The sequence below is a fragment of the Acomys minous genome, assembly GCF_964271855.1.
Source record: "Acomys minous genome assembly, chromosome: 4".
Lineage (NCBI taxonomy): Eukaryota > Metazoa > Chordata > Mammalia > Rodentia > Muridae > Acomys > Acomys minous.
The window spans coordinates 63,689,080-63,833,258 of record NC_140486.1 but is presented as its reverse complement, the minus strand read 5'-3'; the positions used below and the strand labels follow the sequence as shown (position 1 = coordinate 63,833,258).

General features: G+C 45.6%; 3 protein-coding genes and 1 pseudogene across 4 annotated transcripts in view; 3 read left to right on the top strand and 1 right to left on the bottom strand.

Moving 5' to 3' along the window:
- Positions 1-8,361, top strand: part of DSG2 (desmoglein 2) — a 50,061-nt gene extending 41,700 nt beyond the window's left edge. Inside the window, exons 14-15 of the mRNA XM_084779117.1 lie at positions 1,745-2,074; positions 5,102-8,361. Of these exons, the coding sequence (XP_084635243.1) occupies positions 1,745-2,074; positions 5,102-6,130 (1,359 nt within the window). The 3' untranslated portion in view covers positions 6,131-8,361. The remainder of the gene's footprint in view (positions 1-1,744; positions 2,075-5,101) is intronic.
- Positions 8,362-40,580: 32,219 nt separating this feature from the next.
- TTR (transthyretin) lies at positions 40,581-48,248 on the top strand. Its single transcript, XM_084780633.1, has 4 exons — positions 40,581-40,708; positions 41,761-41,891; positions 43,825-43,960; positions 47,995-48,248. Exons 1-4 carry the CDS (start codon positions 40,640-40,642, stop codon positions 48,100-48,102), a joined length of 444 nt encoding a protein of 147 aa, XP_084636759.1. The 5' UTR covers positions 40,581-40,639; the 3' UTR covers positions 48,103-48,248.
- A 9,226-nt stretch (positions 48,249-57,474) lies between these two features.
- B4GALT6 (beta-1,4-galactosyltransferase 6) lies at positions 57,475-133,072 on the bottom strand. Its single transcript, XM_084780703.1, has 9 exons — positions 132,114-133,072; positions 103,654-103,770; positions 96,656-96,769; positions 77,088-77,212; positions 73,687-73,803; positions 64,925-65,112; positions 62,217-62,339; positions 61,813-61,914; positions 57,475-61,380 (listed from the first exon to the last, which is right to left on the bottom strand). The coding sequence occupies exons 1-9, from the start codon at positions 132,226-132,228 to the stop codon at positions 61,233-61,235; spliced, it is 1,149 nt and encodes a 382-aa protein (XP_084636829.1). The 5' UTR covers positions 132,229-133,072; the 3' UTR covers positions 57,475-61,232.
- On the top strand, positions 120,901-121,314 carry LOC311596845 (small ribosomal subunit protein uS8-like; annotated as a pseudogene). Its single transcript has one exon. The product of its transcript is annotated as a small ribosomal subunit protein uS8-like (transcript).
- Positions 133,073-144,179: the final 11,107 nt, after the last annotated feature.

The window sequence follows — 144,179 nt, the reverse complement described above, 5'->3', positions numbered from 1 at the left end:
ACAATGAAATGGCAGGACCCAGCAGACATCCCCTGCAAAGCTGACTGCTTGCTGGTGAGGAAAATGCCCTATACCTTTCAAGGTCACAGGCGCCTGTGTTAATGTTGTACTGGTGAAGACAAAGCATTAGTCTCACACACATGCCTTTGTTAAACAACAGGTTCAAGCGATAGTATTAGTCTCTCATTTGCCAGAGCAGAGGGGAACGGCTTTGCCTGCACTGTGGTATGTCCTGTGCTAATGAGAATGCAGACCATAAGTCAGCAGGTGATCCGAACTGTGTAGAGCAAGGGACGGGGAGAGCAAGAGCATGTGGGAGTTCAGAAAGGAACCTTCTGCCCCACTGTTAAGTGGTGCTTTCAATGCCAGGATCCGATGCACCTCCATTCTCAGTAGATTCAGTTGACAGAGGTAAACCTCCAACCTGCAAGGAGCTTACTTCGTGTGCCCAGATCCCTTTTCCTATGGTTCAATAGTCAGCTCCTTTGTCTCTCCATCATGGATTTATGTTTCAGCATCACGTGCCAGGAAGCTTGAGTGTTGGCAGAGTAGAGCATGGTGACTCTCCATGTTGATTGCTTCCCTTGTGACAGCAGCAAAAAGAGCTGATGGAGCGAACTAAGGAAGGAAGGGCTTATTTGGCCTACACTGTGGCAAGAAAGGCTTGATAGCATAAGTGTGAAGAGGCTGGTTGCATTGCATCTGCAACCAGGAAGCAGAGAGCAAACAGGAAGTGGTGTCAGGCTATGAAACCCCCAAGGTCCACCCAAAGCGATCCACTTCCTTTAGAGAAGCTCCGCCTCCTTATGGTTTCACAATCTTCCAAAACATCCCACCAGCTGAGGACCAAGTGGTCAAACGCATGAGCCTACGAGGGGACACACACACACACACACACACACACACACACACACACACACACACACACATTTCATCTTCAAACGGCAACACCACCCTATAACCCCAATAGTTGGAAGACTAGTAGAAGAAGGTCACAAGTTCAAGACCAGCCTAGACTACCCAGTGAGATCTTTGTCTCAAACAACTAAACAAACAAAAATAAGTGAGTAAACGTGGAGATCCTTCAGTGCATGCCCCACCCCATCTCCTACCTGCGGGTCATTTCTTTCCAGACACTGCAGCAAGCAGCTGAGACACCATGAAGAACTGTGCCATCTACCATTTCTTCTTGGTTCTCTTTAACCTTGGTAGCAACGGGAGATGGGAAATAAAGTCTCTATTTTGAATGTCCATGTGTCCAGCTGGAATTGCAGAGTTTTGTAACTGTCACACAAGACCCTAAAGGGGGTGTAGATGGCCTTGGTTCTGGTAAAGGGAGTGAACCAAGCTGGGCGGTGATGGCGCACACCTTTAGTCCCAGCACTCAGGGAGGCAGAGGCAGGCAGATCCCTGTGAGTTTGAGACCAGCCTGGTCTATGAAGTGAGTCCAGAACAGCCAAGGCTACACAGTGAAACCCTGTCTCGAATTTTTTTTAAAAAGTGAGTGAAGACCACATAAAGAAATCTTGGCATTGCATCCTCCTTGGGTTGTAGTCAGCTCTGAAGCCGGAAGAAGAAATTCTTCACCTGACTCCAGTAGGAGTGTCCCACCCTGGGTGTTTTCCTGGTTTACCCAGGAGGAAATAGCTCCATCCCTCCTTACATCCGCTTAGCTGGCATCTTTCTGCCAAGTCCATTGATCCTTTGGCCTGTGGGTTCATTGCCGAGCTGTGTTTACCCCTAGGTGGTGCCGTCGCTTCTGATGGCAGAACACGCGGAGAATTCAGCCATGAGAAACGGAGTCGGAGGCGCGACGCTCAAGGAAGGCATGGCGAAAGGCAGTAGCTCAGCTTCCTTCACCAAAGGGCAGCATGAGCTGTCGGAGGTTGACGGAAGATGGGAGGAACACAGAAGCCTCCTTACTGCCGGGGCCACTCACTTTGTAGGGACAGCAGGAGCCATCGCGGCCAATGAAACCCTCAGGACAAAAGCCATGGGGGCTTCCAGAGACGTAGGTGGAGCTCGAGGAGCCGTCGCGATGAATGAGGAATTCTTAAGAAGTTACTTCTCGGAGGTAAGCTTGTTACGGATGGTGAGGACGGAGAGGGAAAGGGTTATATCAAAATGTAAGATTCTACATCAGTAAAGGCTTTTGTGAGCAATACAGTCAGTGGGGAAGTTCGACAGGGTTTTTTGAGTTGTGTTTACTGGTGATGAGAAAGAGAGTTGGGATCCGTTGAAGCAGTCAGTGCTAGCTAAGTTATGCTGCGGTAACAAATGGCCCCGTAATCTGCTTAGTTCTTCCAAAGGCCTTTTTCTTCATGTTTTTCACGTGTCAATTTGTTCCTGCTCCACCCCATGTCGTCTTCATTCTGAGACACACATTAAGAAAGCAGATTCTTGCCATCCTGCCATCCTGCCATCCTGCCATCCTGCCATCCTGTGGCACAGGGAAAACAGCAGTGGCAGAACCAACCCGGCTCTGGTAACTTCTCGTCTCCTCGCTGTGATGTAGCACCTGCCAAGCCCGTCTTGAAGGGCAGGGTTTATTGGGGCTTCATGAGTTTGGGAAATTAGTGACAGCCCATCATGGTGCATAAGGCATAGCCTGAACTCCTGAGGCAGCCAGTCAGCCATGGCCACATTCAGGAAGCAGAGAGAGATGAACCTTCCTCTCAGCTCACTGTCGTCTTTTTCTCTTTTTATTGGGTTCCGGACCCCAGCCCATAGATTAGCGCTGCCCACATTTAGGGTAGCGACTCTTTCTTCCTCATTCAAACCCCTTTGAAAACCGCCTCATAGACACCCCTAGAGGTGTGCCGCCAGTCAAGTCAATGAAGGTTAACCACCACAGGCCCTTTCAGTGTCGCCCCCCCCTTTTACATTCGTGTTTCTTTGATCAAAGCAAGTCATGTGACTATGATAAGTGGCCATGAGTCAGAAAACACAGCCCCTCTATAGAAGCAGGCTTCAGAGGAACAAATTAGGATTCTGCTTCAGTCTGCCTACTTGTGACGTCATTGCTTACCTGCCACAGGGGCATGGCCCTGCTCAGGGCCATATAAAAGGACAGACCATCCACCTTGCCTTACCCCTCTACTCTTTCTCTCTACTTCCTCTCTCTCTCTCTCTCTCTCTCTCTCTCTCTCTCTCTCTCTCTCTCTCTCTCTCTCTCTCTAACCCCTCTTACTTTTCCTCTCTCTTCTTCCCACTCTTCCTGTCTCTGTCTCTGTCTCTGTCTCTCTCTCTCTCTCTGGGGTACCCCTTCCCCTTTCCTCCCCCTCTCCTTCCCCCCCCCCACCCATGCTCATTTAATAAACGCCGCATATCATAATATCTGGTACCCTCTCATCTATCATTATCTTAATTATTATATATAAAACACAGGAAGGAGAGCAGAGAGCATAATCCAAAACACTCAGGCTAATAAAGCCACTCACATTTCTGTTTGGGGGGCATTGTTTGTTATTTGTTTGTTTTAATTTTATTGATTTTATGTGTATGGGTGTTTTGCCTGCATGTGTGTGTCTTAAGCACTGTGTGCATGCAGCTCCTATCGTGGCCAGCAGAGGGCATCAGATCCCTGGAACTGGAGGTAGATATGGTCGGGTGCTGCCAGGTAGATACTGGGAATTAAACCTGGGTCCTCTGGGAGAACAGCCAGGGCTCTCAGGCACTGAACCATCTCTCTAGCTCCACATTTTTGTTATTTGTATGACAAGCCCTGAAGGGAATTAAGGAAGGAAGGAAGGAAGGAAGGAAGGAAGGAAGGAAGGAAGGAAGGAAGGAAGACAAAAGATGACCAGATGACATTGCCTGAGATTAGCAACTGAAAACTGAAAACATGACTGGAGATAAGTGTTTCATCTAGACAAAATTCATCCCAGAATACATTTCATTACTAGAAAGAACCTTTTTTTTTTCCAGAATGGAAACTAGTCAGTTCATGTGGAAGCCTAACACTCCTCCATAGGCCAGTGTGTATGACAGGAGCCCAAAGCCTTGAAACAAAACTGCTAGAGAACTAGGCAAGTCCACAATTATAGTCAGGAGTTGAAAAAAAGGAGGGAGGGCGTCAGCAAGGGTGTAAGAAACACAGCAGCATCGTTAGCTGGCTGGGTCTGGTTGGCGTGGTGGAACACTGGGTACCACAACAGTTTAAATAAGTCTGGTATCAGGGTAGGGACTGGGAACTTAGCTCAGCAAAAGAGCCAGAAGCTCTATGTTCAGTCCCCAGCACTGCAAAAAACAAAGGAAACTAGACTAGAACCTCAAAGCTCTCATAAAACGGTCAGAAGAATCAATGGCCGAAAATGGAGTCACACATCTGTAATCGTAGCACATGGGAGGCTGAGGCAGGAGGATCCAGGAGTTCAAGGTTAGCCTCAGTATGGAGTTTGAGGCCAGCCTGGGATACGTAAAATCATGTCTCAAAGAGAGGGAGATTCTCAAGCCTATCCATCCTTTACATGGTCTTTCGCCAATTAGCATTCACCATTATTTTCTGTTTTTTCATTCTGTGTCTCGTTCATATAAACATATGTATACCCAAATATAGTGTGCATATTCTTTATTACCACAGTACAGCTAAGAAACTTAAAATTGGCCGGGCCTGGTATCGCATGCCATTAATCCCAGCACTCAGGAGGCAGAGGAGGTGGATCTCTGTGAGTTCGAGGTCAGCCTGGTCTACACAGTGGGTCCAGTACAGCCAGGGCTGTTACACAGAGAAACCATGTCTCAGAAGAACAAGCAAAAAAAAAAAAAAAAAAAAAAAAAAAACCTTTAAAATTGATACAATTTACATCTCAGTTTTGTTCCATGGCACTCTTGTGAAACAATTAATTTTCCATGCAGTGTCTAATTCAGTTACTATGACACTTTAAATCTGAAATTGGACTCCCACCCTTTTTCCATCTTCATATTAGTGTACTATGAGATGACAGGCCCACCACGATGTAGGATGTCTCTCCCTTGTGTTTCTCTTATGTTTTCTTGTAATTACATGCATATTTTTTTCAGTTTTTGCATTATAGACAAGCTTTGGTTTTAAAGGAATGTGTGCAGGTAATGACCTGTCTCCATCCTTATTTTCATTTAGAAGGCGGCCTCTTATGCTGAGGAAGACGACCTTCACATGGCCAAAGACTGCCTTCTTCTTTACTCTCAGGAAGAGACGGACTCTCCAAGGGGCTCCATTGGGTGCTGCAGTTTTATCGAGGAAGAGCGTGACGACCTGTTCTTAGATGACCTGGGGCTTAAATTCAAGACACTAGCTGAGGTTTGCCTAGGTCAAAAGATCAATGTGGACGTGGACGTGGGCATTGACCAGAGGCAAAAGCCTGTCCGAGAAGCAAGTGTGAGGCCGGCTGTGGGCTCGCACTATGAGCAAGTGGCGGCCAACTCAGAGAGCACGTATGCCTCTGAGAGGGCCTTCCGAGTCCCAAAACCTCTGCACGAAGCACAGGCAGAGAAAGTCACACAGGAAATTGTCACTGAAAGCTCTGTGTCTTCCAGGCAGAGTCAGAAGGTAGTGCCACCACCTCCTGACCCCGTGGCTTCGGGTAGTATTATAGTGACAGAAACTTCCTATGCCACGGGCTCCGAGGTGCCGCCCACCACTGTGATCCTGGGTCCCAGGCAGCCCCAGAGCCTTATTGTGACAGAGAGGGTGTACGCGCCCACATCCACCTTGGTAGATCAGCATTGTGCCAATGAAGAAAGTGTCCTCGTTACCGAACGAGTGATCCAGCCGAATGGGGGTCTCCCTAAGCCCCTCGAGGTGGCCCAGCATCTGAAAGATGCACAGTATGTTATGGTGAGGGAAAGAGAGAGCATCCTCGCTCCGGGCTTGGGTGTGCAGCCCACTCTGGTAACGCCCAGCGTGGCAGCAGGACAGAATGTCATGGTGACAGAGAGGGTACTGGCTCCTGCCCCCAACCTGCAATCCAGTTACCAGCTTCCCAGTGAAACCTCCCTCACGGCTAGGAAGACTGTGCTTTCTAGCGTGGGAGGCCCAGGCCCTCTGTCCAGCTTAGGTTTAGAGGAATCTGGCCGTCCCGGTTCGACTGTAACCACATCTTCCACCAGGGTCACCAAGCATAGCACCGTGCAGCATTCTTACTCCTAAACAGAAGCCAGCTGCAGTCTGGAGCTTACCTAGCATCAACTGGATGTGTGTTTCCATGCCCCTAATGTTATATGAGCCACACGAAGACTTACACGGCTATGCCGAGAGCCGCAGGTCTCAGGGAGGGCTGTATTTCAAAAATGCACATCTGTGATGCTGGAGGGATGGAGTGACAATGCTGGGTCCTAAGTGCCTTTTAGTTATGCAAGCAATACTCACAGACTAGACAAGTAAAACTGGCTTCCCAGAACTTGCCAAATTAAAGCATGGTTTCCAGTCCATTGGTCCAAAGGGATGGATGGCTCTCTGCACAATGCGTTGATATTCAGCAGGCACAATATAAGTCCCGCCCCTTACGTTATAGAGCCACGCAGGTCTTAGGTGCCAGATAGCTCATATACCCAGAGACGCATCTCCACTCTGGGCCTTCCACATCTGGTTCTTTCTCTTCTGGTTCTGGTTCTCTTTAACCTTGGAACCCTGAGTATGGCAGGAGGGCAGAAGAAAGAAAGAAAAAACACTGGAGCCTGATTTCCTTGCATGAGACTGCTGGACTTTTAGAACACTGAAAGTGTAAGAACACATAAGTATATTTCGCTTCAGATGACATGTATGCACACGTGTCCTATGAACTTAAAAAAATGACTTCCTGTTTCCCAGAGGTCATGAAAATGGTGAACATTTCAAATTCAGTTAACTAATCTGTGAGAGCCAGGTGTGGTAGAGCACTCCCTTAGTCCCAGCACACAGGAAGCAGGCAGATCTCTGATGATTCAAGCCCAGCCTGGTCTATATAAAAGGTCGAGGACAGCCAGGGCTACATAGAGAGACTCTGTCTCAAAAAAAAAAAAAAAAGTAATAATAATCCAGGATAAAACTCATAGTTAATTTTTCTGTAATGTGGTACTAGTCTATGAAGAAAACCAGCGTATATTTGTTTCTTAGCTACAGTTTAGTGCACTTAGGGACTGGACTGATGGCTCCATGGTTAAGACCACATTACTGCTCTTGCAGAGAACCATACTTCAGTTCCTGCCGTCCATGTCCTGTGGCCCACAGCCACCTCTGTTCCAACTCAGGAGATCTGATGCCCTCTAATGGACTCCAAAGACACTGCAATCACGCAATTCAGTGTGGTTAGCAGCCTGCCGTATTCCTGCCTGCCTTTCATCCTCAGTGCCTCTCATGGGTACCAAGCCAGTATCTATGGCTCAAAGATGAGTTCCACAAGCACTCTTTTATTACAACTTTTCAAATATCAAAAGACCTGGTGTTTCTGTGATTCTGAGTTATGGTGAGTTTTACCAACTTGATGTCTAAAAGTAATTGACTGGTTATGACTTGGTAAACAGGAAGTAAATATTTTATCATGAAAACCTTGAATAGACAGCCCAAGTTCACTCAGCTTCCTTTCCTTGTTTCTTTAAGGAACTTGCCTTTTGGATTATGCAGATTGTCAGTGCAGAGTATTATACAAATAAAAACAATGCAGCCAGGTGGTGGTGGCTCACATCTTTAATCCCAACACTTGGGAGGCAGAGTCAGGTGGATCTTTGTGTGTTCGAGGCCAGCCTGGACTATAGAGCGAGTTCCAAGACAGCCAGAGCTGTTACACAGAGAAACCCTGTCTCAAAAAAAAAAAAAAAAAGCTTCAAAACCTACATGCATACCAGTAATAATTTATATGCATGTTTCCCACAAAAAAATGTTGAAAACAATCAAATTTCTCAATATTTTCTAAGAAAATGAAATTCTATACTTAAACTTTTGTAGATGTTTTTAAAATGTTGTTTACATGAATTACATTGTAAAAAATTGTATGCCGTGTGGTGCATGAAGTAGTTTTACATATGGTCTGCTATGTGGGATGGAGGTTGCCTTATTTCTATGATCTAGAATTGTTTACTTTCTACAAAGCAAGCTTTGTGGGGATTTTCTGTTTTCATTTTCATTGTAGTTGATGTTATTTTACCAAGTGTGCAGCAGGAATCACACTACTGTGTCAAGTTGTAGATATGGCCCGTGTGTTCAAAGAACTAAATCTCAGTCTTGAACTTCCTCTGTGAGTAGTTCGGGGCCTCACTTCTCTTTTGTACAAGGTGTGGTCACAAGCATGGTGTTCCTTGTTCCTTTAGGCGGTTTGCTTTAGCTTTTACAGTTGTGCCTTGGGGAGATTGTATTTGTGTGCCTATCCATGTAAAATATTTAAATAAAGACACCACCTTCCTTCAGTGTGGCCCTTCCCTTGTCTTCCTCCTCATCTGTTATAATCCACAGTGAATGTTGCTGTGTTAAAAGAGCTTTCTGAAGGCAGATGTTTTTTGGGCTTTATTATTAAATATGATTTGCTTTGCTGGCCCAGCCATCCTCTTTGAGAGAACATTGCTAATCTTCCTTAGGAGGGCAGTTAAATTGAAGTGTCCTGTCAACATTAAACAACCTTTTACTGTACATCCAGTGGTTTAAAAATTGGATATGTTTTTGACATGGGTTGGAATTATATCTCAATAAACCCTGCGTTAATTGAAAACATGGTAAATTAGACATATAGTTGATATTCGCAGCTGTCTTAGGGTTTCATTGCTGCAACAAAACACCACCATGACCAATAAGCAAGTTGAGGAGGAAAGGGTTTATTCAGCTTAGACTTCCACATTGCTGTTCATCACTGAAGGAAGTCAGGACAGGAACTCAAACAGGGCAGGAACCTGGGGAAAGGAGCTGATGCAGAGGCCATGGAGGGGTGCTGCTTACTAGCTTGCTTCCCTTGGCTTGCTCAGCCTGTTTCTTATAGAAGTTGGGATCACCAACTCAGAGATGGCCCCACCCACAATGGGCTGAGCCCTCCTCCATTGACCACTAATTGAGAAGATGTCCTATAGCTCGATCTCATGGAGTTATTTCCTCAACTGAGGCTCTTTTCTTTATGATGACTAGCTTGTGTCAAGTTGACACAAAACCAGCCAGTACAACTGGCCCCTTGTCAACATGATACACAAACACGTCACTGTTAAGCCACGACCTTTCCTTTCTTGTTCATCCCCAAGATCTATAACTTTAAAAGTCCCACAGCCTTAGGACCAGGTGTGGTGGCGCACACCTTTAATCCCAGCACTTGGGAGGCAGAAACAAGCAGGTCGCTGTGAGTTCGAGGCCAGCCTGGTCTACAAAGTGAGTCCAGGACAACCAAGGCTACACAGAGAAACCTTGTCTCAAAAAAAAGAAAAAAAAGAAAGAAAGAAAGAAAAGAAAAAATGTCCCACAGTCTTTACAAATTCAAACACATTAAAATTTCAGTCCCTTTAAGCAGCCAGGCGTGGTGGCACATGCCTTTAATCCCAGCACTCGGGAGGCAGAGTCAGGCGGATCGCTGTGAGTTCGAGGCCAGCCTGGACTACAAAGTGAGTCCAGGACAGTCAAGGCTACACAGAGAAACCCTGTCTCCAAAAACAAAAAAAACAAACAAACAAAAAAAAATTCAGTCCCTTTAAAATATCCAGTCTCTTAAAATTCAAAGTCTCTCAACTGTGGGTTCCAATAAAATACTTTCTTGCTTCAAGAGAGAAAGATCAGCACACGGTTGCAATCAAATCAAGGCAAAATCAAACTCCAACTGTCCGATGTCTGGGCTCCACTCACAATCCTCTGGATTTCTCCAAAGGCCTTGGGTCACTTCTTCGTTTCTGCCCTCTGTGGCACACAGATGGTGTTCTAGGCTCCAGCTGGCTCCACCTCACTGCTGCTGCTGTCCTTGGTGGCCATCCCATTGTCCTGGCATCTCTGAAACACTAGGGTCTTCTGCTGCAACTAGGCTGCCTTCGTGGTTCCAAGCCTCAGCTTTGCATGACCCCTTCAGTCCCGGGCCTTCAACTGCCACTATGGGGGAATTTCCTTCTTTACCCATAAAAAGGCCTGCAAACCGACATCCAGCATCTCCGTTTTTGTAAAGTGGCTGACCCCTGCAAGATTCTTGCTTCTGCAAAATAAAAGCACTCCTGCATGTGTGAATGGTAGCCTCCAAGCAGGGATTTCTAATTTAACGGTACAGAGGCAGGGAGCACTTCAGGATGTGTTCTTGCCTTTGATTGGACACAGACAAAAAGTTTGTAGCCTTGTGGGATTTGCCTTTATAAGCACCAGACTAATGTAATTCACAGCTATTTCCTAGGAATCTTGGGTGTGGACCTGGCCAGTATTTAATAAAGCTTGTTTCAAATTTGGCTCAAAAATTGAGATAATGGTCTTTTTCTAGCCTAGTGAGATTAACAAGAGATCTACTGTATTTTGTTTTTGTTTTTGTTTTTTTGAGACAGGATCTCTCTGTGTAGCCTTGGCTATTCTGGACTCACTATGTAGACCAGTCTGGCCTCGAACTCACAGCGAGCCGCCTGTCTTTGCCTCCCAAGTGCTGGGATTAAAGGCATGCGCCACCATGCCCGGCCCTGATATGCACTGTAGATCCTCTGTTGACCTTTTAACAATACCTCTCTACATATATGGCTTCATTACTTGCTCTTGCGTGAATATGTATATATGTGTGTATGTATATATACATATATGTGTGTGTGTAGATAGATAGATAGATAGATAGATGGATAGATCAGGCTTTGAGTTGGCCCACCCCAAAATCTACCTCCCCCATGCACTACTGGAGCACATAAAGGGGCTGACCCTACAGATCCAAAGCTGCAGGATCTCCATGACACAGAGCAACAAAACGTCCAAAACGAGTCTCAGTGAGGATCAAGTATTGATAATGTAGCAGAAGCCAGAGGCCTCCAGTTCAGACCAATGACACACTGCAATGAATATTTGCAAGTAACGATGTATGGACAAAAGGGCACACTGTGTGACACGCTGTGACACACTACAGATTCCGTGACGTGATGATTTTATAGTTAGTGTTCTGCTTTGTTTTGTTAACTTGCTTGGGGGGGAGGAGGGCTCCTCAAGGGTGGATTTGAAGGGACAAGGAGATGAGTGGGATTGGGGTACACGGTGAAATTCACAAAGAATAAAAAAAATTGCCCTTACCAACCTGTACTGGCTGGTTTTGTGACAACCTGACACAAGTTAGTCATCAGAGAAGAAGGGCCCTCATTTGAGAAAATGCCTTCATGAGATCCAGCTGTAAGCTGTTTTCTCAATTAGTGTCCAATGGAGGAGGGCCCGGCCCAGTGTGGATGGTGCCATCTCTGGGCTGGTGGTCCTGGGTTCTATAAGAAAGCAGGCTGAGAAACAGAAGAAGCAAGCCAGTAAGCAGCACCCTCCATGGCTTCTGCATCAGCTCCTGCCTCCTGGTCCCAGCCCTGTTTGAGCTCCCGCCCTGACTTCCTTTGGTGATAAACAGCAATGTGGAAGTGTAAGCCAAATAAACCTTTTCCTCCCCAACTTTTTGTTTGTTTGTTTCGAGACAGGGTTTCTCTGTGTAGCCCTGACTGTCCTGAACTCATTTTGTAGACCAGGCTGGCCTCAAACTCACAATGATCCACCTGCCTCTGCCTCCTGAGTGCTGGGATTACAAGCACGTGCCACCACTGCCCGGCCCAACCTGGTTTTTTGTTCATGGTGTTTCATCACAGCACCAGAAACCCTCCTAAGACACCAACCCTAAAAAACTTTTCTATAGAGAAAGAAAACAGTTTTATTATTTAAAAATATAAGTGTTTGAATATATGTGTATATATACACATATATATGTGAATGTGGATGTGTAAATATATACATCATGTGCATTCAGTACCTGCAGAGGCCAGATCCCCTGGAGCTGGAGTTATAGGCAGTTGTGAGCTGCCTTAAGTGGGTGCTGGGAACTGAACCTGGGTCCTCTGCAAGAACAGCAAGTGCTCTCAACTGCTGAGCCATCCCTCGGGTGCCTGGGTTTATTATTGAGTAAACATTAAGCCAAATGTCATGCTTATCACCAGCAACCTGTAAAGAAACTGAAGACAGAAATTCCTCACCTTTGTCCAAAGCAAGACACAAGCCTATAGCTCACAGACTAAAGAACTTGTCCTGTGTCTGAGAATTCGACAGCACTACTTGCCTCGTGTACATAGTTGTGCTGGCTGTTTCAGGTCAGCTTGACATGGGGTAGAGTCATTTAAGTGGAGGGAGCCTCAAATGAAAAATTGCCTCAGTAAGATGGGGCTATAGGCAAGCCTCTAGGGCATTTTCTTAATTAGTGATTGATGGGGGAGGGCCCCAGAGGGCCCCACCAACTATGGATACAGACTGGTATCTGTCAGACAGAAAAACTTCTACCCGGAGAGCTTGGAGCTGCCTGGGTAAGAGAATGCAATGAAGAAGTGTTTGTGACCAGAGTACATTACATAAATGCATGAAAATGTCTCAGTGATGCCCATCATTTTGAATAATTAATATGTATTGATTTTTTAATATCAAAACCAAAAAAAAAAAAAACTCTGCCCACATTCTCTGTTAACTAATGTATATAGATGTTCATTTCTTTTCACAAGCTGCTCCGTTCTCTGTTAGAAATCGCTTTCTATTGTAGACCAAGCTAAGGAACACATGTGTGTTAAAGATACCATATTTCGATATTTATTTGTAATTATGAGTGTGTGGGGGTGAACATGAGGGCTGGTGCCCAGGGAGGCCAGGGGTATGGGATCTTCTGGCAGCTAGAACTACAGGAAGTTATAAAATACCCAATCTGGGGGGAAAAAAAAAAGATACCCAATCTGGGTGCTGGGAACTGAACTCAGGTCCTCTGCAAGAGCAGTGTGCTCTCTTAAAGGCTGAGCCATCTCTGCAGCATTTTTTTTTTTAAGGAAGAGATTGAGGTTAGGCTGAGGAGATGGCTCAGCAGATAAAGAGAGCTGGCTGTCAAGCCTGACAGGCAGATTTGATCTGCAGGATCCTCCAGCAAGCTGCCCTCAGCCCTCCACACACCACACATGGCTATGCCAGGCCCCTCCCTCCACACTAAGGAAATACATGTACTCTAAAAAAACAAAAAGAAAAAGAAATATTAAGAAAAGATTGGCCGGGCGTGGTGGCACACGCCTTTAATCCCAGCATTCGAGAGGCAGAGGCAGGTGGATCGCTGTGAGTTCGAGGCCAGCCTGGTCTACAAAGTGAGTCCAGGACAGCCAAGGCTACACAGAGAAACCCTGTCTCAAATAAATAAATAAACAAACAAACAAACAAAACTGGTTTTAGCTGGGCGTGGTGGCACACGCCTTTAATCCCAACACTCGGGAGGCAGAGGCAGGCAGATCGCTATGAGTTCAAAGCCAGCCTAGTCTACAAAGTGAGTCCAGGATGGCCAAGGCTACACAGAGAAACCCTGTCTCGAAAAAACCAAAACAAAAAACAAAAAAACAAAAAACAAAAAACAAACAAACAAAAGAAAAAAAAACCAAAGATTGCATTTGAGCATGTAAGACATCCACCCATTCTGGGCCTGGTACCCATTCTGTGCCTGGCAGTGTCCTGGGACTCTAGGCCCATTCTTTTGACAAGTGTATAACAGTTATTTCTGCTTTTCCTTTGGAAGTCAGCTTCAGCTCAGACACCTGCAATCTCCTGGAGACCTGATTCTTCAAGTATTCTGCAAGTGAAAGGTGCTGGAGGGAGGCCACAAGCATCTCTCTTGGGAGCACCTGACTCGCCCACCAGGCCTTCAGCACAAGGCCATGGTTACACCATGAGATCTCCTGCTTTCCAAGCACCCATATGCTCATCAAATGTCTCCCGTGCCCCACAGCTCTTTACATCTTCTATTGCGAGAACAAGAGGCCTAAAAGAAATTTTTTTTAATTGGCTAAATCCCCATGTAAGAGACAAGCAGTTGGGGGACCCAGGGAGTGAACGGAGGAGAGTGCATTCCCTTCCCTCCGCCAGAACAAATGGACTCGGTGCCTATCTAAGTAAGGGTCACAGAGTTCTTTGAAGAAACAGACTTAAAGGGTAGGAAAAGGAGATTTGAAAAGGTAAAGAGATTTGAGCTGCAAGAAGAGCCTGCACCAGAGATAGTGTTACCTAGCAACTGACCAGGCCCACCCGAGATAGAGTTACTAAGAAAAACAGACACTTCCCTGGGCAAGGTGGTGAACAAAGAGAACAAAGAAAATTAAGCCATGGGTGGTCTTGGCACCTTTTTCTGTAGCCTGTCACCTTTTGGACTTTAGACCCCCTTATGTTACTCAACCAATAGATGATTGCCAGACTAAGATTCTTCCTGCTAGGGGGCATTGGGAGGAAAGGGACTTAGAAAAGGTCCCCAGATCAACGCCCCAGGTTGCTTTTCCATTCTGTTGATTTGGTGTCCGGGTGCGATCCAGCTCGAGCATTTACAGCAGTTGTATTTACAGCTGGTTTAGAGTCTTTCTGGTTCCTTTTGGGATCTCAAGATCTGGCGCAACATCCGGCACAACACTATCACGCAGCCCCACTTAAATAAATGATCATCGTGGACAGTCTGAAACAAGCCCATAGGAAGGCGAGAATGGACGGGCACTCTTCCCCAGATCACAGAGCCCACTAAACCCATGAGCAAAGTTAAGGAAATGAGATGGTCGTGTACACCTGGTCAGAGTCCGGATCTGCAAGGCAGGCCAGGTGGCATGCAAGCTCCTGTGATCCCAGATACACTGCAAGACTAGCCAGAGTAACAAGGCCGAAAAGAGCGAGTGAGCTCGGAGAGCCATGAGTCAGAGAGAAATAGCGATAGAGAAGAAAACTGGAAAATCCTGACCCCTCGGTAAAGTCCACAACATCTGGCTTGACCCAGGGATACTCCAGTGTCAGGTGATCTATGGTTCATTATAATATCAGGACGCGCACACACCCCTGGGTAGAGACTTAGGGACACTATTCAGACATGTAACCTATGAAGTTCTTCGTACAACTACGTGTAACAGAGCACACATAGGAGAAAGCCAGTATTATTGAAAGGAACCAAAGGCCGGGTCTGGTGGCGCATGCCTTTAATCCCAGCACTCGGGAGGCAGAGGCAGGTGGATCGCTGTGAGTTCGAGGCCAGCCTGGTCTACAAAGAGAGTCCAGGAGAGAAACCCTGTCTCACAAAACAAAACAAAACAAAAAAAACAAAAAACAAAAAACAAAAAAAGGAAGAAAGAAAGGAACCAAAAAGCTCACACTCTGAGGCATAGATGCACCAATTGTTTGTACAACATGGCCATTAAAGCTACTACACTCTTTTTTGTTGTTGGTTTTTTGTTTGTTTGTTTTTCAAGACATGGCTTCTCTATGTATCCTAGGCTGTCCTGGACTCACTTTGTAGACCAGGCTGGCCTCGAACCCACAGCGATCCACATGCCTCCCCCCCCCCCCCCCCCCCCCCCGAGTGCTGGGATTAAAGGCCTGTGCGACCACGCCCAGCACTACTACACTCTGCTCAGGCCCACTTCCTCCCTTAGCAGTAGATCTTCTGCCGATAAATTGTTCCTGCTTCTGCTGTTACTTGTGTCTGCGCATTCTCTGTTCTTGCTATTCAATGCTGTGTTCAGTCACCAGCATTAACGAAAAAACAAAAGCAAAACCAGAAAGATTAGGCGGGACAGTGGTGGCGCATGCCTTTAATCCCAGCACTTGGGAGGCAGAGGCAGGTGGATCGCTGTGAGTTCGAGGCCAGCCTGGTCTACAAAGTGAGTCCAGGACAGTCAAGGCTACACAGAGAAACATTGTTTCGGGGGGCGGGGGGTTGGGGGGGGAAGGAAAAGAAAACCAGAAAGATTAAAAGCACAGCTAAGCTTCAATAGCGATAGCAAATATAGGTGCTATGCATTCTGTGGCCACAGGGTGGCACTGTGCATGCAGGAAAAGGCAAAGGCGAACACTGGTCTAGCAGCCAGAAGTGAAGCAGCTTGGTAGGTTCATGAGCTACGCAAACGGGTAGAGGTGATGAGCACTTGCCTTCAGGACGGCCTCCCAGAAGATGTGGGGTGCCAGAGCCATGACACAAAGAGCGAAAGCACTTGTCACCCAGGCAGTGGACTGAATTCAAGCTCCCTTCTTCAGTGTGGCGAGAGAGACCTGACTGAGGAAAGTTGTCCTTTGACCTCCACACAGGCAGAGCCATGTGCTCCTGCACTCCCACACTTGATTAAACACACACACGCTTTCTCACCACACACACCCCCACTGTGCAAAGGAAAAATGCCTTAAAAGCAAATTGCCTGGGAAATGAAGCCCCAATCGTGGAAGTCAAATAAAACCTATACCATTCTTAGTGGTGAAATACAAAAATCTTTCTGAAGGTCAATCATGCACATTGGGTCATCTTTTAAATGTTCCCACTGAAGAAAATGACACCGACATCCAGTCATGGTGGCGTACACCTATAATGCCAGCACTCAGGGAGGCAGAGACAGGCAAATGGCACTGGTAGACAGACAAATGACACACCTAGCCTGATGGGGGGCATTTTCAAGAACAGACATTGACTTTTTCAGCAAAACTACATTCAATTAAGCAAACACTGGTTGAAATAGGCAAGCAGATTGCTGAGTTCGAGGCCAACCTGGTCTATAAAGCAAGTCCAGGACAGCCAAGGCTACACAGAGAAACCCTGCCTCAAAAAACCAAAAAAAAAGGGGGGGAGGGGAGTATTCTAAAAATGCAGAGCTGATAAAGAAGCCATCAAAGACAAGAAGTCACTTGCCCTGGAGTAGCCAGGCCACTGCGCCCTGGAGTAGCAGCGGGCAGAGAGGGAGGCTGAGCAGAGGAGTGGTCAGCTAGTGGTCTAAGGCCCTGGGGTCAGTAAGAATTGGGTCAGAAAAAAAAGAAGTGGTTCAGGGTGGGAAAGAAGAGAAGAGGAAAAAAGGAAGGAAGAAGGGAGAGGAGAGGAGGGAAGCAGAGAGGAAGGGAAGGAAGGGAAGGAAGGAGACACAGCTTATCAGAGAGATTTGTTCCTCTTTTAATTTCTCATAGTCACTGCCTACCCTCAGAAGCGAAGGGGCAGGGAGCTTGTTTTGTGTTTTGTTTTGTTTTTAGAGAGGTGAGGTTTTAATGAGGGTGGGAGGCTGCATTCACAAGGGGGAGGGATCAGGGATCGGAGCTCATCTCTCCCTGGTCAGGTGTTGGTTGGGGAGGCAGCAAACAGACCAGAAGCTGTGATTCCAGAAGCAAGAAGCTTTGCCTGAGCCTGTGAGGTTTGGTTAGGCAACCCCAAGGCCAGGTCTCAGAGCAGGCAGCCTGGTGCTGACTGCTGAGAGCCTTCAGGCTGCAGTGGGGGGTGGGCGGGAGGAGACAGGCATTGAAGGTGTGCGTTGGGGGAGGAGGATTGAAAGCAATGCTAACCATTGGGAGTGTTAAACATTAACATCCTTTTCTCCTCTGAATCGTATTGATTTTTCCATGTATTCCCAGTGCCTCTTTTCCTTGCTCTAAAGTAAATATTAAATGTCATGTCAACAAAGTCAAAAAACCAACAGGGGCAAAATATGATGGCTCTTGCAAACACGTGTTTCCATAACTCAAATCGGAAGATGCCTATGACCAAAGAATTTTTGTTGTTGATGATTTATGAAGGTATTTGTATGCAAAGCAAACAAAACAGCATAGTTCCCTTTACCGGAACCTCTCACACTTACAGACAAAGCAGACGGCTGCAGAAATCTGGCCGTGTGTTTGTGCTCGTGACCGCCCAGTGTTGTTGGCGTGTGCTTTGTGGAACAATGTGCACTTCGAGCCAAGAACTTTTACTCTGCCTCCACACAACACTTTGCCCACGGCATTTGTTGCTAAATGGCCTTAAACTACACAACGTAGGACCAGAACCAGCTGAGAGCACACTTGTGTCAGTAGACGGGTTTCCCCCAACAACCTTGAGAAATTTTTCATGCACCCAGAAAATCTGAAAGAATTTCCCACCCAAGATTTCACAATTAACGTTTTAGTTTGGGGGGGGGGCATGGTTTGCAGGTTTGTTTTGCTGGCTGAGACCAGCCTCAGACTCCTGCACTCAACTGGCCTCCAAGTCTCAGCCTCTCAAGTACCTAGGCCAAACGGCCCTTGCCCCAGTGTTTAGCTAAAACTGTAAGAACTTTGCTTTGTGGAAAGTCTATGCAACTATCCAAGTCTCTATTCTTCCTTCCCAGCCCTTCAGCATTCCTTTTCTTTTTTGGCACAGGGGTGGAGTGACAGCATCCCACCAGGCAGCCGAAGCTGGCCTTGAATTTGTGGGGACCTCACTAAGTACTGGGATCATAGGCTATGCCACCACACCCAGTCTTCTTTTTTTTTAATTTATTTATTTTATGTACATTGGTGTTTTGCCTGCACGTATATGCCTGTCTGTGTGAGGGTGCCGGATCTTGGAGTCACAGACAATCGTGAGCTGCCATGTGGGTGCTGGGAATTGAACCTGTGTCCTCTGGAAGAGCAATCAGTGCTCTTAATGCTGAGCCATCTCTCCAGCAGCAACCCACCCAGTCTTCTTTTGCTTTTTGAATTATCAGCTGTTTCTCCCTTGAGAAAGAAATTAACTATGGGAACAAGGAGGGAAAAAAAGGGGGGGCAGAATGAGAGCACTTTAGGACCACTGGAAACCATCCATTGCTTGTTTCTGTCTTTTTGTTAGGATAAATGGGGGCTCTTTAAATAATAACCTGTGGGGCCGAAGAGGCAGCTCAGCATTTAAGAACACCTGGGTACAGCTCTTGCAGACGGCCTTGGTTCAGGTCCGAGTGCCTAGATGGCAGTAGACACTGTTGATAGCTCCAGTTCCAGGAGATCTAATGTAGCTTGTATCTTCTGGCTTCCTCGGGCACTACCATGCACACTGGGCACACACACACACTCTTTCTAAATAAATAAATAAAAGATAGATAGATAGATAGATAGATAGATAGATAGATAGATATAGACAGACAGATAGATAGAAGATACATGATAGATAGACAGATAGACAGACAGACAGACAGATAAGATGATAGATAAATGATAGATTAAATTAATCTTGAAAAACAATCCAACAGCCAAAGACATAGAAGCAGTATTTTCCTCGAATACCCTCAACCCCTTTTCATCTCTCTAAACAACAAACAATACAAGGGAGAAATTTCCACTCACTACAACAAGCTAATCTTTACTTGTTGCCTAGCAACCAGGTTACAGTGGAAGAGGTCAAAGCTGTGCTGGGCAGCATTCCTCCTTAGCAGGATTGGGGCTATAACAAGGCAGAGCCAACAGCTCTGAGATTTACAGGGAAGGCAGAGGTCAGGCAACACCCCTGCTGCCTTGAAGGGTTTCCTTCTTATTTTCTTTCGGAGCAAAACAAGTTTTCTTTGTTCATTCAGTTTTTGGAACTCCTGTGATCACTGAAGGGAGACAGTGCGTGGACTACAGGAGGCCCCACTAGTCCAGTCCTTGAATCTGCAATTCAGCTTCTACACCTGTTTGGGGTGTTTTTGTTGTTGTTGTTGTTTGTTGGGTTGGTTTTTTGTTTTGTTTTGGTTGGTGGTTGGTGTTTGTTTGTTTGTTTATTTGTTTTGGTTTGGGTTTGGTTTTTTTTTTTGAGACAGGGTTTCTCTGTGTAGGCTTGGGTGTCCTAGACTCACTTTGTAGACCAGGCTGGCCTCAAACTCATAGCGATCCTCCTGCCTCTGCCTCTCAAGTGCTGGGATTAAAGGCGTGCGCCACCATGCCCCGCCACCTGCTTGTTTTTGAACTATACAGAAAAACCATACTAGCCCTAGATAAAGAAATGCCTGTGAAATGCTTTGAAGTCTACCAAAAACAAACAAACAAAAAACTTCCAAGGTCACTAAGAGTTGAAGCAAGCTGAGAACGTGTACCAGTGAGAGCCTGTCATCAACCATCACCTGTGGTACGGGAAAGGACACCTGCTATCCTTGACAACTCTCCCCTCAAGCTCCCGGGTTCTGAGAGGGCAGTTCTTCTTGAAGTCTTACTGGAACCCCACTGACTTCTATTTCAAACACCTTCTTGAACTCTTAATGAAGGAGCCACATCTTGACATTTCGAGTCTTTCACATACTTGGCATGTGTGATCAATTCACACAGACTTTCTTTTCTCTGGGTTCAGTGTTGAAATCTCTCTTGAGATGCCTATCTACTAAGCCTAGCATGAAGAGCCTGTGTTCTCATGGTGTGAGTCTATTTAAAGAGACAGCGGTCCCATGAGGTTCTGTGAGTCCCCACTGACTTCCACTGGTGTGTGTGTGGGGGGGGGGGAGGGTACAGCAATAGCAGAATGGGTGTGTCGACTAGAGGGGAACAAGACCAGAAGGAACAGTGCTGCACCTTCACACCCACCAGAGACTGACCAGGAGAGTCCACCATCCGAGGAGCCAACAGTGGGAGACAGAAGAACCACCTTGTGTGCACCATCTGGATTTAGAGACCCAAGGAAATGGGACCATCTTTAGTCAATATACATGCTGGCTGACTTGTAACTGCTTTTGTTATGGGCACTTTGTAACCAATGGTGTCTGGCAAGGAAAGCCAAAGATGATAAGGTGTATTCTTAACAGACCATTTGACAGCACCTGAGACCTATCGTAGAATTTCTTTCTTCGTTGCATCCTGTGTACCTGTGGTTTCCAGCAATATGTTTGGCAAACGTGTTCATGGATAACTCTCTTCGTTCTGTAAGTAATAAAGTCCTGTATAATAACTTCCATGGCAGAACATATGTTTTGTGGCAACCTGAGTTTTATGCCGTGGGCCCTCATATTTGTCTCAACATAACCTATTCCCTTTAAGGTGAGAACTGTTTCATCAACAGTGTGACAGTTCTACTCCAAATATGTGATGAGATTAGAGCTGGCACAGTTGAGGGAGATGCTGTGGAGATGGAAATCTGGGAGGGACATCCATGGAAGCTTGCTGTCCAGGGTCCCTCTGAGTCCCCAGCCAGGGCCTGAGCATAGCTGGCTGAGATGCAGGAAAACCATTTAGCATCAGCCACGGAAGAAACACACTGTATTAGTGACTTCTCCCATCCCTGCGACAAAATGGTTGACAGAGTACCCTAAGGAAGAAAGGCTTGTTTTGGCTGCAGCCCATCGCAGCGGAGGAGGCACAGCCTTGGGGTGGTTGTGACTATAGCAATAGGAGTGTGAGGCCGGGGTGTCCACACCGAGCTGGACTTAGGTGAAGCAGAGAATTAGGTCTGGAAATGGGGCTAGACTGAATCTCCAAGATGATGGCCTGCAGCAGCTGCCTAGGTCCTAGCATCACCAAGGGTCCACAGCATCCCATAACAGTGCCAACAGTGTGTCCCTATGCATGAGACGTTTCAGACAGAAATGCACAGCAATAGAGAAGCTTGCACTTATGAGTGGGAAACGGCAGCCACTTCATGTTCACAGTCAAGCGTTGGCCCACAGTCTGAAGCAATAATCAGAAGGAAGAGCTGTGCAGGGAAAAGAGGGGACAAGGCCAGCCTGGGACACCTGGAGGCATCCTTTGTCCATCCATCGCAGTAAGCATCTGCAAAGAGCTCTAGGTGGAAAATGGATGTTGAGAGGCTTGTTCATAAATTGACATAATTGATGCCAAAAGTTGAATAAAACAAAGATGTCCTTCATTTGGTGAGTGGACAAAAACAAAGTTACATCATATTTACCTTAACTGCTCGCCAGCCCTCTATTAGTGTTTCTTTTCTTTTTTTTTTTTTCAAGTGCATCATGGAATATTTACTTGCATTCTTTTTTTTTCATTTTTTTCTTCTTTATTAATTTATTCTTGTTACATCTCAATGGTTATCCCATCCCTTGTATCCTCCCATTCTTCCCTCCCTCCCATTTTCCCCTTATTCCCCTCCCCTATGACTGTTCCTGAGGGGGATTATCTCCCCCTGTATATGTTCATAGGGTATCAAGTCTCTTCTTGGTAACCTGCTGTCCTTCCTCTGAGTGCCACCAGGTCTCCCCCTCCAGGGGACATGGTCAAAGGTGAGGCACCAGAGTATGTGAGAAAGTAATATCCCATTCTCCACTCTACTGTGGAGAGTGTTCTGTCCATTGTCTAGTGTTTCTTTTGAGTAGTTTTATGTCAACTTGGCACAAGCTCCGGTCACTGGAGAAGAGGGAGCCACAATTGAGAAAATGTCTCCCTAAAACAGAGCTGTAGCCAAGCCTGTGGTGTGTTTTCTTGATTGACAGTTGATGTGGGAGGGCGCCCCCTCGCTGTGGGTGGTACCACCCCTGGGTAGGTGATCCCGGGTGCTATAACAAAGCAGACTGCTGAGCCAGCTACGAGAAGCGAGCCGGTACTCAGTCCTCCTCCGTGACCTCTGCACCAGTTCCTCCCTCTAAGCTCCTGCCCAGTTTGAGTTCTTGCCTTGCCTCAGTGGCTTGTGATTCAGGATGTGTAAGCCAAATAAATCCCTCTCCTCCTCCAGTTGCTTTTGGGCACAGTGTTTCATCACAGCAATAATAACCCTAATTAAGACAGAGTTTTTAAAATCAAAAATTCTAAAGATCTCTCTACCTATAGTGGCCCCATGAGTTTACCCTAAAAACAAAAGAAAACAAAAAAGAGCCTTCTATTGGTAGCAAGGAAAAGGACCTGTCCCATTCACACCATAGGGAGGGTACCTTGAGTGTAAAGAAAGGATGAGCCTGGTTCCTTAGAGGTCTACAGGACTTCAAGAGGTTGATTGCTCAAGCCTGGGCTCTCTGTTTCCAAGCTGTAAAATGGGTTGCAGGGGTTCCATGAGCGACTGGTGACACATGCCAAAGCCCTGGAGCCTGCCTACTGTCAGTCTACGCAAGCTAACCCAACTCTTTGCCCCCTCAGTCAGTAAATTGGGAAAGGTGGCCTGATATTTCCAGTCCAAAAATTCTAAAGTCTTCAGGACAAGGGTAAGCTGACAACAGAGGCATAAAATGAAGTCTCGGGCCCAGCTGCTCCTGTGCGAGAAGAGGAGCCACTGATAGCAGGCAAACAACTCAAGCCAGACATATTGCCCCTGCTCCTTACCCATCCTCACTGGTGGGAAGAGAAACTGGGAAATTCTGAGAAATTGGGATTTTTCTCCCACAAACCTGGAAGGTGATAAGAACAGGATTTGAATGCAAGACAAGGTTTCAAAATACATCCCATTCTGGCTTCTATCGGTGCAGCTGACCATAGAATTCATGACCTTCCTGCCTACACCTCCTGGGGTTACAGAGAAGAGCACTATGCCTGGGTTTATGCAATTCTAGGGATTGAACCTAAGACTTTCTGCATGCTAGACAAGTATTTTACCAACTGAGCTATATGACTGGCCCTTCGCCCATGATCTTATTCAGAGACTCTAGCTTGTCTTCCAGTTAGAACAGAGGGCGATACGGAAACGCTGGAAACAACATGAGGTGGCTATTTAAAGACATTTCTCTTGCGGGTCGTGGTAGCAACACCTTTAATCCCAGCACCCAGGAGGCAGAGGCAGGCGGATCTCTGTGAGTTCAAGGCCAGCCTGGTCTACAAAGCGAGTCTAGGACAGCAAAGGCTACACAGAGAAACCCTGCCTGAAAGAAAGAAAGAAAGAAAGAAAGAAAGAAAGAAAGAGTTAGCATTCTGTTTCAGTCCACCTACCTATGATGTCACTGCTTACCTGCCATGGGGGTGGGACCCTGCCGAGGGCCATATAAAAGGACAGACCCTCCACGTGGTCTCTCTCTCTCTCTCCCCCCACTCTCTACCAGTCTCTCTACTTCTCTCTCTCTCTCTCTCTCTCTCTCTCTCTCTCTCTCTCTCTCTCTCTCTCTCGTACCCTTCCCCTCTTTTCCTCCCCCCCTCCTCCGCCATGCTCATTTAATAAACTCCATACAACATAATATCTACTGCCTGGTACCTTGTGTCTACTTTGTATCTGTCTTCTATCTATCATTGCTTTAATTATTAAATATAAAAGAAAGAAAGAAAGAAAGAAAGAGCGAGCCCACGCAGACTTGCCCCCAAGCCGAGCTGACAGAGGCAGTCCCTCAGTTGAGGATCTCCCTTTCCATGTAGCTAACCAGTGCAAACCAATTTCTAGTAGACAGATGCTGCCTCTCCTGCTCAGGCACACCTTGGATGCCTCCTTACTTTGTACCTTCGTGTCTGCTCTAAAAACTTCTCAGGCAATAGCGTAACATGACACCAATCAAAACCAGGAAGTACCTTTCAGAGGGAGGCAGAACGGGTTGCCTGAAAAACTATGTGCACCCAGGGATCTAAAGTTGAGCAGTGACTCTAAGGACGTATTCTGGGTGCTTTGAAGAGCTCTGGAGCCCTCGGTGCCATGGGGACCCATCTTCTTGGCTAAAACGATCTAGCCTGCTTCCTACTCTCTGACCACAGGTACCAGGCAAGTCAAAAAAGAGGGCTGAAAGAAGAGAGAGGAAGCTGTGGCTGGCAGATGGAGGGGTAGAGGCCACAGGACTTTCAAAAGGAACCGAGCCAGGGGAATTTTTGTTTTCCTTTCGTTCCTTCTCCTTTTCTTCATTTCTGTGCCTTTGGCTATGTCTCCTCTAAGCCTCATTAACAACTCAAGATCTTTATCATTGCTTCAACCCTGCACTGACATCTCTGCTTCCCAAGAGCACTGAGCAACTTCAGCCTGAGTCACTAGCCATGTGCTTTATTGCATGTCAGGTTACAAGGATGTGAGCTCAGTTCTTGACCCACTCAACAGGTTTCAGTTGCTCAAGGACAGATCATTAAAAACCCCCCTTGTAGTTAAGGCCCGATTCTGTGTTTCATCCTCAAGACAAGCTTTGACTCATTGCTTGAATTCTCTGCCCAGAACCCACTTTCCTACATGGAGGCACCAGAGCAAGAGCCTACAGGGCATCCTCCACCGGGACCAAGATAGCATTTGGCTCTTGCTGAGCATCATGGTTCATCTGGGGTAAATCCATAGGTGTGGCAAAGGGCCTTCCAATCCTCGGCCCAAACATTTAAAGGGATCTGAAAGGGCTACTAACCCAGAATTGGGTCACTCTTTTTCAAACACACAGGTGTCTCCATGCACACATTTACATACTTGCACACAAACACCTGTAATTTATAAAATACAAAACCATTTCAAGCCACTGTTGCTTTAACTTCTTGTCATATTTCTGCTTATTATTGGTGTGTGTTGGAGGTGAAAGGGCGCCGAGTAAATGCCATAGCACATGTGTGGAGGTCAGAGGGAAATTCTCAAGAGTCCATTCTCTGCCTCTGCCATGGGATCCAGGAATAGAATTCAAGTCGTCAGACTTGCACAGCAAGCATCCTACACACACACACACACACACACACACACACACACACACACACACACACACACACACACAACACACACACACACACCTGGAGGTCAAAGGCTAACAGGTGTCTTCCTCATTTCTGAGCTGGCAATTCATGTGCCAATTTAACACAAGCTGGACTATTCGGAAAGTGAGACTCTCAATTGAGAAAATGCCTTTATACGATTAGGCTGTAGGGCCAGGCATGGTGGCGCACACCTTTAATCCCAGCACTTGAGAGGCAGAAGCAGGCAGATCTCTGTGAGTTCGAGGCCAGCCTGGTCTACAAAGCAAGTCCAGGACATCCAGGCCTACACAGAGAAGCCTTGTCTCAAAAAAACAAAAACACAAACAAACAAACAAAAAACATACACACAAAAAAAAGATTGGGCTGTAGGCAGGACTATGGTACATTTTCTTAAGTACTGACTGATTGATGTGATCAGATCCAGCTGCATTGTGGAGGGTGACACCCCTAAGCAGGCAGTCCTGGTGTGTAAGAAAGCAGACTGAGGAAGCCATGAGGTCCAAGCCAGTAAGCAGCACGCCTCATGACCTCTGCATCAGCCCCTGCCTTGTTTGAGTTCCTGCCCTGATTTCCTTCAGTGACAGAATGTAATGTGAAAGTGTTTGTGAAATAAACCCTTCCCTCCACAATTTCCCTTTGGTTCCGTGTTTCATTACTCTAATAGGATCCCGAATTAAGACAATCCTTTACCTTACTTTTGAGACAGAGTCTCTGCTGAACCTGGGGCTCACTGATTCTACTGGATCAGCTGGCCAGCAAGCTCTGGGGATCCCCCTGTGGATGTCTCTGCTCCCCAACATTTTTGTAAGCACCGGAGATCTGACAAGTCTTTACATTTGTGTTGGGCAAGCATTCTGCTGGGTAAACCACTTCCCTAGATCCACAGAAAACTGTTGACACTGAAAAACCACTTTTTAAGTGGGGGTGGGGGGTGGGGGTGGGTGGGATGGGGGTAGGGGCTGGGGGGGGGGAGATTTCAAGACAGGGTTTCTCTTGTTAGTCCTGGCTATCCCAGACTCACTTTATAGATCAGGCTGGCCTCAAGCTTACAGAGATCCGCCTGCTTCTGCCTCCCAAGTGCTGGCATTAAAAGCGTGCGCCACCATGCCCTGCTGAAAAACCATTTTATCTTATCAAAAAAGTTGACATCACTGAACCATACTTCAAAGGGTAATCTCGTCTCTGTTTATGTCATCGAACAGAGCACAGCTCCCTGTTTACAGACACTCACCTAGTCTGCCTAACTGCTTCTGAATTCATCAGTGCTCGGTGTTTGGGTCAAAGTTTAAATGTTATGATGCAACCACCATCCTCCAACAATTTGTCCAAAGGTGCTCTCAAGTCTACACTCCCAGGACTCTGGAGGCAAAGGATCATGAATGCAGTCATTCTTGGGTGCACAGTGGTTCTGAGGCTTGTCTAGGCTACATGAGATCCTGTCTCAGAAAAGAAAAAAGTGCTTAAAAATTGTGCCACTGGCCTGAGGAGACAGCTTAATGAATCAAGTACTTACTGCTCAAACATGTGCACAACACACACACACACACATGCACGCATGCACACACACACACACACACACACATACACAAACTGGGCCAAGAGTCAAAGTATGGAACTCCAACTGCAGATATAAGAGCCACTGTGTACAGATATGCCCGTTGTACCTATTGCTCTGTTTTGTTTTGGTTTGGTTTGGTTTGGTTGTTTTTTGAGACAGGGTTTCTCTGTGTAGCCTTGGCTGTCCTGGACTCACTTTGTAGACCAGGCTGGCCTCGAACTCACAGTGATCTGCCTGCCTCTGCCTCTGGAGTGCTGGGATTAAAGGCGTGCGCCACCACGCCCTTCGTGCACCTACTGCTCCTGAGGGCACCAGATGCAAACTAAGACAGTTAAGGACTTCAGGCAGTGGCATGACGCAAGAAGAGTAGTTTACCTGTTCCAGGAGCTGGCTTCGGCCCTCAGCCCTCTGGAGGGAGAGGAGCTAAAAGAGACAGTAAAACGAGCTGGGCTCAGTGGCGACTGCCTTTGATCCCAGCACTCGGGAGGCAGAGACAGGTGGATCTCTGAGTTCAAGGCCAGCCTGGTCTATGGTGTGAGTCCAGAACAGCAAGGGCTACACAGAGAAACCCTGAGAGAGAGAGAGAGAGAGAGAGAGAGAGAGAGAGAGAGAGAGAGAGAGAGAGAGAGAGAGAGTACAAAGTTATGACTGCGCCTGTACCAATAGGAAAGTCAGAAATAACAGTCGTTATTATCCTGTTGAGTCCAAAGCGGTTCTGTGAACTAAAGTAAGTGCAGAAGAGGCCAAGAGGCCATGTGGGGCTATACATGACTCAAATTGAGATAAATTAATTTTGCTTTTATACAAACATTGGTCTGGATTAGAGTGTTGGTACAAATGTGCATTAAAAGAACAGAAGCTAGGTTGTGTTCTCAAGGAATTGTTTTGACAACACAGCAGGTAATGGCTTGGCCACCCTCTTGGAAGAATGAGCAGCTGTTATCAGACTCTTCTTGTTGTTCAAACTCCTCAGACTGACAGCTCCACAGTCTGGAGACGGTATGGCGCCAAGCCTCTTCTTGGGTGACTCTTTCTGCCGGTGACATCTGGGCTGACCCTTAGACTCGCTCACCAGCTTTCTTTCTTAAGATCCTGGTATCTTCAGGAAATTCCTGAGTGCAGGTCAAAGAGCATCAGGCTCATGGGGGGCACACATGGCCATGAATCATGTGCTTTGTCTATCTCAACTCAGAGCTCCGGCACCTCAGTTGCTGCCTCTTAGATACCTAACCTGATGCATCTGCTTCTGATGAGGGGCACAGGGAGGCTAGAGAGATGGCTCAGCAGGTAAAGGCACTTGCAGCCAAGCCTGAAGGCTTGAGTTCAAATCCCCAGAACCCACACAGTGGAAAAAGAGAACACATACACACACACACACACACACACACACACACGTAAATTTTAAAAAAAGGGAAAGAAGCCAGGCATGGTGGTGCACAGCTTTAATGCCAGCACTCAAGGAGTCAGAGTCAGATGGATTGCTGTGAGTTCGAGGCTAGCTTGTTCTACAAAGCAAGTCTAGAATAGCCAAGGCTACACAGAGAAACCTTGTCTCAACACCCTGCCAAGAGAGGGGGGGGAGGGAGGGAGGGAGGGAGGGAGGGAGGGAGGAGAGAGAGAGAGAGAGAGAGAGAGAGAGAGAGAGAGAGAGAGAGAGAGAGAGAGACTGAAGGAAAACTCAAGGTAACTGTGCATAGCTACCAATCAATACAGCCTTTACAATGTGCTCAGTTTCCCTGAAACACTGCCCTACTAACACTATGGAAATCCACCGCTACTGTCATTAGCACTGTTCACAGACATAGACAACTTGACAATTTGACTTTCTTTTGTCTGGTACAGGGTCTCACATAATGTAGGCTGGCTTCAGACTCTCTACGTGGCCTAAGACCTTGAACTCCTTACCCTGTCCCTACCTCCTAAGTTCTGGAATCACAAGCACAGACCACTACATAATGGGTTCATTATCTTCTGGGGGGAAAACTCAGCTAGAGAGAGGTTAAGAGGTTAGGTCAAAGTTACCAAGTGAGTGGGTGGAAACATTTGTAAAGAGCCTAGACTTGGAATGTTAAGGCCCAGTAGACCAGGCTGGCCTTGAACTCACAGAGATCACCTGCCTCTGCCTCCCGAGTGCTGGAATTAAAGGCATGTGCCACCACACCCGGCCTAGAATGTGTATTTCTACACGTTCCCAGAGAATAGAGATCTTACCGGTCTTGGAGAACTGAAGAGAATGCATGGAAATAACTCACTGGACTTCAAGACTCAAAGAGTCACATAGAATATCAGTGAGGAAAGCATTCTCTTTCAGACTCCAAAGGTGCTCTAGTACCATAAGCTAGACAAATTTACCTTCAAATGTAATTTAATGTGTGCATATGTGTGTGTGCATATGCATGCTTATGTGTGTGTGTGTGTGTGTGTGTGTGTGTGTGTGTGTGTGTGTGTGTGTGTGTGTGTGTGTGTGTGTGTGTGTGTTGGGGGAGGAGAGTCCATCCTGTTGAACCTTGTTAAAAGAAAAGCTGTAACTGAAGACACAGAAATGGATGCTCGGGCACACAGCAGGATGCACAGGGTGACTTGCACGTCGATGTGAGATGGGTGCAGGTAGAGAGGGAGGAACGTATCATGAGGGTGTTAGCGGAAGGAGATTGAGGAAATTAGGGACTCAGAAACAGTACGGCTGCGGCTGGACAACAGCAGCAGACAACACTGGAAAACGGCAGCTAGACAGTCTGTGAGGAGCAGACCAATCCAGAGCTAGGCCTGGAGGATCACCACTCACCCATGGCATTGCTCAGTAAGCTCACAGCACATGGCCCATGGCTAAACCCTGTGCCATGGGGTATGGGGGGCGGTGTGTGCAAAGGTAGGGAGAAAGTCTGAGAACGGCTCTCGTGGATGGCACAACAGATCAGGAGAAACACAGAACGCACAGGCAGCCAGCCTCTGTCCGGAGGGGAAAGCTTTCAGACTTCTCTTGATTTTGCCAATAATTGTTAGGTTACTGAATATATCTTCCTCCTGTGAGTGTGCACTAGTGACCTCCAAATGCTCGTGTCCAGGCCAGGCTCGCACGATGCTGACTGTGAATCCACTGCCTGGTTTCCATCAAGCCCTGTCTCCCAGGATAGCATTTCTAGCTCCTGTCTAGACGTGAATGCCTGGGGAACAAATATGTAGCATCAGCATTTCCAAAACTAGATTCTTTTTTAATGAACTTCTAACTATAAGCTAACAGCTTTACAATCTGGCTGCCCTTCCCCCAAGCTAAATAAAATATTCAAGTCATCTTCCATCTTTCTTCTCAAGTTTTGGTCCTGATGTCACTAGACACATTCTTTTAATTTATTTGCATTTTGAATTATGTCTATGTGTACATGTTTGAGTGGGGGTATTTGCACATGAGTGAGTGTGTGTGTGTGTGTGTGTGTGTGTGTGTGTATGCGTGCACACACACACACACAGGCCAGAAAAGGCCTGGAGTCTCTCTGGAGCTAGAGCTACAGGTAGCTTTAGGCCACCTAAGATGGGTGCTGAGGACCAGTCTGTGCTCTGAACTGCTGAGGCGTCTCACCAGCCCCAATTCACTTGTTTCTACCTCAAAGCCTGTCTCTTCTCTCAGTGATCACTGCTTCTTAACACGTCCCTGCTCTTTGTTTCTTCCGGCAGTTACATGGCAAGTGAACCTGAATAAGAAAGGTTACGTCCGGAGTAGCCACTCACAGCGTCTGACAGAGTTCAATTGGGTCTTATTTTTATTGCATTTCATTCACTGTGTGTGAGTGTGTACTGTGCACATGTGGAGGTCAGAGGGCAGCTATGGGCGTCTGCATTCTCCTTCTGCCATGTGGATCTCAGGGATCAAACCCAGGTTGTCACACTTGGTGGCAAGCGCCTTTCCCACTGAGCACCTCACCAGCCCTTCAGTTAGTGTTTGAAGAACCATAAGCACTAGACAAAAATGGAACACAGGGCTGGGTGTGGTGGCGCATGCCTTTAATCCCAGCACTCAGAAGGCAGAGACAGGCGGATCGCTGTGTGTTTGAGGCCAGCCTGGTCTACAAAGCTAGTTCAGGACAGCCAAGGCTGTTTACAGAGAAACCCTGTCTCAGAAAAAAAAAAAAAAAGAATGGAACACAATCAAGTCACTGCATGTCTTGTCTGAATGTTGAACAAATGACATTGGGCTTTATTTGGCTTGCCATAGCGGAGTGGGAAAAAAAAAGTCTTTGTAAAGAGATGTGATGTAATCAGAGGTATGCATTAAGAAGATTAATTTGGCAACAGCTTATAGAAAAAGATTATATAGAAAATGGATTATCAATAAGAAGGTCAGTTGTGACATAATTGCAAAAGTCTGTACAATTAGAATGAAGACTTGAACTCAGCTGGCAGCTATGGAAACAGAAGGCAAGGAATGAGAAGAATACTTTGGAGATGAAAAACATTTGAGTTTTGAGACAGAGTCGCTCCGTATATAGTGCAGGCTTACCTTGAACTCCTGCTCTTTCTACATCGGCCTCCCAAGCGCTTGGAGTCCCAGGCATGCACTAACCTAATTTTTCACTACCTTGTAAAGTCTGGTGATGGAAGAAAGGTGACTTCCAGCCTCAGTCCTGAGGTTCTAAGCCCTCACTGCCCGAGGCAACAATGGTTCCATTTGAAGAGTGGTGGGAAAAGAGGAAAGACTTATGGAATAGGCAATTGCCACATTCCAATTTAGGCATGTTGAGTTTGGGGGCTATCGTGACAGCCACTAGCAGAGGGAGCGTCACGGGGCAAAGCAGAGCCAGGAGGAGCACAGACACTCACCCCTACGAGAGGTGACAACAGCTCTGGGGAAAATGGGCCAGGTGAGAAACTGACAGAATACGTTAAAGTTAGTGATGAGAAAAATTGGAAAGTAGACAGTCATGGGCACGAAACAGGAAAGCGACAAGATAGACCAGTCTTTGCTGGCATTGGGATCACAGGCAAAAGCAAAAAGAAAGACTGAGAGAAACATGTCATCTTGGCTCGGTGCTGGGGTTAAGTTACAGGCACAGAGGAAGGGAAGATGTAGGAAAGGGGTAAAGATGCAATAAACAGCAAATAAATAATCTCAGCTCAGTGTCAACTATTAATGTGAAAGATCAGGTTTATTAGCTACTTTTCTCATAGCTGTGACAAAATACTCAAGAGAAGCATATTAGGAAAGAAAAGGTCTGCTCTGGCTCACGATTTGAGCGACAGTCCATCATGGCAATGTGAGCATGACAGCAAGTGTATAAGACACCTGGTCACATGGTAGCCACAGTCAGAGATGGGGGTAGGGTGGCTGCTCAATTTGTTTTCTCCTTTGTATTCAGTTTAGGGTGGGTGCCCAAGGATGGGAGCCACCCACAGTCATACTGGGCATCTCTCTTCCCTTATGCTTTTCCTGAAACATAGTCTGACACACTCAGGGGTGTGTTTCTATGGTCATTCTAAGCTCAGTTAAGTTGACAATGACCATTAACCTGGAAGAAATGATGGACTTATCTTCTAAATGGAGAACAAAGCTAAAGGAAACCACTAAGGAAGAGTCCACAAATGAAATGAAGGTTGAAAGCAGGCTGTAGGGGCAGGGAACAGTAAGCACAGCATCCGTGTGGATCTGGCAAAGCTGTACTGAGACTACACTATGAGTAAGGCAATTATCCTAGGGCAGGATCCCGATGGTTTGGTCAGTTTCCCCTTAGGCAAGCTTAGACATGGCCTTCTTTCAGGGATACTCTCTAATCAGAGAGTAGAACGGCCGACCAGGATAGGGAAAGAACCGAGAATAAAGAATGCCAGGGAGAGAGTCGCTCGAACACCTGACAGTGGGCACAGGTAGTAAGGCCAGCACATCCCTACCAGGAATGCTGAGAGTCCTGCTGAGGGAACCGGTATCCCCCGAAGACTGCTACAGAGAAGCGCCACTTCTGTAGGGCCTCGTGTTCCAATTAAGAGGGAGGAGGAAGGGAGGGCTCAGCGCCCCTGTCTGAGGATGAAGTTTGAAGACAGTGGCCTTGAAGTCGTTGGGAATTCTTTCGAAGGAACATGGAGAGGGATGATGTGAGCGCTAATGAGCACAGCTGTGGAAGGGCCAGAAATCAGAGATGAAGGGAGGGGCATGCCTGGCTGGCAGATGGATCCCATTAGTTCCCTCTGTGAGCATTAGTGTCCAATCAGATGGAAACATCGGACGTGCTTCTCCGTGTCCAACCGATGAACCGGACCAACTGAAAAATTGCATTTTTCCATGCCCATTTGTCCAAAGCTACCTCTTTCAGGACACTCAAGGCCCTTTTTTCAGGGAGGTGTGAGATCATTGCAGAGACTTCTAACTAAAGTTAAATTTGCACCACACTCACTTCCGCTTGCATCGCTGGGGTTAGAAGATGGCTCGGTGGCCGAGAGCACAAGATGCTCCTCCAGAGGATGTGAGCTTGATCCCAGCACCCACGTGGCAGCTCCCAACCATCTGAAACTCCAGTTCCAGGGGATCTGACATCTTCCTCTGGCCTGTGAGGGCATGAAGCATACATGATGTGCACTAACATAGACGTAGGCAAAAATATCCATAAGCACAAAATAATAAAAATAAATTTAATTTAAAAAATTAAATATCTGCTGGGTGTGGTAGTGCATGCCTTTAATCTAAGCACTCAGGGAGGCAAAGGCAGGTGGATCTCTTTGAGTTCGAGGCCAACCTGGTCTACAAAGCAAGACCAGGACAGCCAGGACTACACAGAGACATTTTTTTCTCAAAAAACAAAAGTGTGTGTGTGTGTGTGTGTGTGTGTGTGTGTGTGTGTGTGTGTGTGTGTGTGATTGCTACCGCTTTTAATAAACAGCCTCAGGCTTGGCTGTTTCATGGCTTTCAGTCAGGTCCTAAGTTGAGCAATTAAACTGACTCCTCCAGTTTTCTTCCTTGCTGCCTTGCCCCTTTGGTACCAGCCCTTGCCCAACATTACTGTTGGCGTCTTCCTTCCCTTTTGTAGTCACAGGCTCACCACCAGCCCAGATTACTACTGTTGACCTTACAAGAGTGAGGATGGCTGAAGGCAGTGCCTCCTCATGCAGCCAAGCTCACCCACTGTCTAGCAAATGTTGCCTGAGTGAATTTGCTAACTCGCTTAGGTTGAGCAATGTCCAAGGTCCACTAGGCAAGCTCAGAACCAGTTTCATCAGAAACCCGAGAGATGAATTTGCAAGCTCACAAACCCTAAAGCACACATGAGAACTTCAAGATGGTAGTGTTCCGGAGGAATCCCCCAACCACACAGATTAGCATGACCAGTGGACTCACTCCCTGCTGTATTGGTGGGAAGTCTTTCCACCAATTTTTATTGTTCCAGAGAAGGTCCTGAACACGAAACTAATTGTCGCAGTGGTTCTGGGATGGTGGTGTTCCTTGTCCTCATTGCCTCAAAGTAAGCAGAATTTTCCACATGCCCCAGAGTACATAATTGCTCTTATGTGTGTATAAAATTGAAGAAGCACAGGATCCAGAAACCTCGTGTGTCTAGAGGCCATCAGGCTCCAGCCTCTAGAATGACTCTGGCTTTTCCCTTCTGCTTGCTATTACTACTCCACTGCCTCCCCCTCCTCTAAATCTCTCTTTAACCCTCTTTAAAAAAAAAAAAAAAAAAGACACCGTTGGCACCAGGGAAATAGCACAGTTGTTAAGTGCTTACTGTGCAAGCCCAAGGACCTGAGTTCGATCCCCAGTACCCAGGTAAAGAGCTTTGGCATGGTGGGAAGCACTTGTAATTTGAGAACCAGAGAAGAGAACACAGGGGATCTCTGAGGCTCAGTAGCCAGCCAATTCAACCTAATTGGTGAGGTCCAGGTCCCCAGTGATTCTGTCTTAAAAAAAACAAAAACAAAAACAAAAACCACAAAAATAACCAAAAAGCAACAGCAACAAACCCAAAATGGATGGAACCTGAGGAGCAACACCTGAGATTGACCTCTGGCCTTCACATAAGCAGTAACACATATCCAAACTGACAAGAAAGGTGGTGGTGGTGGTGGTGGTGGGGAAACAAACAAACCCTGCTGCTTTTGTCAGAGTCTATGCTCAGTTCCTAATCCTAGATTTTTGAGTTTTCCTCCATTCCATGTGCTACAGGAACTATGCCATTAATTACGACCCTCCCCTCCATCACCTGGAGACCCACACAATTCTCCTCTTGAATAAGAAAAAAATTATAAGCACAATTTCTTTTTACATACTTAGAGACTGCTGTCTTTGATAGTAAAAGCAAATTCATGTTCCTTCATGAACTCAAAGCCACTTCAGTTCACCCATTCACCAACTGCTTCCAGCTTAATGAACACATATTTTCTCTAAGAGTTAAATTATGGGCCGCCTGAAGGCTGCACATTGACTTATGCCCAAAAGCACTTCTTTTTAGTTAATTGAGCTTACAATGTCCCTTTATCAGTCCTACCTCCCACGTCAGAAGAGACTATCAGTGGCCTGAATCAAAACCTGAAGCCTTGATGACGGCTTGTGACCACAGACCAATGCAGCTGATTCTAAGGAAGATGAGACTACAGATGAAAGATCAATCAAATCTTTAATTCTAGCTGGCACTGTTGATCCAATACCACCGAAGTCTCCTTGGAGACCAGGCTAAGTTATGCAATGGACAATGACATGTTCAGATTGGAAAGATATCCAGTCCCTACCACTTCTCCACGGGGCTACACCAGGCTCCTGCTAGCCCTTCATGGACAAGTCTAAGTGCCAAGCGATCACAAGCCTGTTAGGCCTCACTAGCTGCCAGAAAACTGCCAGGAACAGCAAAGAGAAACCAAAGAAAACCCATCTATTTGATCAAAAGGCCTCAAACCTTCCCTCTGTCCACATAAAATAGGAGGATAATCTTTGGAGGATTCTAGAAGCCAGAACTCTCACCACATCTGATGTCTATATATGCTAAAGTCATTAAAATATTTGTGAACAGGGCAAGCAATGTAAGCCAGACTAGACCAAGGTATGATGTCTTAGCTGTCAATCATCTGCCCTGCAGACAGCAGACCAATTAGAACCAACCTGAGAGAGACAGAGTAGGTTCCAGCCAGCAAGGAAGCTGAGGTCAATGCTCTTCATGATGTTGTCCCCCGTTACACACTATGGCAGCGTGCATGATACGACCTAGGGGACATTCTTACATAAGGGCATTCTCAATTGTTGCTCCCAGCTAGGATGGCCGCTACAGTTGACTGAAACTATCATGAACCAAAACCTAAAAGGTGATGGAATGACCATGTCCTGGGTAATGTTAGTCTTCAGTTGGATTCTTAGAAGACAGAGGAAGGAAGAGGAGAAGAATATGGCCTTTTCCTTATGTACTCAACTCCTAGGAGGAAAGGCACACTAGTCAAGGCAGGTCCAAGCATGTCCAGTTAAAAAAAAATAAAATAAAAAAGTAGATTTGACAATAAAGTAAGCAGCCTGAGCCAGGCTTTCCCACCTAGAAAGCATTCTCACAAAACATGCAAAGCCCTCTTGCTCCAGTCCTTGATCATCAGAAGACCATCTGACTGTTAATTAAATCAGCATTATGGGTTTAAAATGAGACCTCATGATTTTCTTAGCATTAATCAAGCCTCCAGGACTTACCCACCTCAAGGTAAGCTAACAAAATTGAATTCTTTGACCTGCAAAGATCCAGAGCCCCACACACTATTGTTTCTTTCCTTCTAATTCCCTCACCATGAGGTGCAGGGCAAGCACATGGACCTCCAACTCCCCTCTTGCTAATCAGCTTATTACAATAGTATTAGCCACATTCCAGGGTCTGCAGGCTGCTGGCTAGGTGTCTGCTGTGGACCTTGAGGGAGCAAATGAAGAAACTGTTTAGGAGACAAAGAGATGTGCTAAACGAGGCTGTACATTCTAAGGGAAGAAGGCAGAAGACTCTCAAATCCAGAGCCAGCCAGAGTTGTTCATTAACTACCACACGTTTGGTAGTAGAAAGAGGGATGCTGACACCACATCAGTCTCTTTCACCTTAGGTAAATATGTAGGCACCACAGCCAGAATGAAGAAAAACAGTCAAAGGCAGAGAAAGACATCGCCTTCCCACTTAAACACTGCACCAATAATGGTCCTTATGTTCTCTAGTTGTGGATTTTTTAAAATTGTTTTTCTTTATTTTTTCTTTTCCTTTTTTTTTTTTTTTTTTTTGATTTTCAAGACAGGGTTCCTCTGTGTAGCCATGCTTGTCCTCGAACTCACTACAATCTGCCTGCCTCTGCCTCCCTGGGTGCTGGGATTTCAGGCATGCACCACCACTCCCAACCCTCTAGTTGTACATCTTAGTCACTGTGAGTGCTACCCCAGAACAGCGAAGGAAAAGGGTAAACTTGGACATGAATTGATCTCTCTTGATGGATCCCTGTAACCATCATCTGAGAAGAGTCTTTATAAATTCAACTAAACCTGAGAAGGCACATCCTCCTTTCTTTGGAAAAGTGAGTTTATCCATGGGACCCATTCACAAAGTGACTTTCAGACAAAGAGCACTGGGCTTCTCCAGGGGCACAACTGCCCTTTGTCCCACAAGTGTGTCTTAGACAAAGAATGTTGAGTTTTCCTTCTGTCCTGCTCCAGCACATAAAATACTGCCTGACCTTTGACTTAGACTCAGACCATCTTACCTGTTGATCATGCAGCCTCTGTTCAAACAGGCTCTAATAAGCCGTCTCTGTAAGGGTTATGGGAAGTTTTTTCCATCATACTCAACTGAGATTCAAAACACTTCACTTTTTCTTCACACCATTGTCTCTTTCAAATTAAAGTTTAAAAAAAAAAGTATCTAGGCCAATGTTGGTCCAAAAACCAAGCAAACCAAAGCATCTGAGGGTGTTCTCATTCATTAGTTAATAGAATCAATTATCAATTATCAGTAGGATGAGGTGAGCGGCCAGAACTGGAACCCTATATTTACATTAAATTTATAAATGGCAGAATCAGGAGGATCTCTGTGAGTTCAAGGTCATCCTGGTCTGTGAGCTCCAAGCCAGCCAAAGCTACATACTAAGATCCCATGCCTAAACATCAAACAATAAATAAATAAAATTGATGAAGAGTATAGTTCATTATAATGAATGCTCTATAGTTGTGTTTGACATGGGGGTGGTATCACAGTGACAACAGTTATGAATGCACTCCGGGTACCACACTGTCTTAGAGCACACTTGTCAAGGGAGACTAAAACCTCATCACCATGTCCTCAGGGTCAATGTGATCTTATTCAGGGTGTGTCCAGTTCAGTTACCCAGAGTGTGTGTTTGGTTCAGTTATCTGGAGTGTGTGTCTAGTTCAGTGCATCACATTTGAAGAGAAACATTGACCAGTGGGAGGGAGCCAGAGGACAAAGTCCTGGATACAGAGGATTCCAGGCCCTATGTCTAAAGAGGAATATCTCAAAGAGGTGGGTGTGTTTATTTTACAAAAGAAAATATGCTGCCAGAAGACCAGCAATCACAACAAACTTATTAAGAGGCTGGGCTTTATCATGATCAAGAATACAGGATCTGCATTAAAAAACAAAAACCAATGAACAAAAAACAAAAACCCTGAATGACAGTCCCTGTAGCAATGTCACCTGGCCCCAGAGTTGTAGGGAACTCCAGAAACTGAGGTAGCCCTACATGGGACCCCACAGATTGCTTTCCTGTTAATGTTAGCCAACTGCTCCCATCTTCCGATTTCTCAACATGAGCCCAGCATCCAGGTTTTAATGCTACTGGTTCAATTTGTAATTTTTTCGAATATTTCAAAACTCTAGAGAAACGATGGTGCCTGTGGTCAGGTTGCAGCTCAGTTTGGTCAGCCTACAAGACCCTGGGTAGGCAACTCTTGTTTTCAACAGCGTGTGGAGCTAACAGACATGGGTGGGAGATTTTACTGGGTAGTGAAAGCCCCTTCAAGTGTTTAGGATTCCTGTACCGAGAAGGGCTTTTCCCATCACATTCTGAGCAAAGGAAAATGATGGTATTAACCATGGGTGACAAGGTTCAAGAGATTCCGAAGAAAGCCTTTTTCTCTTTAGGCACAGACTTTGAATAGAATCATACTAAATTGTGTTTTCCAGTTTATAATATGCATTTAAATCTTGTCATATTTAAAGTTCCTATAAAAGCCCCTTCAAGAGAAATGCAGGTGTTTCTGATTTAGAGATGTGTGGGCTGATATTTGAGATATGAAATCATTCCCAGAAGCCAGCAGGGCATTGAGCAGCAGATCTAGGATGGTGTGTGTGTGTGTGTGTGTGTGTGTGTGTGTGTGTGTGTGTGTGTGTGTAAGAGAGAGTGACAGACAGACAGACAGACAGAGAGACAGAGAGACAGAGACAGACAAAGAGAGACAAAGAGAGCCGGAGCTCCAACCCCATCAGACTTAACTGCGGGGCTGTGAGTAGCCCTGCTCTCACTCTATCTACCCACTGTTACTTTTCTACAGTTCCCTCTTCCCCAAAGACTTCTGCACATTTCCGTATTCTAGGATTCCTTCCTGTCCCTCCCATGTCTCTCTGGAAGCTGCTACCCTTCATGCTTTCTTGATGACCCTCTCCTGATTTGGTTCTATCAGCCCTGGGAATGTCTCCCCAACGCTAGGTGCTCCGAGCTAGCCTTATGCTTGACATACACCCAAACTACACATTTTCTGTGTATCTCTTATGTATCATCCCTGTAAGATAAAAAGCCTGCCTCAATTTGCATGCCCACGTGCACACACACACACACACACACACACACACACACACACGCACGCCCCAAGAGTCAGTGCCTCCTCAGTGAATTGTCCAGTCTCTATAATTTCTGCAGGGGTTAGTCAGTGAGGAAGGTACCGTCACACACAGCATCTCCCTCTCACAGCCATGTCTACTTTCTTGCATAAATTTCAGTTCTGAGAAGGACCAGCAGTGTCCTTGTTCCTGCATTCCTGGTGAGGAGCCTCCGGGCACCCTTAGCATTGCATTCTCACAAACAGCGATCTGAAACACACCCTTACACCTGAGGTCGGGAAGAACCTTACCCAGGAAAGGAGAAATGGCAGTACACATGCACACAGACTCAAAAATCAAAGCTTCCAAATGGCTTACTTTGACCTCAGGAGAGTTTGTTTGTTTGTTTTTTTAAACCACCAAGGGATCATCCTTGATGGCTCATAACCTAATGCAGCAGTATCTTCGAACACACTGGATTTAAATATACTATACTAAATATGCGAAATAGTCAGATGTCAGTCAGCACCGAACAAATCATTACAATGTTTATCTGTCATCTGAAATCAAAGATAAAAAGTCATAGAAACTGGAAAAGATGCAAAAAAACAATTGATAAGGGGGAAATCTCCAATACTCTCCTCCACTCAGCCAGCATGGGCAGGTTGCTCTTGTTTGGTTTAGATGGCTTTGTTGTGTGGACCTGGCTGGTCAAATGACCCGTTAAGACTATTTTGCAGAGCGGGTGTTCCGATGCTGTAATCTTTCCAGACAAGGTTCATATTTGTGTAGGTTACTTATTCTCCTTTTGTTGACTAAGTCAATAATCAGAATCAGCAGGTTTCCAGTCAGATTGGCAGGGATCAGCAGCCTGCCTTGGGAGGAGGGGGGTATAAAAGCCCCTCCACCTGAAGCAGCCATCACAGAGGTCCACTGGCTCCTGACAGGATGGCGTCCCTTCGTCTGTTCCTCCTTTGCCTCGCTGGACTGGTATTTGTGTCTGAGGCTGGTCCTGCGGTGAGTAATCCCATGGAAGCTTTTCCAGATGTGGCCGGTGTACATTAGATAAAGGAGAAGCGGCTCCCTCCAGCTTTAGGGACTAGCTGGTGTTGTTAGGACAAGGAAGGGTACCAAAGTCTGTCCACTGTTAAGCTCCAAAGAGGCGAACTGGAGCTTAGACCTCTGGCTCTTCCTCCGGTTGCTTCGGTGCATTGAATCTGTAATGCTCAGTACCCTGATGTCCTTAGATGATAAACATATGAAATAAACATAGAAATAAAAATATAAGGGATGTGTAGCTTAGTGGTTCAGCGTATGTCTAGCATATAGAAAGCCCTGTTTTTGACTGCCAGCTGTAGAAAAATAAAAAAGACATCATCGCTGGGGATGTTAATATTGAATTCTCATGAAATACATTTAATATATCTAGTAGGCTTTACATTTAGTTTATCAATTGTATAAGATTATAATTTAGACAATTGAGATGTAATATGAAAAATTAGTAAAATATATTTTTAAAAAAGATTATATTTTAGTTCTTTAGCTAATCAAAATGTATTGCTGCTCTTTTCTGCTTTTCTCTTTTGGCCAATGCTCTATCCAGTGTCTGAGGAAGTCCTCTAGAAGAGTTCATCAGTACAACTAAAGGGGTCAGGGAGTGTGTGAGTGTTATTTTACAACTAGTGAGAATTACTGTAGCAACCTCTGATTAAAATGATCTCAAGGAAAAGCCCATTCTCCTTCTGCACCATGCACCTTTCAGTGGTTCCGTTCAGATGGCGAGGTGAACAAAGCAGTGGCTCTCAGAGGGCCGATTTTCCCTTTGAAGTTTCCTTATACATATCCCTGGGTGCACTGCAGTGCATGGGAGGCAGGAACTGTTCTTGCTTTGGAAACAATGCTGTCTGTGTCATACTGAATAAAGAAGCTCATTAATTGTCAACACTTACGCTATCGCAACGGGATCAGCACGCACTTTTGATTTTGTTCCAGACTCTAACACCGGAAAGGAGAAGCCCTTTTAATATGATCCATCTCCCTGACATCTCTCTTGTCTTCTCTACATACAGGGCGCTGGAGAATCCAATTGTCCTCTGATGGTCAAAGTCCTGGATGCTGTCCGAGGCAGCCCGGCTGTCGATGTGGCCGTGCAAGTGTTCAAGAAGACTGCTGAGGCAACCTGGGAGCCATTTGCTTCTGGGTAAGCTTTCAGAGCACAGATTAGTTCTAGCTTTGCATTCACCCTCCTGCTTGTTAGAGACAGGCACACACCACTTACCAGCCAGCAACAGGGCTGAGAGAGATGGCTCAGAGGTTAAGAGCACTTAGGGCTTTTTGCAGGAGACATGGGTTTGCCCTCCAGCACCAAAATAGTAGCTCCCAGCCATCTGAAACTCCAGTGTCTGGAGATGCAACTTCTTCTTCTGTTCACCATGTGTGTGGTGCACAGATGCACACGCAGGCAAAACATTCATACATGTGGAGTAAAAGGAAACTAAAGGATCTGTTAGAAAGTTAAAGGTACAAACAGGGACCTTTCTTAAGAAAGCACTTTCTAGCCAGGCGTGGCAGCACACGCTTTTAATCCCAGCACCCAGGGAGGTAGACAGATCTCTGAGTTCGAGGCCAGCCTGGTCTACGGGAGTAAGTTCCAGGACAGCCAAGGCTGTACAGAGAAACCCTGTCTCAAAAACAAACAAACAAAAAACAAACAAGAAGGAAAGGCAGAAAGAAAGAAAAAAAGAAAGAAAGAAAGAAAGAAAGAAAGACAGGTAGACAGAAAGAAAGAAAGAGAGAGAAAGAAAGAAAGAACCTTTTTGTTTTGCTTAGCTTACTAGAGCTCAGTCTAGGGCTGAAGCGAGGAGAGAGGAGAGAAAGTGATTCCTCTGCTCTGTAGAGTTTGTAACCCTTTACAATATGGCGATAACAATATGACCTCCAGGGACTGGGGAGATGGCTTCCCAGTGGCGTGCCTGCTCAGTTGATTAGGGACATGAATGTGGATCCTCAGACTCTGTGTAAGAAGCCCAGCATGGTAATGAACGCTTATAACACCAGCATAGGGGTAGGAGCTTAGAAACAGGGGGACCTTGAAGTTCATTGGCTACCAGCCTCGCTGAATACACCCATTCGTGTAGGTGCATGTTCAGTGAGGGACCCTGTCTCAAAAAAAACGAGGTGTAGAATGGTTGAAGACATCCAGCTTTGAGCTCAGATCTTGCAAATATGCACACGTGGACATGGAAGTCACTTGGTATTTCTTGATGGCAAAGAATCAGCAAACAGGTTAAAATTATAAAAAGCAAAAGTCATTTACAAGTTTTTATGTGCTTATATATTGACCTAAGCTCAAAGGCTTTCTGCTGTGATAAATGACACTACCTCCAGAAGTTACCCTTGTGCCATGGGACACTGGCCTGTCAGTCTGCTGTCATGGGGGACTACAGAGGTAGAACAGTTTGTGACACTTTCAGCTACTGTCAAGTACTTTCATCAAGTCATTAACCCTGAGTGCAATACTGTGTGTGTGTGTGTGTCTGTGTGTCTGTATATGTCTGTGTGTCTGTGTCTGTGTATAACTCTGTGTGTTTGTGTGTTTGTGTGTGTGTGTATGAGAGATTGAATCCAGGAGTACACAAATGTTAGAAAAGAACTCTCTCATTAAGCAACACTCATAGGCCTTAAAGCTATTCTTTTTTTCTTTTAAAAAGTTTAAGTAATTAAAATTTTGAGACAGGCTCTCAACAACCTAGTCCCATCTGGTCCAGAACTCACTATGAAAAACAACTTGCCACCAAATGTGCAGCAACCCTCCTGCCTCTATTCCACAGAGCACGAGGATAACAGGTGGGCCTGCATGCCTGGACTAAGACTGTTGAGGTAAACATTTCACTATATTTAATCCTCATAAGACAAAGCTCTACAATAGAGCTGTATGTAAAGTTTCTCTGACTTTCTTGCCATTTTATCACAAGCACAAGAACTTCCTCCCCCTTGATTCAGTTGATAGAAAAATAGATACATACATGTACACACACACACACACACATGTGCGCGTTTGTGTGTTGCATCCTTTGCCATGCCGCTGATTCCTTCTTTTCGCCTAACATCCCCTGGGCTTTGGCACCTTCCAGGAAAACTGCGGAATCTGGAGAGCTGCATGGGCTCACCACAAACGACAAGTTCGTAGAAGGGGTTTACAGAGTAGAACTGGACACCAAATCGTACTGGAAGGCCCTTGGCATTTCTCCGTTCCATGAATATGCAGAGGTGAGTGGACACACTGAGTTGTTTGGGGTTTTTTGTTTGTTTTTTGTTTTTTCAGTCTCAGGAAATGCACTTTGCTCTTGATGTACCACGGGCGTGAGAGAGAAAGTGGAGACCCTTTCCGTTTTACTGCCAGAATCCACGGTGCTTGAGAAGCAAACCTTCTGAGTTTGTCGGAAAGCACATTCAGCAACAGGGCCTGAACTTGTTTATTCTTACTTACTCCGTATGGTCAGCTAATTCCATTTATGTGAATACTCATTTCTCATGTTTGCTTTTGAGTCAGCCTCCGGATACCACTGAGGGCATCTCATAGCCAAAGTGAGGATTCTCTAGGCTATTTCTCTAAATTCAGACATCTTCTTTATTTTAAAACACATCTAGTGTCTCCAGAGGTTTGGGTGAACAATCCTTGACAATGCACACAATGACAACACCTTCAGAAATCATTAACATCTCGCTATCTAAATCATCAAGTGCACAGCACATGGAACAAGGGTTTCATCCTTATGATCCAACCTCTGGTGGTCTAGCCTTGTCTTGCACCCACTTTACCATGCAGAAGCTGAGGGAAGTTAAGTACCTCATCAAGGGTCACAAGGCTAACCCAGGTGAGCAAGTGAAGGAGCAGGAACAGGCCACACGGCCCAGGCTGGAGCTGGCCTCTCTGCGGGTTGCTGTGCCTTCCATGCCTCAGCCAATTTCTCTGTAAGAAATTGAGCTAGATCAAAACCCTCGCCCAACCAAAGCCGTATCACTAGGCTTTGCCTCACACTGGGCTGTCTCTCTGGCTCCTCTTGGTCTTTACTCCTCAGTCACTTCACACAGGTGGCTGTCGTAGAAATAGAATCCAGGCCTGCTGGTCAGAACTGGAGATAACGAATTTCATCGAAAATAGCTCGGCATGTGACCTAGCTTGCTGTCTGTTGCTATAATAAGCGCCATGACTGAGGGACAGAAGGGCTCCTTTCCTCTTACAGTCCCTCACGGAGGGAAGTCAGGTGGGAACCTGGAAGTAGAAACTGAACCAGGGACCAGAGGGATGCTGCTTGCAAGCCTGACTAGCTACCTTTCCTGTACAGCCTACCTTTAAGTGCCCGGGGGATAGCACCGCCCACAGTAGGCTGGGCCTTCCTACGTCAATCATTAAAAAAGAAAAAGAAAAAGGAATGCTCCACAGACTTACCTACAGGCCCATCTGATGGAGGAGATTCCCCAGTGGCAGGTCCCTCTTCTTAGCTTACTCTGGTTTGTGTCGAGCTGACAAATTTTAGCCAGCAAAGCACAAACCCTGCTCCCTGTACCTTCAGCCATGGGTGGGACTTCCAGGTGATGTGGAGCAGCTCTTTTCAGTGGACTGTGTTACCAGACAAGCCAGAGGGGCCTGTTAGGCTCTTGGGGCTCAAAGTTATCAAAAGTCTGCCATGTACCAAGATGGTACTGTACTCCTCACTGGGCACAACACATTAGCAGAATGGGATGTGTACAGGGGTTGGCTGGGCACCGGCACAGGGCAGCTGCTCTGTCCACTGGGTTAATTGACGGGTCTCATCTGCTCCTGGTCTCAGAGGTACTCCTGCTGGGAGTACCTCTAAGGATTCACCCATAACATTTTACTCCTGCTAGAATGCCTGTCTGATACTCTCTTAGAACTCAATCCACAAACATTTTTATTTTGCTTTGTCTTTTTTGTTTTGGTTTGGTTTGGTTTGGTTTTTGTTTTTTTCTTCAAGCCAGGGTTTCTCTGTGTAGCTTTTACTGTTTGGGGCTTGCTTTGTTGACCAGGCTGGCCTCGAACTCACAGAGATCTGCCTGCCTCTGTCTCCCGAATACTGGGGTTACAAGTGTGTGCCACCATGCCCAGCTTGTTCTGACTTTTTTGAGACAGGATCTCTTGTAGACCAGCCTGGTCTCAAACTAGCTGCATAGCTGAGGATAGCCTTGAACTGCTAGTCTGCACCTTCCCAGCGCTAGGATAAAGGGCCTGAACAACCCCAGCTGTTCTACTCCATGGTGCAGCTCTGAAACCCAGACATGTCAGGAAAACACCCTACCAACTGAACCACATTCCCAACCCACCGTTCAACGAACATTTCAGGAATAAAGACCTTCTGCCTTGAGCATGCTGCTAAACGCTGTGATTCAGAAATAAAAGCTTGCACCCATACCCTCGGAATAGAAAGGGAGGGACTCACTTGGCATGTTGGAGTCGGAGACTGTGAGAAGTGAGGTGCGAGTCCTTCCTTCTCTGGAGCTGGCAGACACCCCGTTCCGGCTGCCATGGTCCTCTGCGCTTTCTCCTCTTCCTATCAACCGCTCCTAAAGAGCTGCAGTCTTTTGGAGCTGGCCACTTCTCCCTGCCAGAGTTCCAGACCATCTTATCACACATACCAAGGAAAATTAGGAAATGTCCTCTGGAACTAAGAGGTCTCCTTGCTTTGTGGGTTTTTGTAATGTGTGTATGTGCATGGCCCTGTGCACGTGTGTGTGCATGCGGAAGCTACAGGACAACCTTAAATATCCTTCTCGGGGACACTGTCCACCACACCCACTGCCCAACCTCCAACCCCAATACACACGCACTTTGAGACAGGGTCTCTCAATAGCCAGAAGCTCATGGATTAGGCTAGACAGACAAGCCAGTGAGCCCCAGGTCACCTTCCCAGCTCTGGGATTACAGACACTCTCTACCACACCCCACATTTTTACATGGATTCTGGCATGGAATCCATGTCTCCATCCTAGCAAGGTAAGAACTTAACTGACTGAGCTCTGTTGTTTGGTGGATGGTTACAAAAATCATGTAATATCCATCTTTCACTTTTGAGAAAGAAAGAAATGAGACTGCTTGACAATGGGACAGAGGGAAAAAACTTCAAGGGGTGGATGTGGTGGCACACACCTGTAATCTAACGCTGGAGGGCTAAATCATGAGTTAGGGGCCAGCCTAGGCTAGGCTTGACACTCAGTGCCAGAGGACTTGCCTCGCAGTCACTAGATTTGAACCATAGCACTAGTAGTAGTAGTAGTAGTAGTAGTAGTAGTAATAATAATAATAATAATAATAATAATGCAGAGAGTCTAAGATAATTCTCCCTTGCATTTATCTGGATGTTATTTTTGTGTTAATTTCTTTTACTCTGTCACCCAAGCGTTATTTTTGTCCTATATTTGGAAATAAAAAATACTTATTCAAAGTGTGTTCAAAGCTCTATCCAAAACCTGTACACAAAATGAGTGCAATTGCATACATCTCTGCTCGGCATCTCTTCTGGATTTGCCTCAAACTCCCCCATCCCCCGCCCACCCCTGCACCTGGGCTAGTTAATTGCAGCTTCCACATTTTCTCCAGAGCCTTGCATAAGCTCCGAGACTTTCACTCACAGTTCTGTCAACTACATATATCTTGTGAGTCTTCCCCCAACATCGCAGCGTTGTTCCTTACCTAGCAACAAGCGTCTGTCTCCTCACATTAGAAAATGCGAAGAGGCAGTGGGGGAAGTCCCAGGTCTTGGCCACGAAGCCTTCTTTCTTCCTGGTGGGGCTGCCGCTGTAGAAGCTCAGGCGGGCATCAGTGTGCAGTCTGCAGAAGGAGAACGGCCCTAGCCAACATTCTAGGTCTGGAAGTTTGTGGTGTGACTGACAACCACCATTCCCCACAGGTCTTTTGTTTGTGGTGCCAGCGTTTCCCTTCTCCCCACTCCTTTCTCTGAACCCAAGAAAGTGGACAAATAGCCTCCAAGCTCTCTGTGACTCAGCTTGGTCTGGACCAGGGGCACCCAGGCTGCAGATACAAACTTGTAAAGAGAGACCTCCTGAAATTCTCTAGGACCTGCGCATAGCTTCAAAGACATATCTAGGCAGCAGATTTTGGTTTGTTCTAATTATTCTTCCCCTCCAACCCCTGCTCCAGAAAAAAAAAAAATCAGACAAGAACACAAAGATGATCGATTTAGCATTGAACTTCCAGCGAACGCTTTGACTATGGCGCTTACGCCTGGGCTCTGTTAGAACTACCTGTCACTTCTTTCTTCTAGGTGGTTTTCACAGCCAATGATTCTGGCCGCCGGCACTACACCATCGCAGCCCTGCTCAGCCCCTACTCCTACAGCACCACCGCTGTGGTCAGCAACCCCCAGAATTGAGAGACCTGGCCCAGGAGGACCAGGATTTGCCAAAGCAGTAGTATCCTATTTGTACTGAAACAGTGTTTTTGCTCTATAAACTGTTTTAGCAACTCGGAATGATGCCAGGGAACATTCTTATTAAACCACTTGTTACTTCATTCCAACCTTGGTTCTTTTTTTTTTTTTATTCCTTCATTTTTCTCCCTTATTCCTAAACCCCAAAATTTTACTAAAGGATTCTAGAAAATCTTTTTTGTTTTGGGTTTTTTGTTTGTTTGTTTGTTTGTTTGTTTTGAGACAGGGTTTCACTGTGTATTACTTGCTGTCCTGGGCTCTCTTTGTAGACCAGGCTGGCCTCTAACTCACATCGATCCAACTGCCTCTGCCTCCCAGAGTACTGGGATTAAAAGTGTGCACCACCACACCCAGCTGGAAGGAAATATCTTTTTGGCTCATGATTTAAAGGAATCCTGCCCATCTTGGGGGAGCTCCTGGATGCTCCTGGCAACTTGCTCAAGGCAGACAGGTCAGGAAGCAAGGTGGGCCAACCTTTCCATGGTTTACGAACAAATCACATCCAAAGCATGGTGTGTAGCCATTGAAAGCACATGATCTGAAGATGCAGAGGCACACGGTAGTATTTTCCTGAGCATGCTCAAAGGCCTAGGTTCCATCTCAACACTAAAAAGCAAGCCAAAAGACATGTTCTGAAAATAAAATGTATCTGGGAGCAATAGCGCATACCTGTAAACCCAGCACTCATGGAGGCAGAGGCAGGCAGATCTCTGTGAGTTAGAGGCCAGTGTGGGCTACAAAGTGAGTCCAGGATAGCCAAGGCTACACAAAGAAACTGTCTGGAAAAACCAAAACAAACAAAAAACAAAAAAGAAAGAGAAGAAAATGTTTTGTTTTTCTATAACCTGTGAACAGATGAAGACAATTGTAAGAGACTAGGTCTTCAGGCATTTTTGTTAAGCTCTTCACTCGCCTGGGGGCTGTCACAGTTTTCTGCACGAGAATGGGCCAATCAGCAGTCAGGCATAGATGGAGACAGGGTTCAGGGACCCTATACCTTGCTGCTGACCTATTTACTACTGATGGATTCCAGGAGAAGAGGAGGCACCGTCTTCAGTGGTATGTCCTGGTGACCCCACCAGGCTCAAAGGACACTTCCAAGCCAAGGTGAATAAACAAGTCACAAAAGCAAAGCAAAACTCATGAATCTGGGAGATGGGCTGGTGGCAACGTGGAGGAGGATTAGATCGGGTGGGAGGGAGAAAAGAGAGGACAGGAAAGAGATCATCAAAAGTACATTGTACACGCCTGTGAAACTGGAGAAAACAAAGTCAATCACTAAAACATTAAAAAAAGCATAGCAAGCCTTAAAAGGAAGAATCTATAGCAACTCACCCCTTCTAATTTACTTTAGATCAATTCTACCTGGCAATCAGCTAAGAAACACCCCAGCTCTCAGGAGACAGAGGCAGGAGGATGCCTGTGAGCTTAGGCCAATCTCATTTACATAGTGAGTTCCAGCCCAAGCAGGACTACATAGTGAAGCCCTGTCTAAAAACGACTTAATCAAATCCCAAATACATGTTTACCTGACACACACACACACACACACACACACACACACACACACACACACAGTAATATAAACAGAACCAAAACAAAAACACCCAGATTTGTCATCAACGAGAATAAGTTCAATTTCAACTACACTGACTATAATATAATCGAACCACTTTTTAAACTCTGAAGTTGGCAGTGTGTGCACACTCATAGCCAGGGGATGGAGGCATCTCTTGAGGAGAATAATCATGAATATTTAAGTCCTACCTGCAACCTTTGATAGCACCTGTCAAACAAGGAAACGGAGGGTATTTCTGCCTCGAGCTGTATTTTATCCACCAAGAGCTTGTGGCAGAGGCAGAATTATTTCTCCCCAAACCTTCATTTCACAGGCAATTCCTTCCTTTGCTCCACAGCTCATAGAACACACGCCTCCCTGAGCTCCATTAGTTTTCCTTCCTGCCTTTCAAAATGGAAATAAGCTGAGAATCAATTCCATTCTCCCTGGACTGAATCCGCCCCCAGTTAATTTTAAGCCAAAGCAGATGGTAATTCATCTTTGGCAATCTCAAGTAAGTCCTGAAGGTCCATTCTGGAACCTCTGCGAGCAAGGGGATGATGGGGTGCATAAGGGCTTCCTAAAATAGACCCTCAGGATGTGTGCCCTGCCCCCAAGCGCAGCAGTCAGCCCCTTGCTGTTGCTGCCACTTGTTCACTCCCAGGAAGCACAGTTACAGGTATGGTGGGAGACCAGGCCAAGGCCGATGCTACAAGGTGAGCACAGGACGTGTACTGACCCAAGGGAGCAACATTGTTCACTGGTTTCCTCAGGAAAGTGCATTTGGAAAGCACATTAGATGTGTTTCCCAATTTCTGGGAACAGCATCTACCACATAGGCCGTAATAAATGCTTGAGCATCTCGGAGTAGCACCCCATCCAAATATGTGGAATGAATTAATGAACCAACCAATAAATGAATAAATAAAATGAATAGTTCCAGGTAGGCAGATCTGAGCCTTCCACCTCTGGCAGCCAACCAACTAGGCTTTCTCTCTAACATACAAATGGGAGACTTGGTACCAGGAAACATGAAAAAATTTCTACCTCTTCTGAGTAACTGGTTTTATGTGCCAGGGCCAGCTTCTACATTCTTGGACTGATTTCAAAAATTTTAAATAAGTGTAGAAACTGCCTATTTAAAATGTCTTTCACTGAAAAAAAGAAAAGAAAAAGCCAGGCTGTGGTGGTGCACACCTTTAATGCCATCACTCAAGAGGCAGAAGCAAGTGTATCTTTGTGAGTTCCAAGTCAGCCTGGTCTATATAGCAAGTCTAGGACAGTCAAGGCTACACAGAGTAACCCTGTCTCAAAAAAATAATAAATAAATAAAAATAAAAATAAAATGTCCTTCAGACTAGGTCCAGGACCAGGAAAAAAAAAAAGAAAGAAAGAAAGAAAAAAGAAAGAAAGAAAGAAAGAAAGAAAAGAAAGAAAGAGAAAAAAGGAAAGGAAAAAAGGCTCTATTAACAACAACAGCAACAACAACAGGCTATGGAAAGGTTTTGAGCCAGGGTCTTCAAAAGCAGAGTCCTTCTGCCCATCGTGAGATGGGAGCCCACAGAAAGGAGATGAGAACACTAATGGGGCCAGAGTCCACTGAGGTCTTTGAAACCTACTCAGGGAGCAGAGAGTCCAACAGAAGAATTCAGAGGAGGAGGTGTGTATGGGGAGTGTGTGCTCAGCTGGTCAAGTCCTTGCTATGCACATTCTTGGATGCCAAGAATCCACATAAAAAGCTTTGTGATGGTGGCCATAGTCCTATAATCCTGGTGTTGATGGTGTGGAGACAGGAGGATGCCTGGAACTCATTAGCTAGCTAGTCTTGTCCAACCAGTGAGATCCAGCTTCATAGACAAACCCTGTCTCAAAAAACCAAACAAAAGCAAACAAACAAAAACAAGGGGGGTAGCAAGAGAAGAAGATACTCACCATGAGCCTCTGACACATGTGTACGTGTATGAACACATACACATGCATACGCCATACACACACACACACACACACACACACACACACACACACACACACACACACACTCATAGGGTCAGGGGTAAGTGGAAGAAAGGCAGAGAGATGAGAAGACAGACCAGCTGGACGGGATCAATAGTCAATATTGTCATAAAAATATTTTTAAATCCTATAGTAACAAAGCAGAAAAGTGTATTCTGACCTCCTGGGGGCCAGGGACATCACAAAGATGGGCAAATTGCTGATCTGTAGAAGCTACCAGGAGTCACTAAGCAAGTATATAGCAAAGATTCAGTCATGACAGGAAAGATAAGTAATGAGGGGCCAAGGACTTGAGATGGAGATCGACAATATTCACAGAAAGATGACGACTTAGTTATTAGAACCTGTGGCATGGCCTATGGAGGCAAAGAAGTCTGCAGAGGTCTGATAGGAAATAAAAAATCCAGGACAATGGAGAAGCCAGTGAAGGTAAGAAGAGTGATGACTAAGCAGGGGTTCCCCAGCTCAGCCTGTGGCTAAGGGACTGGATTATGGGCATTGAGAGCCTGGTACGACCGCCCACTGGAAAGACAGCAATTCTCTTTGTATTGAGAGGGCCTGGCGAAAGCAGGAAGACTGTGAGTTCCTGGCCAGCCTGGGACTGTATAACAAGACAAACAAAGAAGGCAAGATGAAAGAGAGAAGAAAGAAAGAAGGGATGGAGGGAAGGAGGGAGGAAGGAAGGAAGGAAAACGATTTTCTCTCTATTTCTTATCTAATAGATGTGGTACCGAGTTGAGGGCGAGGAACTGTGGATTTAACTCATACACACACACACACACACACACACACACACACACACACACACACAGAGCGGGTCCTTCGTGCTAAGAGAGCAGCAGCCGCAGCAGCAGCAGCGGTTTATTATTCTCATTCCCCTCCAGAGTTCCAAAGAGTCTTCTTATAGGCAGCCAAACAGGAATCCTCCTCTCAGGTGAAATCCCTCAAGAGGTGATTGCACACAGGAGGAAAAGTCTCGAGGAAGGGAGGGGTGCATTCTCAGAGCAGTAAACACGACTAGCTAACCAAGATAAACACAGACATGGAAGCTGCTAGAAACAGGCAGGCAGCCCAGTCGGGCCTGGTTCCTACAATAGAAAGTAAAGCAAGTGACGTGAATGGCTTGGAAATTTCCTCCCAGGTTCCACGATCCCTGTTCACTTTGTTCCTCAATGGGATTCTTAATTATAATGCTTTAGCTTCAGGGCACAGAGTGAAATTACATCCACTTCCAGTAATGACTTCTAAAAGAAAAGTTTAGATAAGAGGCTACTAAAAACTCATTATTAACAAATGCTTACTTGGTTATTTCCTCCAGTTTTTCCTAATAGTCCTTCGGATCGCTCGCTCCTATTTCCTTACGTAACAAGTTCTCTGTATAGACAATACCATATTCTTTTTCTTAGAAGCAATGGAACCCTTCACAGGACACAGAACACAGCGCATGTGCACACTTGTGCATGTGCAAAGCCTTCATAAACTGCTGAATTTCTTTTTGCTTTGTTTTGTTTCTCGAGACAGGGTTTCTCTGGGTAGCCTTGGCTGTCCTGAACTCACTATGTTAATCAGGCTGGCCTCGAACTCACAGCGATCCACCTGCCTCTGCCTCCCGAGTGCTGGGATTAAAGGCGTGCACCATCATGCCTGGCCAACTGTTGAATTTCTTTGGACTTAAAGTCTTAGTTATCAACCCAGCTACCGCTTCCTGAGATCAGCTGTGCCTACACTCCCAGAGTCCACCATGAGGGGGCTATTAACACTCTATCCTAGAAGGAGGCTGGGAAATGCACGAACCCTCCTCATCTTGAACATCTGGCCATCCCTTCCCGTCATTTGTCTGAAGCTCTGCCTTAGTTGCCCACAGCTAGTATATAAGCTAGGAAAAACTAAGGGAAAGGAGTCCCTTTTCTGGGGCTACAGCGAGGCCACTGTCCACCTCGGGTGAACACTGTGTGCTGTGGCTGTTTTGGGGTGCCTCATGATCCTATCAGTAACGCATCGCCCTGCTCTGTAAGTAGCCCCAGTGGACTCATTGGCTCCCTAAGGTGGACTGAGGTGGACTCTACTCTTGTTGTTGTGATTAGCAATTTAGAAGGAGGAGTGGATGTTGTTCACATCTTCCCCAGAAAAAAATTTCTTGTGACAAACTGATTTCTAAAAAAGGATTTTTGGCACATGCCTTTAATCCTAGCACTCAGGAGGCAGAGGCAGGCAGATTGCTGTGAGTTCGAGGCCAGCCTGGCCTACAAAGTTAGTCTAGGACAGCCAAGGCTACACAGAGAAACCCTGTCTCAAAAAAACAAGAAAAAAAAAGGGGGGGGATTTTCATGGGGAGGGTGTGTGGAGTTGAGACAGGGTCTTTTTTTGTTTGGTTGGTTTGGTTTTTGGTTTTTGGTTTTTGGTTTGTGTCTGTGTGCGTCTGTGTGTATATAGCCTTGCTATCCTGGAACTTGCTCTGTAGGCCAGGCTAGCCTCAAGCTCACAGAGATCCACCTGCCTCTGCCTCTGCCTCCCTGAGCTGGGATTGCAGGCATGTGCCACGACCACCCGCCGCCTGGCTCTAAAAAGGATTTTGTAAGCTGGTAAGTCCTGTGGTGCATAGATTTCTACAAATCCTCAAAATTCCTCCAACTGCCAGCCCCACCCCTAGGGTTTAGCACTGAACTTTCCTCTCCTTCCTCTGCCTTGCACCCTCTCTTGGAACTGTAAAATGAATCTACTTTAGATACTGAACCTACTCTACCTTCCAAATAGATGTGCGAATCAAAAAGGAGTTATTAGGTTGAGAGAGCTTAGAGTCAGTAAGTGAAATAATATTTTCACTAACCATCTTATAAGCTGGTTCTGTGATCCTAGAAGATATTCAAAGCACATTAAAATAAGAAACCCAGAGGCGCCAGGTGTGTTGGTGACCAAGAGGAATCAACACAAAAAAGAACTCAAGAACATTTTGTCTCAGTCTTTTCACGATGATAGTGTGCATGATGTGGTGTGGTGCTCTGTGTGTGTGTGTGTGCATGCACACACACACACACACACACACACACACACACACACACACACACGAAGTTAAAGCAATGCTACTGACTTGACATGGTTAAGATGTGAAAGGTTCCTACCTTTCTTCTACAAGGCCCTCACACTAGCTGGTGGTGAGGTGACTATCACATTTATTCCTAGCACCTGTCACTTAACACATTTCTCCTGCGACTGCTCCAGACACGTGTCAACCATGGGCCCTTGCCAGTTTTACTAAGAACACTCTGTCAAATGTTTCTTAAACATAACCTAGGGCAATTGGCATGGAAGAAGGCTTTTTAGTGTAAAGCAGAGGCTGGCTTCATATAAATCAAGTTCTTGTTGGGAATGTCAGGTGTGTCCTGAGGGTTACCTGATCTTGTCATTCCCACAGTCCTCCAGTGGCTCACTAAACTGAGAATGACCCAGCTTTAAAAGCTGACCACTTGCTGCCTCGTAACAAGGGACTTCCGCATTCAAGCCTTTGGCAGTCTTGTGTGAGTCTTCCCAAAGAGTTTATCACCATTTGTCAAAGTCCGTTAGAGAAAAGCAGTCACTTCAACTACCCTCTCAGAGTCTGTGTTTACAGCTGGGAGTCAGTCTACACATGGAGAAGAGTCACACGGACAGTGACACTCAGAAACACGACTACTCATTGATGACTCTTGAGGTCTACCCACTCTATTGGTTTTACATTCAGAAGAAAGATACTTCTTGAGGGTCAGAGTGTCTGCTACCCCCATCAAGAGCCTGTGGAGCCCAAGTTGAAACAGCAAAGATTAAATTAATAATATACTGCAAAGACATCAAAATCCATGTTAAGATTGTCTGAAGGCTAGGCCTGCTGGTGTACACCTGCCATCCAGTAGTTGCTTACTGATCTAGTCCTCTGGAACGGAGTGTGTGCCCTTAACTGTGGGACCATCTCCCCAGTCAAATCCCAGCACCTGGGAGGTAGATGCAAGAGGATCAGGAGATCTAGGCTGGCTTTGGCCACACAGTGAGTTCAAGGCCAACCTGGGATATGTGAGACCTTGTCTCACAAAACAAAACAAAACAAAACAAAACAGAACATGTTGAGAAAGACTTCAGTTTTATTGTTCAAACCTTTATTATCATTATTATTACTATTGCTATTATTTCTATTATTTTTATTACTGTTATTATTATTCTATAGTATGCTATAGTGGAAAATTTCTAATTCTGAAGTCATTTTAATCAAGAGTGATTTGGCTTAAGATTGCTTACAAATAGCCTTCTCTTGATAAAACCATTTTGTCCCAATATATATTTAAAGACAGGACCAAACACACCTGGCTATTAAATTCAACATCCAGGTGTGTTGGCATGTGCCTGGAATCCCAGCACTGAGAGACCGAGGCAGCAGAGTAATGTAGAGGCCAGTCTGGGCCACACACCATCAGTTCTAGAGCATCCTGGGAACTGTCTCAGAAAACCAAGATCAAAGTCTGAGGAGAGTTCAGTGGGAGAGTGCTCTTTTAGAGGTTCTGGGTTCCATGCCCACTAACACCCTGATCTAAGCAAATAATATATATATATTCTTAGGGGCACACAGAGCTATGAACCCCTGGCATAATAACCTAATTAAATTTTATGTGATTGGTTAAATAGTGGTTACTTAATGACTGACATCATTTGTGCTATGCAGTGATAATAATCTATAGATCACAGTTGTCTAAATATTAGTAATACCCAGAATTCTTTACCGAAATAGTTAAGTCCACAAAAGTCATGATCAAGTCCCAAGTACAAATACAAATCTAGTCCCAAGGCATTTAAGATTTGTCTGTCCTTTTCTTTCTTTATTTTTTTGACACAGGGTTTCTCTGTGTATCCCTGGCTGTCCTGGAACTTGCTCTGTAGACCAGGCTGATCTTTAACTCAGAGATCCAGCTGCCTCTGTCTCCTGAGTACTGGGATCCAAGGTATGCTCCATCACTGCCTGGCTTGATGGTTTTTTCTTAAATATCTAAAAAACTACTTAATATCTGAAATTTTATTTAACTATATCATTCAGTTCTGTTCCTTGAAGCCATGCCTGGGAAAGAAAGTACAGGGGAAAGGAAGTACAGGGGAAAGGAAGTGCAGAGGAAAGGAAGTACAGGGGAAAGGAAGTGCAGGGCACATGCACAGCAAAGAAAATAAGTCTTGGTTTTTCGGTATTTTGGGTTATTTGGCAGGAGGATTTGTGCATGTGTGCACACACATGAACATGCACCAAGCCACAGCTTGTAGGTGGAGGTCAGAGGACAACCTCAACTTCAGATGTTGATCTTTGTTTTCTGTTCTAAGTCATAGTCTTCGCTCTTGCTCACTGCTGCATGCATGAGGCCAGCAGGCCCGCAAGCCTCCAGGAATTCTGTCTCCCACTTCCCAGCTCACCATGAAATTCACAATGTGTGGCCGTGTCCAGCATTACATGGGTTCTGGGAACAAACGCAGGTCCTCACATCTGTGAGGGGAAAGGAAGTACACTCATTCATCTTAACCCTGGGTTAAGTAATTCCTGACACCATGGGTTACCATGTGTACTTAGTGGGGGCAGTTAGTATATGTAAGCTTTGATCTCCATGCCTTTCCAGTGCACCCGTAACATCAACTAAGTCACTAATAATTCACCCAAAATTTATGGGGGGGCGGGGGAGGTGGTGGAATCCAGATGATTCCCAAGACATCCTCAGAGAAAACAATGAGATCACCACACAAAGTCTTTAGAACATTATATTTCATAAAAGACAATGATAAAAAAAGTACAAACATTTCTATGAGAAGCAAAGCAAGACAAAAAAAAAAAGACTGCAAGAAATCATTAGCATTTACATCAATGCACTTACATAGAAGTATTTTATATTGTAATAAATAATCTTAAGTACACTTCCACCTCCCAAAAAAACAACACTATGACAGTTTGCTTCTCAAATGACAATATGCAAACCCAAGGCAAGAAATCTAGAGTGCTATTTATCTGAAAGGTATATAAAGAAAGGGGACAAGGCCAGATACAATGACACAAAGATCTGCTTCCATACCCAGGGAGTCTCCAAAGGATAATATTGTATTGGCTACGCTTCCATTTTGCTCTAAAATAGTTATTAGTATCTTGGCTAGAATAGGAGCTTTTCTTGTTTGAGACAGGGTTTCTCTGTATAGTTCCGGCTGTCCTGGGACTCACTCTGCAGGCCAGACTGTCCTTGAACTCAGAGATCCCCCTGCCTCTGTCTCTGGAGTGCTGGGATTAAATGCATGAGCCAACACCACCCAGCTGGAATAGTTTTTAATAGATAATTTTGTAGTTAAAGTTTACAAATAATATTTTCTTAGTGAACATCTTTTTATAAAATGCAAACAGAAGTTTAACTTTTAATTTACTTTATGTGTATATGTGTGTGCGTGTGTGTGTGTATGTGTGTGTAACACACATACGAAAGTCAGAGGACAATGTGAAAGAGTGTGGGTCCCAGGGATCACTCAGGTTGTCAGGCTTGGTGTGGCAACTTTACCCCCAAGCCTTCTCAAAGGTCTACAACAGAAAATAATTCTATAAGGGGGGTAGGGCAGCCACCTCACTAAAATCCTAGTTTTGGCAAAGAATTAAATGGCATCTTCACTAAGAATCAGATAGAATGTTACAACAAATGTGTGTACTTCCCCCCTTGCTTTGATAAATAGCCCATCAGTCATTTCTTTCTCTAGTTCAAAGGCACCATATGGTTTCCCCACAGTGCCATGAGGGCCTCCTGGCATCTCTGTGTCCACACTGGATTTGAGACTAAGACAAGTGGCAAACAAGTTATTGGAGGGTGTTCTTCCTAATTTCAGGTAAGTTTCAACTTTATTGATTTGTTTAGGAAAGAAACAAAGCAAAAGCCACTTTTAAATACCACAGGTAACAAAGCAGCTGATGGGGACAGACTCCCGGTGCAAAGCCACCGGATTGATTTGATTCTATCAGACTATTTTCTTCTGCTAATATGTAGGGAAGTGACTTACTGTCACATGGTCACAGAAACTAGGCAAAACTGTCATTCAAGGGAACATAGATAGGCCACTATTCATAACTGAAAATAATTCCAGGTCTGAAGGTGAGTCGGTTCTCACAGGCTGACATACCACATTCAACACCAAACCAGAGGAAAAAATACTTACTTCCAATTCCCAAAGCCACATCAGTGCCAGATTTAATGCAAGAGAGTAAGGCAAATTACCCCAAATTCTGAACTTTCCTGAAGCTGTGAACTAGACATCAGTGCAAAGAGGTGCCCCGGTGTAGGCAGGTCTGCATTATAAAGTGTGTTTCCCCCAGTAAGATTCCATGTGGTGCCGATTTCCCCACCACTGTGAGGAGGGACCAGTGCCAGGTTCATCACACACCCAGAGCCCTGTGTCACTAACCTTCCCGAAGCTAACATTACATCCTGCTGCCATTCCATCCAATGAAAGACTTCATTAGCCACAAGACAGAAAATAAACTAAAAACACACAGATGTCTTCTTCTCTAGAAGTTGTGATTTTTCACTATTCTGAGGAGCAAAGAAAAAAGAAAGAAAACAAAACAAAAATTGGAAGGTAAATATTTTAGTACCACCTCTAAAAAATAAACATGGAAAGGCTGTTGTCACAACAGATAGGGTACCAATCTTCTCCACGGATAAGGATTTGAATTACTGTAGGATTTGGTTTATGGCCATCAGCATTACCAAAACTATGACAGAAAATGACAACTGCAGGCTAAGCTCTCAGCATCAGATAAGGGGAGCCAACTTCTCTCACATCCAGAATTCTCTCACTCTTCGCTCTCAAGGTTGCTTTAAATTTGTGAAAGTATGAGAGAGAAAATCTGACATGAGAGACGGGGGTGGTGGCGCACGCCTGTAATCCCAGCACTCAGGAGGCAGAGGCAGACTGATCCCTGTGAGTTCCAGGACAGCCTGGTCTATATTACACAGATAAACCCTGTCTTGAAACAAAACAAAAACAAACAAACAAAGCAAAACCCCCAAAAAAGATCTTATATGAGACTATGAGATATTTTTCAAGAATCCCTAGAGTTGATAGTTTTCGAAGTAAGAATACTGTTTGGGATTTGTTGTTGTTGTTTTGTGACAGAAAACCTCATCCAAATTGAGGATGAATAGACCCGAGTTAGGTAGTAAGACCTATTTCAGAAGTCACGGTATCCACACATTCAATGAACTGATTTTAAGGTAAGTCTCTAGGCTCTAGGTTCAATCCCCAGCACCACAGAAAAAGGGGGAAGGGAGTCTATTAAATTATACCTTTAGCGAAAAAAATTTAATAACACCGGAGATTTCTTGAAAATGGAAAAAAGTGGTTTGAATGACTGGTTGATGTGAAAGGGGAACCGATTACTTCTGAGAATTAAAGCTGAAGTTTGTTTTAATCTAAGCAGTTATCTTCATAAAAATAGAGCATCTAATCTCTCACCTAATAGTATAATTCATCTGTATAAGCACTACTGGATTTTCTATAAGTTCATTCCTAAAAAAATGGTTTTAAAAGAAGATTTTTTTCTTTTGGTTCATATTAACTGGTAATAATGATGCTGTTCATTAGGAGACTGAAACAAAATATAGCGTATAAACACAACCTTGGGAACATTTTTTTTTTTTGAGGCACAAGATCCCTGACACAGTGGAGGTACACAGAGACATTTAACATGAAGAGGTCCTGTACAGCATGTCACTTTATAACTTTGAAGATTTTCTTGGTAATACTCATGCAGTACGCATAAACGATATGGCTGTTGACTTGGCAAAATCTGATGAGATTGCAAGCAAGAAAACAAACAAACAAACAAAATAGGTCACCCTGGCGGGAAGAAAGCTGTGCAAGTTCCTCCATCTTTCCTTCAGAGCCCGCAGGAGGCTGTGTCTCTTCCCACGAGGCTGGATGCCTAAAGCTGAACAGCAGTAGAACAGTTACCACATCAATGTGTCTGTCGCTGACAGTCCCTTCATTTCATACAAGGCTTAACCATTGTTTGGCGACGTAGATTTATATATTATTTCCCCATGCAAATAAAAATGTCTATAAAAGTCCAATGAAGGCATTACCAATCACATGCAAAATTGTGACATCTTATTTTTCAACAATTTGAACACATTTAATTTACATCACATATGTACAAAATACATTTGAACGGAAATAAAAGCATTCTCTTGAATTAAATTATCGATTTTGGTATATAAAAAAAATTCTTCTCTTTTAGGGAGCTCTCTTCATGTCTGATCCCAAGCTATGGGCTCTGGTCTCTACAGTGCTTGCCGTGGAGGAAGCCCCCAGCAGGGAGAAGATGGTGGGGGGGAGTGTGACGGATGGAGTCCTGTGCTGTAAACATTAAGGACTGCTGGCTCTCTTCACAGACTGGGACACTGAGACACTTCAAGCCAAGGTCATCGTCCAGCACTGTGGTCGGTCTACCCCGCCAAGAGACTGACTTCTTCTAATAGTCTTCAATTGGAGCTAATTCTGGCGTGAGGTTCACAGATATATTTGTGTACAGCCTATCAACCAGTATTTTGGGCGTGTATAATAAATTGTTCAATCCATCGATGTATTGACGCTCCTTAGAATACCGTAGTAATTTATACCTTAAAACAAAAACAACAACAACAGCAACAAAACGGTAAATGTGTTGAAAAGAGGAAAATGCAAACTATATACTGAGTCATTCTTATAATAAAAGCATACTTAAAAATCTCTAAGCCATTACTCTAAATTAGACTTTTACTAGTCAGAAACTGGTTGCCTCAAAAGAAGAAAAGAAAAGAAAAGGTAAACGAATTGTATTCTCTTGCAACTTAAATTATGTCTTAGGTAGAGAAAATATTTTAAAAATAAGAAGTTAACTAGATATAAATATAGACATGATTGTCTGTTTCTGTCTCTCCCTGTATACGCACGCGCGCACGCACACACACACATACACACACACTATAACTACAACCCAGAAGCACTTGCTTTTTTTCCATGCCGTATATTAGTTCTGAAGCCCTGAGGTCTCAAGATGACATTAGACTTACCGTCCTAAAAACTGTACTTCCCCTCGATGGTGATGAGGAATAGATGTGTATTTTCCCAAGTCCCCCTCTGGCCGGGTTACATTGTATCCAGCGTAATGAACTCTGCAAGGTAACATAAAATGGATGAAATGAATTTCAGAACAAATATGGAGGAAAAAGAAAGAAAGAAAGAAAGATTAGAAGCCGGGTGTGGTGGTGCATGCCTTTAATCCCAGCACTTGGGAGGCAGAGGCAGGGGGATCTCTGTAAGTTCAAAGCCAGCCTGATCTACAAAAGAAAAAAATTAGGGGACTTCCAAAATGTCCCTGGCCAAAGTCTCCTTTCTTAGGAGAGGTAGGTATGGTTTTCCAAATATAGACAAAACTTAGAACCTGAGTTACTAAGCCAAGTGTGCCTCAACATACCTGTTCCAAAGGTCATCATCTTCTCCTCCCCATCCCCAGAAGGCATTGGGAAAGCCGTTGATCTTCCTAAACTGCTCCACCGTCAGGCCACTCACTCCTCCGAAGAACTCCTTGTATGGAAGACTGGGAAAGAGAAGAGTGGTCCATCAGGACAGCCGGCCACACCGCCTCACCTCTCACATGCTATAACACAGCCTTGGAAGTTTACAAAAGCAAGCTGAGTGTGGGGGAGGGGAAGCATTCTGGGGAACGTGAACTGAGAAATGAAACGTTTTTATAGGACATCAAAGCAAGTTACGTTAAGCGCAAAATCAGAACCTGTGTGGCAACTGAAATTGATTAGTACTTGTATTTTATGACTCCAAACCCAGTGTTCAAAAAAGTGCATAATATTCTCTCACCTCTCTCTCTCTCTCTCTCTCTCTCTCTCTCTCTCTCTCTCTCTCTCTCTCTCTCTCTCTCATACACACACACATACACACACACACACACACACACACACACACACACACACACACACACGACTAAACATATTAGTAACTGTCAATGCAATAGTAGATCTTGCTAAAAAAAAATTTAAAAATATTAACTGGCAACCTGGGCGTGGTGGTGCACACACCTTTAATCCCAGCACTCTGGGAGGCAGAGGCAGGTGGATCTTTGTGAGTTCGAGGCCAGCCTGGTCTACAAAGCCAGTCCAGGACAGCCAAGGCTACACAGAGAAACCCTGTCTTGAAAAACAGAAACAAAACATCATCATCATCATAGTTTATCTTAGCACTATCCAAATAGGAGACCAACCCCGCAGGTCCTGGTGACAGCGTGGCCCCCACTGTGAGTGAGTGTCCACCTGTGAGTGGTGTCTGGGCACAGACTTGCCCAGACTCTGAATTGCTGCCACCATCCCTCAGGTGCCACCCTCTTCCTGCAACTTTGTGACATCTTACCAAGTTCCCACTCTCTGCATCTAACCCTTCGGACTGCTCCAGAGGATGTGGCTGTGACTTACACACTGGGAACTGCTGCGTTTGAAGAGCTTTTATATTCGCTCCCACAACGGCTGCGCTAACCTACATTCCTTCCAGCAGCATGCGCCTTCTCTGTTCCCTACACCCTCACCAAAATATGCATACACAATGGGTTTTCAGTCAGCCATAAAAGGGGGCGGGGAAAGCTGCACTATTTAGAGGAAAATGGATACAACCAGAAATCATTATGCTAAGCGAAGTAAGGCAAACTCAGAAAGATAAATGTTACAAGGATTCTCTCACAGGCCAACCTTAGGCCTTAAATGTTTTTTGTTTGTTTGTTTGTTTGGTTTGGTTTTTGGCTTTTTTTTTTTCTTCAAGACAGGGTTTCTCTGTGTAGCCTTGGCTGTCCTGGACTCGCACTGTAGACCAGGGTGGCCTCGAACTCACAGGGATCCACCTGCCTCTGCCTCCTGAGTGCTGGGCTTTAGGCCTTACATGTGAAAGTGTATCTCTGTGGGAGCTTGCCTCCCGGGAGGGAGGAATGAGAAAATCAGGAAGGGAGAGGGGGAAGGAAGGCGAACAGCCCTTGTGAGATACACTCTGTACGAGGCCGTTCTCGTGGCATTGTGTGCAATGGATATTTACCAACTGAAACTTCATTTTCAAAAAGCAGGGATTTGGTTACAACGAGGAGGCACTACCCATGCTAAGGCCTGTTACTGAGAAGTTCCCCTCTGGGTCATGTGCTTGGGTCTTCCCCCAGCCTCCTGTCAACGCTGGATCCTCACCTTTACCAGGAGTGCTCAGATTTTATAGATTAACAATTACCTACATCATAAAGACATTTAAAAGGGGCTGGAAGCTGGGTGTGGTGGTACACGCCTTTAATCCCAGCACTTGGGAGGCAGAGGCAGGCGGATCTCTGTGAGTTCGAGGCCAGCCTGGTCTACAAAGCGAGTCCAGGGCAGCCAAGGTTATACAGAGAAACCCTGTCTCGAAAAAACAAAACAAAACAAATCAAAAAGGGGCTGGAGAGATGACTCAGTAGGTAAAATATTTGCCAGGCAAACATGAGAAACTGAATTTGAATCCCCAGCACCCACAAAAAAAAAAGCTGGGCACAGGTGTATGCTAGTGACTCCAGTGCTGTGTATGAGACTAATCCCTGAGGTTTGTTGGCCATCCAATCTAACTGACCTGGTGAACCCCAGGTTCAAAATTAACATGGAAAATGACTAAGGGAGATGAATATCTGACAGTAAGCTCTGGCCTTCACACACACACACACACACACACACACACACACACAGGGTGGGGGATATATGCTTCACATAATTAAAGAGCCAGTGATCTGCAGAAGGACAGTCTGGACCCTGCATCATCTCTGAGGGGAGCGGAAGCAGGAGGAGCCAGCACAGGTCACACAGGTCACACGGGACAGAAAGCAGCCCCACAGTGAACTCTATTGCCCAAGGACAAGGAAAGCAACCTGGAGAGCACTGTGTGACCAAGTAAGCCCTGAGGGTGAGAACCCAGATTTACATCTATGTGCTTACCACAGGAGTTCGGTTCTTCCCACACACCACACTAAAGCCCTGTGCAGTCCTTGTCCTCGCTCCCTAGGACATGCTGGAGTGGGCGATGATGCTCTTGGGGCTGCTGAGCACTCTCACACTGAGGCCCAAGCATGGGGATGCAAGCACACTGTACAGCGGCCAAAGCTGACTCGCTACTCACATGTACATGTACTTGTCCAACTTTGCTGCAAAGTGACGCGGCATCTCTCCACATCCGTAATAGTTCCGGTCATTTTCAGGCAAATGATCCACATCATGAAAGATCACACAGTCCCAGGCACTGTCCTTCATGGCCTCTTTGAACCCCACATTAAAGAGCATGGCGCGATTGAACGGTTGTGTGCCAGTCTCCACAGAGCAAGGAAAACAAGAAGTGTACTCAGACTTGGTCATGTGATGCTTTTCTATTAATTTTTTTGTATCATGGTCAAGTAATAATTATATTTTGTTAATGAAACAAGCAAATTGGAAGCATATGAAACACAGTCAGGCACCACTTACCAATGGAGGGAATGTTCTGAGGTGTCATTGGGTGGTCAACACTGCACAGACATTACAGAGTTATGTACACAAATGATGGCTGCTGTATCACTGGGTGATACACCTTGGGTACCATCGTTTATACATGAACAATGCTGATGATTAATGATGTCATTATGGGGCACATGACCGCATACTGTTTAAATTTACTTATGACATATTTTGGTGACAAACAAGAAAACTGGATAGCTGTTACTATCTACTGGTACACTATACATTATATGAACATGTCAACTTGCATTTCTGCTTTATTTCAAATATGCCAGATCACAGACAGTGTTTGACCAAATAATAATAATAATAATAATAATAATAATAATAATAATAATAATAATAATAATACCAAAGACCATATAATATAACTTTTAAAGTATATGCTGTAATCTCTACTGTTGCTTTCTATCATATTGAAAATAAAGGCAGGAGTAGTGCTAGAGAGATGCATCAGTAGTCAGGAGCCCCGTCTGTTCTGTTCTTACAGACAAACCAAGTGTTTCTGGCCCCGGTTTCATGTAGCTCACAACTGACTACAGCTCCAGGAAGTCTGATGCTTCTCAGCTCCTAGGGTACCCGCACTTATTTGCACAAACCCACTTACAGTAATAAAAACTAACAGGTTTTATTGAGACAGCAGGGACGGGGTGTGGCTTGGTGCTAAGAACACTTGCCTAGTATACTTGGGATCCTGGCTTTGATCCCTAACGTGGGCTCTGGGGAGAAGATTAAGGCAGGAAGCTGAAGGTGACTCACAAGCAGACCCTTCTTCTCTGGATGACAAAGCTGGGTGTCCTCTTGGAAGGACAGATTACTCTGAAGGACTTAGAAGTCTCTTTTTTGTTCTTGTTGTTTGGTTTGGTTTGGTTTTTTGAGACAGGGTTTCTCTGTGTAGCCTTGGTTGTCCTGGACTCACTTTGTAGACCAAGCTGGCCTTGAACTCACAGTGACCCATCAGCCTCTGCCTCCCGAGGGCTGGGATTAAAAGCGTGCACCACCACACCCGGCGACTTAAAAGTCTTAATGCTCACAGTACACCACGAACATTTCAGACAACACACCCAGCTTCCTTCCTATTGTAGCCGTTCTACGTTACTGGGCACAGGCAACAGTTTCTTTTGTGCCCTATTCCTGCTTAGGATAAGACAAGAACATTTCCATGGACACGATACAGGCTCTTACTCTATAAAACCCAAGTTCCTGTATTGTAACCACACTTCCTTGTTCACAGTGATAATACAAGTCTCCTGGAAACAGCAAAGTGTGATTAAGACCACTCACAAATGCCTTTGCGAAGTTCACAAAAATCATTCCCCAAAACACACGAAAAAAGGACTTTGGCAGAAGTGAAGGAGGCGTGTAGGGCAGCCAACAGCAGAGGGTGGCCTTGGGGGAGATACCACTCAGAACGGGGCTGCAGAAAGCACATTGCATTTTGCAGTGGAATAGAAAATATGGAAAGGAAGATAAATTGTAACATTTTTATTGATACTGTGTAAGTATTTCTTCTCCAGTGCTGACTAAATTGAGTGTTTCTTTGTAGAGGAAATCAACCGGTTTTCCGTATAACCAGAAAGGCCAGTCAATATAGCCTGTAACCTTTAGTAACTGATTAATCAAAGAACATTCAAATCCTCACTCAGTTCCTTGTGTCCTCAGCTCAATTCCCACTGTCCTCCCTGGCAACCACGTGACTGTCCTACAGGCTTCTGCTTTGTGCCCTTGATCACGCATGTCTTCTACGTTGCTTACGTCATTTGTTGAGGTCTATCTTTCAGAAGTTCTGTTAATGTGTGTGCATACTTGTGCGTATGCATGCGCATGTGCGTGTGTGTTTCATCAACAAATGATGGAAAATGCCCCAGTCTACCACCCTTGAATTGACATTCTGGGCAGAATGTTCTGGAGCAAAACACCTTTTCTTTTTTTAGAATCTGGAAATCAGATGGCAGGATAGTTCATACATAACTGATTCCTGTCCTTTTTTTTTCTATAATCTTTCAAAATATCTTTTATTTTTCATCTTTATTCTAAAATTGAAACAATATTATGCTTTATAATGAATGTGTGCTTTATTCACATGTGCATGGGGGGGGCTGTCTCCCATGTTTTTTCTGAGACAGTGTTTCTCTGTGTGGCACCCCCGGCTGTCCTGGAACTCATTCTGTAGACCAGGCTGGCCTTGAACTCAGAGATCCACCTGCCTCTGCGCCTCAAGTGCTGAGATTAAAGGCGTGAGCCATCATACCCAGCTTCGACATTGTTTTTATATTTTCCTAGCTCCTTCTTCCTACACTGCTAAACACGTGTCTGCTATGGCTCTTCCAATGAATGGGGGCATTAGTTATATGTTAATATATTAAAGACCACAGCAACACTTGGTGAGCTCCATAGGCGAGTGGCATAACTCAATGGCAATGCTGGCTCCTCAGAATGAGAAAAAAATGAACAGCAATTAAAGAGGCCAGTGAACACCCAAGACGCTGACCATGTCATCTACAGAAACGGAGTCCTTCTGGGAGCAGAGCCTCACCAGGGTAGGTGACGGGCCCACTTTCTGAGTGGCTCACTCACATGACAGGCAACATGATGCCAGGAAGTCACTCCTTCTCCAGAGCCCAGCCTGGAAAACCTCAAGGCATGGCAACTGGCACTCCAGAACAGGAAGGCTAACACAGGGATGGGCCCGTCTTAAGTCAGGATTGCCTCTTCTGTGTAAGTCCCCAGGCAACTTACCCAGCATACCATGGGCCTCTTGGGATAATGGGCCTCTTTTTCTTATATCTTGGTCCTGCTTTAGGAGATTTTGCCTCCCAGCTAGTCTTTCAAAAGCTTTCAGCTATGGAATTTTCACTTGCATTGCCGTTCTGCTCTGATGGCTCTTTATGGCAAACCATTTCCATTTCAGAAATGGTCTTTCATTTTCTTCCTTAGCTTGGTGGATCTTGACTGTGAGTTTTTGTGGATGCTGTCTTGAGGCTTTCTTTGTTCTCTTTGTTGCCTTGCTTAACTGTGTCTCCTGTGTGGACATTTCCTTTAAAGCCAGGAGCTCTGTGGCTGCCTATTCATGATTGAGAACAAAGTCCTAAAATGCCAAGCAGGGCTCCCTCCTGATCACACTACACGGCACTATCAGTAAATAGTTCCTGTCTAAGTAAAATCCAACCCAACCAGTGTTCACAATGTCCTGCGCCACAGAAGCCAAGCCATCATAATGTCCCTTGTGGGTGGTTACAGAAGCTTTTTAACTGGTCTCCTCTTTCCTTCCAGTCTCACCGATGGCTCAGTCTCCACATAGAACCCTCTGGGTTTTTAAAAACCTCCGTCTGTACAACACATGACAATTTACTATCTCTCCTTTCCAGAACGGAGGGAGCTTTAGTTGGAGTGACGAGGAATCTCAATGAGGGGTTGTCTAGAGATCAGGCTGGCCCAAGGGCATGCCTGTGCAAGATTTACCTTGATTGTATTGACTAACACGGTTAGGCCAAGCCTGCCCTGGGCAGTATCATGCCCTGGCTTTGGGTCCTGAACTAGATGAGAGTATGGCAGATGAAAGGAGAAGCAGGCATGAGTGTATTCGTCTGTCTCTGCTCTCTCCTGTGGGAGGGATGTGACTGCTGCTGGAGATCCAGCCTGGATGTTCTTGGATGATGGACTATACCATCTTGAGCTGTGAGCTACAGCTTTTCTCCCCTAAGCTTCTTTCTGTCAAGGTATTTTACCATGGCAACAAACTAGGACACCTGGTCTGTTCACTAGAGAACCCCTTTGGAAAGTGGGGTGCATACAAGCGATGAAACGACCACCTGCCCCTCCTTGCCTTTGGAGATGTCCAGCTTAGGCTCTTCCTTCTGGGGCCAAAGCATCTCTCTTGTGACGTCACCACGTGTGCCTTGACATAACTGAAGGAATAGAGGGATCTCCTGCTATCCTTAAAAAACCAGACAAGGTAAAGACCAAGGGTCCTATGCTCAACTTTCATGCTGACTTACCCCCTGTCTTTAGGCCCTGTGACAGCCCAGAGTTTCTACAGTTTCTCTGGGTATGAAGGTCAATCAGCTGGCAGGTCAAGCAAAGTTAAGAGCTAGGGGCAATTTTGTGATTGAACATAAGTAGCCCAGTGCTTCGGCCTGGCTCTGTGCTTTATTTCAAGGGTGAAGACTATTGGGGATTTGAAGTCTTTCTTGTCTCACCTGTGTTCTATAAACACACAGGAGCTGAACAGGACCTGCTCTCCCGGTCAGCTGTCAGCTGCATCGCCTTCCTCCATCTCTCTGTTCTTGCTAATAGCCAAAGAGAGCTTTAGCTCTCATTTCATCTTCGAAAAAGAGGCACCGCCATGCACACCCCCTTGATACTCTGGCTTTTTGGGGTGCACTTCAGTTGTCCTGTACTTCTGGGCACCCCACCAACAGAAATGATTCTTCTATTTCATGGAAGGGAACGGATTTCTGGTTCAAGGCCACAAGCTATCAAATGTGTGCTCCTGGTTTAGCGCTGACCGAGGCTGAGATTCAGACCTACCACAGACCTCCGCCGCTCCTGCACATGTCTTCATCATGTATGCAAAATCATCCAGAAAGAGCGCTGAACTCCAGAGACAGCACACCTCCCAAGCCCAGCGAAAGCTCGCCTCCTGCTCACTATGGGCGAAGGATGCTTCAAAAAAGAAAACCAGCAGTTTCTGCTGCCAATGTAGGCCTACAACTATAGCTATCATGAAAGTAGCTTAAAATTCTGACTTGAAACCATTTTTTTAGGTCAATTTTTATAGGATAAGTTGCTATGCTGAAAAGTACACACCCTTGGGCCAGACGGCTTAGGAAGCAGAGGTAGGTGCATCTCTGTGAATTCAGGGCCAGCCTGGTCTACATAGGGAGTGCCAGCCATGCCAGGCAGGGCTACACATGAAGTCCTGCCTCAAAGGGGTGAGAAGGCAGAGCTCTAGGGGAGTAAAGCACATATAAAAATCTGAGTTCTTTTTTTTTAATTCAGAATAAACCACAAAAGAAAAAATTTTAGCCAGATATTCTCCAGTCTTTAGTAAAAATCTGAATAATTACTTAAAAAAAAACAGCCTTTAGTAATATAGTTATTATTATTTGCCCATTATTAATTTTGTTGCATATTCAACTGAAAATGGAGGGGGAAATTGCAAAAGGGCTTCTTATAGAAGCAGGCGTGTAAATTTAATGGAACAGGACAGAAAGAGGTGAAACAGATTTAAATACATATTACATGTATATATGTATATGGGAACTTACTTCCAACAAGGGACCAATGAAGAAAAGATCAGCTGTTCTATGAATGGTAATGAAATAAGTAAAAACCCATAGGCCAAAACCAACCAACCAAAACAAAACAAAAACCAGGAAAAAACAAAAAAAACAAAACCCTTACCTCATACCACATATAGGATTAACTCAGAGGGATTAGCCCAAATATGAGAGTTAAAGCCACAAGTATGTTTGGAGGGAAATACACTGAAAGTACCAGAAAACCATTGCCAACTGCAAAACAAGAAGCAGAACTATGAAAAAAAAAAATCAACAAATTGGACTTTATCAAAATTAAAAACCTTTGCTTGTCAATAAAAGCCCGCTGGAGTTGAGGATGTATCTCAATGGCCAAGTACTTACACTGCAGGTGCAAGGTCCTGGGTTTCACCCTAGCACTGAAATGGGGTGGAGGTGGGGGACAAACGCTATCAAGACAATTAAAGCGCAGACCACAGTCTGAAGATAAATTCTTGCTAAGCACAACTCACACAAAAAATTCTACCACCCAACAAAAAGACACCTCAACTAAAATATCAGGAAAAGAGTAAACAGAAACCTCCTCATCTACACGAACAGCAAAGACATAAAAAAATGACCAACACCATTAATCGGTAAGAAAAATGAAAGATGCAATGAGACTCTACAGAACCATTAACCAGGACAAGTGTGTGTGTGTGTGTGTGTGTGTGTGTGTGTGTGTGTGTGTGTGTGTATGTGTGTGTGTGTGTGTGTGTGTGTGTGTTGTGGGGGGTGCAATGTGATCAGAAAGGCTAGTAGGATGCTGAGTTTTAATTGTCAATTTGGCACAAACTAAAATCACCTGAGAATAGAGTCTCAGCAAGGGACTGTCTAGATTCGGGTGGTCCATGGGACTGTCCATGGGGTCATAATTAAGTAAATGTATGTGGGCGAAGCCAGCTCGCTGTGAGTGGCACTGTTTCCTGCCTGTCTGGAACTTGTGAGAGTAGAGACAGGAAGTGGAGCCAAGCAAGCAAGCAGGTGAGCGAGCACACAGTGATTTCTCTCTGCTCTTGTCCAAGAACGTGACTCTTCTAAGTCCCTGCAGCGACAGACTCTAATCTGGAATTGTGAACTAAAATACGTCCTTTCCCCTCAGTTGCCTTTTGTCAGGGTATTTTATCAAAGCAACAGAAATGAAACGGTCAGTACCTTCGTACAAAACACACTGCCTACCGCTGAGGTTACGAGAAGCCTGAGTCGGTAGAGAGCACGCTCTTCAAGGGTTATGGCACTATTTTAGGTTTAGGCAGCACTTTATACTTAAAAACAGTATAAATAAAATAACTAAAGTCTTTCATTACACCTGTAATCATAGTCTTTAAACAAAGGCACAGACTACAACAGTTAGGCAAGTTAACCCATATGTGCAGGGGGTGAGCTTTCACTGCACTTTAAAGGCACTCGACATAGACTATGCCAGCTTGAATAGTGTCCTTTCAAAATGAAATGAAGGATGTCCTTTTCGCTTTGACAATATTTATTTATTTATTCTATTCTCTTCCTGTCTATCTCTTGCTCTGAAAGGACTCTAGACTCCCCATCTGGAAGGGATTCTGGGCATTACAGATTTTATTCTCTGTGTGATTTATTTTGACCTGTCAGTCATCGGATGGGCACTTAACTTGCTGAGCTGGTTTCTACTGTGTTCTATCGCTACAATCAGCCTAAGTGAGGCTGACAAGTTATGTATGTGTGTCTACAACAGAAACAGCCAAGGCTCTGCTACCAGAAAACAATTCTGAAAATGGAAAGCTATGAAATCAGAATAGAACATGTCCATTTCATACCGCACCTCTTTTTACGGATTACTACCCGGCTCTACTCAGGCACCCTTAGTTGCCTAATAAGGTCGACGCAATATTAACTTTCAAGGCTAGCCAGCAGTCCTCCCAGACAAAGAAATCCTCCATTCAGAATATCAATACTTCACACTGAGAAACAAGAAGAAACCTTTAGCCTTTGCTTTATGCATTGACATTCATAGGTCAGAGCTGGGTGTGGTGGCACAAAGCCCTTTATCCCAGCACTATGAGTTCAAGGACAACCTGGTCTATAAAGTGAGTCCAGGACAGCCAAGGCTATACGGAGAAACCCTATCTCGAAAAACCAAAACCAAACAAAGTCAAAAACAAGAACAAAAAAAAAATAATAATAACAAGTGCATCCATAGTTCAGGACAGGACATGATGGCATTCCAATATGCATCATCAAGAGCCCCAGATGCTGTACAGGACTAAACACTCCCAAACTGCCTGTGTTAAAAAAGAAGCAATTCCTCCAAGTAAACTGCCCTTAGTAGAACCTTTTAAGAACAAAGCAAACTCGTAAGTGTTAAGAAAAGCAGAAGTGTAACAGGGCTACAAGTCCAACGTTTACCCTGCAAAATGAGCCACAGCCACAGGGACTTATAAACCAGTCTGACAAGCCAATAGGTAAGTGCGGTGGTCTGAACAGAAGTGGACCTCATAGATTCATGTGTTTGAGTATTTGGTCCATAGAAATACTTAGTCCCCAGGTAGTGGCACTCTTAGGAGGTGTGGCCTTGTTGGAGTAGGTGTGGCTTTGTTGGAGAAAGTGTGTCACTGGGTAGGGTGGGCTTGGAGTTCTCCTATGCTCTAGCTAAATCTAGTGTGGCACAGAGTGTCCTGCTGTTTATGGATCCAGATGTAGAATTCTCAGCTCCTTCTCCAGCACCACGTCTGCCTGCACACTGCTGGATGGCTGTAATAATGAGCTAAGCCTCTGAAACTGTAAGCCAGTCCCAATTAATGAGTTACTGCGGTCATGATGTCTCTTCACAGCAATAGAAACCCCCAACTAAGACAAGGAAGGATAAAGTCACAAATGTGTCAATGCTATCATCTGAAAGTCAAGCATAATCATTGCTCAAGTCATTTGACCAAATTGCAATTATTACAAGAAAAAAAAAAAAGACTGCAGATTCAATCCCAAATACCACTTCATTCTATCTAAAATCCAAGATTGAGTCAGCCAACAGACTCCTCCAGCTGAGTATCTTTAATCAAACTCCATCTGGGGTTAAAGTTCTAGACTATTTAGTGGCATTTTTGAAAACTGTCCTCACCTGTTCGATGACATAAAAGGCAAATTCCAGCCGCTGTTTCTGGAGCATTGGGATCAGGTGCAGGAAAAAAATCGGGAGATGTTCATGGCGGTTACGGAAGGGGATGAGAACTGCCACCTGCAAAACAGACCAGAGTGCTGCAGCATGGGTAAAGGCAGGGTCACAGCAGACCCTGCGAGCGCTGAGCCTGGGAAAGCTCCAGTGGCCCTCACGTCCTTAACCTTGTGACTCGTCTCCCTCAGATGTACACTGGGTGCCCACACAGGTCCAGACCTTGCCCTCAAGCCCATGAAGGTTTTGTGACGTTAGGAAGAACAGATGAGCGCTGAATAATTTTTAAGCATCGCTTACACACACACACACACACACACACACACACACGCACACGCACACACACACACCCTCAACTTCTAGGATCCAAACTTTGCCAGACCTCAGGTTCTGAGCTAAAGTGTCTTCTAATTCACCTTTAATTTCTGAGTTCAATTGGCTTTATTGTATCTGTTAACTTGCTAATAAAACTTGAAATCAACACAATGAAATTTTCTATACATGATAAATTCCAAAATCACCAAATTTTCAAACAATTTCACAAATAAAAAGGTTACTAAAAAATGTCTGTGTCGCTCTATATTCTGGACTTTGAATGAACTATAAACCTGGAGTTTATTGAAATTTTTATCTAGACCAAATACATTGACCCAAATCAAACCAACCAACCAACCAAACCCTACAAATAACTGAAAATGCCGAGTTCTGAGATTCATTTTACTTGTGAAATCAGAACATGACATTAAATACAAAAATCAACAATGGAGCCAGGGATGTAGTCAAAGGTGAAACACATGCTGCTTAACATGTGTGGGTCCTGGATTCAGTCCTGAACACACACACACACACACACACACACACACACACACACACACACACACACACCACATAACACACACACACACACCACATAACACACACACACACACCACATAATACACACAAACACACACCACATAACACACACACACACACACACACACACACACACACACACACACCAGAAATACCAAAGTACAGCCCTTTATATAGTAAGTTTTCAGTGGAGCATCTAAAATACTAAGAACTGCTTTTGGTTTGGTTGTCATTGTTCATTTTTTTGTTTTGTTTTCTTTTCTTTTACCTTAGCAAGAAACTGAGAGTGTTATAAAAGAAAGTGTCCTGGCAAATAAAAGGCCATAAATGTGATATTTTAATAGTAAATGCATGTCCAAATTACAATGAGATGCTATCACATTTTTAAGTGACAGGCCTAAAGCTGTGTGTGTGTGTGTGTGTGTGTGTGTGTGTGTGTGTGTGTGTGTGTGTGTGTTTGTGTGTGTGTAATTAAAATGAGCTAGATAAGATCTCTAAAATTCTCTTAGCATTCCCCTTGTACCCATGGAACAATATTCCTAATAGTCTGTCACTTATTGTCGAAAGAGAGCACAGTGCCCCATGGGTCATCAGCATTTCTTCCACACATGTGGATGTGCAGGAGCCCCTCTCGTGTGGATGTACCAGGGGACACGGACTACATTTGGTCACTACCTTTGAAAACAACATTTTATCTCCCCAAGTGCTTCCTCACCACTTCTTGTTCAAGAAAAAAATTACACCACTTGGTTACTTCCCATTTCAAAAGCAAGAACCTTGCTGAATTATTTGCGTACCTTCCCCTTTTGCTTATTTCCTCTTAAGTACACTATGAGAGACAACTGAGCAAATGCTTGCCACATAGACTTTGTCCAGAAAGTTCCTGCCCCTCTCTGACACACAGAATCACACCAGCACCTACACACACCAGCATGGCACAGCTTCAGATCAGGGTGGTGCAGAGCCCAGCTGGCTGTTGCCACTGAATTAGACGGAAGCAAGTGTGAGCTACTGTGCTCTCACTACTGTGTTTTAGCCTGCCCTTCCTCCTCTTCTGCATTTCCACTCTGCAGACGGGAACAAATTTCAGACTGATAAGGAAGGGAGGGGACAGGTCTTATCTGTACCATCTATGAGAGTCATGTCTGATGAGTTTGTTCAAGAATTGGCATGTGTCAGTTAACATCTCATGTAGGCAGAAACAGGTGGCTCGTCCATCCCTGAGGGACCTTGGGTGAGATGAGGACATTTGAGCCTCTAATTAGTCCAGCATCATCAAGCCTCAGCCTGCAGGTTAAGACCAGTTGTTGAAGAACTCATGTGAACCCTGCATGGAAAGCCAACATCACAAGTAATCACCTGAGAAGCAGTAATCTGTCCCTCTTCAATTTTCCTGTGGAAGCACACCTGCCTCCAGAGGATGCCCAACCTGTAGAGAACCTGCCTCCCACAGGATGCCTGACCTGTAGAGAACCTGCCTCCCACAGGATGCCCGACCTGTACAGAACCTGCCTCCACAGGGTGGGGCCTATAGGGAACCTGCCTCTCAAGCCTGCCGTATCAGGAATATCCCCAGAGTTCTGGACTCTCTAACACTGGAAGACTGCTATTCTAATATCTCATAAGTTGAGAACAGCAAATTATAATTCTCCTCTCCACTGGGGATTTTTTGATACTAACACACAAATATGTTAGAACACTGGTATTTTTTAAAAAAGGACTACTTCCAGGATGACATCACATCATAACCCTTGAGGACATAACACCTGATTTAATGACTCCCTGTTTTCATTTCAGGTGCACAGTGTCATTCCCCAGAAGTTCTTTTAGAGCCAGCTTCATAGCATCGGAGGCAATGCCCAACCAGTTTTCTCTGTCCATTTTAGCACACAAGACGCTGACTCATGGTTTTTCAAACAAAACATTAAATAGAATGTTGAATTTTGTCAAGCACCTGTGCTCTGCGTTCTGAAAACCAAGTCAAGAGCTCAAAACCCCCCTTTGAAGGGCCACCGTGACCTCTGAGAAGCCTCTGGTGACTGACAAGGAAACAACCTGACAGGCCCAGTGCCGAACCCAACTGAAATAAGGACATTAGCATTCTTCCTGTGAGTTCTCAGTTCCTGGTGGGATATGTCTGCAGGAGACAGATGGCTCATGGCCTCTCGCCTGAACAAGGCGGTACCCAAAAACAAACAAACAAACAAACAAACAAACAATCCATTCTCCCTCATCTCTTTACCAGAAACGCGGAGGCCCTGAACACATGCACACACACTCTGGGCATGCGCACACACTCTGGGCACGCGCACACACTCTGGGAATGTAGTACAAGAGCATTTACAGCCTTCAAAATAGCAGCACCGGCCACACTGACACTATAAATGTCTGTGCGCTAGATGCATACATTTTAATGCTTTCACTTTGACCCAAGCACATTCTTGTCCCCAAATGCTTATGCACTGTCACACAGTCATTGAGGAAAACCACCTTACCTTCCATCTGGGCTTACAGTCTTTGGGCCTCCAGTGGCCTCCTGGCCCAATCTCTGAGTCCTTGGAGAAAAGCTGGTGAACTTCATCAAAACTGATTTCGCTCACATTGACACTGAGGAATCCCCCTGCAAGTCAAAACACACGAAGAACTGTTTTATTTATTTTCAATTTATTTATTATTTACTTATCTGCCTCAAATTGCATGAGGGGTTAACATCACTCACAGACTGATGACCAATGATGGGTCATTGCTGTTGTCACCATGTAGTTAAAACTTAGCAATGCCTTTCGCTTTTAGATGTAACTTGTACAGCTAACCCCGGTACATTTGGCACAATGGCTGAAGAAAATGAGATTCCTTAGCTTCTGCTTTTAGGTAAAACACACATAGATAGATAGATAGATAGATAGATAGATAGATAGATAGATATAGATGCACAATATTTGGGAAATGCTGAACCACATTCTAACCTAGCACAACTAATCAAGTATTTTCAACTGTGTGTTCCATGGATGTGTGCGCATGACTGTAGAGGTCAGAGGACAACCTCCTCTGGTCTCGGTCCTTGGGTATCTTCCCCTTTCTGTTTGAGTCAGGCTCTTCCACTGGCCTAGAACACTGCCAAATAGGCTAGGTGAGCAACCTACTTACAGGGACCCACCTGCCCCTCATCTCTCCATCTCAGGGATGGAATGCATGTACCAACACATCTGGCTTTTTAGTTGAGTTCTGGTGACTTGAACTCGGGTCCTTGTGCTTGGGAGGCACGTATTCTCCAGATCATCCATCTCCCTGGCCCCTAAGACTGTTTTAAGCCTCTATTCTTTGAACAGATGGGACACAAGTGTGAAGAGTTAAATGAGCGACCAGCAGGGACCGGGATGCTAGAACCTACTGGGGACAGTGTTTTTTCTCAGCCTTGGCTGCCTCTTCTGTAGAAAGGTGTGGTGATGCTGCCCTCCAAAGTGGTTGCAACCATTTGAATCAAAGTCCTACAGTAGCAGCAGGCTTCCCAGCAGCAGATATAACGGACCTCAGATCAAAAAACATTTGGGGGTGGGGGTGGGTCCACGGGGTTCGAAAGAGGAGGTCTTAAACGCATTCTAAGGAGGATGATTGTGTTCCAGAGCTACACAGAAATGTTCACCCCGAGAGCGGCCTGATTGGGAGGAAACACTTAGCACAGCAATGTATTAGAAAAACCCAAGCCAAGATCATCTAAGATGGCGTCGATCGCACACTGTGTCTGGTCCGCGGAACAACAGTGGCTGCACAGCCAGCAAAGGACCATACTGAGAGCTCCAAAACACAGTGCTGGTGTTTCTCAGAAAGAAGGAAATCCTGTCATGTGGGTCATCATCCATGCTGTCCTGCCACAGGACCATGGGACCACACTCCAGTCTGCTCTCAGGGACCCCGGGCCACTGCTGCTTTTTGGGTTGCAGCCTGGCGCAGTGCAGGCAAAGGAGATGGTGTTGTTTGAGGAGGGGGTGCTGTTTGAGTCGAGCCTGAGGGAGGGACTGCACCACCCACACCACAGGCCTCATGGACCTCCTCTCACTGACCAGGCCCATGCTCAGTGTCGAGACCTGGATGATACAGACGTGGATACTAGAGGCAGCACCAAGGCGGGGGCCCATGGCAGATGGAGCACAGGATGAAATCAGAGGCCCGGGAGGTGCGAATCAACTGAGCCACAAGTTCCCCGGACAAGATGCTGAGCTTCAATGGTTTCTGCGAGCTACTCAATGAGGACTTTGAGGGGTCTCCACTTGCCACCTGATTGATGGCCCACAAGATCCAGTAACCACAGGAGTAGGAGGCCATCCAGGCCTTGATGGCTAGCAACAATCTGGAAAATTGAATGGGAGCAAGAGAGCTGGCCCTGGAGACATGGGAGCCGGAGAGCCAGCCCTGACCTGAGGACACAGAAGCAGGAGAGCTGGCCCTGACCTGAGGACATGGGAACAGGAGCGCAGGCCCTGCCATCAAGACATGGTAGTGGGAGAGCAGGCCCTGCCATGATGACACAAGAGCGAGAGAATGGACCCTGGCCTGAGGACAAGGGAGCAGGCCCTGATTCAGGCCTCTGAGTGGACCTTACCCCAACATCTACCCCATGTACGACCTGCTGGAATACATGAAGGGGCCGGACCTGCAGATTCAAAGATTAAGAATCTCCTTGACACACGGCAACAATGGGATATCCGACAGCAGTCCCAGTGAGGATCCAGTAATGATAGTGTAGACGTCAAAACAGACCCATGACTTGTAGCAATGAACATTTAAAAGTAAATATATGTGGACAAAAGACTATACTGCACGATACACTACAACTTCTGTGACAAGTTTTGTTGGTTTGTTTGTTTGTCTGTTTGTTTTATTTTACATGGAGGGGGGAGGAGAGGGATTTTGGTGCATGACGTGTAAATCATAGACATTCAATAAAAGTTTAAAAAAATATTTGGGAGAAAAAAGAAAGTCGTGTAGACTTTTTTTCATGTCATTATTCCCTAAACAAATGACTGACATGATACATGTATTTATTAGATACTATAACAATCTAGAGGCATCCATGGACTTGAGCACTCTGGGCAGAAAGTCCTGAAATCAATTCTCCACAGACCGTGAGAGAACCTTCACCTGTGGGAAGCACAGGGGACAAGAGCAACACTAGATATACTCAGGAATACTGGATGCCACCACTATTATTTACTGACCTTCCTCCCTACCCTCCAGTCCCCAGCAAATGAACACAGGGCCCCACATAAGGCACTGAGGCAGGAGACAAAGAGAAAAATTAAGAACACATAGAAAGGAAAATAAGACTCTTGTCCTAGCTATTTTGCATTTCTTACTGGCTGACAACCCAGAATGCGCAACGTAACTGATAAAAATCACACTTCTTACAAAGACAGCGTGTAGTTTCCCAAAGGGTGCTGAAAACAGCAAATGAGGCAGGGCGGTGGTGGTGCACACCTTTAATCCCAGCACTTGGTAGACAGAGGCAGGTGGATGGCTGTGAGTTCGAGGCCAGCCTGGACTACAAAGTGAGTCCAGGACAGCCAAGGCTACACAGAGAAACCCTGTCTCAAAAAACCAAGAAAAAAAAAAAGAAAGACAGAAAACAGCAAATGCTGCTTGCTTAGGCTGGAGCTGGAGTCTGTGAGCATCTGCGCCCCCAAACAAACAGTACACCTCAGAAGACCACCTTACTTTTTTTTTTTAACAACAACAACAACAACAACAACATTCCTTAAGATAAACAAACCAGCTCATGTGTTTTTAAACTTTCCTCAGCTTATCCACTCTGTTTAAACCTTACTGTAAATTACATTCTTTGAACACTGTAACTTTCAAAACCACAAGATCATATATACAACCATCTAAACACACTTATGGGAGACCCTGGCTCCTGCCCACACCCCTGTCTTTGGTGTGTGATCTCCATCTCCTGTAAGCCTCTGTCTAAGCATCTTTATCACCCTGGCTACTCCTGAAGCACTTTTCCACCGTGCAGTCAAGGGCTGGGCTCACCACAGGTGTCTCTGTGATGGCACCTCCCTGTTTGTGTAGGTACTGCTACGGAGCTAACCTCCACTTACCAACTTCTTTGTTATTGAAGATAGAGATGGAGTCTCAATAAGTAGTAGCCGAAGCTAGCTTTGACCTCCCATGGGTTGAGATGTTGGGTTTGGCAGGTGATTGAATCTAGGACATTACATGTTAGGCAAGTATCTTATCACTGAGCTATATCTCTGTGTGTGAGGCTGTTTTTGTTCTTGATTGGTTGTTTGTTTTAATTGTGAACCAGTCTTGCCAAATTGACCAAGCTGAGTTTTAGTTGCAATCTTTCTGCCTTGGTCTCGAAAGGAGCTGGGATTACAGACCCACATGTGTGTGTGTATGTGTGTGTGTGCGCGCGCGCGCACTCACATGCATGCCCCTGTGTGCAGATCCCCCTGTTGTGAACTACGTTAACTGAGTGCTGGGAACCAAACTTGGGTTCATAGGAAGAACAACAATAAAACTGCTAAACTATATTTCTGGTCCCCCCACCTCCAGCAGTTCTGTTTGTTTGTTTTATTTTGTTGTGAGACAGGGTCTCTCTATGTACCAGCTCTGGCCGTCCTGGAACTCACTCTGTAGTCCAGACTGGCCTCGAACTCACAGAAATTTGCCTGCCTCTGCCTCCCACGTGCTGGAATTAAAGGTGTACACCAGCACTGCCTGCCCACCCCCCCCAGCAGTTCTTAAGGAAAGGGATTTGCATATACAAGCCATCAGATTTATTATGAGTGCCTGCCATGCACCGGGCCCTAAGTACACAAAGCTGAACCACCAGGGATCTCTAAGATGTTCTTGGGGTACCAAGCCCCGACTCTCCAACATAACGCCTGAAATGAGAACGGATCGCTGTTCATCTAGTCAAACTGTGCACCAAGAGCTGGCAGCTTCTCAGTCCCCACCAGAACCATAAAGCCGCCCCTCACTAAAGCCCACCCCTCAACATCGCCAGTGAAAGCCGGAATGACGGGTCACAGGTCATCTTTTAGCAGTGGCCTAACCTGATGGCTGCTAACGTCCAAAATAGGTACAAATTGGTCTGCAGTGCCCTCCAGTTCAATTCTTTCTTGTAACTTCCTCATCTCAGAAAGGATAAACCAACAGGCTTTGATGGTTCTGAGTCCTTAGAGCTTCACACACAGGAAACACTTGGTTCCTCTCCAGACATCCCCTTCTCTTCCGTGCCACCTCAACTAAAGAAGGAGGCTGGGCAGACACTGTATGCCGCACTCACATACACACTACAGAGCAGTGTTTGTAGATGTAAGTGACTATGTTTCCCAGAGGGAGCTAGGGAGGAAAATCCATCTTCTGGTGCCAGCCTGTTCTACTGATGCATTTACAAACAAATACCCACCCTTTGGTGAGGCAAAATATGCAAAGCAGCTGATCTTAAAACGGTCAAATTTCTGCACGTAAAACAGAATGAGGCCTATGAACTCAGAGAGGAAGGTGAGTCAAAAAGGTAAGAGCAACAGTTGATATCAGCTGTAAAATACCAAGAGTTGGTCACAAAAACAAAACAACAACAACAAAAACCCCACAGAATTTAACACTCACCAAATAAAAATCTCACAAACAAATCGGGTGCATTCTGAAGCAAGCACCGTACTAAAATGATGGTAGTAATCAGGCTAAATTATAAGCAGCTTGCATAAGTAACAGAAGTTTGTGTTCTTGCCCTGTTAAACAACTTTTCATCCTTTCTCCAGCTCAGCAGCTGTAATTACCATCATCAGTTTGCCCAGCATCCTTTGCGCTTTAATTTCCATCTCCAATGCATGTGTTCCATTAAATCAGGAGTCAGGCCTTATGGGCTCCTGTGGGCTGGCTCGAAGACGCCTGATAGCCAAGGCACCCTTCTCCATCTTCCCTCTGGCTGCTTTCCTCATCAGCAACCCATTGCTCTTTGCTCTGCAGTCCTAACACTTTGTTCTGAAGGGCAGAGATGACCCAGTGACATGAAGCCACCCTGCCGGCAGCAGCAGCAGCAGCACCAGCACCACCACCACCATTCTGGGGTGTGGGTCCTCTTGGCTCTAGGAAAAGCCACTTCCACTTCTAGTGTGACAGCTGGCCCCTACAAAGAGACTCAGTGCTTCACAAAAGCATTTGAAAGCCACCCGCTGGAAAGGAGGTGGGAGAACATGGACATCTCAAGTATACAGTAAACCACCAGGCAGGCCAGCCAGCCCTTGAGTTTATTAGCAGAGCACGTACAGGGCTCCCCACAGACTAGCACCTTCACCTATTGATGCTAAAACCCTTATCTTCTACTGACAATAAGTGCATTCTGCCTCCTGTTAAAGATTTAAAGGTCAATAAATAAATAAATAAATATATCCACTAAAATCCACTTGCCCTTATATAGAAGTGGAACCAATCAGCAAAGGAATACAATGTATTTCACCCTTCGGAGGTCAGAGGGCTGGGCTAGAGTCAGAAAGCAGAGAGCACCTGCATCTGGAGGCTCTGCCAGATGCCTAGAGGGCAAAGGGGAAGGGTGGATTCCTAGCCAAGGGAAGCCCTACCTGTCAGCCTTGCAGCCATGCCCACAAGCCCAAGGACTGCTGTTATGCATGAGAATGATGTAGCTGCACCCCTGCTAACCAAGACCCCAGCCTCCTGAACATGCGCACACAACATAATGCCTCCTGTCTTGAAGCTGGACCTGATGGGCCTAGGATCTGTTAGGTTCTCAAGGACCAAAAAGAAAGACTGTGGTGGGGCAGATTATACATATCCCTGGGCGTGATTCACGGCTCCCCGCCCCTTTTCTGTTAAATATATTTCTCTGAATCATTCAATCCATGTGAATTATTCAAGCTTACAACTCAAGCGAAATATAAGAATTCTAATCTGTAGGCCTTGAGATCTTTCCCTATAAACCAACAGTTTGAAATGATGTCATCACTCACACAGGGGCCTCTATCAGTTTTTCGGTATAAGAAACCTAATTCCTGATTTTTTTTTTTTTTTGTCTTTGTGGCTGTTTTGCCACAAAGGGTTCCAACATACTCTGTCCAGAGCTCTAGTGTCAGTGTGAAGGACTCCCAGGAATGTTCCTTTCAGATGAGAAGCATGTCCCCGCTCCCATAACCTCACAGTCTATCTCTGTAGCCGAATGTGACTAAACCTGCTGTCGTTCATCTACTGTCTGTTCTCTTTGAAGCCAGCAGTAGCACCCCATCAAATGCCATACACAGACTCTCTGACTTCTAAAATTTCCTTAACTTTTGTTTTAACAAATGTTTTCTTATTCGGCTATTCTTGAAATGACCAAACCAGAGCTTTCTAAACATAAAACAGTGGTTTTCGGTTACAAATCCTAATGCTAAGTGCAGTACCTTTGACACGGATAAAAGGATGCTGGGTAGGTGGATGGGTGGATGGATGGATGGATGGATGGATGGATGGACGGACGGATGTGTAGAAGAGTGGGGGTGGATGGGTAGAGGGGTGAGGGGTAGGTGAGTGGATGGGTGTAGGGGCTGGATGGATAGACGGATTTGTAGTGGGCAGATGGATAGGTGGGTAGGTAGATAGACGGATGGACGCATGATGGATGGTGGCAGTAAAGCTGTTGCATCCTGTCTCCTTTCTTACTTGCTTTTGTGTTCTCTGACTCCACAAGGTGCTACAATACATCTTTTCCTTTTCCTTTCTTTTTGTTTGTTTTTGTTGAGTGTTTTTTGGTTGGTTGGTTGATTGGTTGGTTGGTTGGCTGGTTGGTTGGTATTGTTTGAAGCAGGGTAGCCCTGGCTGTCCTGGAACTCACTCTGTGGCCTCTGCCTCCCGAGTGCTGGAAGTAAAGGCCTGCACCACCACCGACTGCCTGCTACCAACACATCTTTAAAAGACATTTGTACCAAAGATAGTCCGTTTGTAAATGACCTAGGCTAACAGACCTCATAGCTTCCCAGGCCCTTGTCTCTTAATTTAAGCGGTACACAGTTAGTTCTTAGCACTCACCCCCCCACACACACATATACGCACCCTCACTTGTTGTTTTCCTTGACTTGTTCCAAACAACTAACAAGAAGCAAGTAACTGAGCCTCCTGCAACCTTTACTGCTTCTGTTCCCAACCTGGGAACTCTGGAGATCCCTAGGAGGTCCCACGTCTTTCATCAGATGCTGCCAAATTTCTTCCCCAACAATAAATAAAATTTTTAAAAACCCTGACAATCCCCTTCAAAGACATAACCTGCCACCATTGCTTCACTCTCCTTGCTTCCGAGACAGGCACTCGCCCATTCCTTTTTGCTTTGACACAGGGTACAATGTTGCCGTTACGTGCAATACTTCTTTCTTGTCCCTGCAAGCCACTAGACAAACAAAATCAAGAAATCGTCTGCTTCTGCCTTTTCAAATGTGCTTCCCGGAGACATTCACATGCCGAGAAATCCCCCATGCACTGTGCCTCGGTGATATGTATAAATTATCAGCACCATTCACCCCTTGACACACAGAAACACTTCTCTTGCTTTCAGATTACATAAACCACAAGGTCACCACGTTGCCAAGTCCGCGACCCTGAAGCCAAGCACAAAGAAAGTATTCACACATTTCTACCTGTCCTCTCCAGCTTGTCTACTTCCTTGTGCCACAAATTCAACACTTTACGGTTTACACCGGCAGCCACACATCACCTTTTCCCTCACAGCTCCATTCCTTGTCAGGTGACTCCTGCCCCTGCACACCCTGGGGAACAGCACCCTCCAGGGCAACTCCTTTTTTCTCACCTGACTCCGTCCCTTCCTGGAAGTTCCTTCCATAGCCTCTTGGTGGTAGTGTCTTTGTTCGGTTTTGATATCACCTCTGTAGCCTCATCAATAGGTTTGCCAGCCCAGAGGGTGTTCTTGTTCAAAATGTATGTTTTTTGACTCCACTGTCAACACTTCTGTGTCAAGTGATGCCCACAGGTCATGTCTGTGGCGACCAGCTCTCCTGTATGTATTTTCTGCTGCTGTTTCCGACCTCCCAAAGGGAGAAGTTAGAATTCAACTCTCAGAATCTCAAGCAGGAAAGACAGTCACATGACCACAAAAGACAGGAAAATAATAAGCAGTATAGAGACAGGGCATACAGCAAATGCCTTGCGGTAAATGTGGGTGGCTTGGGGACACCTAGCAATGGCGATTATATCTCCAGAGCTTTGTGTGACTGAAGGGAATTGCGAACTCTGCCAAGAGGAGCCAAGAGGCACCAAGAGGCACTTTGCAGCATGGGCTGGGCTTTGTTCATGCTACTCAATCTTTCAACCTATCTACCAAGGTTTCTTCTTCTCCTTCTTCTTCTTCTTCTTCTTCTTCTTCTTCTTCTCCTCCTCCTCCTCCTCCTCCTCCTCCTTCTCCTCCTCTTCCTCCTCCTCTTCCTTCTTCTTCATCTCCTCCTTCTCTTCCTCCTCCTTCTTCTCCTTCTCTATCTTTAGGTTTTTTTGAGACAGGCTTCTCTGTGTAGCCCTGGCTGGCTGTCCTGGAACTCTCTTTGTAAGGCAGGCTGGCCTCGAACTCACAGAGATTCAGCTGCCTCTGCCTCCCGAGTGCTGACTCTATCTTCCTAAACCACATACAAGATGATTTGCAACAAAGAACCCAGACCTTTGCTTAGATATCTGAGTTGTTTAGACTGTTGCAAGTTCATGTTTAAACAAACACCCCAGCTAATTCTGGCAGTTGCCATCCCTGCACCACATTCAGGAAAACATAGTGGATGGCCTGCATCCTGTCACAGTAACCACACCCTCGCCAACACCTGTTTCTCCTCCCTTTCTGGACCGCCAACCCTGACTCAAATCTGACCTGGAAGCAATGACTGTGTGCCTGAATTCCCCACCTAACACAAACCACTGAGGAAAACCACAGGTGACACAGTTAGCATACTGGCCCCAGTCTGCCTAGCAACCTATGATGTCATTACTTGCTGCCACGAGGCAAGCCAGCTACCTAATATATAAAAGGACAAATCCACCTCTTCTCCCTCTTACCTCTTGCCCTCTTACACCTCTGCCTCTCTCTTCTCTCTCTCTCTCTCTTTCTCTCTCATACCCTTCCTACTATAATAAACTTTCCATATCCTATCTGTTGCGGCACATATTTCATAGTTAGAAGACAGTACCTCATCTACTGCCTCCAACACATCCAGTTTTGGGCACAAACAAGGGGCACCCAGCGAGGGCACTGGCAGTTTTCTTGGCTAACTGGCGAGTCACCCTTTAGTTAGTGATTAGCTGACTCCACTTCCCATTCTGCTCCTCCCTTTCAGGGCCCTTGGTCCTTCTTTGTTCTCTGTTCTCTTGTACCCCTCCCCCCACCTCTCTCTCCCCTTTTCCCTCCCTCCTTCCCCTCTTGCCTCCTCTTCCCACTTACCCCCACCCACTCTGTCTCACACATATACAAACACCATGGAATCAAGGCCTTTAACTCTCCAGACTCATCCCCACAGGGGCAGCCCTCTATGTGGCCTGGGGGACCAGCCTTCCTGCTCCCCACAGCTAGCTGGCCCATCTGAGGCCACCCCTGTTCCCCTTCCCTTTCTCTACAGACTCCCATTTGCCACTCTCTCCAACATCTCCCCACTCTCTTCTCCCTTTTCCTTTTGTAATGCTCACAACACACTCATGGCTATCTCTCGTGGACAGTCAAAGCTACACAGAGAAACTCTTGTCTTGGAAAACCAAAAAGAAAAAAAAAGAGAGAAAAGAAAAGCTAATTTCAAAGGGTGACGGAATCGGGGTAGAGGGAGTTGAACATTGCAATTGGGGAGTGAGGCCATTGGAGGTGGGCAGGTGAATGTCGGGCTTGGCGCCTTCTTCACAAAGGTTGCTCAGATGAGAATTTCAGAGAGATTCAGGAGAGGCCAAGTCAGAGTCACTGGTGAGGGATGTAACACCCTTGGCCAAATGTCACATTTCCCTAAAGGATGTCTGACTTGATGACCCTTTACTGAAACAAACAACTCAGATAGACATCATCAGTGGAAAATGGGGACATTCATGGGCTAGCTGGGCATATTTTATTGGACATGCAGGAGAAAGAATTAAGTTGAAGTCTGAATTTTGTGAGAGGAGGTGAGACAGAAAGAAAAAGGCTTAGGGTGGGGCCCGAAGGGCCCTGCAATTAGCGGGTAAGAGTTGACTAATGTAAGGGGAAGCTGGAAAGCACACAAGGAAGTCGGGACAGCCAGGGATCAATTGTTCCCTGGGGGGGGGGGGGCAGGGGGAATGAGGAACTGTGCAGAGACCACTGAGGACAAGTGGGAGACCCATGCCAGCGACCAGAAGGGAGTCATGCCTGGGAAGTGAGTCAGGCTTACAAACTTGGATGATTTAAAAGATACAAGTTTAGTGGGGTAGAGAAGGAGAGCAGAATCTTTTTTTTTTTTCCGAGACAGGGTTTCTCTGTAGCTTTGGCTGTCCTGGACTCCCTTTGTAAACCAGGCTGGCCTTGAACTCACAGCCTCTGCCTAACCCTAACCCTTAGGAGCCTCTGCCACCCAAGTGCTGGGATTAAAGGCCTGCACCACCAAACGCCCAGATACCCTTTGAAATTTGTGTTCTGACTTAAAAGAAACCTGCAGGCTCATGCTCAACCCGTTGCGTGTGAGCACGGGACCCGGCACCCGCTCCCAAAGCTGTCTCACGGATGTCTGAGGGAGGACTCCTCACCCTATGCACAGACCCTTCTCCAGGCTCACCTTCAGTGTGTCCCACCTGCAGTCCCCCTCCAGATGGAGCTGTCCTCCCCACTGCAGGAACACATACGCTCCCCCTCAGCCCCAGCGCCCCCCCCCCCACACTTCTCTTTTAGCCTTGTGCTGAACTGCTTGGAGAGCCAGCTCCAAAGCTGCCCCAGTACCTCTCCGCTCTGCCTCATGCCTCACCTTGAGAACAGAAGACCGCATATTTCTGGGTGCCGCCTGCTCCTGGCCACGTCTGCAGGCTCACACTAGCTGCGCCCTTTCTCTGAGAGCCCCTGTGCACACCCGGGCTTGCAGGCCGGCTGCCGACTCCTCTTGTTCACTCTGAATGTCTTTACAGCAGACATTCACATAACTTGACAGTTGGTCATGCTAAGCAGTGTGCAGGCTCTTTTAAAGTTTACTTACTTTTCCCTCTTTGCTGAATTTCAATTCACTTATTAAAATTCACCTTGAAAACATTCCTGCATTCATAAGGTTTGTAACTATGGGGACTATCTGGGCAAGGACAGGATAAGGAAAAGTCACTGCAAGTGTATTCTATTTGGATGTCAAGAAGACCACCAGGCAGAAAGTTAGTCTGTCTTCATTGTTATGCATCGTGCACAACTGGCATTTTCCTTCCCTACCTCACCCAGAAAAATCCAAACCAAAACGCCCATGCTCAGCACTCATGTTTACGCTCTGGATGAGAACACATTTCTGTTTCGCTCAACTATCGCATAGACTCAACAAGACTGGCAGTGCATGTGCCCTCTAGAGAGCCTATAAATATTATCAGCAATGAAAGAGTCACTCGCCCCTTCATACAGGCAACATGCGCTAAGACAGACTCTGTAGTGTAACTGGCCACTATTGAATATCAAATGCTGCTGAAATTCAGACTCTACATTATGGAAATGTGAGGCTGGCCATGCCACAGCTACACTAGAGAAGAATCCAGAAAAACTAATATTCCCACAACCAAGCACAACCGCGTTACTTCACATTACCCGTCTTTGGGTGGCATCCAACTGCACCTTGGGAAAGCATCGTAGCCAACGGTGTTGAATGCTGGGAGCGTTTACACTCAGTCAGTACATAATGTTGCTCTCTGTTGTCACAGGGAATCATTTTAAGCCTGCACACGTACGGCTGATGCTTCAGGATGGCACCCACTTCTCATCTCCTCAATCATTAGAAAGTCTGGTTCCAGCTTGGTGTGGTGGCGCACGCCTTTAATCCCAGCACTCGGGAGGCAGAGGCAAGTGGATCACTGTGAGTTCAAGGCAAGGCCAGCCTGGTCTACAAAGTGAGTCCAGGACAGCCAAGGCTACACAGAGAAACCCTGTCTCAAAAAAAAAAAAAACAAAAAAATAAAAAAAAAGAATAAAAAGGAAAGAGAAAGAAAGAAAAGAAAAGAAAGAAAGAAAGAAAGAAAGTCAGGTTCTGTCCAAGAAGTAGGAGAAAGAAGGAAGGACTCCAATTAATATCCATTGAGTGTCACACTCTGTACTGCTCTTTCATAGTGAGGGTGGCATGGCACTCTTAGGTATTACAAATGGCGATGCCCTGAGCAGAGTCACATGATCAATGAAGGTGCCTCTGTCTCTGTCTGTCTGTCTGTCTGTCTGTCTGTCTGTCTCTCTCTCTCTCTCTCTCTCTCTCTCTCTCTCTCTCTCTCTGTGTGTGTCTCCCTCCCCCCTCCCTTTCTTGGTTCACTCAGAACCCTCTCTTCAGGAGCCCCACTATGTTGGTTACCCTCATAGCCCCATTCTGAAATATCACCTGTACACAGTCACATTGCCAAGAGCCATCCTGTTAAAGGAGCCCACTAAGCATGTGGGCTTTCTAGGAGGTGATGTGGTGTTTTGCAAGGTCTGTACTGTGATACACTTCCAGAATTGCTTCCAGCATCTGACACGCTGTCAGGAGCCATTGATTTGGGAAAGTCCCGTAGGTATGAGAGATCTCTGGAAGGGATCCGGTATTTTGAAAGGTCTGTACCATGATGCGCCCCAGAATTGCTTCCAACCTCTGATTACCCTGTCAATTGTGCACTGCTGCGTCTCTCTAAAATCTGGCATTAGAGCCAGACATGGTGGCACATGCCTTTAATCCCAGTACCCAGGGAGGCAGAGGCAGGTGGATCACTGTGAATCTAAGGCCAGCTTGGTCCACAAAGTGAGGCCAGGACAGCCAGGACTGCATTCAAGGCCAGCCTGGTCTACAAAGGGAGTCCCAGGACAGCCAAGGTTACAGAGAAACCCTATCTTGAAGAACCAAAAAGGAAAAAAAATATCTGGCATTGGGGTGAACTGTTACTTTCTGGGTATTGACCAGCTCTGATTGAGCAAACTTCTACAGGATCTTGTTTGAGTATACTGTTTGTTGTTCAGATGAATTAATCCCTGATTATGGAATTTCCTGATTTGATTCAAATAGTTTTAAAAGTTAAATTGTTTTAGATCTCCTAAAACAATTTTAGAGTTTATCGCTGCAATAAATACCTTTGTGGACCTCCAGATGCCCCACTAAGGATAGCCTTGTAGCAGATTTGTGGCTGCAGATAAGCCTCCACTCCAGATGGCACCATGAATCCTGGTATTTCACCATAAATATAGGCAAGTTGGTTTGAACTTCCTATGAACCCAAGGTAGAATGTAGCTACCTAGAGATGTCTGAATTTACTCTGCTTCTTAGAATGAAAGACAGATAAAATTATTGTCCTGAACTCATAATGAACTAAGAGACAGCTGGATAATGTATAATTAGGTCCGTCCTAATTGATAAGTCATATATTCTTGTAACCTTTAGACCTTTGTCACTCTGAACTCACTGTGAACTTATGTAACGGATACTTAGATACAAAATGTTTAGATTTAAAACATGTAACCTGTTATATTTTAGAATTCATCTGTTTTCATGATTAATTGCCATTTTTTGACTATGAGGTAATACCCTTTTCTCAGAAGTATAAGTATGGTCATCTACAATAAATGGTGCTGAAATTGGGAAGTTTAACTTCAGTTGAAGTCAAGATGCCTGGCTACATCCACCTTTTCTCTTGAATATATGTGTGTGAGAGTGGTCTATTTCCCATCTCTTTCGTATTTTTTAATTTCCCTGTAGATTCACAAATAAGTTAGCAAACTCAGGGCTTTTTTTTACCCAAGCCTAAGTTTACATTAGCTTACTGGAGATCTCCACAAAGAGGCCTATCTACAAATCAAAGAGCCTCCTTTTATGACCCTGTGCAGTTTCGGGCCAGAAGCCGCTTTTACAGCCTCAGCCATCGGAAATTTTTGGTTAGTTTAAGTATTCCTCCTCGGAGTATAGCCAGTCCCTAGAGAAGAAAGCCTGGGCTCCCTTTTCTCTTTCTTCTTTCAATCTTTATCAGCTGCCTGATTCATCAGCTCTGGCGACCCAAGAGATAAAGAGAACTGGAAGGGCATCTGCATCCAGCCCCAGAGACTGTACCCTGAACCTCTTCAGAGCCGCAGCTGGGCATTAGCAGGACAGTTTCTGTCAAAATGGCCCTGGGTCCCTGGACATGAGATTGGCACTCAGTCTGAGGCTAGGGACTGTGGAGAAGCCTGCTGTGACAAGACAGCTTCAACGCAGGGTTTTCCTGTTTTCCAACACAATGCAACACTCTGGGGTGGGGGTAGGGTGGGGGGAGCAGGCTGAGTAAATGAGGCAGCAGCTTTAAGACCCCAGTGGAGAGGCAGCCGCAGAGCCCATAGTGGCCAAACTGCCCTCTCTCAAGCACCAGGCAGGAGAAGCTGGCTCACAAGACGCTGTAGGATCGCAGGAGAGGGCCTGGCAGGCAGACACTTTCAAACTGCTTAATTAGTATCCATAAAACCACTAATGAAGAAAACGGTCACTAAACCAAGGACAAAGATGCCCTACAAGTACGATTCTCTGCATATGCTAATTATGAAGATGAAATTACTGTAATCAATACTCCAGTGGAACATTTCCCAGTGCCTTCCGTATTGCACAGACAAAAACACTTATTTTTGGGAAAACAAAGCTGTCCTAACACATGACAGATGAAGCCACAGGAGTCACTTCTCATCATTTCTCGTCGTACAGCAACATGCAGAGCTGAAGCAAATTACTTCAGGTCACTTTTTACCATGGGACACACTGAGCTAGCACGATCAGAATCACTTGCTCCCTTGTTTGCTTTGCGTCTCCAGGGCACAGTTTAGATCAATAAAATCAGAACCTTCTGGTTTGTCCCCAAACAAAATAAAAGCTGCCCTGGCAGTTATAATTTTACAGCCAGTGGTGTGAGGTCCAAGCCTCTTAGGTCAGGATCTCAAAGGCTGTCAGCAGCACCAACAGGGCCCTGGAACTCTAAGGAGGAAATTCCCAGTGCCACTTAAGCACTATGGAGATGGAAACAGAGTGGAGAGGGGCACGGTGCCCTGGGGAAACTTCAGTGTGACTCTAACGTGCCCCCCACGGGGAAAACCACACCTTAAGGCCATGCAGCAAAGTGCCCCTTTGTATTACACACTTGCAACATCTATCAACAATGAGCTAAAAACCAACCCACAACTCTGGTAGGCAGAGAGAAACTTCCTCAACAAAGACATAAAAAGCACACTTAGGTGCTAAGGAGCACTCGGGTAAATGGGCAGTCAATAAGAGATTCATTTAAATTTTCTTCAAGTATATAAAATCAAGATGCAAACCTAATGGAAGCTATTCTGACAATTGTGGAGTGGAGCACAGTGGCAAGATAACAGTAGTTTCTGATGGAGTTCAGTGTTTTATCTTCATAAGTTGGGGAAAAAATAAGATGTTTGAAAAGATGTATTTAAATTATAGTACCTGGGTCACTACTATACATTGGATGCAAAATATAAGGAAAAAAAAAACCTAGTAGGAAGCAAAAATATGTATGTTGTCAAGGTAAGGAAAGTTTTCTTTTTTTAATATTTATTTACTTATTTTATTTATTTATTTATTTATTTATTTTGGTTTTTTGAGACAGGGTTTCTCTGTGTAGCCTTGGCCATCCTGGACTCACTTTGTAGACCAGGCTGGCCTCAAACTCACAGCGATCTGCCTGCCTCTGCCTCCCGAGTGCTGGGATTAAAGGCGTGCGCCACCACGCCCGGCTTAATATTTATTTATTTATTATGTATACAGTGCTCTGCCTGCATGCACACCTGCATGTGAGAAGAGGACACCAGATCTCATTATAGATAGTTGTGAGCCACTATGTGGTTGCTGGGAATTGAACTCAGGACTTTGGAAGAGCAGTCAGTGAGTGCTCTTTAACCTCTGAGCCATCTCTCCAGCCCCAGGAAAGTTTTCTTTAAAAAAAAAAAAAAAAAAAAAAAAAAAAGCAAAGTCTTAAAGCGATTGCTACATTTGAAAAACTGTGATTTGAACATCATAAGAGACTTCTTAAGAGGGATTAGAAAGCAAACCCGGGACTGTGAGAAGACACTGAGAACACACACAACTGACAACTGTCACTACAGAAATATCACCACCTGCCACAGAGAAACATAGGCCGAACAGCCACTAAGGGCAGAGCCCCATGAGCTTCAGAGACCTAAAAAAAAAACTATTCATGAGATAAGGGGAAACTTAAATAATGGGACACTGTTTTTACTGTTTGGTCAGCTTAAAAGAGGAGAGGTAGCTCACAGGTTAAGAATGCTCCCCACTCTGCCAGAGGGCTGGAGTTCAGTTCCCAACACCCGAATCCGGGAAACTCCCAACCTCCTTTCCAACTCCAGCTCTGGGTGACCAACACCATCTTCTGACCTCCATGGACACAGGCACTGACATGTACATAAGGCCTCCCACAAAACACAGCTAAAAGACTTTTTTTTTTTAGAAAGACCACAAAGTCCATCAACCTCAAAGTGATAGAAATTAGTCCTGCTCATTACAATAACTTGAGAAAATCTGGAAAACCTAAGGCAGCTGGTATAATAACCCATCCCGTGTAATCAACTCCTAAGTGCACTTGCACGTGGGAGCAGGAAGGGCTGGGGTGTGCTGCTCTTTAGATAAGGAAGATACGCCGGTTGGTTTGTTTGGGTTTTTTTTTTCCTTTTCTTTTTTCTTTCTTTCTTTCTTTCTTTCTTTCTTTCTTTCTTTCTTTCTTTTTTCCCAGTTGTGTGATAAAAGAGTAGAAACCACCTAGCTGTCCATCAGGTGAAAACTGGGAAATAAAACATGGCATGTTTATGTAAAGACATTCTGCACAGAAGATCTGAGAAACAGCACAGACCCACATGAAAGAACCCGGGTAACTCTCAAAATACTAGCTAAAAAACTCAGGTCACAGAATGACCTGTAATTTATACAACCGTCTAACTGCGGGGGTGGGGGGTGGGGGGGGTTCTTTCTTTACCTTTTTTTTTTTTCATTGAAAACAGATTTTTCTTTATATAATATAGTCTGACCATGGTTTTCCCTTACCTGCTCCTGCCAGATCTTCCCCCCCCCCAAATCCATATCTTTTCTTCCTTTTTCCTTCCTTCCTTCCCTTCCTTCCTTTCTCTCTCTCATTAAACAAATAGGAATCTAATTTAAAAACAAAAACTAACAACCAGAACAAGAAAAAAAACAAAGAAACAAACAAGGAAAAAAAGAGTCAAAGAAAAAGAGTAAGAACACACACACACACACACACACACACACACACACACACACACACACAGAGAGAGAGAGAGAGAGAAAAAAACCATACAAAATCAAAAACCATAATATTTTTTTAAAATGTAAGATTAAGAAAAGGAAAAAAGAAAAATCCCAGACAAACCACTATAAAATAAAGATTAAAACCTCTGAATATACCATTAAGTTCAGTTTTGGGTTGTCCATCTACTATTGGGCACGGGCCTGGCCTTAAGAGTTGTTAGTGTTATGCTGTCAAAAACGGACAAGACTTGGACACAGGCTAAGTTGACTGCCAGGCTCTGCCATGACAGGATAAGCAAGTCCTTCATAGTTCCTGCTTCACAATTAGGTCTGCCAGACATACTGGCACAGAGGCTGTAGATGATGCTCCAATGTTAGAAAGAGAATGGGTGACTGACCGAGCAATAAACTGTCTCTGTCACCTCTTATTTTGGAAGCTGCTTGTCTGCACTTTCTACTTAAGTAATAATTTTACTCCTTCTCAAGTCTCTGACGGGGCTGAAGAATAGATAGTTCCACAGTTAGGCTTAAGTTGTTTGGGATTTAAGAAAATGTTTTAGGGTCTAGAAAGACTTTTTTTTTTTAGTTGATAAATACAAGATATGGCAGAATGATTTATGTACAAAACTTTAGACTCACCTACATAGGATAGCTAGTGTTTTCTTCAAGGTTGCCAAATACAAATGAGCTAAACATTTTCAATGTAACTCTTACATATGGCTTGCCTGATTGTTTCATAACCGTTCTTACTGTATGCAGTTTAATATAAATAAAGTCCATATGCAAAAATAATAAAATAAAAGAGTGGTCTGCATACTCGTTGGAGAAAGCTCATTTTTCATCAACTGGAGATAGCTTCTTGAGTAGGAATATTCTTAAAGCCTTTGAAACTCTGTATTTTCTCTCTCCACTTATCTATGCAAAAAATAAGTTTATAAAACTCTATCTGTACACACGTCAAGCAGACTTCAGGTCATTCCTGAGAGAGGAACAGGGAACTAGCTCGCAGGAGAGGAAGGGAGACTTGGGTGTATTCTATATTGTTCTAACACATCCAGAGAAAAAACACATTAGATAGTCTCTTTACACCTGCTTTAAGAGAAATTAAAAGTTAGGTCAAATCAAAGCATTCATTTTCAAATCTGGATGAGAGAAATACAGGAATACAGGTATTTCTGATAATCTTTCTTTCTTTCTTTCTCTTTTCTTTTCTTTTTTTTTTTTTTTTTTTAAGCAGGGTGTGGGGGAGGGGAGAGGGTTCAAGACAGAGTTTCTCTATGTAGCCCTGGCTGCCCTGGACTCACTTTATAGACCAGACTGGCACTGGCCTCGAACTCACAGAGATCCACCTGACTCTGCCTCCCAAGTACTGGGATTAAAGTTATGCTCCACCAAGCTCCACCTCATAATCTTTTTTTCTTTTGTTATATTTTTTTCAGCTTGTCAATCATCCATCCTCAAAAACAGTGTTCACTGTTCCTCCAAAATTAAAAATAAAGAACAGGAAAAACATGCAGTATATGAGAAATGTTATTATCCACACTAATGACCCATCTGATGACATGATCAAACCGTGTTGTTTTTAATATTTTATAACTACAAGTAAACAGTTCAGTTGAAAGAAACGAGTTCACACTTACGCATGTAAGGCAGCTTCTCTGGACAGGGGAGATGTGGTAAATATGTGAAGTTTTGTGGAAGATACGTTGTTGTTTGAACAAGGTAGTCACTTGAATTATTGCCTTCAGGATAATCTTGGAAAAAAGAGAGAAGGAGAAATTTACAACCCGATATTGCCTTTTGCTTTGCCTCTAGCATGAAGTATGTCACCGGTAAGGAGCAGACTGCAATGTGCAATGCAGAGAAGCACTTACAAGCGACGTCCTGGAAAGAATAAGAGTAAAGCACATCATAGCAGAGCCAGACACTCTGTAAGATAGCCCAGGAGAAATGCAGAAAGTAGCGGGCAGGCTCTTAGGCTTAGGCACGAACACAACAGGGCCTTCTGCAGCCAGAGGCCACTTGTTCCTTCTCACCTCCATGGCTAGTCCCAACATCAAGGAAGAAGTCCTTCCAAACTTCCAGCACCCCACCATCTGTGCACTGCTACTTGAGTACAGGGCAGAAGGATGCAAGCAATGACTCCTTGCCACTTTACCCAGAACCCAAAATTTACCCATTCAAATTCCTACTGGAAGAGCCTTTAAGTCAGTCACATCCTAACCTGCAGGCTACACTCCTGGGGATCCAGGAACTGCTAAATTAGGCCCATTTTCTTTAGGGTCATCAAGTTTCACCACACAAAGAACAATTGGCCTAGTGTACTACCAAATGTTGCCTCCACATCCCGCTCCAACACATGCTTGTGCTCGCTTGCAGAGTGGGGCAATCAATCAGTTTCTCGTTTTGCTAGCTGCTATCAGCAGATTTCAGAGAGATGAAGTAGATAAGAGGGTTGGAGAGATGGCCCCATGGATAAAGTGCTCACTGTGCAAGCATGAGAATCTGATTTCAGGTCCTCAGCAACATACAAACATCTACCAAACCAGCACTGCGGATAGGCAGGTGGAGCAGGCCGATTCCAGGGGGTTGACGACTAGCTAGCATAGCTGATTCACCCAGCACCAGGTTCAGTGAGAGACCCTGACTCAAAAAATTAAGATGGAAAGTCATAGAGGTACCCGGTGTCAACCTGTGGCCTCTACATGTACACACAAAAGAAGTGCACACACACATACATAGGAGACAAACATATTCTCTCTCTCTCTCTCTCTCTCTCTCTCTCTCTCTCACACACACACACACACACACACACACACACACACACACACACACACACACACGAGCTTAGAGGGAATAATTTCATGAAACTACTCAATAGTTTTAGTTATGAGAGATTGAATACAAACCCAACACGAGACAGTAAGAGGCATAGGATTTTGTGGAATCCAGGATCACAATTTAGTTATTCTCCAGGGCATAGATGCAAAATGCAAATCTGAGTAACAGGATGTGCCCATTTCCTGCTGTGTGAAGGAAGCTGGCCCAAAGTAGTGAATAGAGATAAGAGACGGAAACAGCTGGCAAATTGCTGTGCCTGCTATACCCAACCATGGACAGAGAAAAACGTCAACATGCTCCTACAGTCTTCAGCCATCAGATGCAATGCAAAGACTTTAAAAGCTAATCCCTCTGCCTCATGGGAAAACAAGATTAGGATGATCCTAAAGTATGAGTGAAGAGCCATTTCAGGTTAAGCACCACCCCTGTGACCAGAGCTGTAGCCCACTGGTGAGAGAAATCCTACCAGGGTTCCTAACAGGTCGACCAGATGGACAAAGGCCCTGGGTCCAAAATCAGAGAAGAGAGAAGAGCCCAGAGAAAACGGTTCAGTCCCAGAGGCCTTCATGGAAGCCCACACTATGAACTGAGGAGCAGCACATCAGTGAGGCATTAGCTGAACTGCCAGGAAAGCCTAACCTGAGAAATAACCCGTGATGTACAACACTACGGCATATTGCACCATGATATAGGAAGCCCCTATGAAAGATTCCCCATGCTGCTCTCAGAAGGAGTCCTGGAAAACAGCTATCAGGGAACTGCTCCAAGTCACAGGGACAGAAAAGATAGAGCAGTCATCATTTAATGTGCTCAGGGGCCGACCAAGATCCTCTTGTGGCCAAACTCTGTACTTCCACCTAACGTATCTGAGAGACTTATACTGTACTCAGCATAAGCCAAGATGATGAGGGTAGCTTTATGAAAATGTATCTGGATATACCAAATGTAAAAATATCAAATATTTTTAATACAAGTTCTGCTTTCATAAGGAATTCTGCTCTGCTGGTGGGAGGAACTGGTACTCTAAACATAAATTAAGAGTCTGCACATGGTGGCGCAAGCCTTTAATCCCAGCATCGGGGAGGCAGAGGCAGGTAGATCTCTGTGAGTTCGAGGCCAAGCCTGGTCTACAGAGTGAGTTCCAGGACAGGCAAGGCTATGGAGAGAAACACTGTGTCAAAATAAATAAATAAATAAATAAATAAATAAATAAATAAATATTCTTGCCAGGAGGTGGTAACACCTTTGATCCCAACACTTGGGAGGCATAGGCAAGCAGATCTCAGACAGAGAGAGAGATTATGCATATGGGTACCTGCAGAGGCCAGAAGAGAGTATTACAAGCCCTGGAGCAGTAGTTTCAGGAGGCTGTGAGCTACCCTATACAGGTGTTGAGAACTGATCTGGGGTCCTGTACAAGAGCAGCAAGTGCTCTCTATAACCAAGTAATGTTTCAGTGTTATGGATCAACTTAAATCAGAGTATTTTCTTGCTCTGTGCATTTGATTAATTTCTGTCACTAACACCTGGGCCTCTCCTCTTTCCATTCAATGATTCTTCAGACATACATCTAACTCCCTTAAATTAATTCCAAGCTCTCTGGTTATTTCTATAAAACAAATTTAACCATCACTGCCTAGAGAGAGTCTGGGGAAAACAAGGAAGGCCAGAATAGATAATCTAGGCCTAGACTGATTACATATTTCATAAAAGAACATAACCATCACTTTCATCAGTTTTAATAAAATCAAACAATTTTTAAGTGCCTGGAAGGCATACAATGCTGGTTAATTGCTTCAGTATCAAGTATCGGAGCTAAATGTGTGCCATCTTTGCCCATATTGCTGGAAATGACCACAAAGGGCACAAGTCACTAAGAGATAGGCAGAAATGCTTCCACACTGCCCAAGCCCTTCACCTGGTGCCCCTCCAGCCTAGCCTATCCACCTCTGGAGCCACTAGTCCGAACATCACTTTTTTTTTTTCTGAGACAGGGTTTCTCTGTGCAGCCTTGGCTATCCTGGGCTGGCTTCGTAGACCAGGCTGGCCTCAAACTCACAGTGATCCACCTGCCTCTGCCTCCCAAGTGCTGGGATTAAAGGAGTGCACCACCACGGCCAGCTCACCACTTTTAACCGAAGTCAAATTGTCTTTAACTTCCAGCATAAATCACCTAAGGCTTCCAAGGAACTTACTGCAAATAAACACGCCATGGCTGATGAAACAGCCCAAGTGACTTAAGCTTCTGGAAACAATACTTCACAAACCCACACAATCATTATGCCTCTGAAGGCGGTGAGTGAGCACCGTCCACAGCACAACCACTACTTTCAAAGCCCCGAACAGTTTCCAAAGTGCGACAAACACACGCTGGATTCACCGCAGCTTCTGTGAAAGGCAGACATGATTTCATCTAATGAACGGATGGAAACAAAAGGAGCTCCAGGCAGCCTGCCTGCCTCCTGCCTCCCAGAACCACGCCCAGAGAAACAGAAGACTCCAAAGGACACATGCTAGGCAGGTCCCAACACCACTTTCAAACGGAGAGAACAGAGAAAAGAAGGGGACCGAAGGACACCTCTCAAGAGCTCCACTAGAGAAGCACCCTAGAAGATGCCGTGGGAAGTCCATCAGAGCTCTATCTGCTTGTCACTGCATACTCGATGGTCTCACTCTAAAGCGCCCATCAAACAAGCACAAGCACAAGCACCGGGTGCATTCTCACAAACCTACCATCTGCCCTGCACAGCCCAGATCACCTATTACAGCCACCTTCAATAACTACACCTGATTTTCTCAATTCCACAGGCTACTCATAAAGGCATCATTTGCTTCTAAGGACTTAAGATTTTCTTTTCTTTTTTTCTTCTTCTCCTTCTTCTTCTTCTTCCTCTTCCTCTTCCTCTTCTTCTTCTTCTTCTTCTTCTTCTTCTTCTTCTTCTTCTTCTTCTTCTTCTTCCTCCTCCTCTTCCTCTTCCTCTTCCTCTTCTTCTGGTTTTTCAAGACAGGGTTTCTTTGTATAGTCTCGGTTGCCCTAGACTCACTTTGTAGACCAGGCTGGCAGTGTTGGGATTAAAGGCGTGAGTCACCACACCAGGCTTGGACTTAGGATTTCTACACAAGAGTGTTATAAGTCTGCTTGCACTCGATGGTGCTGAAAGTCAGACAGCACCGACAACCTTCTGGAGCTCAGTGTTCTCACGCACATCACAATCCATTGACTTCTCGTGTCCAATTGTAAGTGTATCAATCCGTTCTCCTGTAGTTCTCACTCCCTGCTTTATACATTTTACTGCTCTCTCTCTCTCTCTCTCTCTCTCTCTCTCTCTATATATATATATATATATATATATATATATATATATATATATTAAATTTTGGCAAGTTATATCTAAGTCTTTGCGGAAATAATCAGATGCATTTTGGTAATCAGGTCCCCTGCCTCCCGGAAGCCTGGAAGGCTGGTTTCTCATTTCCCAACACTGTATCCCCCATATCTACCCATGCAGGACTTACACTAACTGCTCAGTAAACCCTGCCTAGATGAGCCTGGCGAAGCCACCGAGCTGCCAACAGACCCTCTTCCCGTCACCTTACGTGACAGGACCCCAGCTTCACTCAGAACACGGGTGAGCACGGCTCAACCTTTCAGTCCCAGCACTCTGCGGCTGCCATGTAATTAGGTCTGGAACAGGTGGGGAACAGAAAGAAAGAGAAAGAGACACCTGCTGTGGTTTGGGTTTAGAATCCTCCACAGCAGCCACATGTCACCAGCTTGCAAGACTTCACGCAGACATATCCCATCAGCAAGGGAATCCTATGGAAGGCTCTAAGAGGTCACAAAAGGACACAACTCTTGTCAAAGTACACACCAGCCGTTCCCTCTTTACTAAGACTATGGCTCGGAGAAAGGAAGAAAGAATTTACTCGTTTTCTTGCTCAAGTCACCATTGTTCTCAGCCAAGCTCGACACCCACGCACAAAACTTTTCATATCCCAGAGGGGGAAAAGATACGTGAAATTCTCAGTATTCACAAAGACAGATACAGTAACCTAAACATATTTTACACTGCAACTGAATGGGCCTTTCAACGAATATCCTCACAATCCGTTCTTCAACTAGCATAGCTAAAACTCTTTGAACACTTAAACTTTTGTTTGTTTGTTTGTTTTGGTTTTGGTTTTGTTTTTTGAGACAGGGTTTCTCTGTGTAGCCTTGGCTGTCTTGGACTTGCTTTGTAGACCAGGCTGGCCTTGAACTCACAGCGATCCACCTGCCTCTGCCTCCTGAGTGCTGGATTAAAGGCGTGTGCGACCACCACCCAGCTTGAACATTTAAACTTTCTCTGTCTCCACCAGTGACTGAGACTGCCCTCAGTCTAAGCAAGATTAAGGTGCTTAGATTTGGGAGAATCGTAAATAAATCAGGCAAATGAGTAGGATGAATTCCTCGCAAGTATCATCTTGAATTTTTAAGTCTAAAACTCCCACCCACCTGACATAGATTGAGATCCCATTATGGCTGGAGATAGAGGCTTTCTAGCAAGGAGGAAGAAAGCAGTCACCAGGTGTAGTAGTGCACACCTTTAATCCCAGCTCTTGGGGATGAAAGACAGAGGCAGGTGGATTGCTGTGAGTTCCAGGCCAGCCAAGATAACACAGAGAGACTCTGTCTGAAAAACAAAACAAAAGGCAGAGTTGATGAGAACTGAGTATGTTTACAATGGCACAAGAGTTTTAATATTTTTTTTAACTATTTAAAAACAAAGATCTAAAGAGTGCCACAAGGGACAATCACTGATCTTGTTAATGTGACATCCCAAAGCACCCTGGGAGGCACTTTATTTCTACAAGAGGGAAATAAAGCCACTGACACCAAGTACTTCCCATCAGAAAATCCGCAGTTGAGTCAACTTGATATTAGCCTTGTGTGAGTCTAGTGGAGAGCCTACCTTCAGTTAACACTGTAAACAGGAAAGAGCAGCTACTAATTTCCAGTATCCTAAAAATGTACCCTTTGGTTTCTTTTAAAAGGCTATAAAATTATTAAGAAGTTCATCCAAAACTAAATGATAGTCCTAATAATACAGCAAGCACTCAGTAGGGTAGTACTCAGCAGATGCCCATCTAGAATAAACTTAGTAGGGGATGGTGATCTAGAATACACCAGTAGGGGGTACCCACCTAGAATACACTCAGTAGGGGATGCCCATCTAGAAAATACTCAATAAGGAATGCTCATCCAGAATACACTCAGTAGGGGATGCCCATCTAGAATACACTCAGTAGGGGATGAAGATCTAGAATACACTTAGTAGGGGATGAAGATCTAGAATACACTTAGTAGGGGATGGAGATCTAGAATACATTCAGTAGGGGATGTCCATCTAGAATACATTCAGTAGGGGATGTCCATCTAGAATACACTCAGTAGGGGATGCCCATCTAGAATACACTCAGTAGGGGATGCCCATCTAGAATACACTCAGTAGGGCATGCCAACCAAGCAATATAATGAGTAACAATGAAGTGAGTACAGTGAATCTAGCTATCTACTGAGTAGTGGGGCAACTGGCAACACACTGTGTAAGAGATGCCAATCTCCTGGTAGGTACACTCACAAGACAGCCACTTAGCAATACACTTATTAGGAGATGTTAATCATCTAGTGGTGTACTTCCTAGAAGGCAGCTTCCTCTTTAACAGAGAGTTACGTCCCGATAAAGGAGCTAGAATTTAAAAGGTTGGTTTTCTGCTTGGTAACTCAAAAGGTAAACAAAGGAGGACACAGTCTTACCTGTCCCATTGAGCGTAGTGTTTTTATTCGTATACAGCCTGATCATATGTCCAATTGTTTTCACATTCTCTCTCAGCATGATACCTCTAGCTTGTACCATAAAGAGGTATGTGTTGGCTATAAAAGAAAAGACAGAAGAGAGAAAAAAGGTCATGCAGGATACAATTAAGAGTTTTCTAAGTAAGATAATATTCAGACATAGCAAAGTACCGTAAAAGTAGACACTCAATTATCTACCATGCCAAACAGAAGAAACAAAAACTTTAAGAACTTAGGAACATGGTGTAAATGCTGAGCAGCTGAAGGAGTCTGCACCATGCTGGAACATGCTGATCACCGGTAAGGAGGTGGGACACTGGTCCCCCCGACCTCCTGGAAAAAAAAAAAGATGTGTGTGTGTGTGTGTGTGTGTGTGTGTGTGTGTGTGTGTGTGTGTGTGTGCGTACTTAGAAACACATGGACTTTTTAAAATTAAAGTGGGGGCCAACAAGATGGCTCAGCAGGCAAAGATGATTGCCATCACCAAGCCCAGTAACCTGAATTAGATCCCTGGTAACCATACAGTACTAGAAGAAAACCATTTCCCAAAAGTTGTCCTCTGAACTCCACATGTACACTATAGCACTTGAGCGTTCATACACATAAACGTGCATGCACACACATAAATAAATGCAATTTTTAAATAAAAATGAAAAAATTAAGTGGCAATGTCCATCTAGTTAACAGAACAAGGCTAAATACAATTATTGTAAGAAAATTCCTTAATTTCTACAAAATGTATAAACACAGTCATTACCAAAAAAAAGTTATTTATGTTAGGGACACAGTCTTGTAATTCAAAATTCGCTTTCTACAGATCACCATACCAGGATGGAGTCTACAGATCACCATAACACCAGGATGGAGTCTACAGATCACCATAACACGAGGATGAAGTCTACAGACCAAAACACCAGGATGGAGTCAACAGATCACCATAACACCAGGATGGAGACTACAGATCACCAAAACACCAGGATAGAGTCTACAGATCACCATAACACCAGGATGGAGTCTACAGATCACCACAACACCAGGGTGGAGTCCACAGTTCACCATAACCCCAGGATGGAGTCTACAGATCACCGCAACACCAGGGTGGAGTCTACAGATCAACATAACACCCGGATGGAGTCTACAGATCACCACAACACCAGGGTGGAGTCTACAGATCACCACAAAACAATACCAGGGTGGAGTCTACAGATCACCACAACACAATACCAGGATGGAGTCTACAAATCACCATAACAACAGGGTGGAGTCTACAAATCACCATAACACCAGAGTGGAGTCTACAGATCACCATAACACCAGGATGGAGTATACAAATAACCATAACACCAGGATGGAGTCTACAGATCACCATAACCCCAGGATGGAGTCTACAGATAACCACAACAACAGGGTGGAATCTACAGATAACCACAACACCAGGGTGGAATCTACAGATCACCATAACACCAGGATGGAGTCTACAGATCACCACAACACCAGGGTGAAGTCTACAGATCACCATAACACCAGGATGGAGTCTACAGATCACCGCAACACCAGGGTGGAGTCTACAGATCACCACAACACCAGGGTGGAGTCTACAGATCACCATAACACCAGGATGGAGTCTACAGATCACCACAACACCAGGGTGAAGTCTACAGATCACCATAACACCAGGATGGAGTCTACAGATCACCGCAACACCAGGGTGGAGTCTACAGATCACCACAACACCAGGGTGGAGTCTACAGATCACCACAACACCAGGGTGGAGTCTACAGATCACCATAACACCAGGATGGAGTCTACAGATCACCACAACACAACACCAGGATGGAGTCTACAGATCACCACAATACCAGGATGGAGTCTACAGATCACCATTACACCAGGGTGGAGTCTACAGATCACCAAAAGATGAGGATGGAGTCTACAGATCACCACAACACAACACCAGGATGGAGTCTACAGATCACCACAACACAACACCAGGATGAAGTCTACAGATCACCACAACACCAGGATGGAGTCTACAGATCACCACAACACAACACCAGGATGGACTCTACAGATCACCACAACACAACACCAGGATGGAGTCTACAGATCACCACAACACCAGGATGGAGTCTACAGATCACCATAAACCCAGGGTGGAGTCTACAGATCACCACAACACCAGAGTGGAGTCTACAGATCACCACAACAGAACACCAGGATGGAGTCTAAAGATCACCACAACACAACACCAGGACGGAGTCTACAGATCACCATAACACCAGGGTGGAGTCTACAGATCACCACAACACCAGGGTGGAGTCTACAAATCACCATAACACCAGGGTGGAGTCTACAAATCACCAAGACAACAGAGTGGAGTCTACAGATCACCATAACACCAGGATGGAGTATACAAATGACCATAACACCAGGGTGGAGTCTACAGATCACCATAACACAACACCAGGATGGAGTCTACGGATCACCATAACACCAGGATGGAGTCTACAGATCACCATAACACCAGGATGGAGTCTACAGATCACCATAACACCAGGGTGGAGTCTACAGATCACCATAACACAACACCAGGATGGAGTCTACGGATCACCATAACACCAGGATGGAGTCTACAGATCACCATAACACCAGGATGGAGTCTACAGATCACCATAACACCAGGGTTGAGTCTACAAATAACCATAACACCAGGATGGAATATACAAATCACCATACGACCAGGGTGGAGTCTACAGATCACCATAACACAACACCAGGATAGAGTCTACAGATCAACATAACACCAGGATGGAGTCTACAGGTCACCACAACACAACACCAGGATGGACTCTACAGATCACCACAACACAAGAATGGAGTCTACAGATCACCATAACACCAGGGTGAAGTCTACAAATCACCATAACACCAGGGTGGAGTCTACAGATCACCACAACACCAGGATGGAGTCTACAGATCACCATAACACCAAAGTGGAGTCTACAGATCAACATAACACCAGGGTGGAGTCTACAGATCACCATAACACCAGGATGGAGTCTACAGATCACCACAACACCAGGGTGGAGTCTAAAGATCACCATAACACCAGGATGGAGTCTACAGATCACCACAACACCAGGATGGAGTCTACAGATCACCATAACACCAGGATGGAGTCTACAGATCACCAAAAGACCAGGGTGGACTCTACAGATCCCCACAACACATCACCAGGATGGAGTCTACAGATCACCATAACATCAGGGTGGAGTCTAGAGATCACGACAACACAACACAAGGATGGAGCCTACAGATCACCATAACACCAGGGTGGAGTCTACAAATCACCACAACACCAGGGTGGAGTCTACAGATCACCATAACACCAGGGTGGAGTCTACAGATCACCATAACACCAGGGTGGAGTCTACAGATCACCACAACACCAGGGTGGAGTCTACAGATCACCATAACACCAGGGTGGAGTCTACAAATCACCATAACACCAGGGTGGAATCTACAAATAACCATAACACCAGGATGGAGTCTACAGATCACCATAACACCAGAGTGGAGGCTACAGGTCACCATAACACCAGGGTGGAGTCTACAGATCACCATAACACCAGGATGGAGTACACAGATCACCACAACACCAGGATGGAGTCTACAGGTCACCACAACACAACACCAGGATGGAGTCTACAGATCACCACAACACAAGGATGGAGTCTACAGATCACCACAAAACCAGGATGGAGTCTACAGATCACCATAACACCAAAGTGGAGTCTACAGATCAACATAACACCAGGGTGGAGTCTACAGATCACCATAACACCAAAGTGGAGTCTACAGATCAACATAACACCAGGGTGGAGTCTACAGATGACCATAACACCAGGATGGAGTCTACAGATCACCACAACACCAGGGTGGAGTCTAAAGATCACCATAACACCAGGGTGGAGTCTACAAATCACCACAACACCAGGGTGGAGTCTACAGATCACCATAACACCAGGGTGGAGTCTACAGATCACCACAACACAACACCAGGATGGAGTCTACAGATCACCATAACACCAGGGTGGAGTCTACAAATCACCACAACACCAGGGTGGAGTCTACAGATCACCATAACACCAGGGTGGAGTCTACAGGTCACCATAACACCAGGGTGGAGTCTACAGATCACAACAACACCAGGGTGGAGTCTACAGATCACCATAACACCAGGGTGGAGTCTACAAATCACCATAACACCAGGGTGGAGTCTACAAATAAACATAACACCAGGATGGAGTCTACAGATCACCATAACACCAGAGTGGAGTCTACAGATCACCATAACACCAGGGTGGAGTCTACAGATCACCATAACACCAGGATGGAGTACACAGATCACCACAACACCAGGATGGAGTCTACAGATCACCGTAACACCAGGATGGAGTCTACAGATCACCATAACACCAGGGTGGAGTCTACAAATCACCAAAACACCAGGGTGGAGTCTACAGATCACCACAACACAACACCAAGATGGAGTCTTCAGATCACCATAAGACCAGGATGGAGTCTACAGATCACCATAACACCAGGATGGCGTCTACAGATCACCATAACACCAGGATAGAGACTACAGATCACCATAACACCACGGTGGAGTCTACAAATCACCAAAACACCATGGTGGAGTCTACAGATCACCACAACACCAGGGTGGAGTCTACAGATCACCACAACACAACACCAGGATGGAGCCTACAGATCACCACAACACCAGGGTGGAGTCTACAAATCAACACAACACCAGGGTGGAGTCTACAGATCACCATAACACCAGGGTGGAGTCTACAGATCACGACAACACCAGGGTGGAGTCTACAGCACACCACAACACCAGGGTGGAGTCTACAGATCACCATAACACCATGGTGGAGTCTACAGATCACCACAACACAACACCAGGGTGGAGTCTACAGATCACCATGACACCAGGGTGGAGTCTAGAGATCACCATAACACGAGACAAGGATGGAGTCTACAGATCACCATAAGACCAGGGTGGAGTCTACAGATCACCACAACACAACACCAGGGTGGAGTCTACAGATCACCACAACACAACACCAGGATGGAGTCTACAGATCACCATAACACCAGGGTGGAGTCTACAGATCACCATAACACCAAGGTGGGGTCCACAGCTCACCTTAACACCAGGGTGGAGTCTACAGATCACCACAACACCAGGATGGAGTCTACAGGTCACCATAACACCTGAGGGGAGCCTACAGATCACCACAACACCAGGGTGGAGTCTACAGATCACCATAACACCAGGGTGGAGTCTACAGATCACCATAACACCAGGGTGGAGTCTACAGATCACCATAACACCAGGGTGGAGTCTACAGATCACCATAACACCAAGGTGGGGTCCACAGCTCACCTTAACACCAGGGTGGAGTCTACAGATCACCACAACGCCAGGATGGAGTCTACAGGTCACCATAACACCTGAGGGGAGCCTACAGATCACCACAACACCAGGGTGGAGTCTACAGATCACCATAACACCAGGGTGGAGTCTACAGATCACCATAACACCAGGTTGGAGTCTACAGATCACCATAACACGAGGATGAAGTCTACAGATCACAACAACACCAGGGTGGAGTCTACAGATCACCATAACACCAGGGTGGAGTCTACAGATCACCATAACACCAGGATGGAGTCTAGAGATCACCATAACACCAGGATGGAGTCTACAGATCACCACAACACCAGGGTGGAGTCTACAGATCACCATAACACCAGGGTGGAGTCTACAGATCATGACAACACCAGGGTGGAGTCTACAGCTCACCAAAACACCAGGGTGGAGTCTACAGATCACCATAACACCAGGGTGGAGTCTACAGATCACCACAACACAACACCAGGGTGGAGTCTACAGATCAACATGACACCAGGGTGGAGTCTAGAGATCACCATAACACGAGACAAGGATGGAGTCTACAGATCACCATAACACCAGGGTGGAGTCTACAGATCACCACAACACAACACCAGGGTGGAGTCTACAGATCACCACAACACAACACCAGGATGGAGTCTACAGATCACCATAACACCAGGGTGGAGTCTACAGATCACCACAACACCAAGGTGGGGTCCACAGCTCACCATAACACCAGGGTGGAGTCTACAGATCACCACAACACCAGGATGGAGTCTACAGCTCACCATAACACCTGGGTGGAGTCTACAGATCACCACAACACCAGGGTGGAGTCTACAGATCACCATAACACCAGGGTGGAGTCTACAGATCACCATAACACCAGGGTGGAGTCTACAAATCACCACAACACAACACCAGGGTGGAGTCTACAGATCACCACAACACAACACCAGGATGGAGTCTACAGATCACCACAACACAACACCAGGGTGGAGTCTACAGATCAACATGACACCAGGGTGGAGTCTAGAGATCACCATAACACGAGACAAGGATGGAGTCTACAGATCACCATAAGACCAGGGTGGAGTCTACAGATCACCACAACACAACACCAGGGTGGAGTCTACAGATCACCACAACACAACACCAGGATGGAGTCTACAGATCACCATAACACCAGGGTGGAGTCTACAGATCACCATAACACCAAGGTGGGGTCCACAGCTCACCTTAACACCAGGGTGGAGTCTACAGATCACCACAACACCAGGATGGAGTCTACAGGTCACCATAACACCTGAGGGGAGCCTACAGATCACCACAACACCAGGGTGGAGTCTACAGATCACCATAACACCAGGGTGGAGTCTACAGATCACCATAACACCAGGTTGGAGTCTACAGATCACCATAACACCAGGGTGGAGTCTACAGATCACCATAACACCAAGGTGGGGTCCACAGCTCACCTTAACACCAGGGTGGAGTCTACAGATCACCACAACGCCAGGATGGAGTCTACAGGTCACCATAACACCTGAGGGGAGCCTACAGATCACCACAACACCAGGGTGGAGTCTACAGATCACCATAACACCAGGGTGGAGTCTACAGATCACCATAACACCAGGTTGGAGTCTACAGATCACCATAACACGAGGATGAAGTCTACAGATCACAACAACACCAGGATGGAGTCTACAGATCACCATAACACCAGGGTGGAGTCTACAGATCACCATAACACCAGGATGGAGTCTAGAGATCACCATAACACCAGGATGGAGTCTACAGATCACCACAACACCAGGGTGGAGTCTACAGATCACCATAACACCAGGGTGGAGTCTACAGATCATGACAACACCAGGGTGGAGTCTACAGCTCACCAAAACACCAGGGTGGAGTCTACAGATCACCATAACACCAGGGTGGAGTCTACAGATCACCACAACACAACACCAGGGTGGAGTCTACAGATCAACATGACACCAGGGTGGAGTCTAGAGATCACCATAACACGAGACAAGGATGGAGTCTACAGATCACCATAACACCAGGGTGGAGTCTACAGATCACCACAACACAACACCAGGGTGGAGTCTACAGATCACCACAACACAACACCAGGATGGAGTCTACAGATCACCATAACACCAGGGTGGAGTCTACAGATCACCACAACACCAAGGTGGGGTCCACAGCTCACCATAACACCAGGGTGGAGTCTACAGATCACCACAACACCAGGATGGAGTCTACAGCTCACCATAACACCTGGGTGGAGTCTACAGATCACCACAACACCAGGGTGGAGTCTACAGATCACCATAACACCAGGGTGGAGTCTACAGATCACCATAACACCAGGGTGGAGTCTACAAATCACCACAACACAACACCAGGGTGGAGTCTACAGATCACCACAACACAACACCAGGATGGAGTCTACAGATCACCATAACACCAGGGTGGAGTCTACAGATCACTATAACACCAAGGTGGGGTCCACAGCTCCCCTTAACACCAGGGTGGAGTCTACAGATCACCACAACACCAGGATGGAGTCTACAGGTCACCATAACACCTGAGGGGAGCCTACAGATCACCACAACACCAGGGTGGAGTCTACAGATCACCATAACACCAGGGTGGAGTCTACAGATCACCATAACACCAGGTTGGAGTCTACAGATCACCATAACACCAGGGTGGAGTCTACAGATCACCATAACACCAAGGTGGGGTCCCCAGCTCACCTTAACACCAGGGTGGAGTCTACAGATCACCACAACACCAGGATGGAGTCTACAGGTCACCATAACACCTGAGGGGAGCCTACAGATCACCACAACACCAGGATGGAGTCTACAGATCACCATAACACCAGGGTGGAGTCTACAGATCACCATAACACCAGGTTGGAGTCTACAGATCACCATAACACGAGGATGAAGTCTACAGATCACAACAACACCAGTGTGGAGTCTACAGATCACCATAACACCAGGGTGGAGTCTACAGATCACCATAACACCAGGATGGAGTCTAGAGATCACCATAACACCAGGATGGAGTCTACAGATCACCACAACACCAGGGTGGAGTCTACAGATCACCATAACACCAGGGTGGAGTCTACAGATCATGAAAACACCAGGGTGGAGTCTACAGCTCACCAAAACACCAGGGTGGAGTCTACAGATCACCATAACACCAGGGTGGAGTCTACAGATCACCACAACACAACACCAGGGTGGAGTCTACAGATCAACATGACACCAGGGTGGAGTCTAGAGATCACCATAACACGAGACAAGGATGGAGTCTACAGATCACCATAACACCAGGGTGGAGTCTACAGATCACCATAACACTAGGGAGGAGAATACAGATCACCATAACACCAGAATGGAGTCTACAGATCACCATAACACCAGGATGGAGTCTACAGATCACCATAACACCAGGGTGGAGTCTACAGATCACCATAACACCAGGATGGAGTCTACAGATCACCACAACACCAGGATGGAGTCTACAGATCACCATAACACCAGGATGGAGTCTACAGATCACCATAACACCAGGGTGGAGTCACCTTCCTGAGCCCCACAACGCCTCAACATGTCTGAAAGGAGTTGTAACTTAGAATTGATAGAGTCTTAGATCATTTCTATGAATTAGCTACTTGAAGTACTATAATGCCTTTCAATCACAAAATATGAATATCAATCAACAGTGTACAGCTTAAGGTTGGTTGCTTTAATTCTTTGTGGTGTTTCCAAAGCCCCTAATTTCTATCTACTGAAGAAACCATAAGCTGACAGGTTTCATAACACACTAACTCAGGTGTTATACTCCTTTTAGCAGGTAGGGAACTAAGTCAGGATCCTCTTTGGGGACCCAACCTGGGACAGCCTACAGTACCCCAATTCTGTCATTTTAAAGAGGTATGATCGCACTAGATGTCCCCTAAGCAGTTCTATCAAAAAGCAACAGGACCTCATTCAGACAAGAGGCTGGTTCTCACAGTATAGTCAAGCACCACCAGCAGAACTCAGTCCACACATCTGTCCATGTGATGAAAAGCTGTCACTGTACAGAAATAACACTCTCACAAATGAATGCCCAGGCTGGGACGTGTCCACTGGGAGAGTACTTTCCTGGCATGCAGGAAGCCCCAGGTTCAATTCCCACACTAACATTAACTTTTTTCTTTCACTTTCAAAGCACAAAGAGAGCACTGGGCCAGTGGTGCAATGGATAACGGATCAGAAGATTCAATGCACAAAGAGGAGATAAACGTAAATCTGGGTTTCAGGTAAGCTTTACTTTACTCATACATTTTAATGTATGTCTAGGGCTATGAGATGGCTCATGGATAAATACACCCACATAGTGGGAAAAGAAAACTGATTCTTGCAAGCTGTCCTCTGACCTCCACATGCACACTGGCATGTGCATGCACACACACACACACACACACACACACACACACACACACACACACTAAAATGTCTTCACACCTTCTAGAAAGTGGTCCCATAATTAAACTTAACTTGTTTAGACTTGCATTTATCATGTACAGTTAGAAACACCGCAAGATTATACTACATTTTTGCACTTGTATGGATGCTAAGATGCTAAGAATGCAAGGGGATTATCCTGGATCTTAGCAACATAATCTTTAAAAACCACATACTGGTAACAAAACTGTTTAGAAAAAAAATAGATTGCCATGACTTAGATGAATTTTTTTTTTAACCAAAGGAATGCATTTCATATCCACTGCATGGATGGAGAAACAGAAATAAGGAAATGCTGGGGACTCTGCTCAACAGTGGGAGGAAATCTATTAGTTTATTTTAAATCATTAAGGCTATGATTACATTCCTCAGGTGAATGGTCCTCCTGGGTTTGGTCCCTAAAGATGAGAACCCATTTGGGAATGAAGAGGTGTTTAAACTCTGAGCAGCGATCAAGGAGAGACACAGTGCTGAGTCATCAAGTCACACTAAACAAGACATCAGGACAAAATCTCCAACATCATACAGCCACTCTGACCCACATCCAGCTAAACCCTGGCTACTTATCACTAATATAAAATGCAATCACTCTCTGGTAAGACTTTAATTAAAAAAAATCCTTGTCTAAAAATTTCTTTCCAATTTTCAAGAAACTATAATTCAACTACAAAACTATAAAACTATAAATAAATAAGGAAATCTTTCTCAGCTTTGCCTTGTGTCTTGAGACAACTCAGCCATATACTAAAAAGCGCCACTGCTTAATTTAAACCATGCTGTGTGTTCTTTAATTAGCTCATTTTCTACTTTCCTCTACATAATGAGACATAAATGCATCTTGTTTGCCAGTTATCCTTTCAGAAGGAAGAAAAACACCATTAAAAACACCTTGGGGAAAGGAAAGGAAAAGAGAAAAACTTCAAAAGGCAACAGTTTACGAAGGCAGCCAGATATTCTACCCAAATGCTTGTGACAGGAACTTCATGAACCCGCTTCCTTCACCACTATGAAGAAAAAGAAGAAGAAGAAGGAGGAGGAGGAGGAGGAGGAGGGGGAGGGGGCGGGGGAGGAGGAGGAGGAGGAGGAGGAGGAGGAAGGGGAGGGGGGAGGGGGAGAAGGGGCAGGGATTTGTAAGGAGCCTGTGTAGACCATCCTTCTTTCCCACAACCTGCTTGGCTCACTAGAAGTGTTGAATATTGATGGTGAGGGTTGCAACATGTACAGGGACATAGAAGTGCCACTGGACAGGGAGATCTCCGGCACTGATACCCAGCTTCCTGACTGCTGAAACATACCTTGCTGCTAAGGATCAAGGGAACAGATGCTTCCAAAAGGACCTGGTGGGTAGGCGACCTGGCAGCAATTATAATGGTGAGATTGCAGCTCAGAGAAAACACGGCTAGGACAGAAGCAAGTAACAGCACAAGCTGGAACCAGACTAGTGAGTTACCATAAAAATGACGTACAATGGATATAAGAGGGTGACGAGCCCATGTATACAGATGACACACACAGCCCTAAGGCTAAGTAGCCCCAAAATTAATTAACCTCAGAAAGATCTACAGACTCAAAAGAAGTTAACTAGGTTAAATGCTACAAAGGCTACAGAGGAAAAAAACAATGAGAGCTTGAGGGCTGGAGAGATGGTTCAGCGGTTAGGAACACTTGCTGTTCTTATACATCACTAGGGTTCAGTTCCCCTCACTCATGTGTGATGGCTTTCAATGCCTTGTAACTCCAACTCCAGGGGCTCTGACACCATCTCTGGCCTCTGTGGGCACCTAAATAGAAGTAGGTCTTAAATTTAAAAAAAAAAAATATATATATATATATATATAATAAAATAAAAAGATAATTTAGGAGAAAATACCTAACACATGACATACAATATGTACTTTGCCAGGCATCCCTAGATGTACATCATCTTAGTCAATCTTTTCAAGCAACTCCATGGATACTAATATTATTCCCATTTACAGAGATCGAAATTGAGATGGGGCATTGAGAAAACCACATCTCTATACCCCTCCACCTCCTGAGAATGTTAGCTGATGGTCCCTTCCAATCTTTGAAAGAGGGAAAAAAAAAAGTCAATGGGTCAGTAGGCAGTGCATTTCACTAAAGGGACAGTGGGAAGCCAGCGAGGTGAGGAGAAGATTCCTTAGAAGGAAAGGGTCTGAGCATGCCTGTGGCCCACGAGGAGGAGGAGGAGGAGGAAGAGGAAGAGGAAGAGGAAGAGGAGGAGGAGGCCAGCAGAACCGTTTGCAGCACTCAGAGAATGAAGAGCAAGGAGGGAGGGGCATTTCTGCCTTTGCAGGGCTGAGCAGAGGCTCCAAGGAGGGAGGGAGCACAAACGATTCACAGGAGGAGAGCACAGAAGCAATGGAAGACAGCTGGACAGCTCCCAGTGCCTACCTGGCTGAAACAGAAAAAAGAGCACTGAGGTGGCTCAGGTGGGATGGACCATGAGCAAAGATGCAGAAGAGCGGTGGGCCCTGGAAGCTTGGTAGCCATGGTCTGTAGAGGATGGGGAAGCAAGGCACAGAGGAGCTGACTGGCTCCAGAATTCAGCAAAGCCCAGTTAAGGAGCTTGCAGTGAAGAGACCTGTCTTCTCTACTGTTTGGATTATCCAGTGGCAGTTGCTCTTTTAAGAGAAAGGGAAAGGAGGTGTAATGTGTGTGTGTGTACACACACAGCAGGCACATGAAGACAGAGGCAGAAACTCCTGTGGGACCAGACCAGGAAGCTGACAGGTACCTGCTACCTCAGGAAAGCATCCTGCCAATGTCTTCATTTCAGGCATCAAGCCTTGGGAAGAGATAATCCCTGTTATTTTAAACCATGCATGTTGGAAGGTGTGTAGATGTAGGAAATTAATACAGTTACTGAGATGGAGTGAACTTTCTTCACTGAGATCAAACATAGGAGAAAAAAAAAAGAAAAAAAAAAGAAAAAGAAAAAAAAAGAAAGAAGCCCAGAGGTAACTTAGAAGTAGACTTGAAAACTCATATTTGCCAAGCGTGGTGGTGCATGCCTTTAATCCCAGCACTCAGGAGGCAAAGGCAGGCGGCTCACTGTGAGTTTGAGGCCAGTTTGGTCTACAAAATGAGTCCAGGACAGCCAAGGCTACACAAAGAGACCCTGTCTTGAAAAAGAAAAAGAAAAAAAAGAAATAAAATTCATATTCAAGTGTAGAAGTGAAGGGCCTGAGGGACAGCAATTTAGAAGCAATGCAGCAGAGACACAGGGGGCCAAGTAAGAAAAAAGAGAAATATTCAAGACAAAAAAAGTTCTGGAGGGTTTACTCTGACCTCCACGCACATGCCATGCACTCACAGACACTCACATCCATATCCTCCCTCACACACACACAAATGCATGCACTCGCACGCTCACATCAATAAAAACAATCGTGAGGAAAGTAACACCATAAGCCAGGCTGCCATTAATGTCAGAAGCCAGAGGAAACACAAAATGGCAGGAAGCTGCCTCCCACATCGCCTGACAACACACAATAGACAGCATCTCACGCTACTTAGCCGATGTTACCTCCTGAACCAGGCACCTCAGAGTTTCTACAAACTACAATCATCTTCTAAATATCTGTTTCGGGCACTGTGTATTTATCTTCTTTCCACGTTTGGTCCCTTGATCAACAAACCTCTGGAAATTTCTCATCCACGTACACAAAAGAAAAACATTTAAGGATCATCATAGTAACACCGGGAAAGGTCACGTGATTCATACTTTGCAGTCGTTCTCAGCCGGTGCTTGGCCTTTGGGGGAAGTCAAAGGACCCTTTCACACAAGGAGCAGCTAAGACCATCAGACATTTACACTATGATTCATAGCAATAGCAAAGTTACAGTTATGAAGGAGCAATGAAAATCATTTTGTGGTTGAGGGCCATGCCACGGACCATCCCAGTAGGGTGTGGGGGGTCCCTGGGACGAGGGTCCTCGAAGACTTGGTGGGCAAGGATTCGGTGGTGACAAACAGACAAACACAGAGGCAGTTTGAATCTGAGTGTATTTTCAGGCAAGCAGTCTAGATTACTATACACATTTTGAAGCAGGGAGTGTTTTGTGGTCACATTTTCCATGGAGTAGATTCAAGGGGGTCAGTGAAGCAATCAGGCATATAGATTATACAGTACAAAGTACATAGTAATGACGTCATTGTTTCTAAGTCATTAACTTGGCACAGGCAGATATTACATTCTTGGGTTGAGCCAGGGGCCGGAGACAGTCCTCAGTACAATTAACTTTTTGCTGTTAGTCAATGTCTGACACTTTTTCCCCATTGATGACCACCCATGCATCCCCTCCTCACACACTCCTGTATAGGGGAGAGGTGGATGAGGTGTAGTAGCCAATCTATAGGGTCCTCTATATCTAGGAGGACACCAGAGACTGCCCTTCAGTACATATGCCATGCCATATAGAGTTCTGTATTGTAGGAATTAAAATTCCGCTTTTACTTTCACTCTTGTCTGAGTTACCTTTTCCTCGAATGGGCTCTGCCTTTGGTAAAGACCCTTCATTTAATTGAGGGGATTTTTCAACCACCTCCTTTTGCTGTAATTCATTCAAAAAGTTCTCCATTGTTTTATTATTCTTAAGAACTTTCAGGATGACTAATAACAAATCAGGCGCATTTGGAGGAGGCGGCTCATTTTGTTGTTCCTAGGCTGGCGCTTTTGTCCAATTCACTTTCTGGTACCGTATCCCTGGTCATCTTGTTGTTGCCTTGACTATGAGTGAGAAGAATAATAGAGCGAATAAGAAGGAATGCCAGGAAGCAGGTCGCTATCAACACACCAAGGGAAAGAACACATGCCTTTTCCAGGAGACTCTCCCTTTCGGGGTCTTTGCCTCAGGTCCACGGAACAGCATTGTCACTCGGACTCTACTGGAGGTGGCACGGCAGCGTCATGACAAATGAGGAACTGAATCAAAGGGTCACAGCATTAGGAAGTTGAGAACCACTGCCTAAGAGGAAGGATTAAATGTTGGTATTGTGCCAGGCTGATAAACAACTCCCACTGGGCCAAAATATTATAGAGTGTCATAGCACAAAGGTGCGATTCAGGCCTGGCCTTGAGGCAATCTACTATGAAAACCATTAGTCTGTAGTGTCAACTCCATCTTCCAAGTTAGTCATGGACTGACACACGGAGAGAGGAAGAGCTGTGCTGTGTGTTCTGCTTCATCAAGTAATAAGCAATAGCAGTGAGCAGAACACAGCATTTATAATCCCGCTCAACACGCTTTGCTGACATAGACACTAAAAATTAACGGGAGTGCCTTCACAACGTGCCTATAACTCCCATGTTGCCGCCAACAGCTCTAATTATGCTTGGAGAGCATGTGTTACAACTCTCATAGCTTTCATTTTTAAACAAAACTGACTCTTCCAACAGCCTTATATTAAAACTAGCAGAGATAAGTCTACCCAGCAGGTATTTTCTACTATTCACTAAACACTGCAGGAGACTGAGGGGATGTGTAAATCCTGGGCTTCGGGGTTCACTGTGAGGTTCATTGGCCTAACATGCACAAAGGTCTCATACCCAGCACCACATAAAACCAGAGCCTAAGCCAGGCACACCTGTAATCCCAGCACTCAGGAGGCAGAGGCAGGTGGATCTCTGTGAGTTCGAGGCCAGCCTGGTCTACAAAGTGAGTCCAGGACAGCCAAGGCTACACAGTGAAACCCTGTCTTGAAAAACAAAACAAGGGCTGGAGAGATGGCTCAGCGGTTAAGAGCACTGCCTGCTCTTCCAGAGGTCCTGAGTTCAATTCCCAGCAACCACATGGTGGCTCATGACCATCTATAATGAGATCTGGTGCCCTCTTCTGGTGTGTAGGTGTGCATATAGGCAGAAAGTTGTATATGTTATAAATAAATGAATCCTTAAAAAAAAAAAAGCCTACACAGGAGGCAGAGGCAGGAGGATCAGAATTTCAAGGCCTTCTTTAGCTTAGTACTGTCAAGGCCAACTGGGGCTACATGAGACTCTGGTTCAGCAATCAAGAACAGACTTCAAGCCCAATTACCCATGTTGGATGGCCTACAACAGCCTATAAAGCCTATAACTCCAGAGCTGACAGACACCCCTGTTCTCCAGGCAAACACACACTCAGATGCACATGCACACACACACAGACACATAAGAGTTAGTTTAAGGCCAATCTGTTCTATAGAGAGAACTTGCCTGAAAATTAATGTAACTAAATTGCATTTAGTTTAAAAATAAATCCAAAAGAGGGAAGGAAGGAATTAAGACCTCAAAGAAAGACAATTTGCCAGTCATGGCTCCAGCCTTGACTGAAGGTAACATATTTCAAAGAGTACACTCAGAACCAACCTACTGTCGTGAAAACACTACCAAAGGACAGGTCCTGCACTTGTTAACTCATAGCGCTAGTTACCTGGAATACAAGGGTGACGTTACAGAGACCCTCACAGAGCTAATGCGGTGGTGAAACCAGGAAGAAGAGAGAGAAGATGGAGAGGAAGTCTGGTGAAGGAACAGATTTGCCAAGTCTAATCAGGAAGTTCAGTGACGTTACAGACTAAAGGGCAAGGGCACAAATAAACTCGCCTGAGAAGCATCCCAGAGTCAGTGTTCTCAGTACCCACCAGATCCACATAAACGGACGCATCCAAAGCTCTGCCCACCTAAAAACTGTATTAAACAGAAAGGCAGAGCAAGCATCGCGTAATTTATGTCTCCTGTCTCCAAACATTTGGTTTTTAATAATTAAAACTTCAGAATTTCAACATATTCACAAGAGGAGAGTAACTCTAAAAACCAGAAGCAGAGAAGACGACACTGGTGTGAAAATGAACTTTAACAACTTTCAACTGCAAAGGATGCTTTTGAGCAGAAAGCAAGGCACTTCGGAGTTCTGTCTCTTCAGCCTGTTGCTCCGATTCCTCCTCCTGCTGATGAGTCAAGCTGGAAAGTGCACTTTTGTCTGTCCTCTGTCTTTCCTTTTCCCTCTAGCTTAAGAGATGCTGTCTTAAGGCCCCGTGCGGGCGGCAGGCGTGGTGGCGCACACCTTTAATCCCAGCACTCGGGAGGCAGAGGCAGGTGGATCGTTGTGAGTTCAAGGCCAGCCTGGTCTACAAAGGGAGTCCAGGACAGCCAACGCTACACAGAGAAACCTTGTCTTGAAAGATCAAAAAGTTTCCGCCATCTTTCCGCGCCGTCACCATGGTGCACATGAATGTCCTGGCAGATGCTCTCAAGAGCATGAACAACACTGAGAGGCAAACACCAGGTCCTCATCAGGCCGTGCTCCAAAGTCATCGTCAGCTTCCTGACTGTGATGATAAAGCACGGATACACCGGTGAATTTGAGATTATTGATGACCACAGAGCTGGGAAAATTTCTGTGAACCTCACAGGCAGGCTGAACAAGCGTGGCGTGATCAGCCCTAGATTTGATGTGCAACTTAAGGACCTAGAAAAATGGCAGAACAATCTGCTCCCGACCCGTCAGTTTGGCTTCATTGTACTGACAACCTCAGCCGGCATCATGGACCATGAAGAAGCAAGATGAAAACACACAGGAGGGAATATCCTGGGATTCTTTTTCTAGAGATGTAAAACATAAATAAAAAAGCCTCCGTGGACTGTGAAAAAAAAAAAAAGAAAAAGAAAAACAAACAAACAAAATTATGCCTATTGGGAAAACTGTAATGCTATCTTCTTTTAGGACTTTTATTAATTTGTTAATGAACTGCATGTTTCTAATAATTAAAAATAATAAATAACATACTTAGGATCAATTTATGACCAAATTTCCCAGTCACTGCTAACCTTTAAATGAAAATATGACACTCTCTCTTTCTCTCTCTCTTTTTTTTTTTTTTTTCAAGACAGGGTTTCTCTGTGTAATAGGCCTGACTGTTGTCCTGGACTTGTTTTGTAGACCAGGGTGGCCTTGAACTCACAGAGATGCACCCACCTCTGCCTCAAGAGTGCTGGGATTAAAGCCTTATGCCACAATGCCCAGTTTGACATCACTCTTTTAATTCACCATCCACTTCTCTGGATGAAAGAAATTATTCACCATGATGGTCAGCCACTTCTATCTTGTGGGCTTTTTTTGTTTGTTTTGGTTTCAGTTGGGTTGGGTTTGGTTGTTGGTTGGTTTGGTTTTGGTTTGGTTTGGTTTGTTTGTTTGTTTTAAGACAAGGTTTCTCTCTGTATCCCTGGCTGTCCTGAAACTCATTCTATAGATCAGGGAGGCATAAAACTCAGAGATCTGCCTGTCTCTGCCTCCCAAAGTGCTGGGACTAAAAGTCCCACTGGGCTCAGCCACTTCTATCTTAAAACAGGCTAGTTAGGTTTTCAGCAACTGGTATTAGTTCTGTGAAAGATCAAATGGCATCAACTGACCAATTCAGAACAGTAAGCTGAAGGGTAGGAAATGTAGCTCAACTGGCAGAATACTTGCCAGGCCTTGAGCCAACTAGATAGTGCGCATTCATAACCCCAGCACTCAGGAGACAGGGCAGGGGGCCTCAGAAGCCCAAGGTCAGCCTCCACTCCACACAGCACAAGTAAACCCAGCCAGTGCTTAAATTCATCACCGCTGCCTAGGCATGTCAGAAGCATAGCTGCCTAGTTGCGGAATTATAAGGGGGTGTGTATAAAATAAAGGGGCGCTGCAAGCAGCAGCTCCACTGACAGATGTGGGTAGAAGGGAACCTTCAGTGGGAAGGGCTCCAGGAAGGTGATGCAATCAAAGCACAGAAATGTATGTAAAATACAACTGCTACAAAGGGACCCATTTTCATGTACAACAAACACAAGGTCATAAAAGCGTGTAAGGCCTGGCATTGTGGCTGCACCTTTAATCCCAACACTAGGGAGGCAGAGGCAGGGGGATCTCTTTGAGTGCAAGGCTGACCTAACCGACAGAGGGAGTTCCAGAAAAGCCAAGGCTACAGGTAAGATGACCCTGTCTAAATAAAGAGTATGAAAGACCGGGGTGAGGTGGGGGGGGTGAGGGGTGGGGGGGGTGGGGGGGTGTCTCTCTGGACATATTCCCAGACTCATTAAAGCAGACCATCTTAAATAAGGCTTAAATACATTCATATTTGAAAGCCACTTTAAAGGAGCTAAGGGAAGGGCCTGCTGACCAATGTGCTCCCAGTATACAGCCTCTGGGGCTTTCTCTTAGCTGCCGTGGACCAACCTGCCTTTTGCCCCTAAGGTCTCCACATCACAGTTTGCCGGCCTTCACCTCTTCCTCGCCCCTAAGATTTTTTTTTTCAAATTCCTACCCAATATAATGGCTTAAGAGTTAAAAAGTCTTTTGCCAAAAGAGTAACAAAGAGCATAGGACAAAGACCATGTGATACTGTGATTGGATGTGAAGATGAAGTCAATCCAGGAAGGAAGCAGACGGTTCAAGCTGCTGCAGTGCGCATGCGCATGAGCACGCCTTTGGAAAGGACGCTCTTCCTCCACTTGCGGCTCAGTGTGGTATATGTGTTGGTGGTGTGGTCAGTTTGATTTGTTGTTTTATGGTTAGACTCATGTGGGATATTTGCTTTTTGGTCACAGCAGTTTGGCAGCGTTTGATTTGAGCCACTGCAGAAACAGTTTATACAGGAGTTAGCACAGGAGTTACTTCAGCCATTGTGATGCGGCAATATGCTGATGAAGCTACACCTTAACGTTAAACCTGAAGTTTGTGGTCGCCTTAGGCAGCATTAACTGGCAACTTGACCCAGCCTAGAGTCACCAGAAACAGGCAAAAAGTCTCTCCGGGGTGACTGACTATCAGATTGGCCTGTGGGCCACTTTTGGGATTTTGCCCCTGATGCCTCTTGGACATTACTGCATCTCTGCTCCAGGCTCTCACCGCTCCACACCCTTGCACAGAGACGGAAACCCTGGACCTTGCCGACTATAGCAGCAGCCACACCAGGAACCACCGAAACTCGAGGCTCAAGTACTGCAAAGCCATGGGGCCCGTTTACATGGGTCGAATTATGTTTTTATTTTATTTATTTATTTGTTTGTTTGTTTGTTTGTTTGTTTTTGCGAGACAGGGTTTCTCTGTGTAGCCTTGGCTGTCCTGGACTCTCTTTGTAGACCAGGCTGGCCTCGAACTCATAGCGATCCGCCTGCTTCTGCCTCCCGAGTGCTGGGATTAAAGGCGTGCGCCACCATGCCGGGCTTGAATTATGTTTTTTTTTAATGGTCAGGACCAAGCTCTTCAGAGATAAGATGTAGGGAAATGGGTTATTAAAACAGTGCGCCTTGCTGGGCGTGGTGGCGCACACCTTTAGTCCCAGCGCTCTGGAGGCAGAGGCAGGTGGATCTCTGTGAGTTCGAGGCCAGCCTGGTCTACTAAGTGAGTCTAGGACAGTCAAGGCTACAGAGAAGAAACTCTGTCTTGAAAAAACAAAAACGAACAAACAAAAAAAACCTTAGGATAGAGGTGTAGTGCAGTTGACAGTGTTTGCTTACCATGCACAAAGTCCTTAGATGATACAGAAACAAAAGCCACAGCTGAAGTCCCAGCACTCAGGAGGTGGGGCCGGAAGTTCAAAGCCATCCTTGTCTACATAGAGAATTCCAGCCAGCCTGGACTAGAGACCTTATCTTTAAAATTTTTTTTTAATTTAAAAAACTACATTCAAGGGGCATGGTGGCACACGCCTGTAATCCAGGACTCGGGAAGCAGAGGCAGGCAGATAGCTGTGAGTTCGAGGCCAGCGGCCAGCCTGGTCTACAGAGTGAGTCCAGGATAGCCAGGGTGACACAGAGAAACCCTGTCTCGAAAAACAAACCAACAAAACAAACAAACAAAAACAAAAACAGACTACATTCAGTATGGGTCAGTGGCTTCAAAAGCTGACACCGTGTTTCTACAACTTGAAAGCATCCTGTTCACAGCAATTCTGAATACTGCTGCTATCATACAGAGGCAATTACCAACCCAGGCTAGAATTTCTCTTTTCCAACATGGCTGTTTCTCTTTTCACAGACATGGCTGTTTCTATCTTCAATAAATACTAAAGGCAGAAATGAGCAACACGGTGGTAGCACACGCGCATCACCTGCTTACCCTGCTCTGGAGATCTGCGGGCGCTCAAGTTCACTCGCCACCACACAAGGTAGAAAAGAGCACTTGGCTGTGCCCAATGTCTATGAATCAGTAAATTACCTAGTTTCCTACCAGGTCACATGATGTACATTAGTTTCCATTGACACGAAGGGCAGAATTACAAATCCTACTTGGGAGTGGCCATCCCACAGCGGGAGGCCATCCTTCAGAGCCTGGCTATGTGTGCCTGAGCAAGGGGCGTACTATATATACTGTTAGAAAAACCCAGACTGCTGTTCGGGCCACACCATGCCAGCTTTCTTTTTTTTTTTTTTTTTTTTGGTTTTTCGAGACAGGGTCTCTCTGTGTAGCCTTGACTATCCTGGAGTCACTTTGTAGACCAGGCTGGCCTCGAACTCACAGCGATCTGCCTGCCTCTGCCTCCCAAGTGTGTCACCACCACCTGGCAAACAAATTTTGTCTTTTTTTTTTTTTTTAAGATTTATTATTATGTATCCAGTGCTCTGCCTGCCTGTACACCTGCATGCCAGGAGAGGGCATCAGATCCCCGCGTAGATGGTTGTGAGCCACCATGTAGGCACCATGTGAGCCACCATTGCTGAGAATTGAACTCAGGACCTCTGGAAGAGCAGCCAGTGCTCTTAACCTCTGAGCCATCTCTCTCCAGTCCACTAAACCTTTGCAAAGATCTTACCCCAAACAACAGTCTGTCACAGTATCCCCAGCTTGGGTCCAAATGGGAAACCTTTCACTGACTCCTGTCTATCAGGCCAGGTCTGACAGGGTAGCAGACCCTCTGGGGCTAACAGCAAACCACACGTGAACCTTCTTGGCAGCCTCATGCAATCCCTAGCAGGCCGTGCTTCGGAGTCACCAATTCAGTGAGTGAAAAAGCACTTGCAGAAGTGAGCTGGCTCCTCGGCTGTGATGAGGAGGAGAGAGCCCAATGCAATTCTTATATGCTGGAGACACCCAAACCTGCCCCCCACCCCACCCCCGGGGCTCCAAGCCTTTATTTTCACTGACTATCCACTGACAAATTCTTCCTAATATTCGCAATTCCTGTACCCTAAAGCCAGCTCTACTACCCCAATCCCAGCGCCTGGACATCGCCTGTGGCTGGGCACCTAGGGTCTAAGTTAGAATCTGAGCATCTTAGGGAACCACGCCCCCTTTGCTCCCCCTGCTGCTCCCATTCATCCTTCGCGCTGGCTGACCTGGATCCGATCTCCTACTGCTGGAAGCACTTCAGTAGCTTCTTACCTGGGCTCCTTGTCTCTACCGCTGCCCTACATTTCCCATCCTTCATGCTAGGATTACTCCAAAACAAAGGGCCGTCTCACAGCCCTTTGCAAAGCTCCTGCTACTCGCAGAACAAAAATAGCACGCAACAGCAAGAGAGGCCCAGAGGCGAAATGTGACCAATACCCAATCAAAAGAGCGGCAGGAAGAGCCCCAGAGAAGAACAGGGAACTTGAGAGGGGGAAAAAAAAAATAAAACAAAGGACCTTTGCAAGACAAAGTGGGTTAAATCAGCGCAAAAGGCCCCCCAAAAGGAAGGCGAGGCTAGGGAGCTAAAGCGTGAGGGGTGCTAGGTAAGTCGCTGGCTGCTGAGGTAGCCCAGAGCAAACCAAAGGAAGACTTTGAGGCTAGGCTTTGAGCAAAGAAAGACCGGAGGTTCCACAAACACGTTTATCTTCTTATACATCCTTCACCACCCACTCCACATTTCCAACAGGCCACAAACAATCTTTTGGGGGCTCAGGTAACCAAGAGCCCCCCTCCCCCAAGGATTTCAGACAAAGTGGCCCAGCCAGAGTCCACCCCCCTCCCCCCAAAGACTCAAGAAAGCCTCTCCAGGAAAAAAGGTCAGGGACTTGAGTGTGTCAAAAGGACAGTAAACTCCCTGCTCCCAAGGAAGTTATGCAGTCTCCCTCAGATAGCGTCCTTACTGGTGGCAGGCACGGCTATTTCTTTCTTATCATTTAGATAAAGCTGTGTGGGCCAGTCCGGGCTCATTCCTCTGTGAACGGTAGTGACCCCGCGCAGCCCACAGGGCAGTATGCAGAGCTCTAAATACTTGTTGCAATCTGCCTCTCCACACCCTCAGGAAGCGCCATATGCAACTACAGTACTGACATTTTCTAGAAGCTGTTGGGATTCGGGGACCCAGGACAAGCTGGCTGAGGTGCTTACTTAACATAACCAAAGCAGACCCGGCCTCCAGGTGCTGAGGGTCCAGTTTGACTCAAGGCCATCTCCCAGCATCCCCCAGTCCCTATCTGAACTTTTCAACCCCGTTGGCTGGGCTTCTTTTCCCCCATAGGCTCTTCACTGGATAATCCAGACACTTCTGTCCCCTCTCTCTCCCACCACCCTCCTCTCTGACTCCCTCCCTCCACCACCAACAACACATCCCCCCCAACACCCCACTTTTCTGTCTCCCCATCTGCATGGTGCCTTCCCTGTCGACGACCTCCTGTGAGATCAGTGAACCCTCCTGAGAGCAGCCCCCAATGAACCTTAATTTGGTTTGAATTGGCTTATTTTGCCAGCAGAGAATACCTAGCAAATCCTAATTCTATCCACCTTAGGAACCTACAAGCAGCCCTCACTCCCTCTATGCTCTCTGTCGTACACAATGATTCACATCCATGGATGACGACTGTGTTGTCAACTGCATTGTCATCCTCCGCCAAGTCTTCCAGACTTCATTGTCTAACTTCTCTTGGGTGCTCCAGTCAAAGCAATTGCTCCTCTGATACAACAGGACTGCGTTGCCTTGGGAGTTATATTGGAAATGGTTTCTTAAGAGATGGAAGTTTGTTCTCAATACATCCAGCTCAAGGTCTCCGAAGGAAACCACGCTCACCTCTTGGCAACCATGCACAATGACGGCAGGCACAAAACAAAATGTCTGGCTCCTGCCTCTGCTGGAAGGCTAGAGAAAAGTGCTCCACAGACTTCCTGTGCAATGGCTCCAAGAGACGTACCTACAACCCAGTACACCTCGGCACTAAAGTTCCTAACGTAAAAAGACACTATCATGTGGTTCCCAAATGACATATCAGGGGAAATGTTTCAACTTATTCTTAAAATAATGAGCTTTGAATTCTACTGAACTCACTATAGATTAAATCCTAAACAGCCCAGAGAATGCAGAGCAGCATCAAGAGAACAGAAAACTACCCAGATTGGCTGTCTACAGTGTGTGACCTGTCAGCTCAGAAGGAAGAGAGGCAGGAGGAGACCGGCACAAGTAAAAAGGCCCAAGAAGGAATAAACTTAAATAAGGCAACACCCGTCTGAAGGAACAAACGCACTTGATCAACCATGTCTGGACCCAAAAGGTAGAGAAACACAGTGACCCCTAGAAAGCAAGTTGATATGATGTGGTTCACAAGGACTTAATGGAACAGACTTGCAACTCGGTGAAACCAATGAAACAATTTGGAAACCAATGGAAAGAGGAGCTCGGGCCACAGGGTGGTGACGTGCGCCTTTCATGCCAGCCCTTGGGAGGCAGAAGCAGGTGGATCTCTATATAGGCCAGCCTGGTCTACAGCATGAGTTCTAAGAGAGCCAGGGCTGCACAGAGAAACCCTGTCTTGGGGAGTAGGGGGGCTGAAGAGATGGCTCGGCCTTTAGGAGCACTGGTTGCTCTCCCAGAAGACTGGGGTTTAATTCCCAGGACCCACATGACCGGCAACAGCTATCAGTAACTTCAGCTTCATGGCGTTCAATGGTCTCTTTTGGCTTCTGCATGCAAACGGTGAATAAACACACATGCAGACAAATACTCATACACACAAATTTTTTTAAAAAATTGTTATTATTGTTCTTAACTTGGTTTCTCTGTGTAGCCTTGGCAGTCCTGGACTCACTTTGTAGACCAGGCTGGCCTTAAACTCACAGAGATCCACCTGCCTCTGCCTCCCCCGAATGCTGGAGCTACAGGCGTGCACCACCGTTCCTGGCTAAAAAGGAAATTTTTGTTGTTGCTGCTGCTGTTTTGTTTTGTTTTAATTTTTATTTTTCTAGACAAGGTTTCTCTGTGTAGCCTGGGCTGCCCTGAACTCGCTTTGAACTGGCCTTGAACTAACAGAGATCTACCCTGCCTCTGCCTCTCAAGTGCTGGAATAAAAGGAAAAAAAAATTAAAACAATAAAAAGAACTTCTACGTAGCCTAATTCAGTTATAAAGAAATTTTACTCCAGGGTGTAACTTGTGTGAGAATTGTGAGCATTGCAAGAAGTGTCAATGAAAGTATCCAATGAAAACTACAGAGGAGTAAGTACCAAATGTGAGGAGAGCACACAAGGCCACCGAAGGCACCAGTGGCCTGGGGGCGGGGTGGGGACTTATGCAGTGGGCTGCTGTACGGGGAACTCAACTGACTGCTCTAGTCATATTGTTCTCACTTCAGAAAACAGCTGACACACTGTGGTTAGACCTGGCCGTCTGACCTGCATTTGAGAAAGTGAACACACACACACACACACACACACACACACACAGTTTTTGTCACCAGACACAAATTTTGAATTTCCTAGCAAAACCTTGAATTTTAGAAACTTCTCAAACTTAAAGATGAGAAAACATGCCCATCTGTCCCTTCCCCACCAATAGCACAAGGATATTGTGTGGGGAGCAGATGCTGGTTTAACAAATTCATAGCATTTTATGTTTGGTTAACTTTTCCTAGCTTCATTGTTAACATCCTTAATTATAAGATTCTCAAAATAGAGTAATTTAAATTATCTTGATCTACTTGCTTTCGAGACAATTGTCCAATGTTTATGACATTAATCACTGGTTGTTCTATGGCAACATTACACTCCTAATAAGAAAAATGTACCAAGCTTTCATATCACCTGAATTTTAACAATCTACAGACAGTATATGAGCGCTAGTGAAAGCTTGAGATTTGGGCTGCCTTTGCTTGACTTTTTAGGAATTTACCCAACATATGAAGAAATGGGACTCAGGATTTAACTCAGTTAATACAGTTCTTTCTTAGCACACACAAGGCCCTGAGTGCCATCCACCCCCAGCGTCACTGAAGAAAACAAGAAAGAAAAAAGAGAATGCTAAAAGGAAGTAAGGAAATTGTAAATTCAAAAAACTGCTTGCTGGGTATGGTAGTGTATGCCTGTAATCGCAGCACCCATATCTTCACCAAGAGTTCCAAGCCATGGGGGCTACATAAAGAGATCCAGTCTAAAACAAAAGAAGTCTTGTCAGGGACCAGCACGATGGCTGAACAGGTACGGCTGGGTGTGCGTGACAGTGTGCACTTGATCTCCAGAACACACATGGTAAAAGGAGAGATCACAGTTGCACTCTGACCTTCACACACGCACCATCACACATGCGTGCTCACAACTGTGCACACGCAAACCTAATAAAGATATTTTACAACATTCCTGTGCCAAGTCTCTCACAGTTAAATATCTGGTAAGATAATATTCTCCAAAGAGGACCAACTTTTAAGGAGTTACATGAAAAAGTCAGAAGTTTCTACAGAACTAATGACTTAAATGATGTCTAAAGTGCAAGAAACAATTTTTTTGTTTAAAACCTTTTCCTAATTGTCCTAAATAATACCCAATCTACTAAATGATAGAAAACATAGTAACATACTTTCAACTTCTACAAAATAGCTGGTGTGGCAGAATTAATAAAGATTACCTAAGAGAAAGAGATTCAACATCTAACATAGGGCCAATAAAAATCATTCTTACAGTCTATATCCCAGCTGTATGAAAAATTTGCCCAATTCATGATTCAGGCTAAAATGTGAGTTGCTGTCATAAGTATCAAAAGTTTCAAGAAACTGTGGTTTTTGTTTTTATGTTGTTATTGTTCTTATTTGTCTAAAGAAAAACCCACATTGAAGAACCAAATTGTTGCCTGGCTTGGTGGCACACACCTTTAATCCCAGCACTCGGGAGGCAGAGACAGGTGGATCTCTGTGAGTTTGAGGTCAGCCTGGTCTACAAAGCAAGTCTAGGACAGCCAGGGCTGTTACACACAGAGAAACCCTGTCTTGAAATGAACAAACAAACAAACAAAAAAGAACCAAATTGTTAAAAGTATCCACACTCCTTCAAATGTTACCCTAAACTTCCAGTTGGCATTAATACACCAAGGTCTTTCTGCACACCCTCATCTAACAGTATACTTCTTAATTAAATCCAATTTTAAAAAATCACATAGTAATTATTTTTCACGAGAAATCAAACAGTCTGGATAAGGCTACAGTCTCTCCCCTGTAATTCATTACCAGTGTCTAAAACACACACACACACACACACACACACACACACACACATACACACACACACACACACCTGCAGGGTTAAGAATTTCACCTCAAAATTCTGCAGGTGTTTTTCCTCTCTGAAAGGCATAGCATTTTTGGATAAGCAAGGGAGAAACACTGACTCAAAACAAGACAACTGAATTTGTAATAAGAAACGACAGAATCTGCACTGTTACCAAGTCAACTCAGCATTAAATACCCAATGACAAGAAAACTCAGCCAAGTTTAGAGATAGGATGTGTCTTAACAGCCATATAAATTTATAGAATTTTTCACTCACTAAAACAAGGCCATGTGGAGCCCTTGTCAACAGCAGGAGAAATGAGGAATTGGGTTATTTCAAAAAAGAAGTCAAGATCACATCAAAGTGTATTTGGGACCAAAAGCCAAAAATAAGCAACAGAAAGTTATCAATTTAAGCCCACAAGTTCCCTTGCGTAATTATTTTAATCATTGTTTTGTCTAAGCAGGCATCCTAACAGGTTAAGCATTAGCTAGCTTTGACAAGAAGACTCAGGCAGCTACACAGAGCTGTGTTTCAACAACCCAGCCCCTAAAAGGACTCGAGCACATGTCCTTTGACCTACAACACCAGCATACATACACTCTTGACCTTCCTCGGGTTCTACTGACCGTTTCCCCACCTTATTTTCACAACCTGTAATTTTATGTGAAAATAAAGATGTCTAAATAAAACTACAATTAAACACTTAAGTTATCCGACGGATAAAGTTGTCATGATTACTTAAGAAAGCGACATGAGGCATCCCACCCCACCCTCATTTCCCTACATCCCCAGAATTCGACCTTTTAAGTTCTTCTGAACGTTTTTTTTTTTAAACCAAGCTAACGTGGCCAGGTAATTTCTTCGGCAGTTTTGAAATGGTAAATCATATCAGATCCTTTGGTTCAGCCTCCAAACCCCTCAACACCCCAGTTACCTTTCTTCTGACCATAGGAAGTGAGGGTGTGTCCATGTGCTTACCGATGCCTGGAGCCACATAGATGAAGTAGAGACAGGACGTGGAGAGGGAGAAGAAGAAGATGAAGGCGATCAGGGAGCGATTGGAGACCCGCATCATACGCTTGAGAGCAGACATCTTCCTCTGCCCTGCCAGCAGCACCGGCTGCGCTCTCGGGCCAGACTCAGGGCCACGGTCCAGGCCCTAAACTTCCATGAATGTACAGAGAACCCCAAACGGATAGCGAGGATTCGGCCTTGGAGGCTCTAGGGAGGAGATCCGAACAGGGAAGGGGAAACCGATGCAATGAATGGAAGGCGGTGGAGCAGCGGAAAGGATGGAGGGAGGATGCGGGAAAACGTGGAGGGATGCCGGAGGGGACCAGGCACCGTGGAGGCCAAAGCCACAGGCCAGGCTGGGAAAAGCGCTGCGACGCGGAGCGTGGCCCGCGGGCTGCAGCGCGCTGGAGTCCCCGCACCCCGGGCGGCGTCCAAGAGGCGAGTTCCCGAGATCGAGACCCCTGGCCGGTCGCGTGCGCTCTGCGGGCCTGCTCTGCGGCGAGTGCTTTAAGTGCGGGGCTCTAGCGTGGGCGCTGGGGCACGCGAGGAGCCGGCGGCCGCGGGGAGCCTGGGGGCTGCGGAGCGGGGCGCTCACCGGCGCGCGGCCTGCACCTCATTCCGCGCCGGGACCCGGAGCGCAGCGGCGGCCTCGGGAACCGAGCGCAGGCCAGGGCGGCGTCCCGGCCAGCGGCGAGTGCGCCGGGGCTCCGCTTGCTGCCGCCGCCCGCTGCCCAGCCGGCCACCGCAGCCGCATTCCCGCCGCGGGGCCGGAGGGAGAGGCGCCGCCGCCCCCGCACAGACCCCGGAGGATGCGCGCGGCCCGGGCCCGGGCCCGGAGGGCGATGGAAAGAGGTGACAGACGCTCGCGGCGATCGCGGACCGCGGACACCCACGAGGACAATCCCGACAGCCCTATGCGCCCCTAGACTCCTGCAGGCTCCTCCCGCCGATGCACAACTCGCCAGGCGGCGCTGCGCCCGGAGAAGAGGAACCAAGAGCCCTAGCCCCTGAAGCACAGCCTCCTGATTGGTCCTGGTACTCCGCTCCAGCGTCCCCACCCCGCCCCGCCCTCCCTTGTCAGGGTCCCCGGTGGACTGGCACTAGGCAAGGACCGCGTCCCCAGCGTGGGATGCGCTCTGCACCAAGTATGATGTTTATGGGAAACAAGAATCTTTTGGAGGAGGACGAAGGAGGCATGGTTCCCTCCTGGATTGATGGATAGTTGGATGTGATGTGAGCCTATGTGTATGGATTATGCCTTGACCAACCTTCCCATTGAAGGTGAACACACAGCCAATAGGCCCAGGAGTACCAGAGCCCAATCCCTATCCTACTGGCAAGCTGTCCACTGAATTGGTGCACCTCCTAGGCGCAAGGCTACCCTTTGTTCTAATGGTTCTTGCCTCTAGCTACATTACTGGAGCTCCTCACCTACAGCACATATTCCAAGCATGTTGTGAGCAGGTCTTTCTTTTCAGATGACCAGCTAATCATGACTTTATAATCCATACTGGCAGGACTAAAGATAGATCCCAAAGAGACACCTGTTCCTTCCTTTAGCCACCCAACTATTAAAGACAGCGGTCTTCAAGAAATTGGAATTTCTCCATAGTCTCATGGTGGAAAAGGGAAAGGCAGAAACCTGGTGCTAACCAAAATAGAAACTAGGTCAGTGATGGAAGGGACCACACTCGGACCAGAACTGGTTAGTTAGGCATATGTCTTGTCCTGCATTTAAACCTAAACTTCATGTTAAGACTCTGAAGGTAAATTTGGGGATCTTTTTATTTTCCCCGTGTGGCCACATTAAATAAATCTCCTTTGTTTGTCACCATTGGTTATCTGTTTAGTTGTCCTGATGAGGACAGGTGCTTGATCCTAGGGCTTTTTGTTTTGTTTTTGTTTGGGTTTGGGGGGGTTTTTTTGTGGGGGTTTGTTTTTGTTTTGTTTTGTTTTGTTGGCTTTTCAAGACAGGATTTCTCTGTGTAACCTTGGCTGTCCTGAACTCACTCTGTAGACCAGGCTGGCCTCGAACTCAGAGATCTGCCAGCCTCTACCTGCCTCTGCCTCTGCCTCTGCCTCTGCCTCTGCCTCTGCCTCTGCCTCTGCCTCTGCCTCCCCAGTGCTGGGATTAAGGTATGCACCACTACCACCCCACTTGGTCCTGTTTTTTTAAGACTGCCAGGTCACAAGACTCTGACCTACCCTAGCAACAGTTGCCTGTGCTCTTATCATTGATTTCTTCAATCCCATCACTGAGTGGGCCAGACACACAGGTGGGTCCCAGGAGCTCACCGGCAGTTCTAGGCTATTGGTGAGCTCTGGATTCAGAGAGACGTCCCCAAAACCCTTCTCACACACCAACGTAGAATAGGAGAAGACAATCAATGCAAATCTTGGCCCTCCACCTTCACATACACATACATATGTGAAGCTGTACACAATTACAAACATGCACATATGCACTTTACACACAACTTCTTGTTGGTCTGATGTACTTTGATGATAATTAATAAAAGGCTTTCATACCTGAGCAGGGCAAATGGGATAGGTGTGGCTAAGGTTCCCAGGCTTAAGGAGAGAGAGAGAATTGTGGAAAGAAAGGAGAGCCGGAGGAGTGTGGGAAGGACTGTAAGCTTTGTCACAGGTGAAAGCAGTCTTGGCGAGCTTTACCCTTGGATGCACCATGGATACCTGGAGATAGACTGGGTGGAGCCATCCTGGGCCTGGAATTCAGGAAGCGGACCTGGGGACTCCACTTGGACTATTGTTTTTCTAACTGACCCTCAATGGGAGAAGGAGACCGCCCTTCGCACAGGACACAGGCAGGCGGAGAGGAGAGAGCAGCAGCAGGTTCAGACCAGTCTTGAGCATGCATTGATCAGCGAACAGGCTGCACCAGCTTGCAGGCCAGAGACACCTTAAGGACCCGTCCCATGGAACAGATACCAAAAGGTTCACTCTTTTTTCCCTTTAGCCTTTTTCCCCTTTTGTGTAAGCTAGTTGGGCTGTATAATAAAGTTTAATTGTTAAGAAACAGAGCCTACAGAGGAGAAAAAGGTTGCACCATCATGGATTAGCTGGAGGAGAAGCACATTGCCGGCATGGATGGAGACTTGGCCCAGATGATGATAATTAACAAGTATTTGAGATTATGGATGGGAGGTAGCTTGATAGAAATTGTTAGAAGCAGATGGCATCGGATTGGGGCAGGGATCCCAAACGTGCCCCACTATGGGAAGTAGTTTAGGGGATTAATGTCTGCCCTTCCCCGGGTTAACTAAGGCTGTTTTAAAATATCACAGGTGTCTGTATCTTGATTTATTGTTAATGGGTTATACTGCCATAATAATAATTATAGGCCTAATAATAAACATTATTAGGCCATACTGGAAATAAAAGTAACAAGTGGCGCTTGATGTGGGACAATTATTAGACAATACTGATAATTTAACAACAAATTAGCAGCAACGTGGTTACCAGTATAAACTAATAATGTTTATCACTAGGCCTATAATTATTATTATGGCAGTATTTCCTAACCCGATAGCAATCAATCAAGACGCAGACACCTGTTATATTTTTAAATACCCTTAGTTAACCTGAGACAGAGCAGATATCAATCCTCTAAACTACTTCCCATAGTGGGGCAGGTGTGGGACCCCTGTCCCAGTCCCATGCCATCTGCTTCTAATAATTTCTATCAAGCTACCTCCCACCCATAATCCCATATACTTGCAAATGTTCTTCATCAGGGCCAAATCTCCATCCACCTAACCCATGTGCTTCTGCTCCACCTAACCCATGGTGGCCTTCTGCTCCTCCTGTCTCTCTTCTTCCCAAGATTCTCTCTTCTTCCCTGTCTCTCCTCACACCTATCCCATTTGCCCCTAGGCAAGGTGGGTCACAGGGATAGCAAGCAGTAATTAGCACCAGAATACATCAGACCAACCCCCAACACCTTCTGCTTTAAAAAGCCTGGATCTTCTGGAATAAAGCACACCTGCACAGCTTCGCCAGAAAACAAGTGTATGTGGTGGCTTTATTACATGAGTCGATGCCTTTAAAGGGCACAGGAGGGAGCCTGGTACGCAGTGAGCACTGGTGAGAACTTTGTTTAATTTACTCTTTAAAAAACAAAAAACAAAAACACAAAATCTCCCCTTTAGCCAGGTGAGGTGACACACACCTTTTATTCCAGCACTCAGGAGGCAGAGACAGGTGGATCCCTTAGTTTGAGGCCAGCCTGGTCTACAAAACAAGTTCCAGGGCAGCCAGGGCTGTTACTCAGAGAAACCATGTCTCAAAAATATAAATATAAAATAAATTAATTAGTTAAAATCTCTGGCCTGGAGGGATGGGTCATTGATTAAGAGCACTGCAGTTCCTAGCACCCACATAGCAGTTCACAACTGTCTGTAACTCTGGTTTGAGGAGATCCAACTCACACAAATGCGGGCAAAATACCAATGTACATAGAAGAAAAAAAATTCATGAAAAAACTTGTTTTTTTAATCTCCTTTTGAGAGCTGGGCGTGGTGGCACTCGGGAGACAGAGGCAGGTGGGTCTCTGTGAGTTCGAGGCCAGCCTAGTCTACCAGAGAGAGTCTAGGAAAGCCAGGGCTATAACACAGAGTAATCCTGTCTTGGGGGCGGGGGGAGGAAAAGGGAAATAAAAGAGAATATAGAGTCTCACTTTGGCCAGGTGCAGTGGTACACACCTGTAATCCCAGCACTTTGATGGCTGAAACAAGGAATGTTGCAGGTTTGAAATCAGCTGTGGCTACATAGCCAAGCTAACCTGCCAAGATCCTGTCTCTACAAACACAAAAATTAGCTTTTTATTGTGGCTAAGGCTGCAAACCTCCATATTGTAATCACTGGATAAGTAGGGGAGTTATGGAACAGGGCCTACCATTGAGTTGTTGAAGTGTTGGCTCAAGCTTGAGGACCTGGGTTCTGAACCCCAGCACCCAAGTAAAAAGCTGAGCACGGTAAGATTCACCTGTAATCTTCCTTCAGGGAAAGTGAGGACAGCAGGGTCCCTTCAGCTCACTGGACAGCTAGTCTAGCTGAGTCAGGGAGCTCCAGGCTCAGAGAGAGACCTCGTCTCAAAAAATAAAGTGGCAACGTGACAGGAAGACACTTTGCCTCTATACACAAGTGCTCACGCCTGCACATACATACGCCAACAGATACACACGTGTATATGACACAAAAATTAATTTTAATTTGGTAAACATATTAATATATAGTATTATACCTTTTTCAATACATGGTCTTCCAATCTGAGATGCAGCTCAGGAATATTATTGGGTTGATAAATTATACTTTAGACAACTGAATATTTTATATAATTTTTATGTAATTACATGAAAGTTAGATGCTAGCATAAGTGATAAAATTCTTTAATTATATGTTGTAGTACAGAACTTTCTCTCTCTTAAAATCTATTTTATTAATTTATTCATATTTCATCTCAATTGTTATCCCATCACTTGTATCCTCCCATTCCTCCCTCCCTCACACTTTCCCCCTACTCCCCTCCCCTATGACTGTGACTGAGGGGAACCTCCTCCCCCTGTATATGCTCATAAGGTATCAAGTCTCTTTTTGGTAGCAGAACTTTCTCTTCATTAAGATTTTCTCTTACAAATATGGTCAGAATTCTGCTGAGTTAAAAAAGATAATTGAGCTGGGCACGGTGGCGCATGCCTTTAATCCCAGCACTCCGGAGGCAGAGGCAGGTGGATCACTGTGAGTTTGAGGCCAGCTTGGTCTACAAGGTGAGTTCAAAACAGCCAAGGCTAAACAGAGAAACCCTGTTGTGAGAAAGAAAAAAAAAAGATAATTGAGTTCTTCAACGTTTAGGTTATGTTGAAGACTTTTAAAATAAGTATTATATTGACAAGCAAACTTGATCATATTACAGCAATACCTTAATGATCATATAGTATGTGTTATTCCAATAGCCTGCTTTTAGCTTACCTAGCAACCTCTGATGTCATCACCTGCCACCATTAAGTATATATTGAATAAAAGGACTCAGCCACAATCACACACACTTCCCCTCCCCGGCCTCCTGCCCCATCCCTCTCGGTTTCTCTCCCTCTGTCTCTGAGGTGTGTGTGTGTGTGTGTGTGTGTGTGTGTGTGTGTGTGTGTGTGTGTGTGTGTGTGTGTGTACTTCTCTCTGTCGTGGGTAGCGTCCCCTTTTCTCCCCTCTTATACCAGATCTGTGGCGTGACGTCTTTAATTATATATCCTAACATTGGTGCCATGAAATTCAGGGGGCAGTCCTGCTGTCTTGGCACGCTGGGACCCCTTCCACCCACGGCGCTTCACCCAACACTGACAATTGATGAGTTCTCTGGATCCTTTCCCGGGGTGAGATTTTTCTCAGTCTATCGGCACAGTTTCCCCCCTGTCTTTCTCAAGCCCGAAACTGTGCCTGCTTGGACATCTGCCCTGAGTCTCCAGCATGCCCGTGATGACCTGCTGACCAGCGTGTAGCCTCTCGTCTTTAGCCCCTCTGTCCCCTTGGAGACACCCAAGGTTCAGGACTGCGGCTTATTTCTCTGTTCACCCATGGGAACGGTGTCTCCAATTCAGACTGCCAAGCTTTTTGGAGACACCTGACTTGTAGACTGCTTCATCACACCGCCCAAGCCATGGGGGGAGGAGGGAGGCGTCCACGAAAACTCCTTTTTTTTTTTTTCTTGCTCCAACCTTGGTTTTACTCCACCTGGTCGCACTCTCTCTCTCTCCCACACTATGTAACTTAAGCATGCTGTGGGGTCAGGACCAGATGGCCACGGAGACTACAGCGCACACCTACTCCCACCACCAACTACTCCAGACCAAGCCGAGAAGTGACCACTCCTGAGATATGTGCGAACCACTTGTCTGGGAATTTGATCCTAAATTCTACTTAGTCCAGTTTCTCCACGTGGCTTTCTTCCCTCTACGCCCTGCCGCAGCTGGTCTGCAGGAGTTCCGAAAGAGCCCCCACTTCCGCTCCTAACTCTTCAATAACTCTCTATTACAAAAACCCGGCCTCGTTAAAAGCCCACAAAGAACCACAGACAAATGATTCTCAGATATCTAAACTCTGCTCTACTCTCCCAAAGTCTCTGATCTCTAAGACTCTGCTTCCCCACTCTTAAAAATCTTTTCTCTCTGATTTCTTTTCTGTTTATTTTTTCCATACAGGGTTTCTCTGTGTAGCCCTGGCTGTCCTGGACTTGCTTTTAGGCCAGGATGGCCTGGAACTCACAGAGATCCACCTGCCTCTGCCTCCCGAGTGCTGGGATTACAGGCATGAGCCACCACACCTGGCTATCTGATTTTGTTACACTCTGCTCTCAAAAGAAAAACATATATTTTAAGATTACACTGTGAATTTTTGGGTTGTTTGTTTGGCTGGTTGGTTGGCTGGTTTTTTGGTTTTTCGAGACAAGGTTTCTTTGTATAGCTTTAGCTGTCCTGGACTCGCTCTGTAGACCAGGCTGGCCTTGAACTCACAGCAATTCACCTGCTGGGACTAAAGGCGTGCACCACCACGCTCGGCTTATTTTTAATTTCTTTTGGTTTGTCTTTAAGTATAGACTTAAAAGTTGTTTCTCATTGTCTATAGATGTCTATAGACTTATATACATCCAGTCTTCTGAAGAGAGGGAAGAGCACCCTCTTTCACCATGTGTAATCATACTGAAAATTAAGATCAAGTGAGCTTTTGCCATTTACACTTCACAGAAGGCTTCTGCCTCCCCTAGCTCACCTCAAAGAGTGTTCATGCTGTTAGCCTGAAATAATTTCCCAAGCCTCTGCTGTGCTATGACACAAAGATGTGTGTCTACGGCCTTTTTCTACAGTGTGTGTTTCAGTAGCAATGCTAACATGTCTAAAGTTTATCTCCTTTGTGAACTTAAAAAGGATCCTTGTCAGCTACAGGAAATCTTCCCCAATCCACCTCTCAGATCAACGGACTCCAGATAAGTACAGCCTAAGTTCCCCCACCTACTGTCTATTTCAGAGGGTGGGATTCCTCCCCCCCCCACCCCCCCACCCCGCTTTCTCTAGCTTTGGGACTCCCCTCCCCCAACTACCAAAACCATGGTCCAAAGCTTTCAAATATGCACCTAAAAAGGAATTTTCTCCCTAAGCTGCTTAACTTTGTCTCCTGCCTAAATATATGTTCCAGTGTTCTGTCAGGTCCAGCAGCTACCCACAGGTGCTCCCGTCCAAGCTAGAAGACCTACAGGAAGTCAGCTGAGCCTGTAGTTCCTAGATATTCTCACAGATCCTGGACAGCAACAAAACAACAGCCCACCCCACCACCCCCATTCTCTTAGGATCCCCAAAGATGTCGCTGTCCCCAAGTCGGCAGGAAGCAGACATTTTCAAACACAACATTCTCAGCCCCATTAACCCTTCCTAGTTTCTCATTTTTTAACTAAACAAAAAGGGAAGCACGTTCTTCCAGTAGCCTGCTTCTAGGTTGCCTAGCAGCCTCTGATGTCATCGCCTGCCACTGCTGGTGCGCACAGATTAAGGGCACCGCCCTGCTATTTTCCTCTCACACTCTTACTGCTCTTTCTGTTATGGTCTGTCTGTCTTGTTCTGTCTCTCTGGGGCACCCGCTCTTTCTCTCTCCCCTCTCTCCCTTTCCCATAATAAATCTACTTTCATACCAGATCTGTTTCAGCATTCTTATATATTATAAAAAGTATTATGGAATAATAGGTGTAATAAAAATTTAGAGAGCCAGGCATGGTGGCACTCAGGAGGCAGAGGCAGGTGGATGACTGTGAGTTCGAGGCCAGCCTGGTCTACAAAGTGAGTCTCGGGCAGCTAAGGCTGCACAGAGAAACCCTGTCTGAAAAAAAAATTGTTTTTAGAGAAAATCCATAGTTCAACATTTGACCTAAATTTTGTGTTGATCTCCACCGGCCTTCCATCTTTCCTCTTTCATGAAAATCATCCTTTGATATTGTTAGAACACCCTGTTGGGTTTTTGAGGATTCAGACCATTTGCACGTCATTTTCACAAAACCCTGTTGGCAAGCATTATAGGTCATTTGAGGGTGAGGAAACAGGAGCCAGCTAGGTGAGCAAAAACAACCGGCCTCAGGTCAAGCAGGAACGAGGCACATAACTGGCACAGGCAGCCATCAGCAGCCACGTTAACTTCATGCCCCTCATCTCCAGCACCCGTCTTCACATGGCTTCCCTTCACTTGTTGGGGTAAACCTTCCTAGCTAGTGTACTTTTATCATCTTTGTTGAAATTGATATAGATGATCTGTGATCAAACTTTCTTTAACATTTTTTTTTCTTTTTTGGTTTTTGGAGACAGGGTTTCTTTAACAATTTTGTTTGTTTGTTTGTTTTTGTTTTTTGGAGACAGGGTTTCTCTGTGTAGCCTTGGCTGGTCTAGACTCACTTTGTAGACCAGGCTGGCCTCCAGCTCACAGAGATCTGCCTGCCTCTGCCTCCCGAGTGCTGGGATTAAAGGCATGCGTCACCATGCCCGGCTTATTCAGCATTCAAATTAAACTTCCATCCATCTGAGTCCGGTGTTCGAGTGATCAGTATGAGGCTATTTCTGAACCCTATCAGTCAGGATTCTACTTAAATGGTACCACATGGAATTGATGCTGAGAGGGTGGGAAAAGTAGTGAATAAAGCCCAAGGCCCCTTGTCGTGAGTTTATGTCACCTCCATCTAGTCCTGCCTTGTCATTAAATCAAAATGGGAAAATTAGAACATTTGTTCACTTTGTCCATTATTTTTCCCAGTCTGATTTACGCTGGGCTTATTTAGCAGTTTGCCTTACAGGAAATCTGACCTGCCTGGATAGCTCCAGCCCAGGGCCAGCAAATCCAAGGCTGAGTGGAATAAGAAGGTTGCTCGTAGAACTAAGGAATCATTCAGAGAACCCTGGGGCTGGGCAGTGAGCCAACGGACAACCAAGAGGGAAGAAGAGATTCTTGTCTTCATTTTTAGTTTTAGGTTTTTGCTTTGAGACAGGATCTCAAATAGCCCAGGCTGACCTCCAGCTCACCAGGTAGCTGAAGGTGACCTTGACTCCTGACCTTCCCTTCTCTGCCTCTTACCGATCACAGCCATTCACCGCCACACTCAGCGGGAGAACGAAGGCAAAAGGATTAAGGTGCAGCCACAGTCGCACAGAAAGCAAATCCCGTGGTCCTCCAGGGAAAGGGGTTATCTTAGACATCCAGGTTGAATAGAAAAGTCTGCCTGCATTTGTTTGAGGCTACAGATACATGGGGTCTGTACAGCCACCAAAAAGCTGAGGGAAGTCACTATTGCTGCCATATGTGCCCAGTGAATAAAAACATGAACGTGAGAGCAGGTCATGGTGGTACATGCCTTAATCTCAGCACTCGAGGCAGAAGCAGGTGGATTTTTGAGTTCAAGGCTAGCCTGGTCTACAGATCAAGTCCCAGGACAGACGGGGCTACACAGAGAAAGCCTGTCTCAAAAAAACCCAAAACCAGCCAACGTGTGTGTGTGTGTGTGTGTGTGTGTGTGTGTGTGTGTGTGTATTATGTATGTATGTATTGGTATGTATGTATATGTATACATATGTGTATATGTATAGCAACAAATACAACAGAGTAGCTGTTAATGAGGGATATTTTAGGCCACCTTTTTTTCTTTTGAGACAGGGTTTCTCTGTGTAGCCCTGGCTGTCCTGGACTCACTCTGTGGACCAGGCTGGCCTCGAATTCACAGAGATCCACCTGTCTCTGCCTCCCAAGTGCTGGGGTTAAAGGCGTGTGCCACCATGCCTGGCTAGGCCACTTTTTTTTTTTTAAATCCATCATTTAACATCATCACAGAGCTCATGGGATTTTTGCCAGGCTATTCTTTTAGTGACTTAGGGAAAAATGCTTTTGGGGCTTTAATGTGTTCATAATTTATGTTAATTTTCTTTATTCTTGAGAATTTCATACATGTATACAATGAAACATGGTCATATCTAGCCCCATTCTCCTTCTTAAACTCCTTCCAAATCCCCCCCAAACATGACTTTCTTTCTTAATTTCCTTCTTTTTCTTCTCTCTCTCTCTCTCTCTCTCTCTCTCTCTCTCTCTCTCTCTCCCTCTCTCTCTCGATCTTTTTGATAGCCTAAGTCCCATCAGTGTGTCCCAGGTGTGTATGGGTGTGGGGCTATCCACTGGAGCATGTGGATGGGTAGGAATGAGGGACTAGGAATTCCACATATCCCTGATAACAGTAACAAATAGGTAATAAAGAAGGCAAACATCCAGCTCTTTCCTCAGCCTCCTGCCCTGAGACAACAGCCTGGAAGCTCACATCAAATGCCAGGTGGGCCTTTTCTCCTGCCAGGAGGCACCCTGCTGGTGGGCCTGTCCAGCATGTTTAAGGCCAGATCAGGACATGCTTACCCCAAAGCTGTGGGCCTGCGAGCCTGCCCGTCTTTGTCCAACTGAAGAACCCATAATTAAAAGAAGAAGATCCCCCCAAAACCCTAAAAACCTCAGCTTTTAAGGAGAGACTGGGTCATATGCCCCCTGTCACATAAGCATGGACTCTAACTCTCTGGAACCCTGAGCCCCAGTAAACATTTTCCTTTTATAAGTTGCCTTGTTTATGGTCTTGAAAAAGAACTGAAGTGCTGTCTTTGGGGGCTTTGGGGTGCAGTGAAGCAGCTGTGGAGCGGCTTTGGTTGTTTGGCTTTCTGGCATGCGAGCAAGCATCATGAGACTGTCTAGCCTCAGGCTGCATAAACCAAGCTAGCAAAGCCCTTTTGTACGGTTTGTTGTAAGGGATCTATTCCTCTAGAGAACGCCAGTGCAAATTACTTAAGAGATATGGAAAACTTGGTTTGAAGGCAGAGAGAACTCAGGGCGTGTCTTTGGTGACACATTGGGTCATTAACTCCGCTCGTTCATGGGTCACTAAACTATCAAAGGAAAAGTTCCTTTGGCTTCTGTACGGAGCTTTTTGTATGACTCACACAAGAATTAAGAGTTTGGATG

What these genes read in the sequence shown, in the direction of transcription:
- B4GALT6 (XM_084780703.1), bottom strand. Translation starts at nt 132,228, where the DNA reads ATGTCTGCTCTCAAGCGTATGATGCGGGTCTCCAATCGCTCCCTGATC. An exon ending in CACTACGCTCAATGGGACAG is followed by an intron (nt 96,770 to 103,653) that starts GTAAGACTGTGT and finishes CTTTTTTCCAAG; the next exon opens with ATTATCCTGAAGGCAATAAT. An exon ending in AGAGAAGCTGCCTTACATGC is followed by an intron (nt 77,213 to 96,655) that starts GTAAGTGTGAAC and finishes TTTGACTTGCAG; the next exon opens with GGGGATTCCTCAGTGTCAAT.
- TTR (XM_084780633.1), top strand. Translation starts at nt 40,640, where the DNA reads ATGGCGTCCCTTCGTCTGTTCCTCCTTTGCCTCGCTGGACTGGTATTT. An exon ending in TGTCTGAGGCTGGTCCTGCG is followed by an intron (nt 40,709 to 41,760) that starts GTGAGTAATCCC and finishes CTCTACATACAG; the next exon opens with GGCGCTGGAGAATCCAATTG. An exon ending in TGGGAGCCATTTGCTTCTGG is followed by an intron (nt 41,892 to 43,824) that starts GTAAGCTTTCAG and finishes GGCACCTTCCAG; the next exon opens with GAAAACTGCGGAATCTGGAG.